The 143,640-nt window shown below is 40.3% G+C and overlaps 8 protein-coding genes across 12 annotated transcripts; 6 read left to right on the forward strand and 2 right to left on the reverse strand.

The window, feature by feature from the left end:
* Window positions 1-1,851: 1,851 nt before the first annotated feature.
* LOC109994046 (cytochrome P450 2K1-like) lies at window positions 1,852-6,876 on the forward strand. Its single transcript, XM_065965076.1, has 9 exons — window positions 1,852-2,236; window positions 2,346-2,508; window positions 2,768-2,917; window positions 3,106-3,266; window positions 3,600-3,779; window positions 3,856-3,997; window positions 4,464-4,648; window positions 4,760-4,901; window positions 4,999-6,876. Exons 1-9 carry the CDS (start codon window positions 2,042-2,044, stop codon window positions 5,190-5,192), a joined length of 1,512 nt encoding a protein of 503 aa, XP_065821148.1. The 5' UTR covers window positions 1,852-2,041; the 3' UTR covers window positions 5,193-6,876.
* A 2,205-nt stretch (window positions 6,877-9,081) lies between these two features.
* Window positions 9,082-13,559, forward strand: LOC109994638 (cytochrome P450 2K4-like). Its single transcript, XM_065965077.1, has 6 exons — window positions 9,082-9,250; window positions 9,901-10,080; window positions 11,163-11,304; window positions 11,816-11,997; window positions 12,786-12,927; window positions 13,010-13,559. The coding sequence occupies exons 1-5, from the start codon at window positions 9,197-9,199 to the stop codon at window positions 12,837-12,839; spliced, it is 612 nt and encodes a 203-aa protein (XP_065821149.1). The 5' UTR covers window positions 9,082-9,196; the 3' UTR covers window positions 12,840-12,927; window positions 13,010-13,559.
* Window positions 13,560-16,524: 2,965 nt separating this feature from the next.
* On the forward strand, window positions 16,525-21,590 carry LOC109994028 (cytochrome P450 2K1-like). Its single transcript, XM_020647189.3, has 9 exons — window positions 16,525-16,809; window positions 16,960-17,119; window positions 17,696-17,833; window positions 17,995-18,155; window positions 18,443-18,622; window positions 19,171-19,312; window positions 20,073-20,254; window positions 20,439-20,580; window positions 20,668-21,590. The coding sequence occupies exons 1-9, from the start codon at window positions 16,618-16,620 to the stop codon at window positions 20,853-20,855; spliced, it is 1,485 nt and encodes a 494-aa protein (XP_020502845.1). The 5' UTR covers window positions 16,525-16,617; the 3' UTR covers window positions 20,856-21,590.
* A 1,942-nt stretch (window positions 21,591-23,532) lies between these two features.
* LOC109994583 (uncharacterized) lies at window positions 23,533-27,580 on the reverse strand. Its single transcript, XM_020647997.3, has 4 exons — window positions 27,381-27,580; window positions 25,464-26,144; window positions 25,215-25,319; window positions 23,533-24,841 (listed from the first exon to the last, which is right to left on the reverse strand). Exons 2-4 carry the CDS (start codon window positions 26,097-26,099, stop codon window positions 23,885-23,887), a joined length of 1,698 nt encoding a protein of 565 aa, XP_020503653.1. The 5' UTR covers window positions 26,100-26,144; window positions 27,381-27,580; the 3' UTR covers window positions 23,533-23,884.
* Window positions 27,581-27,591: 11 nt separating this feature from the next.
* On the forward strand, window positions 27,592-30,126 carry LOC109994545 (RNA-binding protein with serine-rich domain 1). The gene is made up of 7 exons (XM_020647930.3): window positions 27,592-27,689; window positions 28,214-28,360; window positions 28,463-28,648; window positions 28,762-28,867; window positions 29,095-29,248; window positions 29,339-29,480; window positions 29,667-30,126. Coding segments are annotated over exons 1-7 (843 nt in total). The 5' UTR covers window positions 27,592-27,687; the 3' UTR covers window positions 29,773-30,126.
* A 519-nt stretch (window positions 30,127-30,645) lies between these two features.
* tekt1 (tektin 1) lies at window positions 30,646-34,507 on the forward strand. 2 transcript variants are annotated; one of them, XM_065964344.1, is made up of 9 exons: window positions 30,666-30,748; window positions 31,019-31,072; window positions 31,307-31,482; window positions 31,600-31,765; window positions 31,950-32,078; window positions 32,215-32,361; window positions 32,795-33,020; window positions 33,469-33,665; window positions 33,878-34,507. In XM_065964344.1, the coding sequence occupies exons 3-9, from the start codon at window positions 31,317-31,319 to the stop codon at window positions 34,035-34,037; spliced, it is 1,191 nt and encodes a 396-aa protein (XP_065820416.1). In that variant the 5' UTR covers window positions 30,666-30,748; window positions 31,019-31,072; window positions 31,307-31,316; the 3' UTR covers window positions 34,038-34,507. The 2 variants fall into 2 exon arrangements, with proteins under 2 accessions (XP_020504254.1, XP_065820416.1); XM_020648598.3 differs by lacking the exon at window positions 31,019-31,072 and having other exon boundaries at window positions 30,646-30,748.
* A 357-nt stretch (window positions 34,508-34,864) lies between these two features.
* On the forward strand, window positions 34,865-73,015 carry LOC109993980 (arf-GAP with dual PH domain-containing protein 1). Of its 4 annotated transcripts, none has more exons than XR_010668826.1 (12): window positions 34,868-35,299; window positions 37,835-37,965; window positions 38,887-38,978; window positions 39,738-39,820; window positions 43,174-43,286; window positions 43,612-43,758; window positions 43,980-44,063; window positions 44,161-44,223; window positions 44,376-44,447; window positions 44,684-44,912; window positions 45,002-45,087; window positions 72,843-73,015. XR_010668826.1 is itself a non-coding variant. In XM_020647167.3 (11 exons), the coding sequence occupies exons 1-11, from the start codon at window positions 35,209-35,211 to the stop codon at window positions 45,028-45,030; spliced, it is 1,134 nt and encodes a 377-aa protein (XP_020502823.1). In that variant the 5' UTR covers window positions 34,870-35,208; the 3' UTR covers window positions 45,031-45,773. The 4 variants fall into 4 exon arrangements, 2 of the variants coding, with proteins under 2 accessions (XP_065820417.1, XP_020502823.1); XR_002278398.3 differs by lacking the exon at window positions 72,843-73,015 and adding an exon at window positions 48,764-49,846; XM_020647167.3 differs by lacking the exon at window positions 72,843-73,015 and having other exon boundaries at window positions 34,870-35,299; window positions 45,002-45,773.
* LOC109994003 (ras-related protein Rab-26) lies at window positions 45,771-106,153 on the reverse strand. The gene is made up of 9 exons (XM_020647169.3): window positions 105,424-106,153; window positions 103,291-103,401; window positions 82,589-82,630; window positions 80,206-80,272; window positions 72,138-72,190; window positions 50,954-51,019; window positions 49,079-49,135; window positions 47,709-47,785; window positions 45,771-47,160 (listed from the first exon to the last, which is right to left on the reverse strand). The coding sequence occupies exons 1-9, from the start codon at window positions 105,607-105,609 to the stop codon at window positions 47,061-47,063; spliced, it is 759 nt and encodes a 252-aa protein (XP_020502825.1). The 5' UTR covers window positions 105,610-106,153; the 3' UTR covers window positions 45,771-47,060.
* Between the last annotated feature and the right edge of the window lie 37,487 nt (window positions 106,154-143,640).

Genomic DNA, 143,640 nt, shown 5'->3' on the forward strand with positions numbered 1-143,640 from the left:
CAACGTTTTTTTTTTATTACAGACAAGAACACTGTATGGCCTTTACATGTTCAGACATACATATCTGTATGCCTGTATGGTCATGTGTTGTGATAGAAATCAGAGAAAAGCTTTAGGAGACCTGGATGCCTTACAAAGAAGCTTTGAATGAAGCTTGGCCAAAGAAAAAACAGTTAACCAGAACAAGTGTACATGCAAGGGTTCTTACTGGGCCACCTTTTGGCAGATGAAAATGTTTTCATTCCCCCCCCACCCCCACTCACCATACACATCAACACATTAACATATGATATACACTTATCACACTGTCAGTCACGCCCTTTGCTAACAAATTTCTGTATTTTTAGACTTTATCTCCAACATTGTCTGCCAATGGAGAATGTTCACTTCAGTGTGTGACAACAAACTGTGCATCCCAAAGCTGTGTCATGTTTCAACCGTGCATCAAATAAGGAAAAGTCCTTCACAAGTATTATCTGTCAGAGACTTTAACTGTTGGATTTGAGGTAATTATATAAACAAGGAGGTATTACACTTGTGGGAGTGAATCACCCACGGCAACAAGAAAGTGCTTGTAAGTGACAAGGGCTACATATGTGCCTGTCTATATTAGCCACAGATGAAGTATATAATTATATATATATATATATACTGTAGTATATGTAGTGTGTATGGTGAGGGGTGGGAGGCCGGCAGAGAAAAGTTTAGGAACCACTGCGTTACATGAAAATAAAAGTTGCACTTTTAACTGAATTACTGCAATCAAAATCTGACCCCAGCAATGAAATGTAACCGTGTTGTTGCTAGAAAAAAGCAAAGTTGTGTTTCTCCTGTGGTGAAAGACGTTATTACGCATGGGTTCGTGGAGAAGTTCATCTGGTTGGTGTGAACATTTCTATTGGAAGCGAGTGAAATTCAAACTTTTTTAAAAGTTTGCAAATTGCATCGGAGAAAGTATCGTATCTTTTTGTTGCTATGTAATAATGAAACAATGGTTAAATAAATTTAACTTTTTCAGACCTTCCATACAACTTCTTAGCTTCCAACTTACACTATTGATTGCACTGTGACTGTTCAGTCAGTAAAGCTAAAGGTAATGTTCCCTTATACTGTCACATAGAGGTTGGGAAAAAAGTGATTTATGTAAAAATCGAGATTCTTATCTTGTGAGATTTCAAATTGATTCATAGCTTCCAGAAATCGATTTTTTTTTAGGCTAATCAGTCACTCCCTGCTAAGTGCTAAGGCTACTGTAGCTCTTTAACTTAGTAGAATGCCGAGTAGAGTAGCAAGAAATTTAGCCAGTCTCACAGATGGAGTAGATCCTGCAGTATGTACTAATTCAAAAATAGACTTTGAATGACAGGCAAGTCCAGAGTCTGGTCCAAAGTCCTACACTTTGAGTTTCGAGTCATTAGCACTCTTCACCAAATGAAATGCCATTTTAATAGAGTAGTAATCTTAAAAGTAGTAATTTTAAAAAGACTAGTGTGACTGACTGGGTTTGAATTGTTTTTGGATTCCGTGTTTTCCTTTTCCATGATTCTGAATACTTTGTTATCTGATTTGTTCCATTGGATCAGATCATATATTTAAGTGATGGATTCTGTGTTTTCAGCTTCACTGAGATCTTAGGGCAATATGTTAAAACACTTTTTAAATCTAATGTATTTTCAAGTCATAAGGCTCAAGTCACAAGTCATTGGTGATTAAGGCCAAGTCGAGTTGTGTTTTTTACGCTCTTATCATGTCCAGTCCAAAGTCATCAAATCTGGGACTCAAGTCTGGCCTGAGTTCAAGTCATGTGACTGGTTAACAACTACAATTGATTTTCTTAGATCTGTGATGGCTTAGCTCTATTACACCCAGTGAAGAGGATTCATTGGTGCATTAGGTTTGACTGTGAGACCCTGGTCTACCAACCCTACCCCCACTTTACAATATATGTTATAAGACCTAAGAGCACTCAGAACTGACTTTGGGGAAAACTGTGCAGTTCAAAGTTTTTAACTTTTAAGAGTCAGGTCCAGAGGATTATATCATGTTGGAGGGTCTTTTCCAGCCCTCCACTTCTGTCCTGTTGGGGACCATAGTGGGCTTGCTGGTCTTTTACTTTCTTCCCTCCAGCTTCAGCTTGCAAGAAAAAAGGAGTGAGCCTCCAGGGCCAAGTGCTTTGCCCCTGTTTGGCAACATACTGCAGTTTGATTTGAAGAGACCTGACAAAAATCTCTGTGAGGTGAGTGTACCGCTCTCAATTTTGCAATTTTTTTGAATGGGGAGCCATTTATGAATACAAATGTTCTTACATTATTTCTTACATGTTTAATTATTTTTCTATTGTCCAGTTTGCAAAGAAATATGGACCTGTATTCAAAGTTTACTTTGGAACCACCAAAGTGGTCGTCTTGGCAGGGTTCAAGACAATCAAAGAGGCTCTGGTCAACTACTCAGAGGAGTTTGGAGACCGAGACATCTCCCCTTTATCATATGACTTAAACCATGGCCATGGTATGTTCTAACTGCAAATGTTTTATATGCAGCATGTTTTCATTATAGCACCAAACCAAATGCTTGCAAAGACAGCTGTGAAAAAAAGTAAACACCACTAAAAGGCAAGAAAAAAGCACACATTTATTAACCAAAATAACAAATAACATTGAATTTAATGGGAAGTGACACAGTTTGATGATCAGTTCCTGTGTTCATTTGTAATTTGTAGTTTGTTTTTTGTAGATTAATTTCTCATATGTCTTTTCATGTTAAATAGGAATTCTTTTTGCAAATGGAGAATCATGGAAAGAGTTGAGGCGTTTTTCCCTGACCACCCTGAGAGACTTCGGGATGGGCAAAAGATTAGCTGAGGAAAAAATATTGGAGGAATGCCAGCATCTGATCCAACTGTTTGATGAATATAAAGGTATGGACTTCATCATAATAACATCAGTTTAATAATAATGATATTAAACCTATTATTATTATGAAGGAAAACTATTTTTCAGTCATGTCTGAGTAAAACAGTAATTGCTTTAACAGTAATTGTTTTACATTTTTCATTGTATGACTGCACTGTACATGACTTAATTTTTTCGCATTGCAATTATACAGGAAAACCCTTTGATACTTCACGTCCGATGAATTATGCTACATCCAATATCATCTCCTCTATTGTGTATGGAAGCAGATTTGAATATGATGACCAGCGATTCCAAAACTTGGTGAAAAGAGCAAACGAGAACATATCTCTAACTGGTTCTCCAACAGTTCAGGTGATTTTTGTATTTACTATTTTGTATCATTGTAACTGAAGTAAGCAAATGTAGCTGAGAAATTTGATCCATGTAAGCTTGATTTATAAGAAAAAATCAGGGAGTTTGGGTTGTGTTCTTTTTATTTTGTTTGTCTAATAATTATTACCATGTAAGTGTTTGAAGGTGTTTAATGTGATTTTGTTGGGTCAATGTTTTGGTTATTGTTTAGCCCACAGGCCCACCTCAGATTGGGCTGTTACAGCTTGCATGTAATCCTATCTATAACACTTGTTATTTCAAATCGAGAAACATGTTTGTTGATGGTTCTTTTTTGTTGTTGTTGCATTACAGCTTTACAACATGTTTCCAAGGCTGCTCAGCTGGGTCAAAAACAGGCAGCAGATATTAAGAAACCTTGAGGATACTGTCCAAGACATTAAAGAGTTGATCAAGAGCATTAAAGAAACACTCAACCCTCAAATATGCAGGGGGCTTCTGGACTGTTTTCTAATTCGAAAGCAGAAAGAAGAGGTAAGTCAACCTCTGTTCCATCTTACTAAAAGAGCAGCAGAGCTTTTTTAATGATATTTCTCCTTTTTTCTCTTAGGACTCGTTTGTAAAGGACTCTCACTACAACGAGACAAACTTGATATTTACTGTCAGCAACCTGTTTGCAGCTGGAACTGATACCACAGCAACTACACTGAGATGGGGTTTGCTGCTCATGGTCAAATATCCACACATACAAGGTGGTTTTGAATGTTTGATTTGACCTTTAAATGCTTTGGAATACTTGACAGTCATGAACAAATATAATGTATGTACTTTGATACACATAATATATAGTTCTAACGGCCTGATTACATAACAATAATCAGCTAACATTAGTCAGATCACAAGGAGTCAGATACCTGTCAGATTTCACTAAGTGAGCACATCCAGCTTGGCTACAGTTCCATCTATGATGACACAACCTGGAGTTGTTTTTTAATATTGAGAGCTCTGTTGCATCCTTGTGTCGTACTGCAAGCACCCAAGTAAACTATGCAAGGCCAGTTGAGGCAGTTTTATTTATATGGTACATGTCAGCATTGTAATCTTTGAATTGTCATTTTTAACATATTTACCTGTTTACTCCTATTTAGTTGAACACAACTCTGCAAAAGTTGATCTTCACAGAGCCAATAGCTTTTTTATTTGTGTGTGTGTGTTCAGAGAAGGTCCATGAGGAGCTGGACAGGGTGTTGGGAAGCCGGGAGGTGCGGGTAGATGACCGGAAACAAATGCCATACATCGACGCTGTCATCCACGAGACACAAAGACTGGCCAGCATTGTCCCCATGAGTTTACCTCACAAAACCAGCCGAGACGTCACCTTCCAGGGATACTTTATCAAAGGGGTTAGGTGCACACATCTGAGCATTGGAGATGTTTGTCATCTCTTGAAACATCTCTTGAAAATAGGATTTGATTTTTGAGATTTTATATGGTGGATCTGCTTTTGCCTACAGGGGACTATTGTGTTTCCTCTGCTTACATCTGTTCTATATGATGAGAGTGAATGGGAGAGCCCCTATACTTTCAACCCTTCCCACTTTCTGGATGAGGAGGGTAAATTCTTCAAGCCTGATGCCTTCATGCCATTTTCTGCAGGTAGCATTCTCTGCAAAGTTTCTGTAGTTTGGGTTTACAACAATATTTAACACAGCATGATCCAGTTTGAATCCTTGCAAATCTCTTCTGTCTTTAGGTCGCAGGATGTGTCTTGGAGAAGGTTTGGCTAAAATGGAGCTCTTCCTTTTCTTTACTTCCCTCCTCCAGCGATTCCGCCTTACTCCTCCACCTGGAGTTACAGAGGACGAACTGGATCTGAGTCCAGGTGTTGGCTTCATTGTCAACCCTATACCTCATCAGCTTTGTGCTGTCAGCAGAGAGGGATTCTAAAAATGTGTTATCTTATCATTTATCGTAATGCTGATTGGCTATATCTTGAATGCCAATCAGCAGTTAGATTCCTAGACTACCTGAAACACATTAAATATTATCCATCCAACCCCCTTTTAAAAAACAAGCATTTTCAAACGTTTCTTCTCATCTCAAATAATTCTCTTTCAGCTTGATTCAAATTCTATTCCTTACCAACAAGGCTTAAGGAAAAATCATTCCGCCTATATGGCTTTGTTTCATCTCATTGACGAAACTACTGTACATTTGCACTTGACGATCATAAATTTACTTTCAGTATCTATTTACACTTTTCAAAAGCTTTTGGATACAGTTGATTTACATGTGTTATTGAAAACCATTTTTAACGTGGTTTTCATGATGTTACTCACAAATGGGTAAAAAATGATCTTCTCAACAGAAGCCAGTTTGTTTCTGTTAAGGATTGCATTATTTCTTATCTATATTAATAATTTGTTTAATAAGTCGCATGTTCTTTCTCTAATAATGTTTGCGGATGACACGACCCTTGTTCTCATTCAAACTTTGATTCGATGGATCATATTTAATAAATTATCTTTGAATATAAAAATATCATACTTTATAATTTTCACTGGCAAAAAATTATATTCTAAGAATTTGTCCAATATTGCAATTGATTCTGTTTAGATACTCCAAGTATTAACTACTAGATTTGATTGACTGGGTTAGCAGAAAAATGAACACAACTGATATTATATGAAGGGTCAGTCATCTTGTCACCACCAGTTGTCACCTTACTCTTTATTATAGTCTAAATTATCCATATTCTTCGTATTGTAATATTATTATATTATTATTATATTACTTTTAACACGCGCGACCACACACACAATTAGCTTTTGGATTGTTGGTCATAGTTAATGTATGCAGTTGATTCAATTCAATTTCAGTGGGTAGAAACTGAAACATTGAATTATAATTTTTTACAGTCTCAGTCAGTTCACTACAATTTGGAGATAAAATAAACAAGGTTGACATCTTTGTTTTTTAAAGTGATGCTGGCTGTGACTGAGGTTTCTCATGAGGATGAGGCAACGTGAGGCTTCAGTCAAAGCTGAGAAGTAAAGCCTCTGTGTGATCAATAACGGAGGTGAGTATACTCGTCTGAGAACAATCCCATATTTCAAACAGTACCTTTTCGACTTTTACATTTCAATGGTTTTTGCGACCAATAGCAAAGCCTGTTTAAAAGGTTAATATATCCCAAACTGGCTGCAGAGGATCTGAGGGCATCTAATGGATGAACGTAGAAGGGTTATGGCGGGGCCTTTGGAAGTAAAAAAGGTGCTTAAAGTAGACTTACACAGGCATCAATACAATCACAGTATAGAATCATAACTTGGCTGTGTTTTGATTATCATATTTTTCCTTTATTTTTATGTTTTTTGGAAAGCTACACATATTGAGACGGATCGGCATGTGACATAAATCTGTATTGTTTAACTTTCCCTCACGGACTGAACATTTCATCATTTATTAACTTGCTTGGCAGGCTATTACTTTGTTTGATCATGTGTTTCTTTATCCCCCCATGTAAACAGCTATGGAATGGAAATCTTTTCTTTGTTGTGTTAAAAAAATGTCTTTCACATGAACCAAAACCTTTACACACAGAAATAAAGACAACTGTAACAAAGGGCAATCAGTGTTTTTTTCACTCGTTCACCTGACTTAATCCTTAAACGACTTACAACACATGCACTAAGAAGAATGACATAATTATTGTATTGACTTTGTTATCGTTATTTTGACAATTGAAAATGTAGCTATAATAAGGAAACACACTTCTCAGCCGCACCCCCCAGTACCACCAAGGGACTGTTGGGATCCTACTTGTATTTCTCTAACATTTGTTATCAAAGATAGGAGTGTCTGGGATCAAGGCCATGTTTTACGATTTGCTGCAGGCTGATCAGAAGAAAAAGTAGTGAGAGTCATGTCATTTGATAACTTCATGTCTTGCCACATGCACAAGGGACGGACAAATGGGAATACAAAAAATGTCATATTGTGTCATTCTTTAAATAATGCAAGATGGATGAGATTGCAGCTCTTAAAGTATCGATAGGTCTTCACACATTTTGGGCTCACATAAGTAGTGGTATGGCTGGACAAGATTGTAGAATTATGGTTAATTAAGATGAAGCTTTTGATTGTATTCATTTAGCCAGTTAGTTATTGGATTGGCATTTATTTGAGTCGCAGAGGTTAAATTAGCCAATTCTGTAGAAATGATTAAGCTCATCAAGAATGAGTAGCAGAGGAGAGACACCCTGTCCTGAACGTCAGGGTCATTTTAGAGTACTAACAAAATGCTTACGTTATTCAAGTCAGGAGTGCTATAGTCCTCATGTTGAGGACATGAGCTCACAAAATCATTAACAAGCTACAGAGCATAGGCTGTTAGTGCCATAAGGCTTATATGACATACAGCTGAATATCATCAGCATATCAGTGATATGAGAAAGCCTTTGAATTTGGAAAGTTGTGGAAGACAGCATTAAGAGGTGTAGCAATGGTTGCATCAATTCAAAATGATAGTGATGGACTACAAAACTCAAACCATGATTACTTTGAGATTAGATTTGACAACTACAGATTTAAAATACACTTGGTCAATTGGTCACTTGGCATGGTCAATCTGTGGGTAATTAAACTCTAACAATTGGTAAAATATTAACAGGGCCCTTTCTAGTTGAATACTTGCTCACTAAATCATTGGTAACAAGGAGAAACAGAATGAATGCATGGATGAAAAAAGGAAACTCTTCTTTTGGTTTCCTGTTGGACCAAAAGAAAATATATACCAGAAGTACTTCTTCTTGGACCTGGAATAAGGATTAGATGAGCCTGGGTGTAAAGTGGAGGCAGCATTCTTTTAGGGATTGAAAACAACTGGGTATTTTATACTGATGTCAATCATTGCTGAGTAAGGCTATATACTTTTTTTTGCAGTTCATTATGAAAAGCAGTTGTAAAAGTACATTACTTGACTTATATCTATTGCAGGTTGCAGGGTGCATCTCAGAGACACAGTTAAATAGGAACCCTTCTCCCTCCTTCAGTTCTGTTGTTTCACACCTTCAAACTGGACGGAAATAGATTAGCTGAATGTGATAGCTCATGCTAATACTCACGCTGCACATTGGAATTGGAAACACCAGTACTGCCTGACTTTTTTAGACTCATTTGATTTTAACACTGAAGTGTAGCTGTAATGGAAAGCCTTTTTCTGCAGTCCCCAGATACAATCACTGTGTTGTGCACTGTTGGAGTCCTGCTTGTCTTTTACGTGTTATTTTCCAGTTTTGCCAATCGTCAAATTAAGGAGCCTCTGGGGCCCTGGCCACTGCCTGTAATAGGCAATTGGTTGCTACTGGATCATAAATCCCAACACTGAATGAGGTGATAATTTGTTATTGATTCAGCATATTTTACGTAAAAGTTGGTCTGACTTTTTATACATTTTTCTTTTTTTTTGTTATGGCTTTTATATCAGCTTTCAAAGAAGTATGGACCAGTATTTACATTCCACTTGTGGTGGTGTTTGCGGGGCACAAGACGATCAAGCAGGCTCTTGTCCACCATGATGCATTTTCAGAGACAGAGGTTCCTCAAATTATACAAGATCTTAAATTAACACATGGTGAGGGGTAAAAATAAATAAAAAATGTATGTGTCTGTTCATGTTTTAATATTCTTGTTGGTTGCTACTAAAAAAGAAGTCCCGTTATAGTTTTTTTTGCTTAAATCATTATATATGTAAATGAATGTGTACTTATTCGAGAAAAATCACATTTATCTTAACAGTGATACATCAGTTGAGATGAGTGCAATGATTGATTTATTTCTCAGGTAAAGGCTTTGACCCAGCCCAGCCAGTAAACAATTCTGTCTCCAACATCATCTGCTCTATTGTGTATGGAAACAGATTTGAATATGATGACCCGATTTTCACATCCATGGTGGAGAGAGCTACTCAAAACTCAAAACTATTGGGTTGTCCTTCAATGCAGGTACAGTACACAGTGTACATGAGAGCAGGAGTCATAAACAGACTAAAGATTATAGAATGGGGCAGAATAGAGCCGGGCAATTTTATGGGCAGCTTTAATTGTCCTGCTAGCAGGTAAGATACAGTATGTGAGCAATTTAACCTGATAGCAGGACAATTTACTACAGTTCAACCTCATTTGGGTCAGGTTAATTGGTGTAAATAAAAATGAATGCTATTGTCTGCCATAAGGGGAAGTGCAGGGAGAAGGAGTAAACAGAGAAAAGGGTATGAGATTTTGATAGAATGAAATAAAGCTGCAGATATTTCATCCTTAGAGTTTGCTGGAGGGCGTTCCAAGAGTTTGGGGCATCAAAAGAAAATGCTGATTTACCGAGTTCAGTAAAAGCTCGAGGGACTTTAAAAACGAGCCAATCAGACGAACGGGTCATGTAGGTGCCTGTATTCCATTCCAACAGGTCTGTAATGTAAGGTGGAAGTTTACCAATAAGAGCCTTAAAAATATTTAAAATCCAGTGTTTTTTTTGCGCCTCTCTTCAAGAGAAGGCCAACCAACCCTCTCATACAGGTCACAGTGATAAGTGCCAAATCAATCACCAGTTATAAACCTGATATACATTTGATGGTTAAATGTGGTTATTTTTCCAACAGTTATACAACTTCTTTCCAAGGCTGTTCAGCTGGCTGGGAGTGCGGAAGCAACTTGTGCAGAGTGCGTTTGTCAATCTGAGCAATATGAAAACATTAATCAAGGATTTACAGGACACCCTTAATCCAGGGATGTGCAGGGGTGTAGTGGATTCCTTTCTGGCCCGCAAGATCCAGCTTGAGGTACACAAGAAAAGATTGACCTTCTTAAATTGTATTGATAAAATTGGTTACTACTAATGCTGGTTTTACTGAAGGTTCCTATGTTACAAAGCTAAACCCATCTCCCAATCATTATCTGTTTTCTGGGACTAACTTGAAATGGCAAATTGTAAGACAGAAAAAGTATTTTGTTAAAGTGAACAGGGGTTATAGAAAAAATCAAGGTGGTTACCATTTTTGATGGTTCTCAAACTTCATAATCTGCACAAATCAGGCAGTGCATGGATACTGTGCATTAAATACTAAAGACTAACATTTCAAAGTGACTTTGTACCCAGTGCTGATGAGCCAAACAATCGCATGCATTTTTAAGTCCCATTCGATTATGCAACGTTTTTTTTATTACAGACAAGAACACTGTATGGCCTTTACATGTTCAGACATACATATCTGTATGCCTGTATGGTCATGTGTTGTGATAGAAATCAGAGAAAAGCTTTAGGAGACCTGGATGCCTTACAAAGAAGCTTTGAATGAAGCTTGGCCAAAGAAAAAACAGTTAACCAGAACAAGTGTACATGCAAGGGTTCTTACTGGGCCACCTTTTGGCAGATGAAAATGTTTTCATTCCCCCCCCACCCCCACTCACCATACACATCAACACATTAACATATGATATACACTTATCACACTGTCAGTCACGCCCTTTGCTAACAAATTTCTGTATTTTTAGACTTTATCTCCAACATTGTCTGCCAATGGAGAATGTTCACTTCAGTGTGTGACAACAAACTGTGCATCCCAAAGCTGTGTCATGTTTCAACCGTGCATCAAATAAGGAAAAGTCCTTCACAAGTATTATCTGTCAGAGACTTTAACTGTTGGATTTGAGGTAATTATATAAACAAGGATGTATTACACTTGTGGGAGTGAATCACCCACGGCAACAAGGAAGTGCTTGTAAGTGACAAGGGCTACATATGTGCCTGTCTATATTAGCCACAGATGAAGTTAAAACCCATGCGTCTTATAAGCTGACTAGCCATTTCAAAAGTGATTGTTTTTATGATAAGCATATTATTTTTATCTTTATTGCTTGTAAGGAATCTGGGAATATGAATTCTCACTACCATGATGACAACCTGCTGGTGACTGTTAGTAACCTGTTTTCCACTGGAACAGACACTACATCATCCAGTATTAGATATGGCTTACTGCTCATGGCCAAGAATCCAACAAGACAAGGTAAGGAACACAATAACTTGGATGTATGAAACAATATCTCAATTAATAAGTGAATAGAATTTGACTCAACAGAAAAAAGCTTAAGTTCAGGCACCAGAAAGTCATGTTTTCATGCAGTTGCCATCTCCTCCGCCATAATTGTCAGAGTGGGATGCTAACATTTAATGTAAAGATTCTAACGGGGCGTTCTCGAGAATTTCAAGCCTTGAGTGGATATTTCAGGAACTGCAGTTTTGAGCACTTTAGCTTTAGCTTTGCTTGATTTGGGCCTGTGGATCAAGTGAATGCCATGGGATCCCTCCTGGAAACTATTTTTTCTGAAGCGCTGCCCAAAACACTCATCAATGACTCATAAAGAAAATCAGTGTTATCAATGTTCCTTTAATACTGATAAAACTTGCCCTTAAAGCACTCTGTATGGCTGTGTTTGGACTTAACTGTTTTAAACCAGCCCTTTCTCCGTTACTGTATAACAAAGCCAATGAGATTGTGCTCGTGTTTCATCTCCAAGAACGAGTTCAGGAAGAGATGAACAGGGTGGTAGGAAGCCGTCAGGTCTGGGTAGAGGACAGGAAGAACCTTCCATACACTGACGCTGTTATCCATGAAATACAGAGGATGTCCATCACTATCCCGATGATTCTACATCGCACCACACGAGATGTTACCTTCCAGGACTACTTCATCAAGAAAGTAAGAAAACTGTTCAGAATAATAAGAATTCTTATAACATTATAACTGCCGGTCAGTAAAAAGTCCACGATTCAGACTGATGTCCACAACAAGCTTTAATCTTCACAGAAGATACATCATGGAGACACTGTGAAAACTAGAACAGTCAAGACAGTTTTTAGCCTTCAGCTAAAATCACTTCATGTGTCAAAAGGTAAATTAAACATTACAATGTAAAACAATATTTACCGTGTTCGCCTGCTGACCAACGGTTAGAAAAGAAGAAGGAAGGGAAAATAAAGTTCTCGGCAGAACCCGCGATTTCTCTCTCTCTCTCTCGCTGCTGCACGTAGCCTAGCATTCCGGTCATGTGTTGCTATGGCAACCTATTAAACTTAAACAGCGCCAGCTACAAACATCAAAGTGAAGATTAAGACCACCCAAGTTCTCGTTACACTTTTGACTGAGTTTTGGTTACGTGGCTTTGTTTGGGTTGTCACAGGGTTAACTTTCATTGAAACATTTAAAGATAGAAAGTACCTATCTTTAAGAAAATAATGTAGTCTTCATACTATATTGTGTGATGAGAATAACTACCCGTGTTTTTTCTCCAGGTATTGTTTTAGATTACTATCTTGTGAAACTGTGATGCTAAAAAATGTGCAGCAGTTGATGCATTGGCCTTCATGAATCATATTTTTTGTCAATACAGTACTAATTAAAATCTGTGCATGCACTCCAAAGTCATTCTGGTTGTATGAAAACCTTGTACAATATTAAATGTGGAATGATCTCCCAACATGATTTAGGGAACTACAGCACTGCTGCTGCTGTCATCTGCTCTTCGGGATGAAGACGAATGAGAAACACCTTACACTTTCAACCCAGCCCACTTCTTAGATGAGGACGGACATTTTAAAAAGAGAGACGCTTTTATACCGTTTTCCGCAGGTAATTTTGTTGAATATATTACCGAGACATTTGAGGGGCTCAAATTTCCTTAACGATGCAACGTTTCTTGTTTGATTTCAAGAGCAAGGGCTTGTGCGGGAGAAAGCTTGGCTAGGATGGAGCTCTTCCTCTTCTTCACCTCCCTCCTCCAACACTTTAGCTTCACTCCTCCACCTGGAGTTAAAGAGGATGAACTGAATCTGACACAGAATGTGGGCATAACCCTGAGTCCATCACCTCATAAACGATGTGCTATCAGCAGGGTCTGACAGACTTCTAAAGTCTGTTATCACGTGATGAGATAACCGCAATCATTACAGCAAAGACGTTATAAACACAGCATTGTGCCCACAAGACACAACTTCTTTGCAAATTAACTTGTCACACATATCCTGACAAATTGAAATAAAATTGTACAGCTAAAAAAACACTATATTAATCATGTATGAATGTATGAAAAACTAACATGTGTTGATGCCTGTCCTAACAATACAAAAACATTAGATTCTAATATACAAGGAGCACATTGTTGATGAAATGAAATTTAAAAATGTGTATAGTACCTCAAAATAAACTTTGGATTTCAAAATAAAGGACTAAAATAAACTACTGTGACTGTTCATTACCAAACATTGTGTCTCTCTTATTTTCTGTTTTGTTATGGGGAAATATACATTTGTAGGTAAAAGGTATGCAGTAACTAAGCAAGAGCCCAAAGGTCACCTAAAGATGACACAGTCCAGTGACATTAACTCAGTTACTTTTTGACCTTTCTGTTGCAGTGATAAAGCCCACCTTAACTAGCTGTCTGGCTCTCTGTTGAATCAGTAATGTGAGCAGGTATCCCCTTTGTCACTTTCCTGAAGAAATATGCTTCATAAGTGATTTATTCTGTGATGCACCAACAGGGAATAGAACTTTGAGCAAGGGGTGGGAGGTCTGACCTGTTTCTCATGCAGACTCGACATGTGATCTTAGGCACATCTTGTTCTGTGTTAAGAGACCGCAGAAGGAAAGAACGAAAATGGAAAAAAAACAGGCTTACATGTATTTTATGAAATATGGAGAGATTCAATGATACAATACCAAAAGGAAGTTAAAGACGCAAGAGCAGCATTTTATTCTAATCTGATTTTAGTCAATCATTCTAACCCCAGAATTTTATTTAAGGTTTTAGAATCAATCACCACCCCCTCCCCTTCCTATTTTACTGATCCTTCTCAGGATCTATGTGAGAAGTTTTTAACTTATTTTACTAATAAAGTCAAGGACATTAGGCAACAAATCATCCCCCCAGACCGTATTTTAGACACCAGCAGGGAACTTAACAGTTATTTTAGCAGTTTTGAGCCGGTGTCCTTGACCTTTTTATCTGAAATTTTAACCCATATGAAATCAGCTACGTGCAGCCTTGATTTTATTCCCACAACATTTCTCAAAGAGGTTTTTAACACAGTTGGACCCAGTATTTTATCCATTATTAATAGTTCCTTGGCGGAAGGTGTAGTCCCCTCTGCTTTTAAACATGCTGTGGTCCAACCACTTTTAAAGAAACCCAACCTTGATCCCACTGATTTTAACAATTTTAGACCAATCTCAAAACTTCCATTTTTATCAAAAGTTTTAGAAAAGGTGGTTTCAACACAACTTTTATCTTTTATGACTGAAAATAACCTCTTTGAGAAATTCCAATCCGGTTTTAGAGCTTGTCACAGCACAGAGACTGCCCTCCTCAAGGTAACCAATGACCTTCTTTTAGCAACAGATAGAGGGGAGGGCACAATTTTAATTCTTTTAGATCTTAGCGCAGCTTTTGATACTGTTGATCACACAATTTTAACTGATCGTCTCAGACATTGGGTTGGTTTAAAGGATACTGCACTTAGCTGGTTTTACTCTTATCTTTTAGAAAGAACCTTCGCGGTCACCATCGGTAACTACTCCTCCTCTACCTCTAACATTACCTGTGGTGTACCGCAAGGTTCGGTTTTAGGTCCCATTTTATTCTCCATTTATATGCTGCCTCTTGGCCAAATAATTGAACGCCACAATGTCTCCTTTCACTGCTACGCAGACGACACACAGATATACCTTCCTTTGAGACCTGAGGACCCTAGGAGCCTAGCTGCTGTCAGAAACTGCCTAAACGATATCAACTGCTGGATGTCGCAAAACTTTCTCCAACTGAACAATTCTAAATCTGAAATCATAGTATTCAACCCGCTAAACACCACTCATATCTCAAAGAGCAGCCTCGGTCCCTTATTCACCAATGTCCAACCCACCGCCAGAAATCTAGGAGTAACATTCGATTGCAATCTCACCTTTGAATCCCATATCAAAACAGTTGTCCGATCAAGCTTCTTCCATCTACGCACCATCTCCAAAATTAAAACAATCCTAACCCAACGAGACCTTGAAAAGATCATCCACGCCCTCATCTTCTCCCGACTTGACTACTGTAACTCCCTCTTTTCCGGAATCACAAATAAGTCACTGTCTCGCCTCCAGCCAGTAAAGATTTTACTCATTACTTTTAAAGCACGGACGGGGCTGGCTCCAAGCTATATAACAGAGTTACTGACACCATATGAGCCAGCCCGCAGTCTTAGATCCTCGGGTGGGAGCCTCCTGGTCGTTCCAAAGTCGAGACTTAAAACTAAAGGTGACCGGGCCTTTTCAGTCAGGGCCCCTCGACTTTGGAACGACCTCCCTGAGGAGATAAGACTTGCAGATTCCCTCAATTCTTTTAAATCCCTTCTTAAAACATACTTTTACAGACTTGCTTTTATGTGATGTTGTCTTCTTAATGTCTTCTCTTACTGGTTTTACTATTTTTATCTTCTTCTACTTCTTACTGTCTTTTATTTATGGTCTTATCTCGTATTTATGCTCATATCTTAATCTCCTCTTGTGTTTTAACTTGGTAATTTCTTATCTTACTTACTTTGTCTATTTATGTTTCGTATTTATAGTTAATTTTTATTTTTATTAATATTATAGTTTTGGGTTTTTTGATCCTTTAACCACTTGTTTTTATTTCTTTTACTGCGCTTACCTTCTCATTGCTTTTTATTTGCTTTTATCTCTTAGTTTCTGACATCTTTTTAAATCTTTGGTCCTCTTGCTCTAAGCTCATGTTGTTGGGTTCTTGTGTTCCTGGGTTCTTATGATGGTTCTTATGATGGTTCTTATGATGGTTGGGTTATATATGTCTGGTTGTGTATCGTGCACTTTGGGTTCTTTTCTGTTGAATTGTTTTTAATTATTTTTGGTATTTTGCATCTGTTATATTCTTACTGTTGTTAATGTTTTTCTGTGTTTGGTTTAGTTTGCTTTGTTCTTGCTGTTTGTCAAAGCACTTTGTAAACCTGTGTTTTTAAAAGGTGCTATATAAATAAAGTTATTATTATTATTATTATATCCTCACTATAGGTTAGGCAGAAATACAATGGTTCATTTGTTGTTCATTTTGACAGGGAACATCTGTGTATCTGATGATCGTCACTTATTTACTGCGAATGAAAAGAAGGGACACAATGTTCTTGAAACTGATAAAACATTAACCAAATAACTATTGCACTAGTGCACTAAAGCGTCAGAGGAATACACAGAGTCTTTCAAAAACAAACTTTTATTTATTATCTTCTTTTTCTTCTTTTCAGTCTAAATTGTGACAGTCCTGCTGAAATGGAAACCATTTTTCTTCAGTTCCCCAGTACAACAACATTACTGGGCACTTTTGGGATCCTACTGGTTTTGTATCTGGTATTCTCCAGCTTTGACTTTCAAAGAAAGGCGCCTCCGGGCCCCTGGCCACTGCCTCTGTTTGGCAATTTGCTGCTGCTGGATTCTAAATCACCCCACACAACGCTGTATCAGGTAACTAAAAGATGAAGAGTTCAATAATTTCCACTAAATGTGTATGAGGCAGTATGACTGATGTGAAATCAAATATCAGGAGAAATGGAGTTTTGATATTTAAGTCTGTGTAAATGATAACGTATTATTCTTTTTTATGAACTTTTTCAGCTGTACAAGAAATATGGACCGGTATTCACTTTCCATTTTGGGCCTCAAAAAATGGTAGTGTATGCAGGACACAAGACAATCAAGCAGGCTCTGGTGAACAACAATGCATTTTCAGAGCGAGAAGTTTCCCCTATTGTCATTGACATGAAATTAACACGAAGTAAGGATCAAAAAGTTTTAGTGTTGTTTATGTTTTTCAATCCATTTTTAATCCTTTTTAAGAGTGTACATCTTTGATCTTATGTTTCAAATAATGAATGAATGAATGTTTTTATTTTGGTCATACATTAAAGAATAACTAGAGTCAAAAATATTTGTGCAAATAGTCCACTTACAGAAATAGAAACAAAAAACCTTTACATGTTTACACTTGTCCATTTCACACAATAACATTCAAACAATCAATGACCAAAAAAGGAATAGGCTGAAGCACAAGGCTTATTTCTGCCTATCCTGTAAAATCCTTCATATAGGTCAGAACATAAGGAATCCAACAAAATAAAACAAAAACAAAAAGCAGATAAACTCTAAAGTATTTTTGAAGTATTGATCATTTCATGTTGTAATCGTTAATTAATTTGCATTTTAAGGTTTTTTTGAAACTACACAGAGAACTACACAAATATGTCATATGTAAATACATACAAGGGCATGTCTATATCTTTATCTAAATGTATATACACCTCTGTTTTGGTTTTATATTTAAAGGAAAAACCTTAACCTTTGTCATCTACAGGTATTGGATTTGCAAACGGAGATTACTGGAAAGAAATGAGGAACTTTGCGATGGCTAACATGAAAGATAAAAAAGCATTGGAAGAGAAAATCATTGAAGAGTGCAAAAGTCTGATTGAGACATTCATGGAAAAAAATGGTAATCAAAAATGACCTCTTGTCCATCCAGCTGTTACACCACTTATTTTTATTGACACAATGTCATGAATACAAAATCCACAGTGAACATGCTGTGATAACTATCATTACTCATTGCAACACAGCCCAAAAAGATAACAAAGTTGTTTTTTCTTTTTTTAGGTAAAGCTTTTGATACAGCGCAGCCAATACACAACGCTGTCTCCAACATCATCTCTTCTATTGTCTATGGAAACAGATTTGAATACGATGACCCACTGTTTATATCTATGGTGGAGCGAGCTCTTAAGAACACTCAACTCATGGGATCTGCTTCAATTCAGGTATACTGTTCATAGTGCGACTGAGGATAGGCTTTCTCATTACGCCACAGGAAACAGAGCATGTGATGGAAAGTGCCTCCTGGTGAGAACTTCACTTCACAGCTGGAGGGTTCATTGGTGTTGACTTAAAGGACATTTTAGCCAACATATATCAAAAAGGGAAAACCATGGCCTAAGAATGAACAAGAAAGTAGTTGAGAGATTGTGATTACAGAAATGATATGGCCCATATCATTTCTGCATAATGCATCATTTTTGATTTCACACACTTTTTTTTTTTCCGACAGTTATATAACTTCTTTCCAAGGCTTTTTGGTTGGCTTGGAGTGCGAAAGCAACTGCTGGAGAGTTCGTCAACTAATAGAAGATGCATAAAAGAGTTGATCCAGGGTTTACAGGAAAGCCTTAATCCGCACATGTGCAGAGGTTTAGTGGATTCCTTTCTGGCCCGCAAAATTCAGCATGAGGTAAGAAATATACGTGTTTTAAGATTGTGTAGACGTAGTTATTGTAAAGAAACACCTTCAGCTGGCTCTTATCACCATGTATTGTGTTTGATCTTTTCTAACTTTTTGAGACAGATCGCAGAACTCTGGGTATTGAAAGGAAAGCGATTTCAATGAGATGGAAATGAAAAACTGAAAGTGAGAAAGAGAAGCATCAAAATATATAATAAATTCACCAAAATGGCACCTAACTATTACGTTAGAATATAAATTAGGTGATGGATATTGATGATGAATTAATTTGTGTCAAAGAAGAGACTTGGTAGGGATCCAGGGCGAGTCCAGCACAGTCAGGCAACTGTTTATTGTAAATCGTCAGCCTAAGAAGTCAGACAGAGCCAATCCATTTCTCTGAAAGAGAAATGCAGTATGGTTATAACTACCAGATGACTAAAACACCCTTATATGGAGCAACCTATTATCCTTATTTGGCCATTAACCCCTAAGTAAACACAAAGCTTCTTATTGTAATCCCGAATAACATAAGTCATTATTTGAATTCTTGAAAGGCCTCTGGGAATATTAATTCTCACTACCATGAAGACAACCTTCTGGAGACTGTTCTCAACCTGTTTGCTGCTGGCACAGACACTACTTCAGCCACTGTTAGATACGGCTTACTGCTCATGGCCAAGTATCCTAAAATACAAGGTACGTTAAAACAAAAGAAACACTGAATGTTTGAGAACTATTAGTGAAACTTTTTCTGGATGAAAATGTCATGTCTTAGAGCAAATAATGTATCAACCACATCTGTTATGTGTTGAGGTTTGGAGCTGTTACATAAGTGGATGTAACGAGTTACCCTTGCTTGCTGCATTCAGAAAACAAGCTTTGTTAAACACAATGCTGCAAGTAGCCAATTTACCAGATTTTCAACACGTACTTGTTTGTTCTTGCAACAGTAACATCCCCACCCCTCGAAAGAAACCCTCTCAAATGGTAAAATATATAGACCTTTATTGAGACCTTAACCTATACACCCGCCAATTTAAAAGTAACCTAGAGGAAAGGCAACAACTACCCAAGCTGCTAAATCTCATCTACCAGGATGGTGTTGAGCCTTGAATGCCCCCTCCTTATTTTGACTTTGCATAGCTGAGGGAACTAGCTGCCACTTTTGCCAAGGGGAGTACCGTTACATTGCTGAATGCATTACTTATCTGTTGCCCCTATGTCATGGGTAGCTGGGGACGTTTGATCTGTCTAATTTCCCACTCCCTCTCATTCGAAAAGTAACCAGGGCAGCCAAGGGTTATTGTGTTCCTGCATTGTTACTTATGTTCAGCAACATTCAACTGTTTCCAGACTTCCATAATTCAAATGGATGTTACATAGAAATTAATCTTATGTGACCAATGTGGGTCATTTCTGAAAGCTGACCTTCTTTGTCTTAACCTTCATCTCCCAGATCAGGTCCAGGAGGAGATGAACAGGGTGGTAGGAAGCCGTCAGATCCGGGTAGAGGACAGGAAGAACCTTCCATACACTGATGCTGTTATCCATGAAATACAGAGAATAACAAACGTTCTCCCAACAACTGTACATCGCACCACACGAGATGTCACCTTCCAGGGCTACTTCATCAAGAAGGTAATTAGATTGAGTACTTCACAGACCGTGAAGCCTAGTGGCTGTGGGGACAAAGGATCTCCTGAACCTCTCACCCCTGCAGTGCAGTGACATGTGTGTTCTAGACTCCAAAGTCATTTTGGTACCATTTTGAAAAAAAGTTCATCCTTTAAAATGTCTCCATTATATCATCAACATATTTTAGGGAACTCCAGCACTGTTTCTGCTTTCTTCTGCTCTTTTGGATGAAGACGAATGGGAAACACCTTACACTTTCAACCCAGCCCACTTCCTCGATGAGGATGGAAACTTAAAAAAGAGAGACGCTTTTCTACCATTTTCTGCAGGTAAAATTGAATATTGTTGAATTTAAACAAGACACCTGAGAGAACAAAAATTCACTTGTAAATGGAGCATTTCTTCATTCATTTCAGGTGTAAGGGTTTGTGCGGGAGAGAGTTTGGCTAAGATGGAGCTGTTCCTTTTCTTCACCTCCCTCTTTCAACACTTTTGTTTCACTCCTCCACCTGGAGTCAAAGAGGATGAACTGGATCTGACACAGATTGTGGGCTTCACCCTCACCCCTTCGTCTCACGAGTTGTGTGCTATCAGCAGGGTCTGAAAAAGATTGAACAAATTTACACATTGAGTGCTTTGATATGTCTTTTTTATCTCAATATTTAGTGCATTTAAATTATGTTTTTTTTAATTTAAAAAGCATGCCACTCAATGCACTCCTGGTCAGATGAGAAGTCAGGGATAAGTAGGGATTTGTGAGCTTTATTTGAGTCTACTACAAAGCCAATAAGATGTCAGAGTGAATCTAAAAAGTGCTTTTTCCATCTTTATGCTGAACTATATTGCTTTCTTTTGTCTAACTTTTGACAACTGGGAGTTTCTCTCTGGTGCTTTCTGCTGGCCTATGACTCTCTTTATGTTTTCAGGAAAAAGGCATCACAGTTTTCTAAAGATTGATTTAAAAGATGCATTGTGAGACATTTCCCTTGCTGATTTAAAAATCCACTATGTCCTTGATTTGTGCTTCACGTCCTGCTGATTCATAAATAAATAAGCAAGAAAAAAAAGCCTTGACATAACCTTTACCTAACTTTGAATTGATTGCATATTGTAAAATTAAATCAAAACGATTTCCAAATCATTGTTGTCACTTTTTTACATTATTAAAATGTAATTTGGATGTCAAAAATAAACTGAAAATGCTTCAGCACATGTTCCTTGTAAAAATATGTTTCTTCATAATGGACTGTCTCCCCTTTTTGGTTAACACTATAAAGTTAGACATAAAATTAGACAAACTGTCATTAACTCATCATCAGGATCAGGATATGTGCTGTGTCCATTTAAAACCAACTTAAGCACCATGACACAATTTAATCAAATCAACCTCAAAAACCTGGAGGACATTATACAATTAAATTCCTTCTCCTGCTGTCTTGGTATTCTGCAAACAGGTTTTTTCAAAAAAGTTTTCCAAGTCATGGCTCCAGATCTGTTACAAATTGTAAACATGTCTTTTCTCTCAGGTGTCTTCCTACAGGCCCTGAAAACAGCAGTCATCAAGCCACTATTAAAAAAGAACAATATAGACAAGTCAATAATGAACAATTACAGGCCTATATCAAATCTTCCTTTCTTAAGCAAAATAATCGAAAAAGCTGTTTTTCAACAGTTAAATAACTTCATGACATTGAGTGACTGTTTCAATGTCTTCCAGTCAGGTTTTAGACAAACCACAGCACTGAGACAGCTCTGGTTAAAGAGTTTAATGACATCCGTTTAAACACAGACAGTGGCAGAACCTCAGTCTTAGTTTTACTTGATCTCAGTGCTGCGTTCGACACAGTTGACCACAATATATTACTCGACCGACTGGAAAACTTGGTGGGAGTTTCTGGCACAGTACTAAACTGGTTTGAATCCTACTTAAAAGACAGGGACTTCTTCGTGTCTATAGGTAACTTCACATCTTAGCAAACAAAAATTACTTGTGGAGTTCCCCAAGGTTCCATCCTGGGGCCTCTTCTGTTTAACCTCTACATGCTGCCACTAGCTCAGATTATAAAAAACAATAAAATACATTATCATAACTACGCAGGTAAATGCATACAGCAAATCAGTGAGTGGATGTGCAAAAAATGTCTCAAGCTAAACAAAGACAAAACTGAGGTTGTTGTTTTTGGAGCAAAGGAGGATCGACTAAGAGTCAGCAATCAGCTTCAGTCAATAAGACTTAAAACCACAGACCAGGCAAGAAATCTGGGCGTAGTGATGGACTCAGACCTCAATTTTAAAAGCCATATTAAGACAATTACAAAATCAGCCTACTATTACCTGAAGAACATATCAAGAATTAGAGGACTTATGTCCCAGCAGGACCTGGAAAAACTTGTCCATGCTTTTATCTTCAGTCGTCTTGATTACTGCAACAGTGTCCTTACAGGTCTACCTAAAAAATCAGTCAGACAACTGCAGTTGATCCAGAACGCTGCTTCGTCCTCACCAAAACCAAGAAAATGGATCACATCAGTCCAGTTCTGAGGTCTTTACACTGGCTCCCAGTCGGTCAGAGAATTGACTTCAAAATCTTGCTGCTGGTTTATAAAGCACTTAAAGGTTCCCAGAGTCAGAACTAAACAGCGTTCAGTTTCTATGCTCCTTATATTTGGAACAAACTCCCAGAAAACTGCAGATCTGCTGAAACTCTCAGCTCTTTTAAATCGAGGTTGAAGACACACCTGTTTACAGCTGCCTTTCATTAAACATTTTTATTAAGATTTTAAACTTTGGAGCTGTTCCTTTGCTTCACCTCCCTCCTCCAACACTTCCGTTTTACTCCACCACCAAGATTCAAAGAACATGAAGTGGATTTGTCACAGGTTGCGGGCTTCACGCTCACCCCTACACCCCATGAACTCTGTGCTATAAGCAGGGTCTGACAAACATTACCAGTGACGAGACCTACTTTCACCCAATGAGAACTGTACCAATGTTTAGTCATTAAATCACAAAGCTTGCGAAACTAAACACTCGATATAACTGCTTTGATTTGATTATCGCACTGCTGGTTGTTGATTAAACTACAGCGCTCACACTGAATTACTCTGCAAGCTAGTGCAAGCCTTGAGATACAAACATATCTGTACGCTGCCAATATGTTGATTTCATGGTTTTAATTGTACAAACATAAAAGCATTAAAACTCTGTAAGTATAATGTGACATGTTTTTGTGGGAAACCTTGTCACACACCACCTTGGATTAAAATGCAAAAAAAAAAGACTTACGATTACTTTTGTTTAATCAGTTAGCACAGAGGTATGAAACAATTAGTTGATGATACAAAAATAAGAGATAAAAAAAAACATAGTTAGTGTTAACACAGTGACAACCTGCCGACACAAAACGTCTTTCAAATGTTGTAATTGTTGCCTTTAGTAAAGACAAACTTCAGACACTATCTATGAACTGTATTGCTGTTTGTATTATATTAAAATGTATTTTAAAATAAGTTAATTTGAAGAAATGCTACAGTGTACTTTTATTTTTTATAAAAACATGGTTGATTCAATTAGTATTCTGAATAGACTCTTCTAAAAAAAAAAAGCCCTCACTGTTCAAACACTTTCTCAAATCTACGGTCCTTCCACTTTGATTATATTGATCTGTTGATCCTGTGAACACTGCTCAGAGTTCATCATCGGCTGGGTGGACACACTGCAGTCCTGGAGAGTCCTGGCTGAACAGCTGCTTGGGAAGTCAGATGCTTTATTCTCTGAACCTCTAAAAGTCTGAGAATGTGGCTGGCTGTATGTAGAGACATAGGACTGTGTGTATGTTGGAATGAGTGCTTGACTGTTTGACTGCTGTGGGTAAGCAGCTGCATATGTTTGTGTTATAGGAGGAGTGTGTGTTAGTGGGAGGTTCTCAGCGTTGCTACATGTTGGAAACCCATTCATACTTGACGGGCTCAGACCAGGCAGTTTAAAGGCCTCTGCATGATCTAAACTCTCTAAAGAGTTGAAGCTTGGCTGGGTTTGGCTGCACTGACTGTACGTGCCTTGACTGAAGTTAAAGGTGTCTTGGCTGAAGGAGGCAGATGCAGAAACCGGCAAGTCACAGAGTGATGGGGTTTTGTTTTGTGGCTGTTGAACAGTGCTACAATGTCCTATTTTGGAGGTAAAGCTCTGTAGAGTGATGAGGATCTGTTTCTGAATGTGTGTCTGCTGCGCCTGCTCCCTCTCCAGGCGGCACTGCTGCTCCACCAGCATCTTCACTGCAAGACCCAAACTATGCACCTCAGTACCGAGAGTTTTGATCTGATCCTGCAGACCTCCTCTCACTCCTGCGTCTTGGACCGCCTGATGGGGACTCGGGTTGCCCTCACTACGAGTGGCGCCCTGACCTCCAGGGGTCTGCAGACGAATGACTGCAACCCCAGGAGCAGAAGGTGTTAAAGGTGAAGGGGATTGATTCGGAAGACGAATGCCAACTCGAGGAAGAGGGTGAAGGGTACGGGCAGATGGACCTGGTCTTTGTGTGAGAAAGCGCCTGGGGGCAGTGGCTCCTCCAGGTTGATCTTCCATAACAGTCTGGACAGCACACAAATATATTAGAAAAGTAAAAAACAATGAAAGATAAAATGCAATCTAATTTACATAAAAACAAGTTAATTAAATTGTTCAAGCTCCCAGAATGAGCTAGGAACAAATGCTGGAATACTGCCCACTACCAGCTACTGATGTAAGGTTTATTACAGGAACAGCTGCCAGGTTGTAAGAAGCAGCAGCCAGTCATTGATAGTTTTCATTGATAAAACTGAAAAAATTGATAAAGACTTTACTACTTATTTACTTTTGCCAGGTAACAAGAACTGGTAGTCCTCTAAAAAGAGTTGGCACAAACTTAAGTTTAGGTGTGTAAATAACTGATATGATTAATGGGCATTAACAGCACTTTTCTCACCTTGTCATTGGTTAGATCATATGTTTCAGATGGTTGTGACACAGTACTCGGACCTTGGACACTCAAGTGATCTCTCCTCAACAATGATGCCATCTGGTGGAACGACTGTTGAAAAGCAATGTGAGCAGATCTAGCCTGAATCATTCTTAACATGGTAAAGAAATTATTTCACAGCTTTTGTTTAATTCAGTTTACAAATCCAGCAATAGGTTTTAAAAGACAAGAGAGGGATTACGTATAAAAATGTACCTTCATCTTCTGTGACAGTGCTTTATCTAAAAGCCTCTTTCGAGCTGCCAGCATTGGATTGGTGGCTGGAGAAGGAGTGACTCTTCTCCTCATGACTGCTCCAGAAGCTGTGAGTGTGGAAGACACAGGGCCTGTATTTGCTCTTGTTACAGTGGACTGGGGACTTCTTTGTTGGCTGTTCTGTGCAAGGGAAGTGACACTAACAATCTGGATGTCATTTTCCTCCTTATCTCCCCTTGGTTGTTGCTCTGACCTGCAGCCTGTCACCCCAGACCCTGATGGCTTTGCCCCAGTGGCTGCATTTGTTGGAGTCTGTTTGGCAAAGTTTGCAGCTGCTGCAAAGCCAGCATGCTGAGATGCCTCACGCAGAAGGTTTTGGAGATGAATATTATTCCAGCTTTCTTGTGCTGCACCTGCTCGAGGATGCACATGTGCTTGTGATGTGCTGCTTCCAGCCTCCAGCGGTCTGACCCTCCCTGGTGGCCTCCCTTGAAACTCCCTCAGGTACAGATAGATGGCCTGCGCGGACACCTTGATGTTCTCCAGCTCCAACACAGCTTTTATCTTACGGAAACTGAGACCGGCCTTCCGTAGCTCCACCACTTTTTGTTTGGCTGCTTCATCCAGCCGGCCCATGGTCTGTCACTCCAGAGGAACTGTGTGAACTTCTCTATCAATCCTCTGGAAGATTCAGAAACAAACAGACAAACAAACAACAAAAAATGAACACGTTTTGGCGAATGTTGCATACTTTCAAAGTAAAATGTACATGAATTTTGGAGCTCTCGCTGCTTTCTTCTTATAGTATTTCAAAATACGAGTAATGCAGCACTGTATTGATTTTATTTATTTATTTGTTAGGGACAGTATTAACATAGGAACATATTAATTTACAGCTGTAACAATTACAGCTGTAAAAAATGCCAGATTATAGCAGACGTGCTAGTTTCCATCTGTTGTCCCTAGGCAGGTAACAGAGAAAGACAAATTACAAATAAAATACAAATACAAACACGAATACAAATACAAAGGCACAAGTGACACAAGACAATAATAGAGGTTAAAGGTGGTCACAGACTTGGTTTTCTTTTATCCACTGTTTGAGGTGTGTTTTGAAGGTTGCATATGTTTGTGAGTCTCTTATTGTGAGTAATATTTAGTTCCTTTGACCGACAGAACAGTTTGAATGTAGTGCGTGTGTGTGGGACCTCACAGTCTCCTCGGGCTGTGGCCCTGGTGCCGATCCCACTGGCAGACTTCAGCTTTATAAAGTCCTTCAAAGGAGGAGGAGCAAGTCCGTGCAAAATTTTATATATAAAATATGCATTTTTAAAATGAACAAAATTATGAAAATTTAGTAAATTATGTTTGATGCAACCATTAGCTACAATTCGAACTTTTACCACCTTACATCAATATTTACCTTGTTATAACAAACATAACTTCATACAAATATATATACAGTAGGTTATATCAATACGTCAATGTTTGTATGCAGAGGCACCAATGTCGATCAAACATTAAATGTATTAAATAAATACTTAGTATCAACAGAATAACGTTATACTAACGTTTGTCTAATGTCTTAGTTCTTTATTTTGGTTGTATTAATGTATTTTCTATTTTAATTCGTCAATCTGGATTAATGTCATAGGTCTTCTAATGTTCCTGATGTTGTTAATGTTATGTTTTCAACCCTGTAAAGCTCTTTAAACTGCTCTGTGCATTAATGGTGATTTATAAATAAACCTCGCATTGATTGTGGCCACAGTTTATCATAAAATGCAGTAATAAAGATGTGCTGACAGTGTTGTATCATTGTGGAGGCAGGCACAGGTCCACGTCCACCTTACAGATGTAGCATACTACAACAACAGCAGCTAACTAGCATATGACCGTAATAAAGCTCACATTTACCTCACAGGGGGAAATCAGTCTGAGTGTCCTATTGGCTCAAATCATTTCACGTGACATCATGAAATATGTCGTCCTTTCAAATCTACAATAAAGCCATATACAAATTCGCATTTAAATCCGCACCAACATAAACAAGAAATGAGTTTTGTGTGCGTGTGTGTGTGTGTGTGTGTTTTTGTGTGTGTGTGTGTGTGTGTGTGTGTGTGTGGCGCTCAGCTGAAAACGCAACTTCCGCTGTGTCGTCATCACGGCGCGACGTTTTCTCAGGCCGCGAGTTGTGGAAGCTCAATCGCCGCGCTCGAAGGATATGTAAGTGTATTTTATCATATTGCAATCGAGCTAGTTGCATTTCGAGATTAAATTTCATCATAAGCAATAAATGTTTCGTGTTTTGTAACAGCGTGTGCGTGTAGAACAGATTAGTTCTTGTCCAGCAGTCATGATACCTTCTCCTTGTTTTGAGTGAATTGAATGAACATCAATGGCGGCGAGAGAGAAACGATCATGTTGTCAAGTCTGCTCATTTGATACATGTTTTCTAACTTAAATAAAATCCAGCTATAAATACAAAACAAAATAATTAAACATGTTGCTCTAACTGAACTCTACTTATTTCATCATCTGATAAATTAAACGCTGTGCTTTCTCTCAGATTAAGTTTTACTTTGTCTGTATTTTATATATTATATTGTAAGCCCGTTATAAAAATGCTCAGTACAGTTCAGTAGAATTTGTCAAAAGCCAACATTTTACATGTTGTGCAAATTGGTAATCCCAAAACTTGACAGATTAAACTAGTGTAGTTTACAGTGTTATCTGTCCCCTGACCTTAGGGCACCATCACCAACAAAGCGTAAGGAGGAGGAGAAAACAAAGGAAAGAGGCAAAGAGAAGACTAGTACCAAGGAAGGAGACAAGGAGAGAGGACGAGATAAAGCAAAGAAACGGCGCAGTGCTTCTACTGGAAGCAGCAGCAGCAGGTTTGCTTTCTAAGTTACCTTTTCAAGTCATCGCTTGTGTTTAGAAGTGGCAAAATCAGTGGCTAATGTGCATTTTCTTACCTTGACTTTTCATACCGTTAGGTCCAGATCTAGCTCTACTTCAAGCAGCAGCTCTGGTTCCAGCTCTGGATCCTCAAGTGGATCGAGCTCATCTGGTTCCAGCCGCTCTGGTTCTTCAAGCTCCCGCTCATCATCCTCCTCCAGCTCCTCAGGCTCTCCCAGCCCCAGCCGTAGACGCCATGACAACCGCCGCCGCTCCCGCTCAGCGTAAGTGACTTCATCTAATGCAGCTACGCAATCATTATACCCTGGGGTGTCATGTTTCTTCACTAGTTTGAGTCATGAAATGGATCATAATTGTTTTGTTTGTGATTCTACAGGTCCAAAACACAGAAGAGGGGAGACGATAAGGAGCGAAGAAAAAGAACGCCAAGTCCAAAGCCAACGAAGGTTCACTTGGGGCGTCTGACAAGGAATGTCACCAAGGTTAGCTGAGAAATAGTTTAGTTTTTTTACAGCATGGCAATGTAACTTGTATGAACAGTATTTGTGCCTTTTAACCATTGAATATATTTTTGTACGTCTGTGGTGTGCACATTTTTGGCTTTTTCATCCTTTGCCAAATTACATCCCGGAATCTTCCTCTAAAGATTTCTTTCAATTTGACTTTGCTAAGAATATTGTTTATCTTTTTTTTTTTTTTTTTTGCACAGGAACACATCCAGGAGATCTTTTCCACTTATGGAAAAATCAAAATGGTTGACATGCCAATGGACAGGTTCCATAATCACCTGTCCAGGGGCTTCGCATATGTGGATTTTGAAACCGCTGAGGAGGCAGAGAAAGCTCTGAAACACATGGATGGAGGTACATAAGCATTTTTCTGCTCTGCCTGGGCCAAGATTACTCTGTGCACCCTTGTTGATAAGCTTTCTGTGCTGTCTTTGTTAATGACAGGTCAGATTGATGGACAGGAGATCACTGCATCTGCTGTGCTGCCTCAACGAGTCCGCCCTCCACCCCGTAGACCCTCTCCCCCTCGCAGAATGCCCCCACCCCCACCAATGTGGCGTCGTACACCACCACGCATGAGGAGAAGGTACAGTGATAGATTTTTAATTTTTATAGATAGATAGATATTTATTTTAAAAAATCATGATATTTTCACACACTGGACCTTTATCATTTAAACACATGATCATGTTCTTTGGTTTAGATCAAGTCTGCGTCCTCCTTCTTACATTCAAACACAGGAGCTAATTTAAATATTTTCCTGTCCTTTTAGATCCCGCTCACCCAGGAGACGCTCCCCAGTACGCCGCCGCTCTCGCTCCAGGTCTCCTGGGCGCAGACGTCACCGCTCTCGTTCCAGCTCTAACTCCTCCAGATAGACATGTTAAAAGCCTCTTGATACCATGTGATCTCTTAGATTCTCTGACTCAAGATCAGGTTGAGTTTCTGCTTTTCAAGACCTCTATGGACCCACTAGAAATAAAATCATCTGCATTGTTGCCTAAATTAACACCTGCCATGCATGTTGAAAGCAGAACTGTTTTCTCTTTTTTCTTCAAATGTGAGTTTCTTTTAATGTTTTTGTTGAGTTTCTCCTGAAAAGCTAACTCAGAGTTAATGTGTAAAGCTGGTTTTTGGTTTCTCAGAACCAGAGATATTTTCTTTTTAAGCGTGACTTCTTTTTACCATGTACTGAATTTTTAGACATTTTGAAAATAAAAATGCTGAAACGAGCAGTGTGTGAGTTCAGTTTGTCAAGTTAAGTGTATTTATATAGCACATTTTAGCAACAAGGTAATTCAAGGTGCTTCACACAAGACAGTCGAGCTAAGACTGAAAGATTGTCTCTGTTAACGGTCTTAGCTCAGTGCCTTCCAGCTCTTTTACTACCTTTGAAATCTTTTCAGAAAATGTAAATGTTTCATGCACTGTATCTGCCATACCTTCAAATAACCACATGATAAACCGCAGTGGGCCTACAACAATAATTGCATTTGTTCTAATGTGCATGCTCTAGAGAAGTAGACTAATGCTGATTTCAGCTGTAACAGTACATTCTGATTATCTTTGTGTACTGGTTAGAGATGTGAGGTCTGGGAAATCGGTAACATGTTAAAAGAAAAGGTGATACAGTGCAACAGATGTAAACATGACAGGGTTGTTATGTCTTGTCTCAGTGGTCCAGACGGATTCTAGAATGAACAGAGACCTTTGATTGGCTAAAGATAAACTGACCGTTTCCGCGTTTGAATCGTGTCATCCGTTGCCATGGTGACTCTTTGTTTTGATGCACCCCGCGGCATCGAGGTAGACGACGACAAAACCAATATAGGCCTGATTCACCAACGATTAAAGGTATTGTCAATGGCAGTGTTTTGTTTTTATCTCTTCAATGTTTTTGTTAAGAACGCGGTATAACACGAGGAAAACACGTCTGCAAAGCAAAATAGAGCTAACATATGTCAAGTTTAATTTGTAGTTACTCACTAGCTAGTTTATTTTTGTAGCTAACTGCAGATGCTAATGTAGGATTATATTGTCTTTTCACAGGAATATAAACGTCTGTAAGACAGTGGGCTGCGTTTGTTATCTCATTTCCCCCCCTTTTCTTTTTTTTTTACAAAGACACACATTGGAAATAATTTCGTCTAACCATCATTGTTGCTCTTTTAAGTCTAAGTAAGTAGGTATCAATACAAAACTAAGCACAATACTTCTTTGTAACTTTGCCTACTGTCTTTTTGCAATGACTTTACAGCTACACCACTAAATAAACCCACATGGTTAATGCTGATGTGTTGTCTGCTTTCTTATCTAGTTGCAGAATATATTAGTACATTAATTGCTCGTTGACAATATTTGATGTAAATCATGTCCCGAAGTATGTTTTTTTCTGTTTTTGTAATGTTTTAGGAAGGAAACAATGTCAGTCCAGCAAAGCATTTCCCAGCAGGGTTCTGGATTAAATCTGAAAAATATGGAGACTGTGCGGGGCCATTGTGAACTCTTTAGAGCAGAATGCTCTAGGCTGATCCTAGAAACAGACAAAGCATGTAAACGCATGCAGAGTGATGACACTGAGCGACTTGGTAAGAGAGGGAACTACTCAAAACTAACAGCTCTGTGTTAACAGTGTATTAATAAAGGGACATTTTGCAACGACAGATATGTACTGTTATGATATTTTCTTTTCTTCTGCTGTTTAGATCAGCGGGTCAGAGACATCCAGTTTCTAAAAAAGGAGTTGGAGCTGAAACTGGAGGACATTATAGTGGGGATTGATGATCTCATGGTGTTGCAGAGCAGAGGAATAAAAGCCCTGGAAGTGAGCAAAGAGCTTACAAGAGTCACTGTTCTCTGCCTGGAGGAGAGGTGAGGCTGAATGTTAAACAGCTAGGATCTCAAACCAACATGAAAACAAACAAACAAACAAAGGTTTAAGGTTCTTAATAGATGCACAATTCACGAGGAGCCAATTTATTGGTATTATTTTATACCATAAAGGTTCAATTTAAAGTAGATGAGAATTATTTTTTTCTTCTTCTATGGCCTTCAGAATGAAACGTCTACCTGCTGAGAGGCGACATGATGATGTGGACAAAGAACTCATGAAGGAGAGGGAGGTTTTTGAAGGAGTGGAGGCTGTTCTTACGCGTGTTTTAGAGCAGATCAATGAGCAGATAAGGTAAGGGGAAAAGACAAGGTAGGATTATCAAGACTCCTTATTGGAAACAATAAAAGTATGGAGACTTACAAAACACGTATTGTCTTAAAACCCGAAGGAAGAATCACATGAAAAAACATGTTGCTCTGTGTTCCAGATTGAACCGGTCTGCCAAGTACCAGCTGGAGCACAATCTGAAGGAAAAATTTGAAGCTCAGAGCATTGACAACTCATGTGCCTTACTGACTGCTCATTCCATCAACCAGCTGCAAAGTTTCAAAAACCCTCAAACTGTGATGATGAGGTGAATTACCACTTACTTGTTTGCCCTATAAAAATTAGAAAATCACTTACAGGTGTGCCAGATATCCTAGCCATTGTGTTGCACACTCCTTGTACAGAGTCCTTGTTGCAGTGGCCGTGGGTTCAAATCTGACCTCTGCCCTTTACTGCATGTCATCCGCATCTTCTCCTCCCAACATTTTCTGTCTCTCTTCTGCTGTCCAATAAATGAAAAGAATGGCCCAAACATATAACCTTAAAAAAAGAGAAGAAAAATGGCATACTGTCTATGTAAAAATGTTTGATTTCTAAACTTTTTCAATGATTTGAAGTCACTGTGAATATAAAATGTGTCTGACGTATTCTCTTTAAGATTTCTACCCAGATATGGGAAATCTAAACATGTATCAAAATAAGTTTTTAAGTCCTTTTTGTACATATATTCACTTCCTCAGCCTGGCAGTGACTCCAGAGCAGTGGGAGAACATCACAGACATCCACATGGCCCAGGCGGAGCAGCAGAAGACCAACTCTCTGAGCTTACATGTGCTGGTGGCGTCGCTCCTGGAGCAAATGGCCGCTGACATGCAAATGCAGTACCAGGCCACCACGACAGCTTTTCAGTGTAACATCCAGGCTCTCAGATCAGCCAAAAGCCAGATGGAGGATCAACTGGCCAAGGTAGAGAACATCAATGTATTAGGCAGGCATCAGTTGGGAAGTGTTATAATAAAATGATGTATCCTCACTAAGCCAATGCACACTCTTATGTTATGTTTTCTTGCAGGATCCAAAAGAATAACTGGCAAATGTAATGTTGATTTTTCAGCACAAAGAATCTTAAGCAGGGAAACCCCTCAATCATTTTTTATAAAAAACAACTTAGGTCCAAAAGTTTATAAGGGATACGAGTAAAAGCATGTGATTATCAGTGCCTTTTCCTCTCTGAGTCCTTTCCAAGCGCATGCAACAGTTATGTGATTAACATTATCATGTGTTTCTCTGTGCTTAGATAACATTTATTTTACATGATTTATGGATCTGTTTAGTGCTGATGTAGTTTTGCTGCTAATTTTCTTTTAAAGGCTAAAACTGACTGACCCTTGTATGACACCTCTGCTCTCTCCAGATTCTTTCTGAGGTTGCTTGTCAGAAGAGTATCAGAGAGGATCTTCGAGTGGCCATCAATGACAGTGAACGTGGTCTGAGTTTGGCCAATGCCCGGCTGGATTTGCGCAGTCTGAGGCCAGGCAAAGAGCAATGCTATGATCCAGCACAGGCCCAGCTTCTCGGTGAGGTCCAGCTGCTGCCTTCTAACATCAACAGGTAAGTCCAAGACACACCGGCTTCTAATTTGTTTTTGAGAAGCATTACAGCTAGAGTTTTATGTTTATACAATAGATGAAGAGAATTGAAACATCAAAATAATGTTAACATTTTCTTCCGTCTTTCTTCCAAGATAGGAGGGTGTATTTTGCAGAGCTGTTACCGTGCAGGATAAGTCATAATGTGTTGTCTCTTTTTCTCTGCACTCTTAGACTTCGTGAGGCAGTGGTCCGGTCAGAGGAGCAGCAGAGGTCTTTGATCCGTTGCCAGCTAGATCTGCAGGAAAACATCGAATTTAAAGCAAACTCTCTCTACATCGATGAGGTCATCTGCACTGGGCACAGGAAGTCCATTACCATACATAACTTTTAAGTAAATGCAACAACAAAATAATAAATACAATGTAATCCACTTCAAAATCTTCAATTTATTTGAATCTATTTACCCTTTACAGTGGACTTAACAGGATCTCAATTTGTATTTTCCAGAGTTTATGTAAGGCCATCAGGGTAAGGATTGTATGATATAAGGTTTATTTGGGCTTTCTGACAAATTCTCTGGTTACACTGGTCAGTGGTTACATGAGTTAACATTCCTGTTGTTTCATTTACAGATAAGTAAAATAACATATTTCACTTTATGATTTGTACAGCAGAAACTGCAACAAGTTACTTGTGACAAGAAGATAACGCATGCTTGAACCTGAACTTATCTAACTCTTTTTGTCTTGTAATGCAAGTTTAGTGTTGTAAATGGTTAGTTTATGAAAAGATAGGCTATACCTCTTTACTCAATGCTCAAAAATCACTCATTAATAAATTCAGGGCCAAAAATAATGCTTCAATGCATTTTTCAAATTCTGGTTTTCCAAGGATCAACCTATCCCTTAATATTTACAGTCTATGGGATCAACCCATAATAGTGTTGTTATTTTTTTTCACCAATAAGACGTCTGATGACCCACAAAAAAATGGAAGCCCCGCCCACCAGCAACCTGAGATGAAACCTAATTATTCTCAAGTGGAAACACCTGGGCGAGATTTTCTGCCTGTGCTGTTGTTGTAGTTCGTTAAAAAATGAAAATAGCAGAATTGTGTTTTTAGTGACTGATGGTGGGCTAGTGTCAGTTCTGTGGTAGTTTAAAAAAAAAAAAGGTAGCGCTGCAGGGGCAACAAGGTATCTACAGTAAAAGCAGTGAGATAATGACAGGTATTTAGTCTTGATACTTCCGGGCAATGAAGAAGCGGAGAAAGCAGTCAACTGGTTATTGTGGGTGTACTATTATGTGTCGTGAGTGTGTTTCTTACCACTGGGGGTCTCACTCTGGAGAGACACAGAGAATACTTACAGCTGTGTATCTGTTTGGCAGCTCGTAAAGAGTGACAATGCTGCACCGTTCAGCCGCCTAAACTTCCAGCCGCCCCATCACTTGTGTTGACGCTTTTTACGCGCTCAGTCCTGCGCGTCCCGGGGCGGCGACAGACCTCAGTTTCGATGCGTGAGTGTTTGAGCCACCGTGCAGTCATCGTGTGTGCTTTGGACTATGGCTTCGGATCAAGAGCAGAACGGAAAGCGTTTGATACAGCTTCTGGAGAAACCCGGGAATGGAAACTGTGCCGACTGTGGAGCTGCAGGTAGGCAAGAGAGGACTCACTGACAGGTGCTGGAAAGCTTTACGGACCTTTTCCCTCTTTTAACCTGTTTCTTTATACCCTCTATGAACCGCCCCCACTTTATGTCAATCCCTCTGGTTTATAGGCAAAACAGTCAAATGAATGAACATACCACTATTCACTGTTTTTATTCTTAAGAGTGTAGGATACCAGGTCGTTTATTTAGTCTCTGCCAGCGGTTACGACCTGATCTAGATATAGTTCAGATGCTAAGTCATGTCACTTAAAAGCTTTCAGAACGAGCTGTATTTATTCAGTAGGCTTTGAACAGTTTGAATACACCTTTTTGGCATAAGTAACACATACACTGTAAAACCTTTTAGTTACTGTTAAAAGTTGTCATGCAAGCAGTATCTACTCCTTTTCACATGTCGCCTATTCTAATTTGTTTGAAGGGTCAAATATGATTTCACCTTGTCTTTTGCATGCTTAGGTGGTAACACACCCTGTTTACAACACGCAGGTTTCCATTTAACATATCTTCAGTGTGTATAGCCTACAAACCAGGACAGAGAAAAAGACACAGGTGTGGTTCCTAAAATATGCTTTAACCTCACTGACTGTTAAAAGGATATTTATATTTAGTTGGTTGAAGTAATTTAACCTGTTTGTTTCCTTTCTAACAAGGCGTTTCTTATTACTAACACGTGTCAAAGTAATGACACTTTAGTATAAAATGCAGTGCACCCATGTAGCCTTTATATTTACTCTTCTTTCTTCAAGTCAGTTTATCCATGTGGCCTAGAGTATTTTTTAATTTATTCTTATTTTCTAGGCTGTGATATACAAGTATTTTTGTTAGGAAGGAAAATCCTTCCAAGAGATCGAGGTGACATCTTGTATGTCTGTGTTTTAATGAATATTGTGACCATGAGACAAATTAAAATCCTTTCTCTTAAGAAGTCAGAATCAGAAAATGTTAAAAACGAGAAGACAGAAGTTTGTTTAAGTTTGCTTGTAAAAGGCTGAAATGGCAAAATACTTTTCACATATTATCTGCACTGTCATTTTGTGCACCCTGCTCTATTTCTCTTCCACCCTCCGGCTGCCAATTGTCCGTGAGACTTTGTGTGCATTGTCTCTTCTCAGAGGAACTTCTCTGTTAGATTGGTAGAGCGCCTCGACCTCAACAAGCTACAGACCTATTACTTCAGAGAAAATGGGAGTGGCTGACTTCACACCAGCCTGCTGTCTCTTGTGTACAGATGCACAGGCTGAGATGTGTGCGGCTTTGTGATAAAGCACAAGGAAGTAACAGACTATTTATATTCTTGCGCTTCTTTAGCAGCTGTGTCCCCGAGTCCTTATAAGCATAATGGTTTAATGGCGGTATCAAGCTCATAAAAAAATGTTTGACTCAGCTCATTGATCAGAGTGATGATTGTGAAAGTGGCATTTGAAAGAGGAGGAGCTGTGATTGTGTATTTGTGGCCTTTTACACATTTGCAGCAGCGTTTTCCTGTTCTGTTCACAAACCTGAATAGGAAAGGATTATGATAAGCATACTGTATACTGTAAAAAATGATCTTGATTCTAAAAGATAGATTATACAAGCTGTGAATTAATTTTGAATCGATGCTCGCCACGTTGCAAACTCATCTGTCTTCAAAGAAAAGTTTGATCTGGTAACCTTTCACTGACCTCTTTGAGAAAGCAGCAACATGTCACCAAGTGCTGACACCTGATTGGGTGACATAACACAAAACAGACCATTTCTCAAGTTTAGGTTTTGCTTTATGTAGGATGTGTTGGAGGAAGTAGTGACTCAATTATTGAATAAAGAAAAAGAGTGAATGTAATGTGTGATTGACACACTGTGTTGCACACCCTGGTAACTGTATAATATAGACAGTGAAGGTCCATTTCAAATATTCATAAAAATGTCAAAATAACACTACAGATAAACCACAAATTCTATTCCATATATGTTTTAGTGTTTGCCCCTATCTGTAGTTTTATAAAAGTGTAAGTATATAATTTTTTTATACGTTTAATGGCCCAACGTGGGACAATAGTTTTAAAATTGACAACATCTATACATTCTGTATTCAATATTTACTATTGTTCCTATCAAATAAATCATATTACCCCAACAAACATTTTTTAAGACCGTACAAATGTTAGTTGTAAACATTTTGGCTGTGGCTGTAAAAAAAAAAAAAAAAAAAGTCAAATAAGGGAGACATTTTGAAGTGTTAGTGTGTCAATGCCACTCCACTGCACTAAAACCTGATAAGGAAACGCCAACTCTAAACTCACACAAACCACTTGATGATTAGAAACTTAATCCACGACAGTAATCATGTCGAAAAAGCTATTTAAAAAAAAGATTTTCCCTGTGTAAAGGTGTTGTCTGCCTCTTGTGTAAAACACTGGTTGGCTCATGGTCAACTATTTCAAGTACAGCTGAGCCATCAGTACCAGTTAAAAGGAAGTTGTTTGGTTATTCTTAACTTCAGTGTGCATCAACACATGTTTCTTTGTGGTGTGTTGCAGATCCAGAGTGGGTGTCCTACACCCTGGGTGTGTTTGTGTGTCACAGCTGCTCAGGTCTCCATAGAAACATTGCTCAGATCAGCAAGGTGAAATCTATCCTGCTGGATCCCTGGAGCTCCTCTCAGGTGGAGGTGAGTAATTCTGAGTGTTAATGTTTTCTGTGGAAACTACAAAAAGTGTTTTTAAGGATTGTAAGTATTCAATCCTGGACAGAGTAGAAAGCCTTGTGTATTTTAATAGAAGATCTTGGAGTTATGTCTGCAGCCTGTGCCTCGCCCTCTCTGCTGTATGCATCACTGTTGTCTGCTACACAACCGCTGAATCCCTATTAGGAAGAATAAGACGAGTCATCCTTCTCCATTCAGCACTGGCTAAAATGCATGAGCCAGCAGCTGGCAGATTGCGTGTGCGCGCGTGCGCGTGCGTGTGTGTGTGTGTGTGTGTGTGTGTGTGTACTGAATTCTGATTCTTAGACTATAAAACTCATTTTCTCTGCTGTCAGTGTTTGGAACATTAGCTTTGTGTTGTTTTGCCATTAACTCTTTCTGCAACTGTCTTAGTCTTTCCTGATTCGAGTGTGTATATGTGCACATCTGATCAGTGATCTGGATATTGTTTACAAGCACTGCCCAATTATTAGCAAATGTTAAGTTACAGTGATATGAGCATTTAAACACATCCCAGATGTCTGAATTGCTTAGTGTTAATGAGACATTATTTATGTAAACAAGCTTTGCATACTCACTCACCATGCATTTGTTTACCCATTGGATGAAGGCTGATATATAGCTATCCTAAACTAGCTATCATCTACCTTTTGATTAGTGCAAATTTAGTGGTGGAAAAAAATGCTTTTTGGATTCAGGAGAAACTTGTATTGTGTAAAACAAAGAAACAACATAACGGAGGAAAAAGCAGCTATGACAGCAGCAGTCTCTCTAATGGGCAGCCTGAGTCAAAGGCGTGCGTGAGACCTGCCCTCATTAAACAAAACACACTAATACTCACAAATATCACTGACGGACTTAATTTCGTTCTCTCCTCCTCTACAGTTTGTGGACTCTGTTGGTAACGATGCTGCCAATGCCAAATACGAACAGATAGTTCCTGCCTTCTTCTACCGACCCACATACAAAGACTGCCTGTAAGTATGAATATATCCTCATGTACAGTATGTCTGATTCCATACGTCACCTCTAAATGTCAGAGTGATGAGGACCTTTTTCCATTTATCAGTTTTGTTCCACACCTTTGCTTATTAACTTAATTGTTTTTGTTCTAACAGATGTTAAAATGTTACTGATGGCACCGTTAAGACAGCTTTTATTATTCTGTGGACGGAGATATTTATTAATATAGGGCTGCTTGTGGTTTGTGGTAGCCAGGCAGACATGCAGACGCTTTTCAGTGATAAGAATACCAAGTTCCTGAAGTCAAACAGGAAGCAGCAGTTTAGCAAGTTTTTCCTCTTAACTGTTCAGGGATACATTTAATACCAATGTGTAACCATAACACACAGAGCAGTGAGGCTATATCACGTTCATGAGGGGTGGTTGTTTTAGGCAGCACAAAGGAAAGCCCGATTGGATAAAGAAGAGAGAAAAAGACAAGTGTGCACTTTGGGAAGAACCCTGCAAAAGCAATTCCATTTAATCCCTAAATACTGATCTGGCTCTTAAACACGTTGAACTGATGTCAGCCAGACGAAAGAAAAGCACAAGCCAAATCATTAATATCACAAGACATCATTTTCAAAACGAGTCATATTTGATAGCTGTTCTTCTCAGTCAGCATGAAATGTAGCCCGATGGGTCCACGTCCACGTGAGTTAATGAGGTGTTCAAATCAAATGAAGCATGAAGTAAACACCAGAGCTGTGTGTCTAACACCAACTGTTGTTCAGACTCCTGAGGGAACAATGGATCCGAGCCAAGTACGAGAGGAAGGAGTTTATGTACGTGGAGAGGCAGGAGCCGTACTCAGCGGGTAAGTTTAAATACCTCTAACAAACACATTACACTTCTCACTTGTTCAGAAAATCAAGTTATTGTCAGAATCCTGCACAAAACCACCTCCTCAGCATTGAATATCCAGCAGGGGGAAACAGCTGATTAAAACAGAGATAAAGGGAGGGAGAGTTGGCATGACGTAACACACCACTTTACTGCCCAGCTTTAAGGAAAAGGTTGATATATTTGGAAATCTGGGCTGTTGTGTAGGCCTATAGCGAGTACTGATCTTATACCCGTGTTAAATCAATAACCTGTATTCCTCAATGGGAGGATGGGACATGGAATCAGGCAAGGCAACCTCAAGCTTTTGTAACTTTATAAAACATAAATATGAAGTTTAAGAGGGTTGAGAAGCAATCCACTTTCCTGTTCTAAATCTGTAATCGACAAATAAAAAAGAGGCTGATAGCAGCTTCACTATTCAACGGGCTTGTGTTTAACTTTGCATTGAAAGATTCTGTGGACATGTTTCAAATCTTTTTCTCCCACATGATGCACTCTTGCCCTTTTTAAATTTCTCTACATCCATGTAGGACAAAGTCTTCTCACTCCCTGTGTTTCACCATGTGCGTCTCACTGTGTCGTATGTGTTAACTCGACTGCTAATGGCATTACACTTTTAAAAAGGTTCATTAATGTGTAATTCATGCCAGTACTCTGCTGATTTACATAGCACAGCTTAATCAACCTGCCAGACAGATTTTTTTTGTCTGCTTTTTTTGTTGTACCGATGGAAGATGACTTAAATTTCAGAGACAATAAGGTGCTGGTCATTAAGAGATTAAATCATCAATCTTTATATAGTGCAAATACTAAATGTTATGTTGTTACACTTTCCAGAAAGAGCAGGTCTAGAGGCCATTCTATCTGTTATATTATATTATTTATATAAATTCTGTACTTAGTTGTCTTCCACCAGCTCCTCACATGTCTCCCTGACTCTGATTTCAATATGTCCCATGCTTTCTTCTTGATGGCTGTGTGAGCTTAGTCATTAGCATAAACTCAGGTTCTTGCATGATAATCCTTATGTGTCTTTATGCAGAATCACAAGTTATACATAAATACTAATCTTATCTCTTGAAGCAGCAAATGCCAGCAGGTCAATGATTCCCTGAGCACTTTGTGATTAGTGATGTTTGTTACTCATTGTTCACTTATTGACATGGCTATCTAGAATATCCTAATGTAACTTTAACATATAGAGAGGATACATCCATTGATTCGATCTGCTCACTATTAAAATGTCTTTAATACATTTTGACAAAACCCATTGTTCTGCTGCAGCTTAGAGGAAAGAGGGAAGTTGTCTGCATAGTCAGAAGTATCTATATGTTGTATATGTTCAGCTGATAAAAAATGACTGTAATCAATATGCTTTCTATCAACCTTTTCCCTTTGGGACCTCTAGACCGGAAACAGGAAGCTGTTTAACCTGATAAAGACATCATTTTTTGGCAGCTTTTCCAGAACATTTAAAGGCTAAAAACTGTGTACCTCCTCCTCGTTGGTCAAAGTACAAAGTTGTAGCAATATGATGTCATTACTCTAGCCACAAGTTCGCCCTGATGGGGAAACAGAGTGCCATGTCTTAAATCAACACAGTTCCCTTTAACCAAAACAAGGCAAAGTTCTCACAGGGTCAAAATTGAGCAATCTCTCATTGCTACAACACGGCTTATTACTATTTAAAAAAAGGGAAAAATCTCCCTTCACTAGATAAAGAGCTGTTATCTGATTCTCATGACTGGGGAACTCTTGCTCTCTGTCTCTGTTCCTCTCTCTCAATGGCCTCTTGTGTTGTGTTGTGCTGTGCAGAGGTTAAGGAGCATGTGGCTGTGCGTCTGTGTCACTGAGGAAGAATGGCCTCTTTTGTGTAAAAATATTCTATGTTGCATTGCTGCTAGATTTTTGCAAGTAGAAACCAGCTGCGTTTTGTGGAGAAGTTTGAAGACAAATACTGGGCTCCAAACAGCTTTGTTCTGAGGTGTTTTCAAGTCTTGGTCACTCTGAATGAGCTGCCTTCTCCTCCTCTGATGTGTCATTTTCTTGTGTAAATCTACCCTCTGCTCTCAGCTGTGGAACAAAACTTTCTGATTCATGAATAATTGATGAAGCCATGCGGAGCCAGAAGTTTACTGCCGTCTGTGGCCCAACCCATGACGACTTTATTTCTGCACAAAGATGCAAGAAACCTCAGCAAGGGGGTGAGGTGGGGGGCATAGTAAATTATGGACGAAAGGAGAGGGATGTGGAGCTGCAGACGAATACGCTGCATCTTTATTTCAGATCCAGTTTCCTAAAAAGTGGCAAAGTACATGTCATTTTGTGTAAATTTCCTTTTAAAATTCTCATTAAATGTTTGCTCTTTATCACAGAAATTTTGCTCATACAGACTTTTACTGTAGGAATGCAAAGATTCAACTTTTTGAGTCCTGATTCCGATAGCCAGTACAGATCTGATACTAAACAATAACCTGTATTCCTCACTGTGAGGATCAGATTGGGAATCATGCAAGGGAACATCAGGCTTTTGTAACTTAGTCATTTATTTATTCTTTAGTTTATTAAGATGATTAATGTGTACCAGCAGTTTGAGAAAAGGAAACAAATCTTATAAATAAACAGTATTTACAATTTATCTGTAATTTACAGTAGCTCCTTGTTGAGTACGAGCTGCACTGTTCGTGCAAAGCAGCCTCAGCCATGCACTCTCATGATGCCCATGGCTTCTTTCATGTCACATGCATCATCTCTCAAAATAACATGCAACTTTGATCACAACGTAACCATCCATTGAGCGTTTCCTGGACGGCAGTTGAAGTGTAGCCTCTGGTTTGTGATCTGCTGAAGTTTTCAGCTTGTAGGCTGTAGGCTGAATTATTTGTGTAGTAAAAGCAGAGGCGCACCTCTGCTGAGCTGCTTAGAAAAGTGACCACAAAAGCTGAAAGTGTGCACAAACCAATATGTGAGGTCCTTATAACAGATGTGCTTTCAGAATCATTGAGGAGAACAATACATGGTTTAAAATCCACCTAACTGTTAATGATCACTGTTGCACTGAATTTGAAAAATTATGTTTAATCTCATATCCTGGATGAGTCTGCTCGAGGAAACGTTGCTGTGTAAATGGGCAACTTGCTAACAGGTCTGCTGCCCCCAACTGGCCAAAAACAAACAAACAACTACTGCGGCTTAAAGTTTATCCATATGATAGAATACATTTTTGTCAAAGCTTGATGTTCCTGTGTAGAGCATCATTTGTGATCTTTTACTCTGTGCTCCCTGTCAATGGATCTGGACCCACTGTTGCTCTCCTCCTTGCAGGTTACAGAGAGGGGTTTCTATGGAAGAGAGGCAGAGACAACGGGCAATTCCTCAGCCGGAAATTTATTCTCACTGAACGGGAAGGTGTTCTGAAGTACTTCAACAAGCATGATGTGAGTTTCAATTCACTCTTTTTAAATGTCTTTATCTGGATTTGATTTACTGATTTGATCTAGTTGGTGTTGAAACTGTTTAAAAATATCAACTATTACAAACTTCCTGATTTGTTTCTTAAACCTGAAGATCAAGAACATTGTGAAATTCTATTTACAAAATCAGTGAGGCTAAATACAGCTTGATAAACCCTTCTGTCACATGGAGTATTGTTAACTCATTCATCCTTGGATTCTGTTTTCTTCTTCAGGATTTTAAGAAGCATGAAAGTAAACAGCTTTCTACCATATTCATGTTCTTCTTACAATGTCTTCCCTTCTGCAGGCTAGAGAGCCCAAAGCAATAATGAAGATCAGTACTTTGAACGCCTCTTTTCAGCCAGAAAAATTGTGCAACCCACACGGCATGCAGATCACCTATTTAAAGGACAACAGCACTAGGAATATCTTCATTTATCACGAGGATGGAAAGGTGAGAGCAGTTCTTCGCAGTGTAAGGTGTGCATTAGGTTGCAGTGTCGGTAAAAGCAATAGATGTACACACCACTTCCTGCAGTGAGTGTGAAGGAGAGGCCCAGTTTGAATGTTGCCACTGACTCTACTTTTAACATGAATATGTATTTTTTCCTATGGTCTCTTTTCCCCCCTCCTCCCAAAAAAAGTTTCTGAAAGTCCTGCTTTTATGTCTTGAAGGAAATGGTGGACTGGTTCAATGCAATCAGAGCAGCCAGGTTTCACTATCTGCAGGTGGCCTTTCCTGGAGCTTCTCACTCTGAAGTGAGTTCTCACACACGGTCTTACCTCCAAACTGCTAGGGAATTAAACCCTACAACATATTTTTTAATCAGTTACTAAATCTACATTGTTTGTGTAGCTGCTGCCAAAGCTTACCAGGAGCTACATAAAGGAGGGTTTCATGGAGAAGACTGGTCCAAAGGTAATGACCTTTCTATTTTTTGATTAAACTTGATTTATACATGATTGAAAAGTCACAGAATGTGTATAGTCTATGGCAGCATCTTGCAGGGCATGGTAGCCAAATGATAAGTGTATTTTTACTCCTCGTTTGTCTCCTGTTTCATCCTGCAGCACACAGAGGGCTTTAAGAAGAGGTGGTTCACAATGGATGACAGGAGGCTCATGTACTTCAAAGATCCACTGGTAATACAATGTAGCACAACACTATGACCAGCAGATGGTGCTATGCCTTTTTTCTTTATGCATCTGTCTTATTTGGAGGGTCAGTGCATTGAAACAATTGAATGTTGTCATTTTTTCCCCCCTTAAAGATAACATCAGAGTTGTTATTGGTTTATTTGATTCTTTTGAAGCAGTACAATGTAGAGGCGATGTTTTTCATTTTGGCCTTCACTAAATGTTTGCTCTTCTGCTTTCAGGATGCTTATGCACGAGGCGAGGTGTTCATTGGCAGTAAGGAAAACAGCTACACTGTGCTCCCCGGCCTCCCAGGAAACACTCAAGGCTACCGTTGGCAGTTTGGGATAACCATAGTGACCCCCGACAGAAAGTTTCTATTTGCATGTGAAACTGAGAAGGATCAGAAAGACTGGATCTCTGCATTTCAGACTGTTATCGACAGACCAATGCTACCGCAGGAGTATGCAGGTAAATTAAACACCAAGTCCTCATTTAACAGTTTGATTTCAATAGCTGAGTCTGATTTAAGTCTTCCTTTTGTTGCCCTCTCTCTGCAGTGGAGGCCTATTTTAAGCACAAACCATAACAGGCTTAGTGTTTGAAGGACTTTTGCTGAGGAACCACAAAGCAAAGGAGTTAAAAGGTGACATGACACTTTGGACAATAATCATTCCTACACAGACTCCTTCACTACTCAACCTCACATCATGTGCCACTCCCTTTTAAAGGGAAACCAATTCACTTCAGTGCTCAAATATTAGCCCATGTTACATAACCTTTATACTTGAAAGAGGTCAGTCCTCCTCACCTGTATGTGCAGATTTTAAAGAAGTATGCCAAGTTTGTAGGAATCAGATCTGTTGTCAAAGGTTGTCGTGCATGTTTGTGTGCAGAGGAGTACATTCAAAAACACATCGTGTTATTTATTTTTTAACTGCCTGATTTGCTAAATGCAGCTTGTAATGTTTTGACACTGATCACCGCTGCTAAAAGAAGCTATGTGTATATCCGGCCCCTGAATGTAAGCTGCTTGGTGCATTTTATTGTGAAACTGGGTAAAAATTGAGTTTAGTTTAAGAATTTACTGTGATGTAGTACCATTATTTGTCCAGCAGAGGGAGACAGAGGAAACAGTTTAAACTTACTTTAAACCAGAGAGACTTGAGGTGTGCACATTGAAGGTGAATGTAAGTGCTGTAAAGAAAAGTATGAAGATGAACAGTATTATGATGGGGCAGCTCCACTGTGTTTGCTCTTCAGTCGCGGTGGAGAGGAAAATGTTGACCTGAAAATTAAACATGGTCGTCAATATTAAAAGGGCTAAAGTCACATTAACTTCTGTTTTATTGGGTTTAACTTTCAGTTACAAGAAAGAAGTTGCACATTGAAAAATAGGTAAAGCCAAAATCATTACATTACTTTAAACATTAAGTTTGGAAAATACTGTGAATACTGTACAGAGATTCTGTTTCTGTGACTACCATGAATTCTATCAAAGCAACAGTTGTATCAAAAAGAGGCAAATGCTTCTAAAATGGAGAACATACGGTTTTAAGAAACATACCAGTCAATGCATTTAAGAAAACATGGCACTATATACCCCATTTATATATTTAAGATTGGTTCTAAAAGCAAGCAGCAGACTAATGTTTCACTGTTAACTTCAAATGAAGAGTGTTACTAGAGGAAACACTTTCAGTATAATATAAACATCTATTCCTCCCAACCTGCGCTAATGAACCATTACAGTGTTGTTCTCCAACATCTCGTCTTTACAAGCAGAAACAAAAGTATTTACATCAAATAGAGAAGTTGCATTCGAGCACTCCCAAGATTCAACATTGATCCTCTTACTTTGGAAAAATGACCAAAAGATTTCATGTGACCCATTAAAAGTTGCCTTTAAACTACTGTATACTTCCTTTTTCCATCTAGCATGAATTCAAATCTATTCAAATAATCATACATTTGAGCTTTTCTGAAATAGAAAACTCATTAAAAAAAAATAGCCACTTCCATTTACTTGAATGTTAAATGAGTGAAACTTCTTCCCAAATATCCACAACTGAATCATGGCAATGCTTAGATCGAGTTTATGCTGGTGAGCTAATTTGGCTCCAAATAGCCTGTAGAATCACTGACATGAACACTGAGGCATAGACAGAACTTCACTATACATCTATTATAGAAACATTCATCCAAAATGACATTAACTAAAAAAAAAAAAGACAAATCTGAAGTAATGAAATCCCTTTACAATAACATAACACCAAGTTGTGCAAATCTATTTGGTTGGTGTCTGCATGAAGGAGAAGAGTTATTATCATGCAGCTACAGTTATGGAAAAAATAATGTCCATTTATGATAATGAGCGAGGTGAGCAGCACTTAACTTTGTCTGTCGCAAACCATAACTCGAGGCTACATTCACAGCTGCAGGAGGACGGAAAGAAAGAGATGAGCTCAGGACTACAGTTTGGAGTTTGTGAAGACAGACAGAAGGACAAAAAAGTTTTTTACCTCGCTGGAGCTGACTCCTCATCTCAGATATGAACATGAGTGATTCACACACACATAAATACACACACACAGATCCAGGGAGTGACTGTGGAAGGCTTTAAGTTCTGCAGCAGCCTGCACCCTTCATCTCCTTGTTCACATACTCCTGCAGCTTAAACTTCTCGCTGGGATCCTTCGTAGATCGGTGCTTCAGCTCCCTGAGACAGAGGACGAGATCAGGATTAACAAAGAAGAGTCACACATTAATAAACAATAGAAATGGGAATCATTATTGATTTTGAGTAAACAGAAAACAGATTAAATCTATCTGCAAGCAGGAGACATATTGTATCCAGTAATTAAAATGATGATTTTTCCTAAATATTCATTCAGGCATTTTAAGAGAAAATAAAAAAATGTTCCTGGCTTAGTATTTCATTATCTTTGTGTTAAAAACGTTGCAAGTTGAGTATTATGTTGAGCCAAATTATGTGCAGAGAAAAAAATAAATCAGTGACAGACACAGAACTGTGAAAAAGATATTTAATGAGATATGACTGCAGTAATATCTCATACTTGATGTGTTTAACTGATTTGCTAAATGCAGCTTGTAATGGTTTGATGCCAATCACTGCTGCTAAAATACATTTTAAAAATATTTTTCGGCCCCTGATTGTAAACTGCTCGTGAGTTTTCAGGAGTGCATGCGTGAAAAGGGTCTTTAGTTAAACCAACCCTCAGCACTTTAAGAGAGAATGATACCCACTTTGCCACGGCAGTAAAAGCCAGCTCCACATTGAGACCTGACCTGGCGCTGGTCTCCATGAAAGGAACTCCAAACTCCTGCAGAATCAAAGCAAAAACCAGTAATGGGAAACTTTTAGCTTTGAAGATTTCTCTGTGAAATTGGCCTCTGGATTTTAAAAGTCCCCAAAATAGATACCGGCAAATTCTAAGCACTAGAATTTAGCAACCTTTACCCTATGCCCACTGTAGCTGAAAAATAATGTTATGAAAAAAAACAGGGCTGATTCTTTGATTTGTGTTTTAACTACATTTTTTGCATTTAATGTTTATTTTCCCTCAGGAAAATGTTGAAACTTGAATTCCTCCAGAGGCGCATTTTCTGATGGAATAGCCATGAATAGGGAGAGAAGCTTGTTGCAGCCATGTTTTTTTTTTTTTTTAAACAAAGTTCTAACCCACCAAGAATTTGTTGCCATTTAGCAATTAAGATAATCAGGAATCATCTTTTTGCATCTTTCTAAAGTTTGACTAGCTGTCAGATCTCAGACATGGTCAAAGTTTATCTTTGAGAAACTTGCCACAGAAGACTAAGAAGAGAAATTAAGATTTAGCACGTCACAACATGATACTCTCTCTGATTGGCCACAAAATGTAAAAATCATAGACTTTACAGCACAATGGTGAATGCACACATTTGTCTCCCAGCTTTTCCTCTGCAGGGGGATTGGTCTCAGTCCACAGTGAAGGTAACTGATGTGTTTCTTCCCTGGGCTAGACCTCAAGTTACTTAATGGCACTTTATTGCTTCCACTTCTGGAGATAACCGCTTAGCTGTTTGCTCTTTGTTTTGTGAGCCACCCTGCAAAGCAAAATAAATGTTTGCTTCTGGTTTCAGTGCTCAGTGGCTTCAGTCGTCTGTGTGCCGAGGTTTATCACAGACGGATAAACATTTTACAGATGACACAGAAGGCAGGAAGCTATGCTATAAATATTCATCATGTAATGTTTCATCTACAAGAGCAACAAAATGTCTGAGGCTTTTTTCTCTGTTCCATTTATCTTTTTGGGTTGCAGGTGGTGCATTTCCCCCCCATATAACAGACGGTCTAAATCTGAGAGAGAGCCCCAATGAAAAGAAGAACTGATACCTAAACAATATCACCTTTCTGGTAGATCGGTAATCTTCACATCTTCCATAGAAATTCAATAATGCATACAAATACCTTTTAAAATGACACAAAGGAGAATCACTACCTCCATATTTCACTAACAGGGCCTTAACTTCGAGAGAATCAAAGTTGCATTAAATCATTGTAGTTATTCTGACAGCTGAATTAATGTGGGGAGAAAATACTGTGCTCAGTTTTTCATCAGTTTCTACTAATTTACCTTTGCAAGCCTCTCTCCATCTTCTCTCTTCACCACCCTCTCATGAGTTGAATCAGCCTGGTGCGACAGGAAAAACAGGGTCACACATGAGAGCATCATGCAACACCAACATCAGTGCTAAAAAACCACAACATCCACCTACCCACTGGGCAGATCGTCACTATTTATCCACAGCTTACGTTCAAGTGTTCCTGGTGTTCAGGTCTGATAGCAGCTAATGAGTCAAGATTGGCTCTCACAGTGCTAATTAGGGACTGATATGGAGTGCTGGGGACTGAAACTAGACCGAGCTCCAAGGCAGAGACATCTGTCTCTGTTCAGAGGGGAGATGTGAATGGCAGTTATACAAAAAAATGTGTAACAGCGATATTTTCACATTAACAGGTTGACGTATTATCAGACGTGTATGTGAGTGTGCTGTAGATAAACATGAATTTAGGGGAAAAAACAGTCACCTATGATTCACTGACTTAGCTTTCAACTGGTTTAGGTTTTTATTTTGTTTTTTCTCAAACGCAATCAGTGCTTCAGGCTGTGTGTGTATGTATTAGAAATGTGTATTGGGAGAAGCAGATGGCCTAGTGGGCGGCCCGGGTTTGAGGTCCGACCTGTGGCTCCTCTCCTGCATGTCATTACCCACTCTCTCTCTGATATCCTACGCCATCCACTGTCCTATCAAATAAAGGCTTTAAAGCCCAACACAGATCTTTGAAAAAAGAAATGTGGATGGCTACTTATGCTAATAAAACAATATATTTTTCTATCCCACTTAAGGAGCATGAAAATGTTTTTTAATAGAATCCTAACAGTGTTTGTTTGTAATGTACTTAAAGTTCCCGTGAGGAACTTCCAGCTTGGGTTGCTTTTGGTGCCCCCCTGTGGACAAAGCAGTCCCTCTTACCCTTTAGCTGATCTTGTCCTGTACATTTGTTAATAGATTTTTTTCAGATAAAATGTAATCCTGCTTTCTTTAAACAGTCGAATGTATCACTCATCTGGAGTCTTTGTATTGACAATACAAAGGTTGTTCCAGCAGCATGCTGTAAATCACTTTATACGACATCTACCCTGGCATAGCTCTTTTATGCATTATTAATAACAATATAAAAATAATTGATCTTGTGTGCTTTAGCAGGTCATAAAGAGACATCAATAATAGTTTCAGTCTGTTTCATAAGCAGCTAAAAACTCCTCACAGGAGCTTTAAACTCCAGCTATTGAAGATCTGAATCTTTAAATATAAAACAGATGAGGACTTTTATTTTTAGAAAACAAAGCTAAAAAAGGGAAGGGCACTGTAGTGTTTGGAAAACATGACTAAAAAAAAAAAGAGTCATTATTGAAGTTTTGGGACTAATTATAGCCATATATAAATACACATTTGGTTCTCCACTGAGTCACTTACTCTGAGTAAACTTCAGTGCCCACAGTCGATGTCATCAAAGAAGCTGTCAGGCGGTGTAGCAGTGTGACTCAGTGATTGGTTCTCAATAGTTTTTGGACACAAATTGGATGAGCACAGAGGAAAACGATAGATCGTGATGGACTGCAGAGAAGAGAGGCTATTTTCTACTAAGGTGATTTAAAAAAAAAAAAAAATTGCATAAACTGCAAGACTTTTACCATAAATTCATGTTTTATCTACTTTATAGTTGCTATAAAAAAGCTCTGCCTTGATAAAATAAATTGTGTAACATTTTTTTGTTAAAGGTTAACTCAAGAACTAATTGGACATAACATCAAAAACTGACCTTTTTAGTATGCTGTGCTTCAAGTTTAAGAACCAAAATTAGTGTTATTGTTTGACGCAAAGCCCGAGTGAATGTCCCTCTGTGTCTTTACCTACAGTCATAAGAATTTCCCACAATGCCTTGCCTTGTTTCCAAGCAGCATGAGGACCACATCCTGTTGGGCGTACTCATGGATCTCAGTCAGCCATGCCTGGCAACAACACAGGACAAAGAGAGAGAGAGAGAGCCGTTAGAGGAGCCATCAGACATTATGGGTGTGAAAACCTATAAAAAAGGAACAACCTGACATTAGTGAGAGGGAAGTAGAAATGTGTCGTTCACATTAAAAAAAAGAGCTTTAGGAAAAGAAAAACCTTGCTTGGGACTCAGCAAGGATGAGTCTGAGCATTAAATCTAATAACACGAATAAAGAGAAGGAAGAAGAAAGCAGCATTTAGAAGATGGATTTGTGAGAGAGGATGAAATAAATCCACAGATTAGATGGAAAGACTGAGGCAAGGACGAAGAAATAAAAGGGATGAGAGCAAGGCATGGTTTTTGTGAGGAATACTTAAAAGCTAGAGCAAGAGTTACAGAAACACTCGTCATGGGTTTAATCTACACTGTGTGCTAAACCCTGCCTTCATTACACTTAACAATTTACACGGGGTTCACAGGGAGCAAAGAACACTGAGCAGTACCTGAAACATCCCATCATTGTTAGTGAGCATTTTATCAACCCAGACACACACCTGCTGAAATAATATCCCTCATCTCAGCACAAAGCCTAATTGTACCCACAGTGAATTACTCCACATTGGATTTCTGAGCGGCCGCAGATCATTCAGCCTTTTCTTCAGCACTCCCTCTCCAGAGCCCTTTCCCCTCTGACGGTTCTCCTAATTAATTCTGGTGATGACTCCGTGTTTGTACGGGGCTTTCAGCCGGGTCACCTCCAGCCAAAGGTCATGTTAAACAACAGGAGATGAGATACGCAACATGTTGACATGGTGCCTGTGAAAACCAGTTTGTGCCTTTTCTGAAGGGAGATCTTACCTATGAGGGGTTGGTATTTGTTGATTTAAACATTTCTCAGTTTAATAACGGGTGTAAAATAGTATGGTTTACAATATTTTATCATTAAACTAATAAGTATTGAAATATGGACATTTTAAGCAGCATTGAGAGATGGTGACATTTGAAGGGTTATCCCATAACTTAGGTCTGTACCAAAATATTTCAACTATAAAATGATTTGGCAAGTCTTCTATGTTCCCAATTCAACCTATCCTTACCAGTTCATCTTGAACTTTTCCAGTGAGATATCTCAACATGTACTGGATTAATTGGATTTTGGACAAACGTTGATTATCTTTAGATGTTGTGTACTATGGACTTTTCCAGAGTTTATTTCTCTGTAGCACCTCAAGATATTGTTGTTTATTAAGTGAAGCTACAGAACTAATGCCAGTATCATCTGCTGCTCTTTTTGTTGTACCAAGCAGATTTAGATGCAAAAAATCTTATTTAACATGGATAACCTTGGGATGTACAAATGTTTAAACATGGACGTAGTCTCAGTGACATCACTGGTTTCATTGGTTTGTGAAGTGGAATTTTGAAGCCTATCAGTAGTGGTTGCCATATTGGAAATTCTGTCTCATAGTAACTTTTGGTCACCCTAGCATCAGGCTAAAAGCAGGCGCTAACTATTATCCTTGATAAAATAAAATAAAATAAATTATTTCCAGGACTTTTTCAGCCTGAAGTGGACACTCAAGAAACTGCAGTTCGCCTGGTTTGAACTGCAACTACAGCATGTTTTCATCACTGCTCCATGCTCTACACTTTCCAGAGAATATTAAATATTTTACCCTCGAACTTTAGTCAAACAATCCTGTAATGTTGATGACAGCTTTAAGTGAAGCAACAACGCCATCTATTGGGCGTCACATATATATAGAGCAGTCATGGTTAGTTAGTCACTGTTTGTGAATGTAACCGGCAGCCTCTGGATTAAAAAGCATATGCATTGCTACGTCGTTGTCCGCCTGTTTCATCTCGGGGTTTTACAAACATTACATTGGCGACGAGGAGTAAAGGAAAAGACGCAAAGAGGCATTTTTCAGTGAAAGAAAAGTAAACTGGACAGACGGAGACCAAGTTGATAGCGACCACGAAGCTAAAGCAGAACAACGTGACTGTACAACTTGGATAAAAACTAGCAAGCATGGCTGCCGCAGCACACGCAACTCTACCACCTTTCGACACAGAAACAGATCCTGGATCTATTGGACCACGGTGGAACAAATGGGTGCAAAGGTTTGAGAATTATGTGACTGCTATGAACATTACTGGAGATGCGAGAATTAAAGCATTGCTGTTGCATATCGCAGGAGAACGTGTGCACGACATATATGACACGTTAGCAGCACAGGATGATAAATATGCAGACGTGCAGGAGAAGCTAACTGGCTATTTCTCTCCCAAGAAGAACGCACAGTACCAAGTCTATATTTTTAGAAAAGCCATGCAAGAACCAGGAGAATGTCTGGACAATTATCACACTAGACTGAAGATGCTGGCTAAGAATTGTGAGTTTGCAGATACTACGGTGGAGATAAAAACTCAAATAATACAGTGCTGTACGTCATCTAGGCTGCGGAGGAAAGCACTGAGGGAACCAAATATGACTTTGGATCAGCTCCTTGATCACGCAAGGACACTTGAACTGTCGGAAATGCAAGCGAGTGGCATGGAAAAACACGCAGCAGCTACGCCTTCAGTGAATGCAGTTAACAGGAAACCCGTGGATAAGCACTATCCAAACAATAGAAAGTGGCCTGAAAAACAGCGTCTCACTCACAACAACCGCTGCAGGAACTGTGGAGGCAAATATCCTCATGATGGTGAGTGTCCTGCTAAAAACAAAGAATGTAGAGCCTGTGGAAAATTAAACCATTTCGCTAAACAATGTCGCTCAACATCCAAAGACAGTATTAAAAGACAGCCCCGATACACTGTTAAACAACACTACAGAAAAGTCCACCACATAACAAAAGCTGCACCAGATAATGAAACACAACATGACTCCTCAAGCAGTGATGATAAATATGTGTTCACAGTTAGTGATGACAATACATCGGACTTGCCACAGACGCAAATCAAGCTGAATGACCGTGCAAGTGCTAATCGATTCAGGAGCCTCAGCTAATTGTATTAGTGAAGTGAGTTTTGAGACACTAATGCCACGCCCACAGCTCAATCACAGTGCGACCAAGATTTACCCCTTCCGCTCCAATGTTCCTTTGCCTGTCAGTGGTGCATTCAAGTGCAGCGTGGAAAAGGGACAGAAAAAAACAAGGTACACATTCTATGTCATTAAAGGTGACTGTTTTAATGTACTTAGCTATAAAACATCGAAAACACTTGGTCTGATTAAAATAGTCACTGCAGTATCATCCACACCACAGCATAGCACAGCTGCTGATGAGCTGGTGGCAAACAATCCAGAACTGTTCCATGGTATTGGAAAGTTACAAGATTTTCAGGTGAAACTACATATAAATCCTGACATCAAACCCACATGTCAACCTCATCGACGAGTGCCATTCCATATCCGACAGAAGGTTGAGGATGAGCTTCGGAAGCTGGAGGCAGATGGTATCATTGAAGAGGTCACTGGCCCGACGCCATGGGTCTCGCCCATTGTTGCAGCTCCTAAGCCTAAAGCTCCAAACAAAGTAAGGATCTGTGTTGACATGCGGCAAGCTAATACGGCCATAGAAAGAGAACGTCACATCACTCCCACCATGGACGCCGTGATACATGAGTTAAATGGAGCTACGGTGTTCTCTAAACTGGACCTGAGAGCTGGATATCACCAACTAGAGCTGCATCCAGACAGTAGGTACATAACTACATTCACGACTCACCTTGGATTGAGGCGCTACAAAAGGCTTAGTTTTGGCATATCTTCCGCTGCTGAGGTGTTTCAAAACACCATATGTCAAACACTACAAGGTCTCTCTGGCGTCAAGAACCTCAGTGATGACATCATAGTCTACGGCGCTTCTCAGAAGGAACATGACAACAACCTACGAGCGCTGTTCCAAAGACTCAAAGAAAGCGGTCTCACACTGAACCGTGAAAAATGTGAGTTCAACAAATCCAGGCTTCAATTCTTCGGTTTTGTTTTCTCAGCACAAGGTGTTTCAGCTGACCCCAAGAAGGTCGCTGCAGTTCAACACGCTGCAGAACCACAGACTGTCAGTGAAGTCAAGAGCCTGCTGGGCATGGCCAACTATTGCTCCAGGTTTATAAAAGACTTTGCCTCTATCTCTGAGTCCCTTCGCAAGATAACCAGAAAGGACCTGCCCTGGGAATGGGGTCCAGAACAGCAAGCTGCATTTCAAGCATTAAAGAACGGTCTAACAAGTGACACAGTTATGTCATACTTTGACCCAAGCAAAGAGACTGAGTTAGTTGTGGATGCTAGCCCTGTCGGACTGGGTGCTATTCTCAGTCAAAAGGATGAAAAAGGAGAAAAGCATATAATAGCGTATGCTAGTCGATTTCTCAGTGATGTGGAGAGGAGATATTCACAGACAGAGAAAGAAGCTCTGGCCATTGTGTGGAGTTGTGAACACTTCCATCTGTACATTTATGGTCATCCTGTAACTCTAGTAACTGACCACAAAGCTCTGGAGATTATATGGAACAACCCAAGATCAAAACCTCCTGCCAGAATTGAGAGATGGGGACTAAGACTTCAGCCCTACAACTTCAAGATGGAGTAAAGAAAAGGAGCTGACAACCCTGCTGACTACATGTCCCGTCACCCCATCCGTTTTGACACAGCTGACAACGCACGTGCAACGAAAGTGGCAGAGGAGTATGTTAACTTCATCGTGAGTAATGCGATACCAAAAGCTATGACACTCGCTGAGATCAAAGCTGAGACTCTTAAAGACACAATCCTTCAAGAGGTCAGTGAGTGCATCAGACACAACACATGGAACAAATTGGACAAGTCACGTAATACAGACATACTAAAGCAGTTCAAACAAGTCAGCAGTGAACTATCAATATCACATGACTCAGACATCGTACTGCGGGGGACTAGAATAGTTATTCCCACTTCCCTACAAGAGAGAGTGCTACGGTTAGCCCATGAAGGACATCAGGGAATTGTTAAAACTAAAACACTACTCAGAACCAAGGTATGGTTTCCAGACATAGATCGAAAAGTGTTGCTGTTTGTGAATGTAACCGGCAGCCTCTGGATTAAAAAGCATATGCATTGCTACGTCGTTGTCCGCCTGTTTCATCTCGGGGTTTTACAAACATTACAAATCCGACCTCTGAACTCACCCGGTCAGCTCATCATCCAACAGAATGATGCATGGCTCTTTGCAGGTTCACATGATTAGCATTACATGACCACGCTCTAACATGTAGGTGGCTATAAATAAAAGATCTGAGTTCCACCAGCGAGCACTTCATCATACCTTTAACTCATGCAGCCAGTCACTTTTTCTTAAAGGATCTTCAGATCCTCATATGCAAGGACGAAGAATTAATTATATTTTACAATTGAACTTTTGTCTTCTTAAGTAACACTTTTAATAGATACATAAATCATCCCTACATGAATTTAAGTTTATATAAAAGGTATTAATGGGAAAACACAGTAACAATTTAGAAAAAAGGAAGATAGAAAATAATGCTCAATAATATGAAAGGGATAAAGTCAACTGAGCAGCATGTAAATTCAACAGTGTGAGCAGGGCCATGATGAATTCACCAGTCTCTGTAAACTCCACTACATCTACTATCATGTTCTGTTGCATGTTTACTTCATGTACCATCTTCAATTTGCTAGATTTCTCTGACGGAGTACATTTTCTGCATCGTTTAACCCCTCGGTTATTGTCTCAATTCTTTCAGTAAGAAGACAAAGGGCAAGTTCAAGGGACTCCTTTGAAGCTAGACATGACTACAGTTATGTAAAGATGTACACTGTACAATTGTATACAATGCACGACTAGAGCTCATGATTTATGTGCTCAGAATGTACGATTGATTGTCAGGCACGACCTGAGAGCTCGCTGCGTACAAGTTATATCGAGAGCGTTCACAATTTTTTAATATAGAATTCCCAAAGATGGAGGTTGAAGTCAGATCTGTGTGTTTCTCACAATCTGCATCACAAATACAAGCCTACTAGCAGCTTAATCATAACATGTATGCCCTGTGAATGTCTGCATATATTTCCTGCCGATGTTTCTTTGATGATAGGAGGGGAGAAACAGCTTAAACCCGGTTGCCATGGTGATTTGGATGCTGTGCCACTTTTTGTGCAGACACAATCAAGAAAAAAGTCTCAAAGTCAGGCAATTGGCTTGTGGCTCTGCTCTCACTGTGAGAGTGTGTGCAGTCGTATGACCGAAGTATCAAACATGCCAGAAAAAAAGCCAGAGCGGTCGGGAGCAGCTGATCAAGCCGTGATAAGACGTCGTACCTCAATGTACGCTACACGACTGAAAACGTGCGATTGGGCTGAAATTAAACCAAACTTTAAAATTAGTTGTACAATCAAAAATCGGGTCTACATCGGGCTGAAATCGTACAGTGGTACGCACAGCTTGTGATCAGAGCCACGTCCTTAGCAACAATCTGTTACTTATAACAGCCTGTTCTTCAAAGCAGCAGGTTGCTAATTAAAAATAGCTTCTGCCAAACAGAATCAAGAATTTAACACAGCTGTGTAACAATCAGTGTTTCTCTACAGCGCCTTAGTTCTGGCCATTATTTAAGGTGTTGTAAACTGAACTTTCATGTTTTTCATACCGACAAAGAACGCTCTACAGCATTTCTTTAATTAAATCAGAATTATTCTTTCATTAAGATACACGGTAACAATTTCTTCTCCACTACTCTGTAAACACTGATTGTTCTCTATTAATCATGTCTTTTCAATCATACTGCGTAACCTTGAAATCACTGCTGAATCGTATTTGCAATTCAATGTTTGAATGTAATGAAGTCGGGTGATTAGAAGAACCACACAGTGTTTGTTTGGGATGATCTCTAGTGAGGTGGTGGGCTTCACCAGTGCTTCGTGGAGGAAAAAGTTTAAGGACTAGTTCTTTTGTTCAGAGAGGAACATCTATTCTGGGAAAACAAAAACAAAACTGCTGGCTTGGGTCGTTAGAATTTGCATCGGGAGTCTTTTTCAACAAAGACCTGAAGGGCTGAGATGTTACTGAGGAATATTTTGCATATTTTGCATAATCACCTGCTTCATCCATAATTCAACTTTCAAGGTTTTCCATCATTCACACAAACAGAGGAAGGTCAAGTGCTTGTCATTGCTGCTCCTGGATGTTTGGATTCTGTCCGTCCGCCTGCCTGCCTGCCTGTCTGTGGTGACTTCTATCAGTCCAATTAACACATTTGCAAGTACATCTGACCTTTGTGATAAAAAGGTTATTGCTCATCTGTCTACCAACTTTGCAAACTTGCCTCCTCCCACAACAGGTCCACACAAACCTGTGCGGGATAAAATGGTGACAGCTTTCCTCTGAGTGATTCCCTCCATATGCTGCAATTACTGTTGATGAACCGTAGCTTGTAATTAGATCATTCAGCTGTTTATAGCACTTCCCCCCCACATGGGTCATTTCACAGATACAATCATTGACTCCAGATGATGCCACTTGCCACCTCTATCCCAGGGATTTAAACTACCCCATTATCTTTTTACTCCAGGAGAGGAATGGTGTGGGCAGACAGGAAAAAAATGGCTCAATGCATTAAGTGTGATCAAAACATTATCATTTCTATTTAGAGAGTGTGCATTTCTAACTTGGACCCAAGGCCGCCCATAGAAGGTGGAAAAACGGGAAAGCTTTCTGGGGCCCACTTGCACAGGGGGATCCATAGAGGTTAGCAAAAACATTGTCCATCACACAAAGATTTAAACAATTACAACCATTGATTTGATGCAGAGTTATAAATCATGCTCAAGGCCAGTGATGTCAGACTGATACAGCTATACCAGCACCAGCTCTAAAAGCGGCTTGGCGCCAGGCAGAGGAGGCTAGCATTAACTCACATGTATTGATAAATCAAATCACATCTGTACGGACCCTTTTACAGAGGCCCAAATATGGCTTTGGGCCGGCCTGCTTGGAAAGATAAGGATCATTGATTCAAACATAATGTTGATTACACTGTTTTTATGAGTTACTTGTATAAAGGAGTGCAAAGAGGATTATAACAAACCTGAACCATGATCGCAATGTCATCACCAGCATATCGCTCAACTTAATCAACACAATTTGACATCCAAACCATCACAAACATCTCTGTTTATGAGAAAAAGACAGGGATAGAAAACACTGTGTTCTGCAGTAAACACATCCATCAGTGTGAAAGAAATGTGTCTGGAGTTTGTAGAAAGTGATAACTGATGAGTAAACAGGTTTACAAAAATAAAGCTACAATGCTCCACAGCCGAGTATTGAGAGGCTTTATATGTGAGTGAAAAGCTGAACAAACAGTGACAGCTGCTTCACAATATCTCCTCCACATGCTGTAAACACACAGCAGGAAACATGGGGCTGTGCTGTGCTGGATGTTACTCTTATAAATCAATATAGAATCAAAGAATTAATTCACATTTGCTTGTGTTGTCTTTTAGGTTAGATTCACGCTAAGAAAGTAGATCAAAACTTGTACGGCTTTAAAAAGACTTGTGAAAGTGTCTGATGTAAATGAGTAATCTGAATGCAGGTAGAAGTTAGTCTGTAAGGAACAAAAAAAAGTGAATCTTGATGTGTCTAAATCAGTCTCTGTTCTTACTGGTCTAGAGCTCTGAGGACTTAAAAAGTTTGTTCAAAATGTCAAAGTCATCCTTTGAGTCTATATTCAGAAAAGACAAAGTAATTAGGTTGTCTTTGTTCTTATATATTAAACTTTGTGATGTCAAGATGACACTGCTGCCTTCCAAACAGTCCAAGTAAGAGGTGATAACAAAGACAGAAAGACTGATGAGAGAGAGCGAGAGGTATGAGTCGCAGACAGAGCGTGTGCCAAAAGGTAGCAAGATGGAGAGACAGGCGGTGACAGTGAAAGACAAAGACACAAAGGATGTGTATCAGAGAGGAGGGGAGATAAAAGGCGGGCGCACACAGCAGCTGGCGGCTGCATCGTGACTTTGGCGAGACAACTTGTCACTGGCAGAGGCATGTGAGGGTACTTCTGATGTAGCCTTGTACGTCTCTTTCTTTTGTTGTCAATGAGATAAAGAAGCGGGGCTCGGTCCTACTCAAGGATATATGAGACTAACTAGGCCACCTGATGGTGTGGGAATAAAATGAAATGTTATCTGACTGGTGAATAAATCGAGGCAAATCAGCCGAAACCGATAGTCTCTGGATATGCTAATATCGGCTGATACTATAGAGAACAAACTATATGACTTATTTTTGTAGGCCAACCCGGAAGTAGCATCACCATGGTCTAACGAGAATTGGCCTATGGGATTTTTGCATTGGGTTTTGGATCATTGCAGAAAATAAGCTCTGTGTCAAACACACATTTCTGAAGCGTAGGCGTTTTGTTCAGCAGGATAATCTTCACAAATGAACACCATTTTTATGATGTTTGAAGAGTTAATGCGGCCGACAGAAGTAAAAAGCTAACGTTATGCTACAAGCTAACTACACCACGGTCGGATGATTGTGACGTCACTACCTTTATGCTTCAGACGATCTCCGATAAACTGATCCACGTAGTTTAATAAATTGTTTATTAACCTAAAATTCACCTTAACCTAAAGATTAAACCTACAGGAGACATCTCCGACTAGTGAGAGAGTTCCCGACCTCTGTGTGCGATGTGATGACGTTTTATGTCCCCGACAACCACTGTAGTCTCATTTAGCCACTTGTTAGCAACCGCCTTTTTAAGGACGCATAAAAACTTCAAAATTCACAAGTGGTGGTATTACCTAACGTAGTTTATGTGGTCTAAACAAACGGCAACATCTCTTAAACTTTTGTTAACCACAGACATTCATAATTGACTTTTAGACGATAGACCCCATGGCGCTCAAATGCTAACTTACTTCCGGGTTTTAGGACTCATTCCTGTGGCGCTCTATTAACTGGCCGATAAATTGCTGGGGTTCTTATTTTTACTAGAATCATATAGAAGATTACTAATCTGGGATCACAACGAGAGCATTGTGTCAGTATGTACAATTCCTTGCTTTTAAGGTGAAATGAGTGCTCAGAGATAAAATTGCCTTTGTTGCTAGGTTTCTCTAAAGGAAAAAAAAACAACAACCTTGAACTATAACATTACATGAATAACTGAATTATTTATTCTGTTCACTCTGCATCCTATAAACACCGTGGTCATGCTTTGCCGAGTACAAATTGTCTAAAATTCCTCCAGGAGCCTCTCAGTCTCTTTCCAAATGACCCAAATTTCCTTCTGCTGCACTTTTGTCTAAGCAGATTTGCAGTGTGTGACAATGCTGTTTTCTGCCAAGCTTTGATCAGGGTATTACAGCAGCAGGCAGAGCGGAGCAGTCTGCCTCCAACAACAGAGCCGAGTCAGACTGAGGCAACCCAGAGCAGCGCAGGGAGAAAGTAGGGCTTCTCCCCGGAGACGAGGTTTAATCTGCAAGAGGCGGCTCGGCTAAGCGGAGTGACACCGTGTCCCTGTCTGACACACGGGGAAGACACCGAGAAACCCTGTCACACTCCGGGCTGTGTGTTTTCACACCTCCATGCAGGTGCACATCCAGGCATGCAGAAATAAATCAATATTTGATGTGTTCAAAAATAAGCTTTATTATGTTGGCATAAGCTTTTTTCTTGCTTGTTGACATTTTGAAGAAGCACTTGCTTGAAAATTGTCGGAAAGATTTATAGTCACGAAACAATATGTCTCATAAAAAACATCATGAACCAAGTCCCTTCTGTGCTGTAAACTTTAGAACATAAAAGACAACAAGAAAACAACAACAGCAGCAGCCTTGTAAGAAGATTTCTGTGATCTGACAGGGAATAGAAAGGCTTTAATGTAGACAAAGGAGCAGCTGACGCATCTACATGCCGGCAAACGAGTGTGAGACAAGTCAGATGACTGATGGGCTTTGAAAATGTGCAGTCACAGGCAGTATGAACAAGAGTGAGACGTGTTTACACAATGGTTTTTTAGACAATCTCCACAAATCTGTGTTACTATACTAAAGTAGAACAAAAGCACTGACCCAGTACCCTTCTCTCTCACCTTCAGTTTAAAGTTTGCAGAGGAGCATACACGATGACGCCTTACCTGTGGATTTGTTCTGAAGTTTTTCATTTTATGTCATGATTTTCATTATTTTGATTTAAGAACATTTCGACCAGAAAGAAGCTTCTTCTCTTTTCTTTGGAGGAAAGTTCTGAGTGTTCTTCCTCTATTTCAGTTCCTTTCTTTACAAATATTAATACAGCATGTTCCAGCTTGGCCCTCTTACCAAAAAACACAACACATTGCCAGAGGAAGACAAATTACAGCTAAGCTGGAGGATGAAACAAGGTCAACACTCATTTGTAGATGAAGGTCTCTTTGCTTTGCAGAGAAACCAAGCCAAAAGAAAACTTTCAAACTACCATAGTTTGAAAGTGGATGTCTGAAACTACAAGTAAGCGTGTTAAAGCTCCTGTAACGAATGTTTAACTGGTTATGAAACAAACGGAAATTAATATTGATGCCTCCTTATGACCGATTAAAAAAAAGGGGTTATTATGTCTTCATATTTATTTTTCATGGCTGGCTCAAAATAAAGTCCACGACTAACAACCACCACCAGAGGTCGCTGCCTACCGATAATCAGAAATATTTATTATATTAACCTGCTTGCTCAAGCATTTTGTTACGGGCAGTCTGATAAGTACAGTGCATATTAAAGTTTTTATAGTTCATCGGTTAATTTTTTTTCCTTTCCTTTTCATGGCATGATTTCAGATTCAATTTAGCATTTCTTAGTTTTACAGATTTAAACATTGGTTCATTCTACATAAACATATTTTTATGCAAATGCACAAACTCTTGATAATGGGTCTCTAATTTAAGTTCCTGCATTTGAGTTTTTCTTTTTGCCATGAATCCTTATTTAAACGTTGTGTAACTAATGAATATGTGATTTATCTTCTTTTATTGTGAATTCTAGAATGAAATTTCAACCGTCTACTGTAACATACTTGCTGTAATAGTATGAATAAATTATAGCAGAGTTGAGAGATTAATTTTAGGTTTCATTGGTGGCATGGTGGTCAGGTCAAGACTTAAATGCAGTCAGCTGAATTATGAATATAAAAGAGCAAATCAATAATTTAAGGTTTCACTACGTTATGGAGGGAAAAAAGGAATGAAGTGGGCAAAATGTCAAGTACCAGGAAAAATTGAGATTCAGTATAAGCAGACTAAAAGGTCTCACAGCTGCAGACGCACTGAGCTGAAGTCATTAACCTGCAAATGTGTCACATCGCTACTTTTTCATTTGAATAAATTGATCGCAGCATCGAAACCTAATGGCAGGAATAAAGATGCATTTTTCCCCGATGTGGTTTGCAAGTTTTTGTGTTTGTGTGCAGGCACGCAGGCCTCATTATGATGATTTCCTCTGTGACATCTGTGCCTCTCTCTTCATGTGACATGTACTGTGTGTCAGAGGGAGGTTAGCTGGAGCTCAGTGTCGTCCTGTCAATCAAAATGATTCCTCATCTGTTCTCTTGTCAGGTCTTGTAAACCAAATCCCTCTCTAAAATGTTCTGTTACTTTGGTCTATGGGAGCATATATTCCTGCTCGTCGTCTCCATTAAAATGCTTTAGCTAGGTGCAGATTTGAGTTGATAGGCGATGACACAACAACGATGAAGTAAAACAAACGTGTAGAAGCAGAAAAAAGCCCACCTAAAGCCATACACAGAGTTTACTGACTTTGATGCAGTCACCCCGTGTGGGAGGAGGACGACCTCTGCTGAGATACTTTGATCCACTGTTTCTTCTTCTGCTGTTACAAACGCACTAACATCTAACACCCAGAGCTAATGTCCTGACATGCTGCAGGCTTATTAACACTTCAGTAGCCAGATCAATTCTTGCACAACACGTTATGTAAACACATTTTTGGCAGTAAGCACTAATTTTTTTTTTTTTTACACCATTATTTTTTTGTGTTGCAAAGTTGGATTTTATTATTCTAGTTCTGCCAAAAACAAATATGTGTTCACGAGTGGATGCAGCCTTTACTTCCATTCCAATCAACAAAGAACCGTAAAATATCATCAGAGTCTAAAGGGACTAAACTAAAAGCTGAGGACATGCAGATTGAGGTTCATCACCGTGATCTTTCATTTCATTTATTGTTTTTGACAACAGTAAGTATTGGTGCAACGGATCACTAATCTTTATTTCTTTGGATTATCTAAAACTTACTTATGTACTAACAAGCAGTGAGTTAAACCTCAACTTCTTTGTGTGTCCTCCAGTACTCTCTTTGGATTCTGCCTGTGTGAAGGAGTCCTTTGCACTATTTTTGATGAAAAAATATTATCAGGTTAAACCATATTTAATGTATATACATTTTTTTGCTCTGAAAACATATCAGCTACTGAGACTGATCTGTTTTTGATTTCTGTGTTGCTTGATAGAGAACATTTGAAATAACTCAGAAGCAACATGTTTCACCAAATCGTGTCTTAAAAACGCTTGATAATCAACAGATCATGCTGTGTTACTAGTGTTAGCGGATATGAGTCGCTGTAACACACAAAAACGTTTCTGTCATTAGAGAAAGTTAGCATTAGTTAGTGTCCATGTTTACTTCATAGCGCCGTCAGGTAAAAGCCACCTACACTTCTTTTCAGGCCACTTACTATTCTGCTCATACATATAATGGAAACCCATTTTCACCCTCTTTCTGGTTCAAACAAAGAGCTATACGGTCCTTCTGGATGATAAAAGGATCGCAGGACTGTGATAAAAGCAGCAGAAAAATGTTTAATGACGCCTCCGCGTTTATTCATGCCAGTTAGACAGAAAACACTCCAAAACAAAAGAGACAAAAGAGATAGAGTGACTGGAGAACTGAGATTTCTTTTAGGCATGTGCTGATCTTTGTGGGGAGTATTTCTCTCGTAGATTAATTAATTATTTTTTAAACTTGAAAACCAAACAAATAAACTTCAGTGTGCAAAAGAGCAACGGGGAAAAGAAAGGCGCTGTCGTCCGCAGAGAGAAACAAAGAAGTTTCCAGAAAGGCTTCAGAGGACTCACATATTGTGTCAGACTGTAGTGTCAGTAGTTCCTGTGACTAACATACAGTAACAGACAAACAGTGTAGGCGATGATTGGATGAATCATCTTGTGCAAACCTTGAGGACATGCAGTCCAGGACCCGGGGCTTCAGGATCATCTGAAAAATCTGGAACACGTTTGAAAGCTTTTGGGGAAAATGGCAACAAAATGTGACTCAGTGTAAGAGAGTCTAAACCCCTGAGGTCATGGGGAACTTTTCAAAGCAGCGTTCCTCAACTTTAGCTTGTTTGAATGTTTCAGAACAGCCTTTTATGCAGCATCTCTCTTTTTTATGTTTAAAAGATTCAAACACTGCACTCAAGGTTGGTTCACATTTTTCCTCAAATTGGCTTCATAAAAAGGATTCCAAATTGTCTAGCCTCGAGTATTTCTTGTTTTCAAACACTGCCAACTGCATCAATTCATTAAAGTATTTTAGGATAATGAGAGTGCAAACAATAGAAGAATAAATTCCCGTCCTTGGATACTGTTTATAATCAAACTGTAGATTTTCAGACGATAAGCCGAGTGGGTGTTTTAGCACTTTAGTTCATGGCAGAGCCATCTCTGATTTAACAAAATACTTCATGGTGCTTTTTGTTGCTGAAGGAAGGGATGGAAAGAGGTCGTCTGCAAATCACTTTGTCTGAATCGCATTGACCTGTTTCAGCCCTGCTTGCAGGTAAAGAGCTTCTTTCTGCAGAGTTGCAACAAACTCAGAGGAACATAAAAGGCACTTTTCTGGTGAGCGGGCAGAAGTGAGGTGTTATGTAATGAGAAGCAGCGATATGACTGTTTTTTTTTCAAAACTCTGCACAACAAAGAGAAGCTTTTTGTGAGTCGTAAAAGTGAAACAAAACAATAACATGCAATAAGGACAAAGAAGGACATTCAACCTATTTTCAATCTATTGTTATTTCCATAGCGGTAGTGAAACACTTCTTAAATGAAGCCATCCAGTAAGATTAATTTCTGTCATTTTTTACACCTTCTTGGAAATTGAAGTGATCCAACAACAGCATAAACACAGAGCTGATAGGGCATCTTCATTCATCTTGAGGTGCTTGTTGTTGCTGTTGCGTGCACATAACCTGCATGACATATGTTTTGTCACTTTGCAGCTGCCATAAAAAGTAATTGGAAATGTGCACATAAAGCAGCAGAGCACTGTCGGATCATTTAGCCTCTGCAGAGCTACGCTCCATCGGCTGGACCATGTGTGAGCACGAGGACAGGCAATCATTTAGCGGAGCAATGAAGGCTAAAATACTAATAATGTTCCAAGCAGGAGACCAAATGACAGGTGATTTGTGAGTGACAGGGTCATGAATGAAGATTAACATTTGTCATGTCCTCACTAACGTCATTCATGGTGCAGAGTAACACGTGAGGTTTCTCCATACCACACTCGCCTGAAATGATTCACTCTCAAAATGCCAGAGTCTCCAGTGAAAGGAACGCTATTTAAATTCATATCACTGCATTATTTACCGACAGCTCTTCTCATCACCAGCTGGTGCGGTGGTGCCATGACATTTAACTAACTGCTATGTGGTAGGCAGGCAGCCAGTTCATTGGAAGCCATGATCAGGCCCCGAGGACAGACAGAGCGCGACAGAGAGAGAGATGAATGAAGGCTCGAAGAGGAAGGTTTCATCTCTTTCTCGTTGCTTTTAGAGCGCTCCAATTACATTAACACGAAAAGCATGATTAAGCACCCGGACTTTAGAACATGCAAACACACACAGATGTTAGAGCAAGATCAGCCGCGCAGTAAAACATGTCAGTAACCAAGCCAATATGTCAACCAAGGAACATCTTGATAAAAGAACATTCTAATCTGGGATTTAGCTATTGATCTGTAGAGTCGATATTTAACACAGTATGATACTGAGACTGATCCACTAGCATCCCAGCCTGCTTAATGATCCATTCTTATGTTATGAGAAAGCTGCTGGAACATTTAACATTTCTTATTCAAGTTAAAGTTCAGATCAAAAGCCTGACGAGGGTCCTTCTCAATGACATGACAAGTCTCTTGAACTTGAATTGAGATTATGTTGTTTGTCTTGTCTCAAGGAACAAAACCATACAAAGGTTTTTTGACATGCTACACATGAACGAACAACATAATCTCATTTAAATGCTTCACCTGACGGCTTTCTGCGCTGCCAGATTTGCAGTGTAAGCAGCTCTATCCAATATTCTCACATAAACAATGAAAGAAAAGTGTTATTTAATGACGTAGCTGCCCTAGACCTTCTTTGGTCAGCTCGCTTTCTAATTGGCTGAGCAGATTGGATCACTCTTTACGTTCCTCACACCAAAGGAAAATCTGGCAACATAATCTTTAGAAACATAAAAAATCAGGACTTTTCTTATTGATTGTCATATGGGGGGAATCTTTGGCCTGATTATCCAGATTAAAAGACATTTTGGCAATAAAGCATCAAATTACCTTTACTTCTCACAACATCAGTTAACCACACAGATGTTGTCCGATAAAATGAACCTCAGAGCTTTTATCCCTCTTTTGAACAAATCCCCACAGCTGACATGTTTTCTGTTGAGGTCAGTCTCTTCCCAACATTTTTAGCTTATGGGTAAACCAGAGCAGCCTGGCTCCTCTGTAACTGGTGCGTTTCAGGAAGTGCATCTTAATTGACAGAGAGAGAGGGAGAGAGCGAGAGAGAGAGTGCTCTGAATCGTTCTGGTTTGACAATCTTTCGGATGTCCATCAGAGGCAAATGTTCCTAGCTTTAAATGATTTGCAGCAGAGGCCTAAATGGACTCTTATAGTCTCCCTGAAGAACTACATCTGACAAGAAGACATTCATCACATGGCTAAATGGCTTGTGTATTTCTGCTGCAATGGCTTAACCAACAAATACTTGTGACTGTGTATGCCACCATCAAAAGCAGATTCATGGCTCTGACCGTAAGAGACGACGTAAAAGCTACATTTCTCTGCAAGCTGGAGATCAAAATGCACAAACTGGAACGAAAACACTCATTGAAGAAGGAAAAGTCACCTTTTTCTTTAAACACTTCTATACTCTATTAATAAAGGAGCTGATATTTTTAGAACATGTCCCAGCACAAGAGGAAATGTTTTGACTCAGTGTCTTTTTCTCTCACTTGATGGACAGCTGCGGCGTTAATGCTTTGCTTACCTAGATGTCTCCATTCGAGGAGACGATGACACGTGGCAGAGGGGAGCGGTCTGCGGGCGGGCAGAGAATAATTTGCTCCTCTCATTTCTCCCTCTCTTTCAGTGGCATTCATCACCATTAGCGTTCATTAACATGAGTTAGTGCTCGTTAGGCAGCGGTGTGCCAGCGGGCATCTGTAGCTCCCCAACAGCGTATATATCTATCCACTGTAATAGACAGTGAGTGATTGTGAGAGTGGTGCATGGATGTGGAGGCAAGAAAGGGAAGATGTACAGGGCGATGTGGGGATATGTCAAACTCTTCTCTCTTCAGTTTGCCCCAAATTCATCTCTTGAAAACTAAACACTGTAAGTTAGAGTAAACTGTGAAGACTTTGAGTAACAACCAAGACGAGTGACTTTAGAAGTCATTAGGTTTATGAAGACATAACATTAGTTTGAGTCTTGTTTTGTCATTAAAGAATACATGATTGTCTGATTAAGCCATGATGGTGAGACACTATGAATTCGGTCCAGTAAGGTTGTCAAATAGTTCAATATTTATACTTAGCCCTGGGCGCTAAAATCACAACGATTATTACAACATTATAATTTTTCTCAACATAAATATACCAGATGTCCAATAAAAGTTTGATTTAAACCTGTAATCACACCACCCAAACACTGGGGGGGGGGGCAGCTAAAAGCATCCTTGAAATTTTTACAGTCACACACAAAAAAAAGAGCAGCCTGCTCTGTAAACTGTGCCAAAGACAAAACGGGCAAAACCACAAATCCTTTCTACCATTTGAAATAATATCACCCGTTAGAACACACCAGAAGAAAGAAATCACCAAATGTCCCAAACAAGTGTTATTGGACCCTCAAGCAAGCAACGGGCCACTATACTCCCCAGCAGCATATGTCTGTTACATAGGTAGACACTTTAATTAAATTGTATGCAAGATATAAAGAAACTGTTGAGAAAACGCAATTCAAAATTTAAACTAGTTGGCAAGTCTTAAATCAAAAACGCTCAGAAAAAAGTCAAAATAAGCACAATTTATTCACACAGCTCAACATTGAATCACAGTGTCAGCAGGTAAATAATATCAAATTGGTTTGCTGAGTGTGGCTAACATTGGCAGTGCTAGTGCTAGGCAGGCGACTGCTTAGACTACATATGACCAGCATTGTGGGCCTGAATTGATATTCTGGTACAGACTAGCTGTGGTGAGGAAATTTACTCTGCTTATCAGCCCATGCTGCTCCTCATCTGCCAAGGTTTCTGTAAATTGGACTGGGACTTAATCCAAATGACAAACAAACAGCGACACAATTTAACTTGGAAACTCACCATTTAATTAATTGTGTATTCATTTTTGGGTTTTGGATCTGCAGGTGGAAAAAAACATAAACTTTGTCACAAATGTGGCAAATAGTATGTATCCCTGTGTGTCACAGCGTCAAGTAAAAGACTATCCGTAAACGAAGAATAATTATAACATATTTTAGAAGTGACTCTGCATCAGAATCCTCCCAGTTGGCTGAGGCTTTAGAACAAAAAACAGAGTTTGAAGAGGTGTGTGTTGAAGCATGAACACAAAGGACCAAGGCTGACGCAGCGCACAAAAATACATAAACACACACACCCACCCTGAGCTGCTGTTCACATCTGGAGCCAGAGAAGCACTTTTTTATTCCTGCTTTAATGATCTCCTGGGGAAAATGGGCGCATCACATTTCCTTGGCAGAGACGAACACTCTCTCCTTCACTTCACAGCCCCTTTGCTGCTCTGAATGTCATTTTTTTTCCTGACGGCCAGTGTCAATTAAAGAGGTTGAAAATAGCCACGTTCCCGTTGCAGGGTATATTTACCACACAGAGGGACACAGCAGGTATGTTGACATAGTGACACCAGCTGGCACGACTTCAGTCCACCTGACAGCAGTGGCAATATGCAGGAGGGAAATAGGGGAGGAAGATGTGTCTGATGTGGGTGATGTTTGTTTTCCTCCAATTATAGGACTGCAAATGCACATTTTTTAAATTATTTAAAGTCGTGCTGAAGTATTCTTATTTAAATGAAATGTTCTCAGGACTTCTCTGGATCTTTTCACACTTCCCTTTTCCACATTTGTTGGTATCCTTTTCACTGAATGTTTGACCTTTTATGTTATTTTTAAATGATACAAATTAAATTAAAGGTAAAGCAGAAAGGTAGGGGGCCCAACCTCATGGATGGTCAATGAATACTCTCCTCAAATTAAACTCTTTGTGATTTCCTTGCCTCCAGTAAAAGAGTTCAAGTATCTCTGGGTCTTGTCCACGAGTGAGCAAGTGGATCGTGAAATAGAAGGCGTTCTAATGGCGTTTTAATGCCGTTGAAGGGCGGGACCGTCATGGTGAAGAAGGAGCTGAGTTAGGAGGCAAGGCATCCCATTAACTAGTCAATACATGTTCCAGCTCTAACCTTTGGTTATGAGCTTTGGGTAGTGACCGCAAGAATGACACTGCGTACACAATTGGCAGAAGGGAGCTTCCTCTTGTGGGTTTCTGGGCTCCACATTTCAGATAGGGTGAGGATCTCAGATATCTGGGGGAGCTCGGAGTAGAGACACAACTCCCTCAACATGCAGCTAAAAATATACTATCAACTCCCAGACAAATGTAGACCATCCTCAACACCTGATTATTTGTGATGCACAAAGCTGAAGTTGGATGTATAGCTGCTGTGACACTACTTCCAAGTTGGAATTCCGGTATTAAACCGGTATTTATTGCATCCGCATTCCGGTATTTCCTGACAATGATCTGAGCTTAACCACGCCCTGTATCTGCCAGGGTACCAGAAACTGAATAACACAGTTTTCATTTGGGATTGAAACTTATTTCTGATACTGCCATTATGGATCTTGGTTTTCAGTTACTGCTCTGTAATAAATGGAGTGAAATAAACAAGATGAATTCCCCCAAATGGCCAAAACAGCTTAGAGTAAACTACAGGTCTTCACAGAGAAGCCATTTCTTTTCACTTTAATAACCTTAGAGTCGTTCTGGGAATCAAAGGAGCAGATGAGCTAAAGTACTTCAGAAAAATAAGACATTAGCAATCAAGTCTCTTTGATAACCATCTCCATCGTTCCTCAGGGCTTAAAGTGAATACTGACAAACTCATTATGGTTCAAGCTGCTGGCTCGGACTGATTACACTTGATTCCAAGAACTACAGGAGCCAGGACAAGTCAAACTCAACAGCATGGATTTCTCCTCTGAGAGAGACTGGAGGTCTGTCAGATACATACACGGACAGTTAGAGAAGTCCCTCTGATCCACAGAAAGAACATAAAGTCAACTTAAGGCTGACCCTGCTGTCCTTCACTGTATCAGATTCAATCTTCCATACTGCTCCTGTGTGTTCTGCCAGTTTGTTCTCTTTTATTTTTGTCTCCATTTGACAGTGAGAGACGAAACATCAGAGCGCTCTCTGCTTGTTCAACTGTCTGTCACAATGACTGACTTTAAACGAGGGATAATGAAGTCGCCAAAACTGACAGTGAAGAGCCACAAAGCCATAGTCCAGGCATTTATTCATTCACTCAGCCTTTTGAACTATAGTCTCATTGGCTAAAACAAAGTCACTTAAAAGGTAAAAAAAAAAAGAATGATGTGAGGTGTTTGAAATAAAGAAATGACATCTTTTGATTTTGAGTATGAAAGAGAAGCGACAGAGTGAAATGAAGTTAAAACACATCGCTCAGAGCAGATACAACAAACACAAATATTTAATGAGGAGCTAAAAAAAGAAACCTACCTGGATGTTGTCAAAGGATGTTTTGTTGGTGACATCATACAGCAGGAGCAGAGCTAAAAGAGAAAAAAAAAAGAGAAAAGTTTTAATGTAGTCAGAATTCATGACTGCAGATCACCGTTAAATGCTTATGCAGAAAGATTTTCAGCAAATGTTTAATTTGGTCTCATTTATGGATTAAAATATTAAAGTTAATTTTCCTTCTGCTGGGAAACAGATTGATTAATTCCACTTCTCTTTCTCTCTCTGCCTGAAACAGTTATGAATCACAATCAGTGAGTCTCATACAGACCACAGATAATTCTTCAGGTTGTGAATTAACTCCTTAGTGCTCACTGCTATTCGACAGATTTAAGACGAGTTGCCAGAAACTTTAATGAATTAACATAAAATCCTGGGAATCATAAAAATCTGAGGGCTCATGTTCTGAATGCTAAGACAGATGCATCTGGTCCTCTCCTGTTCAGACAGACTTCCCTATAACCCGATTCAGGTTGGGTGAATCACACCCAGTTGTCTGTATATTGGGCGGCTTAAAGCCAATATGGGTGCCCCTGATGCGGCCCGCTAACTTGTCAGCGTTAGGCAAATAGAACAAGCGTTTTGCTAGTGTAAAGAAAGGTTGTGAAAATTAATGACACTTTGATTCCTTTCAATACAGTGTAGAAAAACACCATTTTACAATGTATTTCTGGGTTTCTGCCTTAGGAAATCAGAGAGAGAGATAAATGACATGCAGGAAAGGAGCCACAGGTCGGACGCACCCGGACGCACACTTGGAGGGCTATAGCTTCTGTACATGTGGTGAAATCTAACCGCTAGTCCATCAGCGGCCGGTAATTTTCCATTATTTAAATGATCAGTAGTATCGAAAAAGTATCTTGTGTCAAGTGTTAACTAATAAATCATGGAATGCAAAATGCCTTTTGAATTATTTGGAATTCTAGATGCCTAGAGCTCAAACCTCATGAGAGACAAATTCTGAAAACTAGTTCACTTGCAGCACACCACCTGTCACATCATCTATTTCTTTGACTAGTTGCAACGTCTCTATAAGAAGTCTGCATTCTCTGGTAATTTTATGTTTTAAAGGTGCTTAATCAATGCGGTTTCAGGCTTAATCAAACCTTCAAAATCGTTTTGCAATGCCCCACCCGTGACCATGGTTAAACTGGATCCAAATCAACCCTGAGGAAAAATTTCACTAATTCACTATGGTTTGTTTTTCCCCCTCATTAAAAGAACTGCTGTCATCAAACCTTCTTGAACAGGACTTACATTTCAACAGCAGTAGATGCATCCTGGAACCTGCGGCATGTTGACATTTTGAGGCTTCGTCTTTTATTTACACAAGTTATTTAAGCAGCGTTGAAGTGAGTTAGACACGGAGCCATTAGCAGCTGTTCTTGCTGCATCTCTGCACTATTTGGAAGAAATCTTAATTTATATGAACAGATGAATGAATACTCAAACAGAATAAAAGCCTGAATGTGAATAGACTGCAGCCTCACTGATAACAAGTTCAGAAGACGTCTCATCAGTTCAGTTTTTGTCAGGAACGCTGACTAGTGCCTACATTTCTGATACTGATAAGATCAGGGGTTTCACAACAGCCCTAAGGAAAGTTTGTTTTTCCATAAGCATCAACCCTGTTTTCCTGTTTTTAGACATCAAACTTGATCATCTTTTGTCTCATTTTAAATGCCAATGAAATGTAATTAAATTCAAATAAAAAAAACACACTATACGAGTACACAACTACATGAAGCTACACAGGAAATACTGTACTATACTAAATAAGAATAAAGTCAGATCTCTATCTTTATTTTTACCCAGTTCTCTTCCTTCATTTTCCACAACTGTTCCCACTATTTCTTAAAAATGACAAATACACTCATAATAACTCATGAATAAAAATGACTATTTCAGATCAATACATGAGAGTATAATTCTGTATGTGGTGTGGTCAAGCCTTCAGTTTTGCAGCTGATCAAACATTAGAAAATATGAGTGAAATACACTAACGACAGAGATGCTTCACTCTCTGTCCAGCTGTCTGTCTTCGGAGCGGCTGGGCAGCGCAGGTATGTGAGAGTCAGCGGAGGACTCGGCCGCTTACAGGTGAGCGTGATGCAGACTGACAGCTGTGTAATAAAGCTGTGTTGTGCTAAACTTGTCCTGGAGCGGTTTGTCACTCTTTGTGTAGTCTGTTATCTCTCCCCGGTTGAAATCAGGACACAGAAACCCACAACCTGCCAGAGGCTGTGGTTTAGAGAGTGTGTGGATGCATGCATGCACGCCTGTCTGGGAGCTTGTATTAATCACCTTTTTGGATAGGGTTTTTTGTTCCTGTAAAAGGTCAGCCTCAGTTGTTTATCAGGAAATAAAACGGTCTTGAAATGTGTTACAAAAACAGTTTGTGTGACATAAACAGAACCTTTGTTTTCTGTGAAGCAGTGAAACAACGGATGTAATCAACAATTCTCATTTAACGCAACATTTAGTGGGAAATGGATCAGTGAAATTCAGTAAAGCTTAACTGGTAAAATCAAAAGGAAAATTGACGCAAAGCTGGAAGAACAGTAATGGGAAAAAACTTTATGATATGCAGTCGTCTTCTTTAGATTCACACAAACATTTTCATTTAAATTTCCTGATTGAATCTGCTTCACTGAAAGTTCCTATTTGTTCTTATTCGTAGTTCACTTGGCTCAGCCTAGATTGAATTTCATCTTTCTTGTAATTTCATCTTCAGATTGTGCTTGAATGCTTTTAATTTAATTACACAGTGCATTAAGGAGGCAGAACTTAATAACACAGTTGGTGCATCAATGGTCATTATGGGGAAATTAAGCCTTATTTATAGTTACAGAGAAGCTCCTAGACAAATGGAGAGGAGATTGAGGGGAGAAAAGTCCTCGACTTCAGACGACATTTCTGTCAAAAAAAAAAAGTCATTGCTGCTTCTCCAGCTGTCGCTCAAGGCTAAATAACCTAGCTTAACTTGCTAATCAGTTTATATGTGTGAGTGTGATGAATAGATTTTGATTTGATGTTTGATGTTGTGGCTGACAGTGACATTACTGAAGAGTGAGTCGGTTGGTCTTTACTCCCCCTCCCAGCCCTATCCATGTTTGTACATTGATATTCAAAAGTGTGTTTTTTTTTACCAGGGTAGCTGCACTTCAGCCAAAACATGTGGGGGTTGAAATTACTTTTTAACTTTTCCAGGTCACAACAGAAATGTGTTCACTAATTTGTTTTGCACCTTGAGGTAAAGATAAAGTGTCTTTACCCAAACGTCCCCTGGTGCTCAAGCATTGAAGTGTTACTGCTTTCTGAAACGCCTTTCTAATGACTACTCTCTACAGATGTGAAAAACAAACAAATCAAAGAGCATGTGAAGAGGTAAAAGAATTGCATGGTGGGAGTCTGACTTGAATATAAAATGGATTTGAGCTGAGAGAAATCTATTTGTATGTAGATCACACACAGTATGGTTTAGCAAAGGAGGAAGCATAGAGGAAATATAATCAATCTACTGTCATGTAGTTTCTCAGGAAACTGGAAGACCTTCAGTGAAATTTTTTGCGGACTTTTGTTTGTATCCTCTCAGAGAAAGCCTGTAATTTAATTCAATTCTGTTATGTCCATTTCTTATTTTATTTTTCCTTCCTGTTTTGTTTTATCGCTGTACACACAAATAGACTGAACCAGGATAAGCATGGGGAAGAAAAGGTACTAAGATAAAGTCACTGAATTTTCACACTGAAATGAACTGAAGAATATCTGATGGCAGTCTGCACCTTTTCTCGCACACAGCGGATACACTGCATTTCAACGACATCTAAAATAATCATACCTTCATTTCTTTCTCTCTCTGTCCTCTGTCGGAGCCTCCCCTAACTCACAAAGTCCCTCCACCCTCCCACACTCATTCTCTCTCTGAATTTTCTCCGCCTGCAGCTCTGCTTCAGCCTCCAACATTTACAGCAGTACCAATTAGCTTCATTCATCATATTTCTCCTTGCCTTCATGGAGGAGAGTGTCTGCATGTCAAACAGTGTTGGTGTTAATTACCTTTGAGGTCATAAAAGTGCTGCTGGCAGGCTTCTCCAAACTGCACACTCTCTCTGTGCAATTGGTGGAAACATTGAATTTGTTGCAAGTCATAAGAAAAACACACAACAGACAGCTGACCCCAAACTTTTTTGGGACCCTAGGCAGAATTTGAATTGTGGTCACTGAGGTTAAACAAATTGCATATTCCTTGACTCACGTTATGCTTAAAAACTTAGCCACATCCCGGAGAACAATCCAAAATTTTGATCTCTTTGCTAAACATGTTTTGCACAAGTTTGCATTGTTTTCTCTTGCAGTGATTCTCAACTGAAAATTCTCCCTCATGAAAAACTGCAACCCACATTTCTGATATTTTAAAACCAATGAAATTTATTTAATTAAAAAATGTGCAAGAAAGTGAAGAGAAAAAAAAAATTCCAGGTACACATTTCCGAGCCACTGAAAACATTTGCATAACCCACTTTTGGGTCCCGACCCGCCAGTTGAGAAACCAATGCTCTAGAGGAAATTCTCCTCTCTAATTTAAACTGGCTAAGGTAATAACGATGCTTGGAAAATGTAAACAAAAAGGTTTTTATGCAGTTACCCTGTCGCAGCGCATTTAAAATAATATGAAACTAAGAAAGAGTCAATCTTCAGGCTAATAGTCTGCACACACCATCAGGGATGTGACCTCATCACCTTCTCGCCTGTCTGTTAATCACGATAAGTAAGTTAGGCTAATGTCAGTTAAAAACCCCTCAGAGTGCATGTATTGTGGTTCTTGACAGGAAGTAAGCTTACCAATACCAGTTAGGTCATGTAACCGTTTCAGGCCATTTCCCCATGGGATGTAGATGTTGTTAAACCCATGAGTAATTGTGTTTAATCATCTCAATATGAAGATAACCGTGATTATGATTTTTACCATAATCTAGCAGCTGTACTTTGAAGTGATTGGCCTAATAAATGATTTCATCACATCTCTGCTATTACATTATAGTCTTTTAGAATCAAGTAAATCAATAAAGTATTATTTATCTCATCTTCCTGCTCACTGCTTGGAGGGATGCAGTTCTAATTCTACTTGGTAATTGGCTCATTTATCTTAAATGAAACCTGTGCCAGACAGCAGGTTAGATTTATACAGAATGCAAGGAGAAGCTTTTCCCAATGCTGGCATTACACGGATACTTTGATGTAGAGAGATGAAAAGTGAAGCTTAAATCTTTCAGAGGTCATCAGAGCCTACACTTAAAATCCACTACAACTTGTGTTACATGATCAGTTCACTGTGGGGATATGAGGAAGGACACTTTGTGTGCTTAACTCTGAAAACAAACTCCAGTTTCTCTACAGAGACTGACAGAGTTTACACACAGTATGAAGGTAAGATCAATATGGAGGTGTGTTTTTTTTTTTAACAAGATCCCGACAGCCGGGGAAACATCAGTGACAGAAAGTTTTGTACAGCGCTTCAGCGACTTCAAAAGCCTCGCTGACAGTCTGTCGCCGGAACAGGAGTTTGTTCGGCTTGGGAAAAAGTTGCAGTGAATCACAGCAGGAACCATTTATAGGATTGGTTTCTATGGCTGCTCAAGTGTTAAAGAGATAACTTTTTTTCCTCTGTAGTATCACCATAGGCACCAAAGATGTTAATTTAGCTGGCTGTCAGGCTGTCACAAATCCTACAGGGGTCACCAATAAAGTCTGATCTTTACATTCAGATCCAATTATTTTCTTTCTCTTCCTTTTAACAGACAGGCAGGGAGGTGATGTCGGTGATAAGGTCACATCCCTGGTGGTGTGTGCAGATCCTCTGTGGAACTTGTCTTGTTATACGCTGCATGGTAGTGATGGAAAAGTAATTTCTAATCCTGCTGCCGAGGTGTCTAAGGCTACACCCCAGAGTGTGGTTCTTCAAGAAATATATGCACACAGGCGTCGTGTCTGAAACCGGACCTGCTAGCATTCGTCTGGGGTCTGCATCCTCCATGAGACGCAGACAAATAAATCCATGTTGTGATTATGCAGGCTAGCTGCCAAACCACAACAACAGACACGGATGATTTGTACGTCATTTATGAATGTAGCGCCTCACAAACACAACACAGTCCTGCTTAATTTGTGTAAACTTGAATAGACAGACGCACAACTTTCCTTTGGTTGCACAAGGACACTGTGGGTACCAGAGATTGAAAGACCAAATAAGTCGATGCTTTCTTCATACATACGAGGGGAGGAAATGACAAACTGCAACGCTGTGTGAATATCAAGTACCAGAAAAAAGGATTACATCGTCATGTTTTTTTTTTTTATTGCTCAGGGTTCAGGTTCTGTGGATTCAAATGATTCAATTCCCTAAAAGCATCCCTGCATTGTAGCTGCAAGTCAGAGCTTAGTGAACTCCTACGGCCAATGATGACATCTTGATGAACACAAAGTAGACACACACACATGCAGACTCTTACACACACTGAATGCAGATCATCAAAAAGGCCCTTGAACCCTGAATGTGATGTCCTTCAGTTGCAGCAGGAGAGTTACTAAACCTCAGGGCTTGATAATACAGCACATTATCAGCAAATTATCTTCAACTTCACAGTAGTGCTGCTATGAATTATTATCGATATGAAATTTTTAATTCAGATTACTTGACTAGTCTAAAAGATAAGAAAACACTAAATATCTTGTGCAACCACTGACATGATGAACTGTGGGATCACAGCGTCTGAAGATATAAAATATCAGAACCAGTTTGTCAAGTGTGGCTAACGTTAGCACTAGCACCACCAGCATTACAGGTTAATATCCACATGTCGAGAGGTTATAAGCCAGTTTAATCTGACATAGCCCATTTACAACTACATCTACGTTTTGAAGATCAAAACACTGCCAAACCATGCTGCTCCTACGAGATGTCATCTGGTCCACACAGCAGGTTTAAATCGAGGCAGTAGAGCAGGGAGAGCGGGTCCATTAACCAGAGCTTCAGCTCCGGCTAGTGAAGGATGGCTGCATTACTGCTTAGACACAACATTTAACCAGTGTTGTGCTGAGATGTGCTACCTTGTCACAAGATGCTACCGTAGCACAAAACCGATAGCAGTCTATAGCCCCTCTGAAATAATGCTACCAGAACAAAATAACTTTATATTAGAATATTTATATTACTTTATGTCAGAGCATGGGGAGCAAGTTTTGGTACTCTTATTATTAAAAATGTGAAAGGAAGTATATCTCGATAGACCAATAGCCTCTTTCAAATAATGCCACCTGAGCTGCATGGGAGCACATGGGCAGTCCTATTTGATATAAGTTACGATATAGTGGGCTGACACTTATAAAAATATGAAGTTTTACACGATAGTATTGCTGACTAGTGAGGGTGACACTGTTTTTTTTTCTTTTTTTAGTTACTGAGCACATCCCTATTTCTCTTGTATCAACATTTGTACAGGAGGAGTTTGTATGTTTTTAATTTGGTCTTCAACTGCCCTTAACTGCAAGAGAGCTGCAGGATGCAAACAAGCTACAGAACTCATCCTTTGAAACTGAAACAACCTCAGAGGAACAAACTGATGTAGAGTTGATGGTTGCCCTCTCACGATGAGACCCTGCACCACCCTGCTGCCACAGGTTTAGTTCCAGGGCCCACGCGTTTTACTATCACCAAAATTCATGATGTGGAATCCTGCTTGGACTTGTTTGTTTCACTTGTATAAACATATGCACAGGAAGAGTGTGTATGTTTTTAAATTCATCTTCACCTGCCAGGAAACACTTTACAACATTTTAAAACTGCTCCATCATTAGACCATTTTATTCATACTATCACACCAGCCCTTATTTTATTTCCAGTATACATATTATATTAGCTTGTTTATTAACTCAACAAATCAAATCAACAACATCCTCAAAACTTTGCCCAATTTTGTGTGTGTGTGTGTGTGTGTGTGTGTGTGTGTGTGTGTGTGTGTGTGTGTGTGTGTGTGTGTGTGTGTCTCACCATGGGCGTCTCGGTAGTAAGCATGAGTGACGCTGCGGAAGCGCTCCTGTCCAGCTGTGTCCCAGATCTGCAGAGAATATTCAGGAAGTTCATCACAGAGTAGACAAAGAAGCTTCAATCTTTTTAACAAGTCTTCTGTTTGCTCAGGCGTCCTGCAGCAGCTCATTGTGTAACCCGCAAATTAATTCACACCGATGATACTGGATTATTCTGGAATAAGGAAATTAAATGTAGAGGACTTTTGAACAGCCCATTGTCTTATAAATTCATCACAGAGAAAGATCTTTACTCAAACCTGTTTCGTTTATTGGTTCATGAAGCCACGTGGGGGCAGCGCAGCAAGCAGTCACAACACTGATATATTAGCACTACTTTTATGGCGAAGCTCTATGATCCAATAAATAAAGATGTAATAAAGTATTGTTTAACTCCGTCTAATGAATGCACGTTCTACTTTCTATTTGATCTGTCTTGGTATCCAACAACTCTGCAGGGAAATGTCTGGCTCTCTAAGTCCTAAATGCCCTTTTCAGGAACCAGATGCTATTTTTGCGTGGAAATCATTTGAGGCTGTAAATGTAGCGCACAGTTGGTTTATCAAAGTTTTTGAAAGGTTAACAGTTAGGTCATCTAGAATAGAAAGAGTCAACAAAAACAGATTGCTGTTAAGCGCAAAGCTGCTTAAATGATCAGGTGTTAGCTATTAGCGTTCAACATTTTTAAGTTCAGACTTCATCATGATATTGTAAAGTAATCAGTCACAGTTGCTACCATTCACCTTGTTTAACCGCAGAGCATTGAGGCTAATTAAGTTCCTGTTTTTTCCCATCAGGCAGCTCTGTCACTCATCACAATTTGGCTCCAATGAAAACAGCGTTTACTTTCCTCCCTCGAGGGAATGAACCTGTGAAGGTTGACTGCACCGCTCCCTCTTTTTTTTTTTTTTCCTTTCAGACATATCGCCAAAGATTTTCTGCATTTTTTGGACCCTCTCTCTGAGACATGTCAGCTGTGACGCTGGCTCTGCCTCCTGATGGCCCAGCAGGGAACCGCCCCCCTAGGGACCAAGTGGCAGTAATAATGATTACAAGAAGAAAAAAAAAACTCTCTCTCTTTGAGGGCTACAGGCTTCTCTGCAGATGGACTCTGAGCCAATTAACCCTGAATGAATACATAACAGAGCAAAGGCCCGCTCCACCAGCCTCCGTAAGACCCCTAATTAAGATCATTAGGCACGATTCCACATAATTACTTGCTCTGTTTGACAGAAATATTAAACAAAACAATGCTGAGTAGCTCTTAGTGTGGGTGGTGGTTATCGTAAAAAAAAAAAAAAAAAAAATGAAACACAAAAGACTGATGAAAAGCATTAGTGGAAAAAAACAAAAAGCCCTCTCAATTAATTTTTCTTAAAAGGAAATGCCATTTCAGGGGCTTCAGTAGCCTAGTGGTTAGTTTGTGCTCCCCATGTATTGAGGCTATTGCCGTCTTAGCGAGAGGCTCAGGTTTGAATCCAACTTGCGGCCCCAGTCTGTCTCTCTCTCTGATTTCCAACTCTGTCCACTCTCCTGTCTCGAGGAGAATAAATCCACAAAAAGCCCAAAAGTAAATCTTAAAACAAAATTCCCATTTCTACATCTTGTGCTGCATGGAACCTATTAGCTAGCTAAAGTAAGTAGCATGCATTGGTTAAGAAAACCCATCGCTAAGGTTGCAGACTCAGTGCAGATCACTCAGACTGAGCTGATATGAGATTGATTTAAATAAGATTTCCTGTTTTAGCTCAGCAGCTGTTTCTGCTCTTTTCCTTTTTGTTACTAGCTGCTCGTGTTGCCTAGCAACATTGACAGCTGCAACTGAACAAGCCAACATAAGTAACTTAATTTAACTTACACTATTTCAAAGATAATTTTATGCATCAAAGGCACTTCATGCGTTTTTTTTTTTTTTTTTTTTACATTAGTGCATGGATCCTTCATTGGCTGGGTTAGGCTGCATTCGTCGTAGCAGTCTTCAAATGCACCCTGCAAAGGATGCAGCCTCTGAAGTGAGACACAGTTTGTATGTTGATCTTGTGTACTACATTTTTTTTTTTTTTTTTTTTTTTTTTTAAACTTACTGGGCTAACTGGGCAGAAACATTACTTGGTCATCCCTGTGTTTCATTGTATATAGTTACACATGTGGTAAGCCTAGATTAGTTGTTGATGTATCATTTTAGTGTGCCTGCCAACTGTATCTGTGCTTAAGCTAAAATTGGATTTCTCTTGCAGACATGAAGGGTTGGAAACAGGATAAAGGGTGGCTATGATGCAATGAAAACAGCTCATAGAAACTCAAATGAGAACAGTTTGATGGTTGTCTTGATTTATTAAAGTTCTTACCTGAAGCTTCACCTTGACTCCATCAATGTTCATGACTTTATTCTGAAATGAAAGCAAGAAACCATGAGTGACAGTGACTTAATTAAAACATGTTTTCCATCTATAAAAAACGTTTTTTTTCTCCTCTCAGAGTGGTCAAACACCAGTCTCTGCAAACAGGCTCTTCCTCTCATCTACTGGCCACACGCTCCTCTCCTCCATCAATATTGCATGCCTTCACCTCACTTTGCCCCCTTTTGATGAAGCCTCGCCTCTTTCCTCCAGAGGATTAGCCCCCTCTGCTCTTCTCACCTCTCTCCGTCTCTCCATCTTAGCGAGACGTTGCTCTGATCTGCTCTATCACAAGGCAGAGTGAGGCTCAGCTAAATGGACAGGCAGCTTCTCAGGTCAGAGGTTTGCTCTGTCTTAATGGCTTGATGCACAAAAGTTAAACATCGTACTTTCACATTAAAATCAGTCTAAATGACAGCAGGCGTTGGTTCAAGTTAAAAATCACTTGATTCAATGTAAACTAGAGCTGCTCTTGATGGCACTAAATCAGCTGAAAAGACAACATTTTGCACACCTGACCTGTGACAGGTGAGTCAGACAGATAAATCAGCTTCGAGGTGTCGACCTGCCTTATGCCCTCTGCCCTTCAGCTCATTGATCATCACTGCTGTTCCAACATCTTCTGGAACACAACATCTTATTGATCCATGCACACTGTGGAACCAATGGCCCGTATCCACAGCTTCTGCTGTTTGTGGAGGAAGAAGGGGCTGCTACTGTGAAACATTTTAATCTTACCATGCCTAATGAACATGAAAAGAGGATTTATCTGGTTATGAAACAACCTAAAATTAACACGGATTCCTCCATTACCAAAAAGGAAAAACAATTTGGACAATCAGCAACAAGAATTTTACAATACAGTCATTTTTAATGCTTATAACCACAATCACTGAGAAGTGTCAGGTGAAGTGAGTTACATCTCGCTGCAGAAACTGCCTTTGATTACATTTTGCACAGATGAGATTCACTGTGAGAGATACATTTGACTGTTAAGAACAGTAGGATGTGATATTTTATCAGACAACATGACTCATATGGACAGGAGAAGAGCAACAAAGAGAAAAGTGTCACGGCTTTATAACTCCCTTCCTCTGGGTACTTAGGACCAAAATGGTTGGAAACATTCATAAATTATGAAAAGATAGTTGACCAAAACATGAATTGACTGACCATGCGAGGTCTAGAGTAAATGCTTTTGCAATGAAAGGCTGCCCTCAAGAAAATAAAATTCAATAGCAGTTTCTATTTCTCCTGAACATTCACATAAACATCGATTTCAGCACTTGAGTCGCCATTATGTTTGAGCTAGCGGCTGCGCTGTAGAGAAGGAAGAGGTCAAGATGATCATAGCTGACCCACATGTCGGCCTCCTGCGACGCCATTGTGGATTACATCACCTGGTGCCACGGCAACGCTCAAAAGCCTTCCCCCTCCATCCTCTCTCCTCATTTGTTTCTGTGAGCCGTCGCTAACCTTTCTAATTCCCCGATCCCCGAGGAGAAACTCAAGATATCAACCCACAACGAGATGCTGTTAATCTGCCAGCAGAACACTTAGAAACAGATATGCTCTTTGTTGATGGGTTCGGTTGATTTACCTCCCTGAGATTCACAAAGGAGGAGTCTCATACATATTCACTGACAGTCGGGCTGGGAACTAGATTGTAAATGTGCTCTGCTAGAAATCACAGTTCTCAAAAGACTTTCTCCCTCTTGTTGTTGTTGTTGTTGTCACTGAAAAAAAAATGCCCCAATGTGCTTGGAGGCTTCATAAATATTTAGTGACCTAGAAAATGAAACTCATGCTGGCACTGTGGTGTTTGGGGGGATTTTGGGTGGTTAGTCAGGCTTTATTGCACTTATAATTATATTGGATTTGTTAAGACTTTAAATCAAACAACAGGATGTAGAAAACACAGATTTAATGAAACCTGAGAGTGAGTACAGAGCAGGATAAGAAGTATCAGAGCAGCTTATATGTCTAAGTCTACTGTGGAGAATTTAAGTATAACAAATTACAGACTGTCAATCACAGCTCCGGCAGCCCAGTCTCCACTTTGCCTTTAAAAACTTTCTCAAGCTTCAATAAGCTTCTGTGTTCATTTAAAATGTACAGAGGGACTGCTTCGGAAGCTTGCATCCATTTTGGGTCAGTTTCAATCCCTGAGCTGCCTCCAAACAGAACAGATCTTCAAATACAAACTCCTCTCCTTTACCACACAGAGCCTGCATGTGTGTCATTTAATGCCTCTCCTCTTTCCCCAAAGGAACACGATGAGTGAGAAGGTAAAGTAAGTCTGAAGAGTACTTCACGGTGATCATAAATTACAAATGCACGAGGAGCCTTCAGAAGGGCTCGTGAAGTGTGAGCCAATAAAACTTTAATGGCAGCGATGTGAGGCAAAGAGCAGCAGCTTAGAGGACACGCAAAGAGCATGTGTGTGAGACAAATTCACATTTCCCCGATGAAAGTAATGGGAAAGAGGGGATATGGCGCCGTATCTGGATGTCTTGTTCCGAGGGTTTGCTGATGCATACGGCGGCCTGGCCTCAACACACACGTCAGAAATCAAATCAATGGGGGAAACAAGCTGAAGAAGTGAGTGCAGGGAGATGCTGAGAGGCAGCGCTCCACTCTGCAGTCAGCCCAACTCCCAGCTGTCAAGCTATCCAAGCCATGCTGACACAGACGTAGAGTACACACACACACACTTACACATGCCATACACACACACACACACGCACACACACACGCACACACGCACACACGCACACACTCGACCCCTTCACCTCCATGCATACAGAAAGGAACTCATTTTATCAACTTGTTCTGAAAGAAGTTTGGTGATGATTATTGCCACAAGATTTCCCTCATTCTTCTTCAATGTATTGGTTGTTATCTAAGAGAAATATTATAGTTTGTTTGAGATATTGCCTTATCTCTGTATTTTATGAGATATTGTATTAGACACAAGGGTAAATGGACTTGAGCTTGTAGCGCTTTTCTAGTCTTCTGACAACTCAAAGCGATTTTACACCGTAGGTCACATTTACCCATTACACCACAGACACTGATAGCAGAGGTTGCTATGTAGAGAGACCATCAGAAGTAACTAATCACATTCACACACACTCCAACACCGCTGACAAAGCAGTGGAAGCAATTCGGGGTGAGATGTCTTGCCCACGGACACATCGTACAAGGTGGCTGTAGGAGCTGGGGATCGAACATCCCATCCTTCCAGGAGAGAGATGACCGACCCAAATTGTAATGTCTTAAAATTACTGTAAAAATCATGAAATCAAATAAATCTTATGTCCTAAAAAAATAATTCTACCTCTGTTAACCATCTGCAGTGGACAGATTTATGATGTCATTTAGCCTAAGCATTTATTAAACTAAGAAAATGCATTTCTGATCGTCTTCAACCTTCCTGATTCCATTCCTTCCCATCTTCCTTTGTTGAATTCAGTTTCTTTTTCTCACAGTCTCTTTTCATGAATTCATTCCTTCAGACATATCTGTCGAAATCACTGTTTGGTGCTATTTTTATTGCACAGACAAAGCCACAGTCTCTGCTGTTGTAATCTTCTGCAAGAACAATGTTGGCTCTATTAGCCTTTTTCTTAAAATATAAACTAAAATATGGTAAGCAGATCAGAAAGAGACAGATAATTTACTCACTTTATGGAATAAATGAGCAGTGGGGTTATGTTTGGGGTCAGCAGAAATATTGCATGCAATGCAAACAATGCCTTTATGAGATAAACAACAAACCAGGCGTCAGGCACAAACATCTTTTTATTGCCCGTCTCTATTGAAGTAATTCAACCTTCTGTTGAGAGGTGTTATGAGAGGACGATAGAGCTGAGGGGAATAAAGGACCAGCAGAATCTTGCAGAGTTTCTGAAGGTGAGATGACAGAGGGGTTGGTAAGAGTTGGAATGGTAATCATGTGGAGAGTTCATTAAAGTACAATATTCGTAGTGACTATGCCTAAACATGAACCTACTGAGGGGTTATGTTAAAACATTTTTGAATTCCTACAAGATCTCAATTAAAACATTTTTTTTAAATCAAATTTAAGTTGTTTTGAATCCAGATCATATCATGGCAGACTCTTTGTTATCAGTAAAAATTAGTTGTCCAAAGATTAGATATAACACTATCTGATGAAAATTCTGATATAGAGCCCTAATTGATGTAACTATAGTGAGACGGGATGAAGATTCTTCAAAACCCCTCCTCTAACACCCCTGTTATTTAGGAAGATGATCAGTTATCCTTTTTCATTCTGAATTCTGTCCTCTCTCCTCCTCTCGCGTTGTCAGCATTTTCAAACCACTGGAAGGTCTTCTACAAATACTTTCAATTAAGAAGCTTTGGTATTCTCTTGGAGACTTTTATAGCACCATAAATCTTATTCCACCAGCAGACTCACACATGCCGCACACTAAAAGACACTATGAGACTCTTTCACTGACGAATTAAACTTGCTGACTTAGCTCATGTGGAAACAATGGCTTCAACCAGTGATGTTTATCTTGATGCTGGTTGGAAAGCCCCAAAAACACAACAAAAACATACAAATTTAACAACTCAACTTTTTTTTAAAACTATAATTGTAGTGGTTTTTGTTTTATTTTGGAAGGTCACACTATACTATATCATACCATAAAAACTGAATGTTCATTGTTTCAGGGAGGAAAAGGAAGTCTCCTCGCTCATCAGTTCGGCTCTGACAGAAAAAGCAAAGTGCACTTCTCCACAACACTTCTGACTGTTCTGTCGGTGCAACAGCCAAAACATTCCTGTTATTGACTTTTTCACTTGGGTGACCTGGTGAAGCTGAAAACAGAGACTAATTGAAAGCGCAGTGGGCCTTAGGGCTGTTTAACAATGGAGGCTGCACTGCTAAAGAAATGCAGGCTTCCTCGTTCTTTGACACCTAGACTCCCGTGAAGCGACGCGCTGCTGCAGAATGTTCAAAAAATACAAAACACTTTACCCTGAAAAATGAAATGGTTTCACAAAGATGGGATGAGTTTAGAGCTAACCTGCCAAGTTTTACCCTAATCGCTTTTCATCAGTTCATGTTTTGGATTACAGCTGCAGAAAAACACGTGGTTTTGTTTCTATTTGATCTTTTATCTGAAGCAACACCCTCATACCGACACTAGCTGTGATACAAACCTGCCCTTAGGCGGTAAATACACACAAAGGCACTCACACAGCATTTTGTGATGCTGTATCAAAGATCTATTATTCAGCTGAAGGCTGCGAGGGGGAGCCTTGACCTCTGTGGGGCTTATTTCACACACTGGCATGACACTTATCCCATGGCAACTCCACAGAATACAGTTCAATGTGGTCGCTGCGAGCATGTGTGAGGGCTGAATCACAGGACAGAACAGACTGTGGGGCAAGCTGTTGGCTGGAAATCCAAACATTTTTCGTCTGGCCGTCTAATTTGCTTCTTCCCTGGCGACATGCATACAGTATATGAACACATGTGCGGTATACAGCACATTTCACCCTGTAAAGTAAACACACAGAGTGCATGTAAACACGGCAACGATGAGCATGGCCGAAGGGAAAGTGTCTCTCCCTCTTCTCTCCTCTCTCTTCTCTGCTTTTCATTTGCTCAGAGAAGCACTTTTATTTTTATTTTGTGCAGCATGATCACAGACTTCTCCAAAAAAATATCTGCCAACGCATATGTTGCCATTTCTAACAGTTTTTTCTCAAATGCTGAGACACATTTCCTGAAATCCATGCACTGCTTACACAAAATTAAAACACGCTGAGTAAGAAACCTCACGTTGGATAAACGCTAACATTCTGCCCAAAAGCATTTTTTCCTTCCATCTGAACCAAACGTTTCTCTTAACGAGACTTCTCCCCAAATGTCTTCAAATGCACCAACCTTTGACCTGTGGCATTGATTCCTAAAAGGAAGAAGCCTAATTAACCTGGATTAATTGTGCGCTATGGAGGAAACAAACCAATTTCTCATCCCGCTTTGTCTACTTCACAGCTGACATTAGTGCTGGCACAGCATCAGGGGATCATTCTCTGGATCGACTTCACTCTGATGTTCCTGCACACACACACACATTAGCAGTCAAGAACTGTTGAGTTCAGGATGTGATGACCTGTACTGACTGGTAATGTATCCTGGTGAGTTTGTGCCTACTGGTTTAGCTAGAAGATGTTTTGTTGTCTTGAGGACATGCATGAGTGTAACACTGAGTGGCAGCCTTTTACAAACACATCGTGCACAGTGTGTAATGAATTAAGGGATTTGGGTTTTATGCACACACAAAAACTCATGGTAAATAAGTTAGGTATAAAGAATCTAAAACATCTGCAGTTACAGTATAATGTTGGTACAAATAGGCATTCTTCTACAACTCGGGGAGCAGGGGAACTTAGCTCTCTCAGTTAAAACCACACGAACCGAAGAATTGATGATACAGATGATAACATTAAAAATAGAGCTGATTGGATATCTACACAAACGGGAGTCAAAAAATTCCCTTCAACCCAAAATAATAACATTAAAAGCAGCATAACTGCCCCATAGTATGCATGTCAAAAATGGGTCAACTCAGTGTCCTGCTTTGTTGAACTTTGCCTTTTTAAAGGTGGCTGAAAAATGCAAACACAATGCAAAGGCCCAAAAGGTTTTCCAGTGGCGGCTGGTGCATTATTCCCCATTGGAGACACAATCTCTCAAGGACCAGGATGTACATCTTTAATGATGAAATTAGCTCAAATGAGCAGCAAATCAAGGCGGGGGACGTGCCATTAAACCTGTTAATTATTTACAAGTAAATGGAAGAGGATGCTACAGTGCCTGGACTGTAAAAAAACAAACCCATTTAGAGATAGGGTGTTTATCTTGTAAAAATTGGCTTCAGTGTAGGTTCCACCAGGTGCCTTAAAACCACCGACCTTCTCTGGTCAAAACAAATACATACCATTTCACACCACAATCAAACCTTAGAAGGGGGACATACTGGCTGCTGCTCTGTTGTGAGAGAATCGAGCACTTCAACGTAGCATGTTTTCTTAATGTCTGATCATATAGTAAGGTCATTTTATAATTTAATTCAGTAGATATTTTACATATTGCTCCTTTAATCATTTAGCATAAATCTTGTGTTTACGATAGTTCATTAACTTTTACCACTTGCTGCTGTTAGTGTGTTTTTCACCAACCACCATGAGCTCAGTTTTAAGTCCCTCCACCTGTTTGTCTGGTACAGGTATCACTGATTAACAACACCCATCTCTCCTCCCTATATGTTTCTTTACCCTTCCTATCATGACATCATCCTGTCCAGTGATGTTTTCACACTCCAAAGATTAACTTGCCACCTCTTTCATGTCCTGGTTAATAATTCATGCTGCTCCTCTCGGCTCGTCTCTGCAGATCCCTGTGACATTAGGGCAGCAGGTGGCAAAGCGACTTGTCATTAATTACAAACACCTCCCCGAGCAGAAGTGAACCCCCATCCATTACACACACACACAGACAGACAGATTTACACATGTGCACACACTCGCTTTGACAGCCATTCAAGTGAAAATTAAATGCTTGACAAATTTTAACATAATACCAGCTGCAGCTTGTATGACAACACAACAGAACAGCTTATCCCTAATTAAACAACAAGACATAAAAATAACATGCATCCAAATGGCTTTTAGTTAGGCCTGTATACATACTGATACACATGTAAAAGATTTAATGTTTTGTGGCGTGAGTGAGTTTTCACTGTAGCTCAAAATTCATCCCAATTTAATTTATTTTGCAAGCAGCAGAAACATTTCAGCCTGTTGATGGCTTCATCAAGCTTGGCACTTTAATTGCACCCACTCAGTGAAGGCAAGCAGGCAGGCAGAAGGGTGGATGCTGTCAGCCATCCCTCTGCTCACTATTTAAAAATAACAACATTGAGATGTATGGAAGCTTGAAACGAGTGAAAGACAAGAAACCTAAAGATTGGAGATTGTCAGTGATTTGCACGCTGACGGAGAAGGCATGAAAGAGGAGCGGAAGCTTCCACAGAACAAGATGCAATCACAGAGTCACAGCTTGATATCTATGCTGGGTCCGTTATCGTTCGCTCACATGCCAGAGCTGCCTCTCTCCCTGCTGTCTGATTTTTTCCTCATCTTTTAATTACTTGTCCTTTTACATGTGCAGACACTTACATTCACTCATTTATACAGGTATAAACTTCTTAAATCCTTTTTAGAGACCCATTTAAAGACTAAAATAAAGTCGATTTTTTGTTGTCCCTCAGGGAGAACTGTGCTGTAAAGAGAAGGTTTAAACTTGGTTACATATAAGCAGGACGACTTAGGGGAGATAAATTTCAATATAATCCACACAATGAACGCATTTTAAAGTTGACTTGCCCCGTTGGGATTCAGTCACACTTTATCTGTGTCTTCAGCATCAGAAAGACTTTTCTCTGAATAGTTCAAGAGACTCAAACGAAAAATTCTATCAGCATCCTTGTCAAAGCAAAAGCGCTCTCTGTGCTTCTGTAATCAGGCTGATTTTGCTTCCTGCTGGGAGGCAATTTCAACAGAAAAAAACAAAAAACTGCACAATCATCGCCATTTTGCCAAAAAGGGAAAACAACTGCTGGGCGTAAATTAACAAAGAAACATTCAAAACTAAATTATGCAAAAGCACTCATGCCAAAGTGCATCTAGTTTTAGCCTCCAAATGAGCCGCAGTAATGACGCGATGACTAACATCCACTTGTTGCATGAGTCACTATCACAATAAACATGCTGTCTGAAGATGATGACCTCATGGCTCTCAAACCAAAGAGGTTTTCAGCCTCTAAACAAATACTTCAAAACGCAGCGTGTCAAATAATGACCTGAGCTCTAAAACATCAAACGTCAGCGATGACGCTAGTGTGAAAGAGAATGAAGGTAAAAGCAACCCACCGTTTATAAAATGAGCCAATAAACACGACACACACAGGCAGACACATGAGACAATAGAGAGAGAAGATCCTCATTTTATGTAATTTAGGGGGTCATTACTAAGGATGGACTGGCTAATGAGTCCATGGTTCAAAGGACTGAAAACACTGTTGTCCATTATAAGTTCATCTCTATTATTTTTCCATCAGGTTTGTGTAGTGTAATTTTCTTCCAGTATAGAAAACATAATTAGGGAGTACTCCTTCATAAAAGGTAATGCGAGTACTCGAGTATTTAGATGAATGTAAATGCATTTCACAATTACAAACTGTATGTTTCTCCCAGACGTCTTTATTACATATTACAGCTAGGTAATCAGATCCTAATTTGATATCAGCAACCCATGTTTTCAGTAACTAAATTTACACTACATGTCTTGAATTATATCCACCTTTAAATACCTGTGAACTTCATGTAAACTTGCTTTTCCGACATCTGATCAATTAGTTGACAAGTTGTTGCAGCTCTATTCCACGTCACACACACAGCAGATAACAGTATGCACTTAGTTATCAGCATGTGTCTCCTCGCAGCTTATTTTCTAATCCTTTTTCTCACTGGGGCAGTGATTACTGAGCCTTACAGCTAGACTGTCTGCATCCGAACACCTCTCCTGCATCCAAACACACAGTGACCTTGCCAGTTTTTATTTGCCCGCCGGTGATGTAAGAGAAGCCACTAACAATGAGAGCTTCCTGCCTGGATGTTGCCTGATTCATTAACAGTTACCACATCTGTTCAGCATTGTTATCGGTGTGAGTGTGTACATTGTGTGTGAACGTGTGTGTGTGTGTCATTGACAGCCTCTCAATGTGCTGCTGAATGGAATTGAACAGAAAGCAGACCAGTATCTCATTTCATGAGACCGAGTCTTAATAGATTATTGATGGATAGATTCACATTTCATGAGCGGCTGTAACTTTTAATGTGATGTCAAACAAATAGTTTGTGGAGCCTCTTCAGCCGCGTATAAAAATCACAACAAAATGAATAAGTTTGGGGTTTGCTTCTATATTTCTAATGTTTTAATTTCCAAACCTGCTTATACTACGTTCATCTTGAAGTATTTATATTTTCTTTTTAAGGTAAGCCTCTTCATGTGTTTGTGTGTTGCAAACTTAGTAAAATCTTTGCTTGTTGCTTCTGCATATTGAAAATAATTTAAACACCTTTTCACTTTGAATCTTAGGAATTGAAGGTTTGCAATGTCTTGTTAATTTTTGGGTATTTGGTCATTATGGTACCAAAACAGACATCAATATTTATTTTTAAGTTTTTAAATAAATACACAAGTAGATTAACATTACAATTAGTAATGTATTTGACCTGCCCTTTTGTAGAGAGTCTTGAGATAACATTCGTTATGAATTGGAGCAATACTAATGAAGATTGATTGACTGGAACTTAATATCAAACCTGTTAGTGCCTTCATGTTGGTTTTGGTGATTTTCAGCAATTTCGTCTTTCTTTTGCTGGTTTGAATGTTTGAGATTTCCTAACACGTCTTGCTTTAAGGAGGTCTAGTCTTTGAGAGACCTACCGATGGGAAACGCAAGATACAAACCCTGTGGTTCATATTATTGTACTTTTGGGAATGATTTATAAAAGCTGCAGGCCTGTGTTTCCAATTATAAGATGTAAAATGTTCTTTAAATAGGTTCAACTACGTGTTGTGGTGTCTCATTTTTTAGAAGTATTTACATCTTGACCCGTTCTTGTACCTATTATTTTGCCCTTCATGTGGATTGTCTGGTGAGGGGCTCTGTACATGTCACTGTTGATGATCGAGAGACGTGCACACTTATATTCAATGTCACACACCTGTGCACACACAGCGAGTGGCACATTGTCTACTTTAGATACACTGTTGTGGAAATTGTTTGAGAGCATGCTCGACAATGTTCCAGAGGATCTGAAATGGTTTGTGATTTTCTCAAATGGTAAAAAAAATATAAAAACAAACAAACAAAAATGTATCCACAAAACATTGACTTACTGACCCTGAATCATTTCAGTCTAGCTCTTGTTTTTGGCCATGGGATACACTGTGATAAATGTAACTCGATAAATAATCATTTAAGCTTTCATTACTCAACTCTTTGTTATAATTCTTGCCCTGCCAACGTTCTGATCAGATAAAACTTAATACATCAACTACACAACAATTCAAATTCACTCCGATTTGTCATTAGATGGGAGGTCTTGCATGGTTTCCTCCTACAGTATTTCCTCTGTGCTGGGAAAGTCAGAAATGAAATAATTCTCTCGTAAACGAGACGGATGGATGCAAGCAAACGAGATGCAAGGACTGAGATGAATGGAAAAGCCTGCTGTCTGTACATTATACACTCTTTAAGGGGACTGGGTTCATTAGTAAAGCACGGAGCGTGTAGGAGCCTGAACACCTCTCTGTCCTCATTATTTTAAAAAAAAGGAGTCATGCAGCATATATGGCGAGCGTATGAGAGGTGACAGATGTTCCTGTGCTATCTTCAAGGTCTCAGACTCTGGTTATTAGACTTTTAAAGCAGATTCGCCCCTTTGAGACTCAATGAACCCGCCTCATCTCCCTCCTCTTTACTCCCACAGGTGGAACAAACCAAACCTCACTGAAATGCTCACACACTGGCTGAATATGACTACTCTTTTTTTTTTTTGCAGACTTTAATGGTCCTCTTCACAAACTCATTTTTTATGGCTTTGGATCAGTAGTTGCTCATGGCCGATGCGACAGACTGCAGCGGACAGATGACCCGGGTCCCACTGGACGGTTTTCTGGCTTCCGCTTTAGCTTCAGCGCACAATTAAATTAAAATTCATGTTTCATTACTAACAAAAAGAGAAAACTCACTCTGAATAAGGTTAGCAGATCATTTTAAAGAGGAAAATATCTTGTTTTTGGCTGTACTTGTGATAAATAATGAACATCAGAGTAGCAGAGGGTCAAGGTCAAAGATCGAACCAGCTATTTGTAAAGCTTCTTCTGGCTTATAAAAGTGATGTTTTTAAATGCAGGAGCACAGTGCCAGAAATCGTCACTTCAAGCAATCTTATCTGATCATTTTGCAGTTGCCTGATTCATATCCCCCTCCCCCGCATACATACCAAGTACACCCAAAAATAACATCAGAGGGACGAGAAATCTGAATCAAAGGGGCCGTCTGTTACGAGTAAAACTCTCTTGCTGTGCTTAAAAATGGAAACTTGAATACATATGCTTTGACTTCATCAGTGAGGTGTGAAACTTCTAGTTTTAGGAGGACGCCAAGAGTGTAAATGTGAACATGTGGGGCGACTTCTCAGGGAAAGGAGAGGGATACTTAAAGGGGGATTACAGAGCAAAGGTCATGTGCTTATATTGATGGATGAATAAGGTAAGACTAGTAAGAAGGAAATAAAGATTTTCTATAGACAATGTATGCATTCTTATTTAAGCACTTTGTAACAACTTTTTTAAAGGAGCAATATGTAACTCTGACAAGAAGCGTTTAAAATTAGGACTGCAGTCCAAATTCAAAACATTGGAGAGTGCTGTCTCCCCCCGCCCCCTCCTCGCTAGAGTCGAATCTACGCAAATTGCCATGTCAGGGACATTGGAGCTTCAGTGTTTAGCCAGCTCTGCATGAGTCTTGAAACCTGTCTGTGTTCTACCCTCTATCAATGTTTTCAAAACCATCTCCAATTTTTCTTAGTTTTCTCACATTTCCGGTCTTGTAGCTTATCAGAAAAATGCCATAGACTCAATTGTCGGACTTTGTTTCCCTGCTTCCATCGCTGCAACAGCTGTTTGCCGTGATAGCTGGTCTCATATTTGGCAAACCGAGGAGACCATTCAGGACCAAAATCTAACCGTAGAAGGAGGACATGTTGGCTTTAGCTTACAAAACGCATGTACCTGAAGTAGGGCGGCAAAGGTAATCTTTGAGATAAAGGTCTTGAGTAAAATAGACTACAAACAAGGCAAGATAAATCAGAATGCCAGGTTCGATCCATGCGTCTTTAACCTGTCAGGAACATTTATCGATCACTCCTGGAAACAGTACTATAAGTAAATCATTGCAGAAGGGAGGATCTGTTTTGTCGATCTGTTGTAGGCTGCAGAGTGTGGTCTGTTGTGACCGACTTTATTTGCCCACTATATGTAACTCTCTCTCCATCCTCAGGTGACAAATTATCCGTTTGTGGGAAAACTTCAATATTGGGTTGGACATGGCATGCCAATATGAGTTGAGCAATTGCAGATCATTCAGACCGGTCATGCATCTCAGTCAGAGGATGATACAAGAATAATAAAAACCGTTGGAGCATTGGATTTTCAGAATGGCACACAGGAAGAAGAGATGCTGTTTTTCCACTTGAACTGACCACAATAAGCAGGAAGAGACAGTCACAATAAGAAAACCTTGGGCAGTTGCCAAGGAGACTAAAGGGAGGCTAACAGGGGTGCCTTTAGTTTAGCTGGCATTTGTTTTGAAAAGTCAAGGTATTGGAAGAATAGAAATACTGATGGGGCATGGTGAAAAGATATTACAATACATCCTGTTCGAGTTTGTGGAGATATTTCAAAAGAACCAGCTTAATGTTGAGCACAAACTTCATTGTCAACCTACCCATGGCACAAGAGGAAAAATCTTAATGAAGCATTATCTGTGAACAATGAACATCTGCACAAAATTTTATGAAAATCCATGTTGTAATGTTGAGTTATTTCACAGAATAATTACAAACAGGTGTCTTTTACTTAAGAGGTGAAGAGATCAGAGTCATTAGGGTACATTTTCTTGGAACCAACAATGCCCGCGAGCGATAAAAGTCTGTGCAACCGTTGGATGGATTGAAAGGAAATTCTGCACCTCAAATATCAACTTCATGGAAGTGCAAGTAGAAACAGTCATTAAGATGAATTATCTGGGAACAATGAATGTCTGCATAATGACAATCCATCAGAGAAATTTCACAGAATCAGTGATAACAGTAACCTGCTGCTGGTTTAAGAGGGTGGGTTAAAGGATCAGAGTTATAAGGGCTAATCTTCTGGGAAACACGAGTGAAGAAGTTATTCAGGGCTCAGAGAGGTGAAATCTATGGTTGCGTAAGAGGTGTGTCGGTCGGGGCACAGTCGACATAACTGACAGCTGAGTGCAGCTCCCTGGTGCTGCTCTTCTCCACCGACACTGGATTTACATCAGCTGAGGGATAGAAGGATTACTTGCCTTCGGTGTCATGAGGTTGAGGCAGATCTTTGTGGGAAAAAGAGGAGGAAAGATTGGTTTCTCTCATCGGAAATGAGAGGAAGGCTTTGGGTATACTATGATGTGCATTTATTGAAAATTGGCTTCCCATACAGTATTAGCATATTCGTTTTGCTTTGATAAGATTTCCTCTCCTATTTCTCTCTTCCACTTAATAGCCATTCTTTCGACTCGTAAATATTTTTTACCTCAGCCTTTATTTGAATGAAGACATTTCGACCCCCACAAGCACATAAAGAATCCTCAGAGAAGCAGAGAATATTGGTTTTCCTTTTAGTGAACAACTTTGGGGACTCATTATGTTTGCAACAGAGATCAATCCTCCAAATTCTGTGCTGCTATTTGTGACTGTGGGAATAAGTTGCAAGTGAGAACCTTCAGGCTTCAACATTTAGAAGACCAAACAACACTCCACAAATAATTTGACAAGAATATGTTCAAAATGCCAAATAGCAAGCTCTGACGGAAAGTGACAGAAAAGTTAAACAATCTGACACTATGATGGATTTAGACAATCACAGCATGGGAAATTGATATCGGTCCTACAGTGTGTGAAAATCAGATTGCAGCAGATTAAGATAGACTGGCTGACATGTCATATTTCTAGATTCATAGATTGTAAGGCACCAGGAACAAGGGGGAGATCAGCACCACGGACAGCTCCCTCCATGGACTACAATTCTTTGACCGCATGTGCCCATCTCTACCTACTTAAAAAAAAAAAAAAAAAAAAGTATGAACTAATCTGCAGTTCTAAAAAGTCCCCCACAAGAACACTTTTTTATCCTGCTTTAATTAAATTATATGGTTTTCACACTTGTAGAAAACTCCTGAAAAACTAGGAGGAGCTATATGCTTGAACGCAATCAGCCAAATTTTTCACTCTGACTTAACCCGGAGTTTCTACTGCCAGCCCCCTATTTCTCTCATTTGTTAATTAATTGATTTTTGGACTAAATTGAAGAACTAAGAGTCGGAGAAAAACCATAAATGTGCAGCTCATCACCGTGCTTTCTGTGTTTTTATTCCTGTTAGAGAGATGAATCTGTTCATCTGTGCCCTGCAGAGCCCAGGCCTGATGAAAAGGCAAGCGCGGAGGAGTCTTCTAAAAGGTAATTGCCTTCAGTGAGTCCAGCAGAGCTAATCCTAATTCATTTTAGAACAGAGACTATAGAAGTCTCCCACAGACAGGCCATGAACCTGTCTGTCTGTGGGGCTGCAAGAAATGCAAGTAGGTAAGGTGATGTTATGTAATGCAGAGAGAAATAGAGACAATACCCATAAAAAAAAACATCCCCAGGAAACGCTAACGTCACATTTGTATGCTCATGTGTGCCCATGCATGTTACAGATCCATACTTCAGCTAAACATTAAACAGCAGGCTGGAGCATGAAGAACACATCAGAGGTCCTTTTCACTCAGAAAGCACAATTCCATCTGAGCCGCAGGAGTTATTAACACCCACCTGATGCCTTTCACAAACTCCCCAGACTGAAGCAAGAAATGAAGAAAATCAAGAGCACTCAGACTCCCAGCAGCCAAGAACTTCATGGGCTTTAAAAAAAAAAAAAAACGGCTCAAAGACAAGCACTGCCCTCTGGTCAATCTCAGTCACCTGCCTGTTGGTTAGCACCTGCACTGCCATGGCAACTGAAGACCTGGACATGCTGCATGCCTGAATTCTTTGATTCTCTCTGCCAGAAATCTGGTTTTAGCCAAGATCTCAGAGTGATGCATGTTGCTACTTTTACCCAAGTCTGCCTGGCATGTCGTATCAGGCAGTTTCTAATAAAAAGAAGTTGTCCTACTTTGGAAATGGTCCTGACTGCTTCTACATGTAGTTGCTCAAATGCATCTTATTTTTCCTGTTAGTGTAAAGCAGTTTTTATTGAACAGAAAGAGACTCTCCGTCTCTGTTTATCTACATGGAATTCATATAATTAGGTGAGTCTTGTTTTCTCAATCTTTGTCTTAAACCCTTCATAGAGAGATTTAATAGCGAAACGCAATTGCTGTGGGGTAATAATTCTCCTTTCTGACTCACTGTATTTTAAGCCCAACAAGGCACGAGTGCAGCTCTGTAATCCTGAGAACATGCTGAGGCTTAAATGAGATGAGTCCACAATAAACAAGAAGGGGGTAAGAAACCATAGCATCTCGCCCCAGCTTTGAAGTGGGAAGCGGATCAAATCCCTGTACGAAAGCAAATTGCCTCTCTTTCCCACCAACTAGAAAGGAATGAAAACTGTCTTTCCTAAAAATAACGATCACTCTCCGTCTCTGTTTATCCTCCATGGGAAGACAAACACAGTGAACCTTCCTGTTTTCCGACTCAAAGTTCTGCTCTCAGAACTTCTCAGACACACTCTTTAAAGACACACGCAGTCAGATGAAGAGTAACTTTAAATGTATGTCTGCTTCTTGTGGTGTGCTCATTCTGTTTCTTATGAACGTGCCAAAAAAAAAGATGTCAGGAAGGATCCTTCTGAGTCAGGTCGGTTTATTTCAATTGCACGAAGAGTAGAACTATTAAACGAGAAGCTATGCAGATGATAATGAAATGATTCATGTGACACAGCACGGTGCAAAGCTGTAATTAAATAATAAGTCAATATGACAAAAGCACAGACTAAGCATTACACTTTATGAGTTTTATACGTTTCCCCACTATCAGGAAGAAACGCATCGAGCTAATGAAGCTCTCTGGTTTGCTCAGATAGGCCTAATGTACATCAGGTCTGCAGACAGTGTTAGAAGAGGTGTTACATAAGTAAATAAATCAACTGCTCATCCACCCACAAACTCATCCAACCCACACACAGGGTACACGCACGCACACTGTGGCGGCCCATGTGAGACTGCCTCCCGAGAGTATAAAGGCTCCAACATTGCACTCACACTTTATGTAATGGCGTTAACTTCAGAATTTTAAACTGCTTTTTGAAAGAGGTTAATTTACAGAGCAAGGTGGAGCAGACAGGTGCAGGAGAAAGTCAAGATAAACTTACATAAAGCTTTTCCAATGAGCTTAGAAGGGTTTGTTGAGCAACTGACATGCACTTACTGAAAGCAATGAAAGAGGGTGAGCAGGAACATGCAGCCTTTTAAGAGCGAGCAGATCGGCGGTATCAAAATTCAAAAGTTAGATTTGAGTTAAAGAACAATAACGTATGCCCTCCATAGAAAACTGCAGAGGTTATTTAAAGGTAGCAGCATCATATTTGCACATCAATCTATGTTTACAGGTAATGAGGGGTTCTACTGCATTTAAAGAGGAGTCATTTTGAATCTCAAGATGGAGCTGAGCAATGTCGAGTCTTCAGGTTTCTATCTGAATGTAGAGACGGTGTAAACATGCTTTGAGACAGCTATTAATTCATCCTCTGAACAGCTATGCGCTAGCTAAGCTAAAGCTACCATCTCGGTTTTTAAATCAACTTCATAGCCTGAGTTTAAACAGAGGTTGTGTCCCATATCACACGCTCATTCCTTAATGCCTGCGTAGGGAGTTCTGTAGTGGACTACATAGACTCCTACACTCATTCGGTACAGTAAAAAAAAAACTTTGGACACTCGCTCACTACCGACAATGATGAGGTTAGTGTAGCACAGCTAAAACATGCAGCTTATTGTAGTAACATCATGCCTTTCAGTGTACTAATATTATACTGAGCAAAATTTCACAACAATTAAACATAATAAATAAATCTGAAATATGGAGTTTTTAATCATTTATATAACAGTGTCGCACCAAAACTCTTTTGTGTGTTCTTACAGACGATGGTCCCATGACCTCACCATGAGGAAAAACTTACATTACTCTGTTGAGAATCGTTTACTCTTTACCAAAACAGCTTCAAGATTTAAGTAAAAATATCCTCAAATATGAACGTTTTCTGTGTTTCTGTGTTGTGAGTTGATGCTGGTCGCAATCAAAAGCCACTTCCTATTCATGAAAAGCCTTGAACTGCAATGCATGATGGAATATATTGCATGGATAGTGACCATGAGCTGTACACTACTTTGCACAATGCATTGTGGGATACAATGAGCGTGAGGTATGATAATGTCTACTCTGTAAGGACACCACATTAAGATTTAAAATTAACTTTATTGTCCCAGTGGGAAATTTGTCTTGGACTTCACAGAGCTCTGATGCAGTAGCAAAAAAATAACAAAATACATTCATTCGTCGGTAAAACATGTCAGTTAAATAATCATTAAATTCCATACAAGTGAATTACTAAAACCATAAATATGTAATAGTTATGAAAAGTGATAACAGTGCAGGTACATCTACACATCTTCACACACACACTCACCACCTCATACATGCACACGTATACACACACTGTTGAGGGCTTTGATGGACAAGGGAACAAAGATATTTCTGAAACGGTTGTTCCTCCCTCGGGGTACCCTGTACCGTCGGCCTGAGGGGAGGAGCTGGTACTCAGGGTGAAGAACATGAGATGGGTCTGAGATTATTTTTTGTGCCTGTCTGATTATGGCTTGTTGAAAGATGTCTTGGAGGCTGGGGTGTTGATGAACTCCCATGATTTTCATGGCTGTCTTTGTGAGTCTGTTGATTTGGGCCTTTGACTGAACAGTCAAACTTCCAAACCATGCAGAGATACCATATCGTAGGAGGCTCTCTACTACTGCATGGTAGAAGAGAAGCTGCACTTCCCGGGACACACCAAAGGTCCTGAGTCTTCTCAAAAAGTGAATCCTCTGCTGCACTCTGGAAAAGACAGCTTCCACCTGGGACTTCCACACTAGTTTATTGTCCATGTGGATGCCGAGATATTTGTAGGACTCTACTTGTGTTGTGGTGTGATCATGGATGACCACTGGTGAGTGGTCGCCAAGAGACCGAGGGTCGAACACCATCTCATTTGTTTTTTTTTGTGTTGAGGAGGAGATGGTGTTCGTCACACCACTGCACAAAGTTGCTGATTGTTGATGTATATGTGTGAATGTCCGAGTCTGTTTGCATAAGGCCCAGGATGGCCGTGTCATCGGAAAATTTAACAACATGTACGTTTCCACTGTTGCTGGTACTGATTTGTGTAGAGAGTGAACAGCACTGGTGAGCTAACACACCCCTGGGGCGCTCCGGTGCTGATGGTTGTGAGCTCTGACACAGTTCTGTTCACTCTGACTTGCTGGGTGCGGTTCGTGAGAAATGAATGATACCGTTTAATGATGAATGGATTGACCCTAAGCTGATTTAGTGTGTTAAGTAGAATGTGAGGCTGCAAGGTGTTAAACGCTGAACTAAAATCAACAAACAGTAATCTAGCGTAGGCCTTGGGATTCTCCAGATGTTTGGTGACCATGTGCACTAAGCTATTGATAGCGTCATCAGTACCTCTATGCTGTGTGTATGCAAATTGGTATGGGTCTAGCTGTGGGCCTACCTCCGACCTCAGCCTGCTCACCATAAGTTTTTCCATACATTTCATTACAATAGTGTATTCCTTATATAGTGCACTATATAGTGAGTCGTGTTTGATTTCTGACATAACCATAGAATGCATCTTAATTCAGAATCATTGCTGCAGGTTTAAAAGTGTTTCATCATGTAAAGGATAAGATTGTGTTTAAGTTGTGTTGGTGCACCAGGCAGTGGGAGGTTACTGTTTTTAGTTTGGTTTATAAAAGACGCTAACACAGCATCGCAACAGAAACAAAGAAGAAAAGTCACATAGGTCTGACCATGACCGAGTTTAACTAGAAATCATTAAAAGATCGACACAACATCAGAGAAAAGAAAAAACACACCGAATAGTCCGGGGGATGAAATGCATTGTGGTTTTGAACAGGAAAACACTATCCCTTGATCTTCTGCAACCAATTTAAGACTTTATGTCTATGAAAAGAAAATTGGCAGAGTGATTAAATGTGTAGTTAGTCTGGGCTTTAACTGTAGCCCTCATGACTCTGCTACCTTAGGGCAGTAATAGCGTCTCTTGGCTTGAGTGTTGCAGTTTGTGTTGCTGTGACTGATTGCCTGTCTTTGGCTCTTGGGCCCACAGACACACCTGACTGGGATCATTAGTAAAAGAAGATGGACGCGCTCTGTCCCTGCTGCCCAGCAGGGAGCACAAAACTGGCACACGAGAGACACAATTATCAGTCAGGGAGACTCCAAAACTAAAGCATGTCAAACTAATTTAAGAAATCAATATCCTATGTGGTGACACTTCTCACACTGGGAATCTACATAGCCTGTAGGCATACAAAGACACTGGCCAGCTCCCATTAGTGTAACCTGTTTTAAAGAATAGTTCCAAACCTGACGAAGTCTGAATGTGCTGTGTATGAGAGGGATTGGTTATATTTGTGTGTGTATGTTTCTTCAACATTAAACTCACCCTGAAGTCGATGCCCACAGTGGAGATGAAGCTGCCGGCAAGGAAGGCTCCGTCTTTAAAACGGACCAGAAGACATGTTTTCCCCACCCCAGAGTCTCCGACCAGCATCACCTGCACAGGAAACCAAGAGGGGGAACTCAGCCATGAAGGATTACAAGGCGAAACTAAGAAGCAGAAAAATGAGACGCAGAGGTACAGAACTCTGGCCCGTTTGATTAATCAATGGAAGGTAAATGTCAGACAGAACTGATACAACCACCGAGGGAAGTAGAAACAGAACACTGCGAGACAGATCTTTTGCTCATGTGTGTAAATTTAGCTCAGTCTGTCATTATTAGTCCTCAGAAATAAAACAGAACATTTGAATCATTCAGTTAAATCCATCCTGGTATTTTGGTGCTCAGCCAGTAAGAGTTGGCAAACGAGTGTGTCATCATATCCATCACTGGTGTCCATTCTCTGAGAGCGTGAACAAATCCAACCGTCTCAATGCACAGCGATGCATGGCTTTCATTCCTGCTGCTCAACACAGTCTTACATTATCTCTCTGAAGATGAACGTAAAGGTTTGATGTGATTAATATCACCAGGTTGGCTGAGGGGATTGTGAGTGCAAATATAATAGAAATCCAAGGGGGTCTCTTGGGTGCACAGCGGAAGCAGAGATGAGATGACAGAGAGGAAGAGCTATATGAAGAGGTGGAATATGGTCACTGTATGGTGTTAATAATGTACGTCTGAATATCTCATCACCTCTTTTCTTCTGCTTTAAATTGTTTTTTTTTTGTCTGTGTTTCTTCTCCCTGCAGCAGATACATATTTGCAGGAGTGTGCAGGAGGAGGCACCAGGTCTCTTCCCGCCCTTGGTTTTCTTTTTTTAAAGAAATAATATGAAATCAATTTTCTCACTGACTCGATGCAGAAGGATGATCAGAAGGAGCAGTAAATAAAAAAAAAAACATGGTGCATGCTATGCTGCATTTTTGTGTGTGTGAAAAGGGGATACAGTAAAGGTTAATCTCTGCAGAGCTCCATTGGTAATGAGGTATCCTTCCCTTGCAAAAGTCTTGCAACATCAAAGTAGGTATAACAGCTATATTTAGACACGGTTAAAGAGGAATTTGGAGGAAATATATGTGCCTGACATATACAGAAGATGCAAAATGTATAGAACTAAACGAGGGTACAGTGTAACAGATAAAGAATGGCAAAATACTTTGATTATTGATTTATCTTTTTGTGATTTTTAAAAGGAACATGGCCAACATTTTCTGGTTCTAGTACCTTTTTATCATTTTACACAGCACATACTTATTATAAGCATGGATGGATTCATAAAAGAAGCAGCCTGAAGAGATCATGTTTGGCTCAGGAAAATGTGCTATTCATTACCCTTAAACTTTCTAATAAAAGGCTAAATGATTATTGCAAACATAACCAGTAGATGAGGATAACAATAATTTGTTGGAGCTCTATCTGCAGCCTACATATTTAAGAGCTTTTGGATGGTACAATCAATTTTTCTGCAAAAAAGAGCAGCACAAAGCCATCATGCACTCACATCAAACAGCTGCTTCAAAACCATGGAGGAGGAGGTGGCACAAAGTCCCTTGGCTCTGTGATGGTAGTGCACACTGAGAATCTGTGGGTGTGAAAACTGTTTGCGTTGTTGGTGAAGTGACACTTCTCTACTCACACAAGTGCTCACATTTTGGTTTCAGCGAAGCTCGCCAAAAGATCCCTTTCAACCCAGTAACCCGCTGCTGGGAGAAACACGCTCTAAACCAGTTGCTGTGACTGATTTGTTTGTTGTCTGTGGCAGGGCTGTGCACATTTCCTTGTTATCGATCGAATATTGACACAGCTGGTGTCAGGAGCTCGCTGCTGTTTAATGAATAAAAGGTGGTTGTAAAACGAAACACAATGCAATGTCTTCAATACTCATTTTACTACGTGTTTATTTCTACATGTTCTACATGTTCTACATTTAAATTATATCTGTATATAGTTCAGTAACATTTCTGCCATCATTTGTACCCAGTCTGTAATCATTTAATGCAAGATTACAGAATTACGCGCACTTTCATGTCAGTTTCTCCATGTTTTTGTGCCTAAACAACATTAGGCGACTTACCTTAAAAGCCATGTCGTAAAACTCGCTGCTGTTGCTGATGGAGGGTCTGCTGGGGTGGACCACCCCGTTCATCTGGACGATGGCCGGGCTGCTCCTCGCGGATTTCCCGGTTCCTTTCCCGGTAGGGCTGCCTGCAGACGGGCTGCTGCTAGCGGCTTTGCCTTTGGCTGCCTTCTTACGAGACATTTCACAAGATTTCTAAACTATCTTTACGATCGTAAGCTATAAGAACAAGAACAAATTTCTCAGCTCAAGGTGTAGGACTGAAAAGTTGCAGCGGCGTTAATGAGCAGATTGTTTTCACCTGCGCGTTGAACGCATGTTCTTCCACACCTGTCAATCCAAAGTAAGCGCAAAATGGTCCCGTATTGCAATTGTCCCGAATCGTTGTTGTGGAAGCGCTTTCCTGCTCCTTACAGCGTGCTCTTTTCAGGACCACAGATTCAGCTCTGCGCGCCGGAGCTGCATGACATGTGATGTGGCACAAAACGCCACCGTGAGCGCAAAACAATCCGGACGCACAGACGCTGCACTTTGCACTGCGTAGAGCTTGAAGGCAGAAAAAGGCTGAGCTTTCCTATCCTCATTATACAAACTACAAACCCCAACAAAGATGTATACTACGGATAAATATAGATACTTTTGGCAACAGAGAGACGCCAGTAATGGTGCTGAAAATAGCTGCCCATTAAAGAACAAATCCTTTAAGTTTGGGTACTTAGAGGTGCAGAACATTAAACGATTATACGATACTATTGTGAGTCGAAAGTAAAGGTTTCATTCTCAGAAAATCAATAAACTCGGTTCTGGAATTTGGCAGAAACCTGACCATCTAAACCTTCAAAGTAAGAGGCATACAACGCAAAGCGAAAACGAGTTATTTAGAGCAATGAGGAAAACAGACTTTGTTTTCGGAATAGCCTGCCATTCACATGCAACATCTGAACAAAATTATTATGATCGCGATAAAATCCTGAATGCTCGTATTGCTTGGATAAGATTATGCATGCATGAGACGTGGAATGAGGCCATGGCTACTTAAAAGAAAGTCAACAAAACACGTTTCGTTAATTCGTTTCAGTTGTTTTCAACAATAAAAGATGGTTAATACAAGTCATCAAGGTTATCTTATTCACATAGAATGAGGCTTTTTATATTTTATTGGGAGGAAAATGTCAAACACCTGTGGAACGTCATGGAGGTGTGATTACAACAATGCACCACAAGAGGGCGACATAAGTTCATCAAATAGAAAGTCACAGTTAAATAGGTACAACAGCAGAGTTTAGTTATTGTGGGTCTGAATGACCCAAAAATCTCCAAACACCTGAAGAGATGAGGGAATGTAAAACCAGTAAAAATACATTTTATTTAGCAATAATAAAAAAAGTTGTGATTTTCACTGGTTGTCCTTTTAATTAATAGGCTACAGTTGTTTTTAACTTCCTTCTCTACACACAGGCTAAATTGTGTTTGGAGTAGTACAGTGGAAAAACATGGCCACTGGCCTCTGTGTGACTCTTACACACAAAAGCAGATGTAATTCACAACATCACTGAAAAAGTCTCATGGAGGATGTCACCATATCACAGGGTCCACATATTGTCTTCATTTGCAAAAAAAAAGGAGAACAGCAGCGTATTGTGATTAGATCCTGATCCTCTGTGGCCTGTAATGAGATGCTGTTGTTGGTTATGCAATATGAAATTAATGTATAATACAACTGCCTGTGTGATCAAGAGCCAGGCTGTCCAGGCTGATCAGAATACGCTCAGAGATCAGAGTCCAGAGACCTTGTTTGCTCTCTGCAACAGGAGACTGAAGTGAGATTGAATTACCTCTGACCTTTACAAAGTGAAGCATGGATCAGAACAGAGAAACACCAGAGCAAAAAACAAACAAAACAGGTAGTGAGTCATGTTTAAGGGAGTTTCTGTGCAGTAGAGGACATATGACAGCAGGCTTTTTTTTTTAACCTCTTGTTGGATTTGGTAATGAGCAAGTCACAACTTTTCAATTGATCTGTAGGCAGTAAATATTAATTATGGTACAATTCTAAAGAAAAAATACATTTAAGCTTCAAAGAGTGCAAAAAATAATGTTTGTAAGATTTATTTTTGGGCTTGTTATTCCTTTATCAGAGAGACAGAACAGTGGATAGAGTTAGAAAGAGTGGGGAATGACATGTGGCAAAGGAGCCGCAGGATAGATTTGAACCCTGACTGCTCGCTTTGTGGATTGTAGTCTCTGTACATGGTACGCCTAAACTAACCACTAGGCCACTGGCGCCATAAATCTCAACTTTTTGAACTGATCTGTATGTTGTAATGATTACTCATGGCCATCATTTATGTAAAACTAACCTTTTAGCAAAAAAAGGGGCAATACAAATATTTCATGCTTTAAGTCTCATTGTTTCTACTGATGTTTGTACATGTAAAATAATGTAAAATAAGGTGTAAATATAACATTTAAGCTTAAAAAAGTAACAACAGTATGCCAACACACTTCTCTGTCCAAACAGCTAACACTGCAGTTTGCAATACAAGCTACTGAAGGTTTTTTTTGCTAAGACGTTTAGGCGGACGTCACTGATCTGACCCCAGAATTCCCCTTTTCAGAAGTACAGAGCACTTTGGTTGTAAACACACAGACAGCTGTAGCCTCTGGTTTCTGTCCTTAAATCTGCACCCTGTCAGCGATTTTTCCACACTCCACCCAACTCAGTGCCTAGCAAGGAGTGGAGTTGTCATTGGTTTTAAGGGGAAAACAACCCCCCAAAATCCACCAACCCCCGCCCATAGCTCCCCTCGACAGCTGAGATTCGTTCTACTCCTGAAGCAGCTGTCTACTGCAGAGACAGCTGGGCATTTTGGAGGGAAGAGGGGACGTGGAGAGAGAGGGTTGTTGAGGTCCATGCCTGGTTACAGAAAAAATTAACAGCCTTGTCAAGTTGACTTAAATATGCCCAACGAGTGTACAGTAGACCACGAGGCTGTAAAACCTGTGTACCATATGCTTGTGTGAGTGCCCATGCCAACATATACACAGCGCCTATAAAGATCTAACAATGCAAACAGTGGAGCCAGTGGAGAGAAATCTAATCAAGCAAATGTACTTTTTCTTCGCTAAAACTAACAAGGCACTGATCAAATTACTGTAAAGCAACTGTGTGATTCAGCTGTCAAGGGCTAATCAAATCACATCATTTCAACATGTTAATTAAGAGCAAATTACAGCATTCTTTTCTGGGCGCAAGAAGCCTCAGAGCTCCATTTCCATGACGATAAATCAAACGGCCTGAAAAGCGTGGGCAAATGTAAGCACAAAAGACTTGATCAGGAGCTTGAAAAACATTGTGATTGGCAACACAAGGCAGGCAGAGGGTAAGCTACAGTATAAGTGCTCTCAAGTGTGTGTGTGTGTGTGTGTGTGTCCAGTGCAGTAAGGTCATAACGGCCTGCAGGTCACATCACTCTGCAGGCGCACCCAAAGGCCAGGCATTTGTCAGTTTACCCAGGGTCAGGTGCCCCGAATGTGGGGCTGGGTGGCGTGCGGCAGCCCAGGCAGTCGTTCACCCAACGTCACAGCAACTGTTGATCCGTTGGCCGCTCTCTCTCTCAGCTGCCCATGGCCCCCCCGGTGCTGTGAAGAGGGAGGGGGGTGGGGGGGTAAGGGGAGGTTGGAGCACCCTGCCAGCCGGCATCCCTGTGTGTCAGGCCTTGGCGAGAGCAAGCACCAGTGGACTGGCACAGCGTGGCACTTATTCGCTCCCAGAGGCGTCTTAAATGAGAAAAACAGAGTGTGTGTGTGTGTGTGTGTGTGTGTGTGTGTGTGTGTGTGTGTGTGTGTGTGTGTGTGTGTGTGTGTGTGTGTGTGTGTGTGTGTGTGTGTGTGTGTGTGTGTGTGTGTGAGTGTTAGAGAGAGGGAACAGAAAATGGGTGGCCTTGATGCTTCTTTTTTTAATTTGAGCTTGCTTGTTTTCTATGTAATAAAAATATTATATAGGGCTTCTTAGTAAGAAATCCTGACATTAGAAGATACCAACCATTGTGTTTATCTTATAATAAATCATTTCAGCTTGATAGAAGTCAGATATTCAGCTGGAGGTACACTTCAGTTTGACTTACATTTCTCTATTTTCACAAAGAAATGAAAATATTATGTGTCAGGTCTGTTAATAGTTAATGAGGGAGCCACAAATATCAGAATAAACTTCATGAGACTTTAATACCTTTAATGAGATAGGGTTTAAAACAGGGGAGCCACCTGGTGCACACACAGGATTATTAGCAGCTAGAGGCAGATATTTCTCTTGTGATATGGAGTAGACCAAAACCAGCTAAAAAAAGACATTAGAGTGATTATGATATGAAATAATAAGACATTGCCATACACAAGAGCACATACAGAAGGAATATTTAAGTTGCTCCATATGTGCTGAATATGTAAAAAAAAAACAAAAAAAAAAAAAACACTTTCATACAGGTTTAAATAAACTTGATGAAAAATTGATGTTTCAATTTTACATGTAAACTGTTTCCCTTTTCCCCAAGTGGCCAACAAATCAGTTTCTTCAGGTTTTAAATAAATAATGTTCTGCACATACAAACCCCTGACAGAACAACATGAACTCTCTCTGCACGAGGTGTAAGGGGAAAAACAATTTTATATGATTATGCAAAGTTGAGAAAGTAATAGGACAAGTGCCCTTACATAAATATATGTATTTGCATATGAGAGGCTGAAAATAAAAGGTGGCACTAGTGGAGATTATGCACTGCAATCACCCATAACTAGCAGAATGAACCTTTTGACAATAACATAGGTCAATACACTTCCTTTTATACTCTTGTTATAAACCATATGAACCCTTCAGTATCGGTCACAACACGTCGCATGTGCCATAGAGGTGAGCAGATTAAACATCACAAGGCAAAGCCTGTTTCATACATGACAAAACAAACATATTAGAGAGTAAAAAAAAAAGGTGTGTGGATAAATCACACATCATCAGTCGGGGACAATATGTATGATATTTTTATCATTATCATCATTCATGTAGGTTGAATGTTTTTCTCTGATTCCAACTTTCATCATGAGACAAAAGTAATGCATCGATTATCAACATGTCCTCACTGTTTTGTGCAAAGCAAGAGCTGCACTCACCTAAATACTGTGGACAAATACAAGAGAAAATGTAGAGCAATGGTCCTCTGCAAAAAAAGAACATGTTCTTGTGGCTTGAAACTACCTTGGCATGACCATTTCACTCGATCATGCCATACTTTAATGTGCTAAACCAATGAAGCCAAGCCCTGACTTCAAATCTGTCATCATACAAAGTATCTAATTCTCTTTCCTATACGTCGTAAAAAAAGGTGACACTCTGTAATTATTACCTTTCCAACAGACGTCATCACAGCATCTCAGTGTCACGCTCGCAGTTTCCACCTCTGTTTTAACACTGTGTTCACAGTCACGGCTGTTTTGTTTTTTTTGTTTTCAGTTTTTTAATTTCGCTGTAACCCCGGCAGGGGGTCTGTATTAGTAAGGCCTCGGAGAGCTGTAGCAAGGTTTAATCTGAAGTGTTGAAAATAATACATGCCCAACCCTCCCTGGACCCTTTAAAAGATCCAGACATGAGAGTCTGAGCCAGGGTACCAGGATGGAAAAACTCCACAAGGGTAATAATCACTACCAGGGGCCCAATTTTCCTCAATATCTGCTCCTTATTTCAGTCCTCTTATTTATTTGGATGCAGGCCCTTTAACTTAAATTTAATTTGAATCTGCACTGATTTTCTCTGGATTGTTTTAAGGTGCAAAACACTTTTGTTTCCAGTTGCAAAGATGCCAATCTGTCATGTTAAGAAAAGGGGTACTGGGTGCATTCAGAAGTGATGGGTGTGCTATGTGAAGCCCAGCCATAAATCCTCACTAACCCAGGGTGCTTCCTGCAAGCGTCACTGTCACTGGATTCTGTTTCTGTGGTGATCAGATTTATTACCTGACACATGGCGTCGCTGTCAAACAGGAAGCATTTGGCGTGCTCGCTCATAGACACCACAGCACGAGGAGTTAGCGCAGGAGGGATTTCTCACTCCGATTATGAGCTTCGATGGCCCATGAAGTCGGACAGTTGGAGCACAGAGTAAAGGGGTGTAAAGCGGAGAAAAAGCAGAGATTCACTAAAAGGCGTGCCTAAATTGCTCACTGCCACTTCAATCCGCTCTCTGCTCTCAGACGCAGAACAGATTGAGTTTTGGGTGGCTGTAATTTTTCACAGCTTAGAGGAGGCCACAATAAAACATGACTCACTGTCCACGTTCTCTCTTATATGCAGCAGGACCAGAGGTGGGCACTATGCATGTCTGAGCTCCGCTGGAACCGCAGCAATAAAAGACGATGACACACACTTTCATTAACACACGCACACACACACACTTTACATACAAGCTGCGGAAGAGAGTGGGCACACGAGCACCAACTGGAGAGAGCCATGGTGAGCGGGAAAAGGTGTGAGCAGGAAAAGTGGTGTGTGTGGGTGAGTGTGAATATGTGAGAGTGTGCGTGTGTATTTGTAGAGTTTTTGCAGTTGTGACAGCTGGGATGAAGGAGTGGAGGCGGCGTGTGTGATTGGAGGAGGTGCCAACGGAGCAAGTGTCTCTTTATTTTCATCACACACAAGTGTGTCTGTGTGCCGATATATGTCCATGAACACTATGTACATCTGTGTTTGTGTCTCTTTATATCCATCTTCATGGTAATTTAGTCTGTATGGGCAGGACGGGCTCATCTTGTTTGATATGGGTGCAATATGGGGCTCTCATACAATGTATACAAAATGTAAATAAGCCTCATGTTTACATGAAGCCTTCATGTTTAGCTGTAATTAGTTAAAGGGTCAATACACCCAGTTCAGAAAGAAAACAACAGTTCTCACTAATGGCTGGGTAATGTATTTTTTGTTGCAAAATCTTCACTCACAAAAGTTTCAGACAACTGTCTTGGAGACACTAATGTTCATATTTTCAAAACTTCTCATAATCATCTTCTACTGTTCACTTTGGTTCATTTAGGGCACCCTGCTTTCTGTGTTGTTTCTGAGAATCGGCTCATGTTAGGAGCAGAAATGTCTTCTTTTTTTATGGACACAATTCCAGGGAGCACTGCAATGGTTTTGAGATTTCCAACTCAACAATTACCCTTTTGTCCCAAATACAATGAAAGTGACTGCAATTTTGTTGATTAAAGAATGAAAAAATAGCTTTTGTGGCCCCTGAAAACAATGGCAGATTAATCCTGACAATCCACAGACCTCACCGTGGACCGTTTCCAGGTAGGTGGGAACAACTTTTTTTTTTCTTTCTCGGAGGTAGTTCCAGACCTAAATGCCCGTGTGGAGGTTTGTGAATGTTCCTGGGTGAGCTTGATTTTCGTTCTGTGATAAACTTCATGATTCAAATTTAAAGAATCATTTTTAATGTTTTAGGTGTAAAATAAAATAAAATGTAGGTTCATTTTAAAGGCGTGGAAGCAAAAATCTGAGTAGATACAACTGCTCCCATACCTTGTACGTTGTTTATCTTCATAAAATAGTCTGCTTAGATATCTGAATTCATAGGTTGCATAAAGAAAATTAATAATCGGTTGGGGCAGGGCTACAGTTTAAAGGATTTGGTGAAAATCAAGACTAAAGTAAAAAAAGATGATAGACTTTCAGTCTCAACCACTTAATTCTGTTTTTCCCCTGCAGGAAGGTTTGTCTCTTGGAAGGATCTCACAGACACAGAAGAGTATAAGCATAAAAAGACGGATGTGGGGGATCGCCTAGCGGTTAGCTCTCACCCCATGTACGAAGGCTATGTGACCCTCCATGTGGGCGCTCAAAACAATCCTTAAAAAGAGAATGAAAGTGAATGGTTGAATTCTGTTTCTGAGAGGAACATCAGAAATCAGGATACTGAACTCAAAGTACAGAAGTCACAAGAAGACATTCATCCATACTGCAGATGTTTTCTTGAGATCTTGACTTAGCATGGCATGGTCTGGCCTATTAAATTGACCAGCCTGTTCTGTTTTCCAGATCACCAGAGAGTGATCCCATTATCACTGGAAAACAAACGTTTTTTACCAGAGGATTATGAAAGAATGATCAGAGATGTCTAGAAAACAACATGAATTTACTCGATATCAAAAGAAAATTAAATGAATAAAATCTATGGATGCATATCCTCTAAAGGCTTCTGTAGAAATCTTCATAACCACACATCCTATGACAGATAGGACCGCAGGTTTACTTAGATACCACATAAATGCTGCTATAGATAGAGTGGGCAGTAACGTCTGTTTTAGAGGATAATTTTCAACAAAGTCAAAGGGCAGCAAGAGGCCTTTTATGTCAGACTCAGTCGTGATAATTTCAGATCTCTCAAGTCAAGAGAAGGGTTTCTGTATGCTAATGATGAGTCAGTAAACAGCAAGCTAATGTCTTAAAAAGACAGCCTAGACAGCGGCTCCGAGCATCTTACATATCAACACATCATGGGAAGTTTAGAATGAAATTGTTCTGTCTGTGTCGCATGAATCATAGGCTCGGGTTAGCCCGAGGGTTGGTGTCTACTTTAATTTCCTGCACTCTTTTTTTGTGATATGATGCAACGTATCATATCACAAAAGTGGAAAAAAACTAAGACAAACTTAACTCTTTAGACAAGTCACAATATCTCTATGATACCAGCCCCATATACCACTAATGCAGGCAAATGTGTCTTCTTGCAACTTGGATTATGCATATTTTATACTTTTGCATATTTTGAGTAAAACAGTCTATCTGCGTGCTTTGCATGTGATGGTGTGCTGTGTAGGTGAGGTCACTCTGTGGCTCGTTGCAGTACCGAGCCACGGCAGGCAGCAGCTGCAGGGAGGCAGGCAGGCAATGGTGAGGTCATTCAGCAGGCGGGATTAAGGCCATGACAACTGGTGCTACGGCCAGTGCCAGTGCTGACCGGCGCAGTTGTGCAGTGGGCACGCTGCAGCGGCCCCATCTCCACAGCGGCATTACCCCACTGTTGTTTTTTCATTAGCCTGGTTCTGGCCCCGGGCACCGTGCGGCTTGCCAGGCCCATAGTGTGAACCCACAGTTGTTGCAGGGCTTTAGGGCCTTCTCCCTCTCGCTCATCATGTCACATACTACGACCGAGCTCCTCACAGGGAATAAAAGATCAGGTTACTTACCAACACACTCGTTAACTCAATTATGCAAGCCTTTCACACTTTGATGTGTAGCGATAAGGCCAGGATTACTGAAGGGACAGATGCCATCTGACCACAGCAGAGCTTTGTTGCCACATGCCTCAGCCACAGCCGATGAAAGATGGACAAAATGGACTGCTGAGGGTCAGGAGGAGGGCCGCTTATAACCTGAAAGAGATGAAAGACAGTGACAGCCATGGAAGGTCTGAAAGTGGACGCAAGCACGTTGCTGAATCTCAAATGTTAGCTTGACATTTTGGGGTGTGAAACCTGAAGTAGCTTGTAATGGATGAAACAGTTCCAAATTCACTTTACCATAACATCTGTTTAATACATGCAGGATGTGCAACGTGTGCCTTTAAATGAGGTGATTTCAGTCTCCATTTGAAATATTCTGAACTCGCTCTCTTGCAAAATGATGAAAAAGCATAAAATAAAGTGGCTAGCCGTTCACTGGTTCCCACTTATTTGAGGGCTTGGACATAAACCTAAAACCATTAGCTGCACCACTGAGACCAATTAGCAAAACGTAGCCAAACAAACCTTCCCCTGCCTTTACAGCATGGTCTCTTTTCACCCTCCCTCTTTACAGTCTTTCAGTTCTCTCTTTGGACTGGGACACAGTTTGTTAAGCATCTTCTGCCTCTTCTGCGCTGATGATAGGTCTTCTATCTATTCAGAGCTTTCAGAATTCTTTTCAACTGTAGGGATGCTCTCTTAAGGCTTGAAGGCCTGACTTCTTGATGTCTATCTCCCACATAAGCTCCAGATGTGAACTCGCTGGCTGGATGTTTGGTTGGAGGAGCTCAGCTGGAAAACTTTACAGACACAGACAAACAGTCTGACCTGAAAAAGAAAACTCACAAACAGATGACGGTGACAAATAGCCTACATTTGTTCTGTCTCGGTTCTTATTTATCTTTACTCCACCTCAGATACCCTTCCCAAGTTTTAAAGAACATACTGCGCCTGGTCCACCAAACATACATTGGTTTCAGACCACTGCAGTGAGGACCAGTTAACCTTCTCTCCCACTAGGTGGCACTGCAGCTGCAGATCCACATGATAGAGGGGGGAGATAAACACCTGTGGGATCACAACATCTCACTTCACACTCTCTCCCTGCTGTCCTCTCATGTGTCCCAAGTCTTTTAGAACGTGTTATATTTTCATTTAGAAAACAAAGAACTGGATTCACTTTAATGAGCAGAAACCATTTAATGTTTCTGTTCAGCCTCAGGAAATGAAGAGGGAGTGGATCTTATACTTGAGTGACATTTTATAAAACAGTGAAAAGACTGTTTTGCACATCACTTATCCTTTGTCATTAAGATGAACTTTTCTTTAAATTCATCTTATATTCTGAGCATTTTAAGTGGCTCAACAATAACACTCTGACAAACGTTGTTTACTTCAGGAAACATCATCATCACGAGGAGGCTCTAAAGTTTAAATTTAACTTTAGTCTATATCCAAAAAATGAAGCCCTTGCTCTGGGGTGATTTTTTAAAAAAATGTCTTATATCCACATACAGCTATTGTGAGCCACTTTAGATAATATTGTCAGCTAAATAAATGTCAACTTAATTTCAGCTAACCTGGAAATTCAAACTGCAAGTTAAAGGATATTTGCAAAAACAACGCACACATAAGCCCACAACAGAGAATTAAAAAAACACTGACAGGTACTATTTTTAAAGTAGGTCACAAAATCCTCATTTTCCAAAAAGTAATATGCAATATTTGATTTTTTTTAAATGCTTCAAACACAAATTTGCAAGATTTATATTTTGCACATGAGCAAGTTTAAAACATGTTTAAAAGTATGAGGAATAAAACTTTTCTTATGACTCTTATGTGTTTAGATTTTTACTATATGACTTAAAATATAATTTTATAAGATGCATGATACAGCTTGGCCTGTTGACTATAATACTAATAAACGGTGTTGCAAAATATGATACATTTTAATGAAATCCAATGAAATGCAGAGTGTGCCTGATTAAACAAAATTCATTCATCTTAATAGGAGAGACACCTTAGGTCAGGAGTTTCTTTCTGCTGTCACAGCTATATGCCACAACCAATGACCGAAGATTCGTCATGACCTACTCACCTTTTTTTTTGGTTTTGTTTGAGTCCTCGCTCTTAAACTGCAGCCAGAAGAACAAAAAAACCCCCAAAAAAACAGGCGTTTGATGTTGTCAGTGAGGTCTCGTTCTCTGTCTGTTGGGAAGTCCCCTTCTCCTTCTAACTACCACCAAATGCTGTCCTCTAATTCCCAAAGTGCATGTGCATCATTTGAGAGCAGACTTAACCCAGAAGCCTGGCGTTGGGATTTCTCTACCACATGAAATGACTGCCACATTTAATGCAAACAAATGGCCAATAAAATAACAATAACACAAATAAACAAGTCAGTGTGAGAAATAAATTAAACGAGGACTTTAAATCATGGCTCGTCAGCCCCTGGAGTGTAATCGATTGGGACTTGGGGAGGCGTTGTGGTTCGCCAGTGTCCACAGTGTTTATTTACATCTCACATGGGCACAGTAAAGACGACAAACGACCAAAGGAATAATGTCAAAAGAGTATAAAGTGGGTGCCGAGGCAAGGGGGAGGAATATGGGAAATTAAAGAGACCAAAAGAAGGATGAAAAGTGAGACGAGCCTGGAATCAATAATCTGTTTTTCTTTTTAGGAGAGGAGAACGGGTGAGCGGCGCCTGAGGACAACAGACCGCATCCTTCCTTCCTGCGAGGCAACACGGGGACAGGAAGGGCCACCAGGGGAGGTCATTTGGACAGCAATTCACTTCCTGTGAGGGTCAGCAGGGATCAGGGGGATAAGTACATCCAGGTCACAGGGAGAGCCACCTGCCTGTGATTGTTACCTCCCCTGCATTTTTTTCTTTTGTACCTCAATGGCAGCCAGGCGGGGAATAAACACGAGGAGATTGGGGTGGGTGCAGTGGCAGCAGGAAGGCACATTCTCAGGGATGAGATCCTTCTCTTCATTAGACATACCCGCGTTTACTGTATTAAAAAAGCTTCATGAAATCTTTAGGTTTACAAAGGGTTTGTTTCCTCTAAAAGTTAAGTTTAAGTTTGCAGAGCACTTTTTGGCATCAACTCCTTAAAGGTGCTTTTTCTCAACAAGTCGAGGCCTGCTTAGTAAAGAAAAAAGAAAAAAAAAAAGTGATTCATGCCCGAGGACGCATAAAGGGGGTTTCCAGTGTGGTAATACATTGTTGACAAGGAGACAAAGGGGATATGCATTACAATAACGTTTACTGGATGAGAACCTACAGCCAATGATTGTGTCAATTTTAAGAATAGAAAAGTGGACATGCTGTGCCACTGTGACAGTGAGAAGAAGGACGACTTAAGCAACCTGAAGAGTGTGTGTGTGTGTGTGTGTGTGTGTGTGTGTGTGTTCGCTTATGTGTGTGACAGTGCGTTTGAGAGAGTGCCAAGCCGGCCCTGAGAGCGCTGGCAATTTCCTTGAGATGCAGAGCTTCACCGCACTCCCCAGGGGGAGTCCAAATAAACCTCAGATGTGCAGAAGGATCCTTTCCTGTGGCTCCCCCTCTTTACCCCCCCAATCCATCCACCTCCAAAGACTACACATCAGTATGAAGAGGAAGAAGAAAAAGAAGAGAGGGAGAAAAGGACAAAAAGAGGTGAAGGAGATGGAGGGGAAAGCAGAGATTTCTGCCGAATCATTTTTTTAAACTTTCCTCGCTGTAAGTTGTCATCGTAGTCAGCTCTGGGGAGGTTCGCAGATGTTTATTGTGCACAAGAGGGGAGAAAAAAGGAATCATAAATTGTTCCATGATGCATCCAAGGTCACAAGTTCAGACCTATAAAGTACACCAATAATCCTGCAGAGTGTGACTATGGACGTAAACCTCATGAGTGTTGTAGGCCGTGAAATGTAACCTCATGAAAACTTGTCTAAACCATTTTGAGACAGAGGCAGGAGATGTCTGTGTGATGTTTTGCATTCATATCATATAACTGAATGACTCTAACTTCAAATCTGCATGTACTGTTAAAGTTACTAACCATATATCTTCCTTGGAGTTCCTGAGCTCCCTTGTCTTGTTCCTCTGAATCGTTTCTGCAGACGGCCTGCTGCTGAGGATCTGCCTGACTCCAACTGTAACAACAATCAAGCTGTCTTACTTCTTTTATCATCATTTTGAAATGCTAATATGATTCTTAGAGCTGCTATAATAACATGATCAGTACTCCCCATTTATGCAAAGGGAAACTGTGCAGAAATCCACCCTAACTCACCTGTAGTTATCAGTGAAATCTTTTTCCAGCATGTTTAGGGTCATGTTCCTTGAATTAATAAGGTGCCTCTGTCACACCCAGGTTTGACCCACAATGTGTGCTTTATAAGGAGCAAGGAAACACACCACACACAGTGACACATACACACATAGCTCTTACAACCCACCCTGCCCTCGGAGTCCCCTGGCTGTATAAATGTGTCACCACACACTCCGCAGGTAAACAAACACACATGCCACCAGGGTGTTTACCCTTTGGCCTATTACCCTACCCTAGCAAATGCACTGCTGTTTTCATGCTATTTCCTCAACCTAGATGAGTATAAATATTTTTGGAATAAATAGAAAATGAAACATAAGCCATAACATATTTACTTAGTTAAACTTATTTAAAACATTTACCAGACTAAAAATGCCAAATCGGTGTGTGTATACTAAAAAGGGCGTGGGTTGCAGGCTAAAGCTATAAATATTGTCCCCAAGATGGAGGAAATCTTTCCAAAACAGACAGAAAACAGAATGTACAGAAAAATGGCTGAGTGGAAAACACATATGGATCATCATCTGTTCACAGTGTTGTTATATTCTTGGAACGTGCTGGAAATCTGTGATATGTGCTGTCACATGTCCAGAGAATGCACAGAGAAATGAAGAACTGTTTCATTCTGTATGTGGTCCACATAGAAGGAGTGGTAATGATGAATAATGAGACTGAGACTGCTAATGCAGATATTGTCAGTTAAGGTGACGTTACCAGTCAACTTATTTGTGTTTGATGCAATGATTTGAGTTTCTTGAAATGACATCATATCTTTTCTGAAATGTTTGTGTCCTATTGTTTTTTAGTGTTTTGTGAAGTGTTGTGTTTTTATTAAGTACTGTTTAAAAAAAAGAAAAGTTATCGTAAAAAATGCTGATGTGTTTCATGGAGAATCCTGTTTTACTCAAATGTAGGGATGTAATAATACTGAACTCATTATACGATATGATACGATACGATACATTACGATACTAGTTTGCGGTATGTTTTTCATAATTCTTTATTTACATGCTATATCATGTTTGTTGTGCTATTTGTGTAGCTGTTTAGTCTCTTGAAATATTTGCAAAACATTTTTTATTATGTCGATTCTACACCCTCGATTTGAAGCAGGAAGTCACTTTTGCCACTTCAAAATCTTCACCTTCTTCCACCAACAACATTGCTGCCTAGCGTCTTCAGCTACTGATGTCGAAGAAGACAAACTAAATGCAGAAAGCGCCCTCTGCTGGTTTAAAAAAGAAAGTGTCACAGTATATTTTGTTTCACCGATTTAAAGTGTCCATCTTTGTATCAATTTCTAAATGTATCACAAGATCGTCTTACACCCCTACTGAAACGTCAAAGTAATGTTTTGTATAATGTTATTGTGTTTTGACCTTCAAGGCCACCGTACATTATGGCACCAGGCATAAGAGAGCACTAAAAACCAAATGCTCTGCAGGACAAAGTTCTAAAAGTAGATGCGATGTGACAGATACTATAGCAACCAGTTTTAACTTCCTGTCATGCTATTGGACTTTCAGGAACAAGTCCTCAAAGTCCATTTGTTTTGGCCAGTTTGTTGTGAAGGGTGTGCTGTCACCTCAGTTGTTTCCAAGCTTACCCCTGAAGTACTGCAGCCCTTTCTCTGCAAGCCAATCATTTAAATGCCATTAAATGCCCTCAGCCAACATGATTGCAAAAAAAACTGACCTCCCTCATCAAGTTGCATGCATCTATTAAGTTAAGTTTGCTATTGAGGTGATTATTAATCATCACTTCTGTAAACACGTATGCTAAATCATCATGCATAAGCAGGGGTTACAGGAGACTAAACAGGCTTCCCACAGATCCCAAAACCAACTTACAAAACCACAGCGGCACCTCACCCTCACTGGCACTACCTTTATTTTCCTTTTTCTGTTTTTGCAATCATCATTTAACAAGTCTGTAAGCTGCAGCAACAGCCAGGCTTGTGGCAAGATACGAGCTTGTGATGGACGTGGAGTTACTCTTGCCATACCCAGACTCCTGGGCTCACAGTGGGGAAGTATCCGTTTACCCCCGGGGTCTCCTGCGCTCATTCTCACTCTGGAAGTCGCCTGTAAAGCCGAAGGGAGGGAGAGGGGGCGGGGTAAGTGTTTCCATTACGACTATTGAGCCCCTGAAACACTAGAAGTCTCATTTTGGGGATCCAATTTTATTAAATCAACTGTGTGACAACGTTGGGTTGTTTCCACAACACGGGCAGGTACGGTGGGTGTGAGGTACGCAGACAAAGTGCTCTTTGAGTGCTGCGGTCAGGCGCTGTGCCAGACACCTTTCCACACCTAGCACTTGGGAGCCTAATTGAGAATATGGGCTGAGCCTGTCGTTGCCTTTACCATTATTGCACTCAACACATGGCCAAGAGGCTGTGATAGCTGTAGCACTGTTGCTACCAAGGGCTCATTTTAAGTGTGTGTGTGTGTGTGTGTGTGTGTGTGTGTGTGTGTGTGTGTGTGTGTGTGTGTGTGATGTGTGTGTGTGTGTGTGTGTGTGTGTGTGTGTGTGTGTGTGTGTGTGTGTGTGTGTGTGTGTGTTTATAGGTCGGCTGGTTGAATGTTTTCGCTTCTGTCGCTGTTGGTGTGCAGGATTGGTGGAACCTGCTGCTGCATAAATACTCAGACAATGATTTTACATTACACTGTTATAGCCCTGCTGCAACTACTTAATGATGAAATATCCAGACTGAAAAATGTAAAAGGGAAAACCAGGTGACAGGTGTGTGTCTGAATATCAGCCCTGCACGTGTCTAAGGGAAGGCAATGCGTGAAAAGAGTCAGGAAAGTCCTTTATATCCCTATAGAATAACTGAGAGGCTGCAAATCTTATTCAGATCCTAAGTAAATGAATAAGCGGGAGATTATTTATTTGATTTCGGGGAAGCCGGAGCTATAACTCATGTCTCGTTGGAGTTGGCGTTGTTGATGCTGTGGCTTCCAACATGCTGGGAGCCTCCTCCCTACCAAGCTCTGCTCTGAAGACTCAAGACTTACAACATATACAACCACTAAAAGCCTGTCAAGTGTAGCAAGGAGAGAACAGACATACAGAGAGAGATAGGTCTGGGTAACTCTGTTAATGTAACCAAGTGAAGGTTATGGTCGAAGCATTTAGTGACAAACAAATCACCTATTTTGAGATAACACAATGAAACTGTAAACCCAATTTAATATGTACGGATGGATTTGTTCCAATAGAAATTTACATAAATGGTTTTTTTTACGAGGAAGTACAATACATGTAAGGATAATGACAAGAGAGAATAATGATGGTTAGCTAAGCCTCTTCACACCCCTCTCCTCACGCTCTTACATGCTGTCTCTGCAACAGGAGGTCTGGGAGAGAAATCACTCTTACTTTTTGCTTGGATTCCAATCATGTCCCTCCTTCTCTGGCTGTTGGTCTGCCAGCTGAACAGCGTACAGGGCGGCTGCCATTTTGGCAGGGTGAGTCTTTTCCCTCACAAAGTTATTAAAGGCTGATTTTCCCCCTTGGCCGGGGTTTCTCCTGAAACAAGGTGTGCTCGCCTTTAACAATCTGGGCCTAAATCAAAGTGGGGGAGTCAGGGAGGAATGGGTTTGCTGAGATGTATGAAAGAGAGCTAGCATAACATCGACGTCATGTCACAGCCAGATATGATTATAGTAATCTGTATTAATTTGACCGCAAGTACATAAATACAGATTAGGAGGAGACAAATGCAAACCACCCACAAACCCACACATGAGGGCCTATGCTGCAGCGAAAAAAGCAACATATGGAAATACCTTTGGGGGCAGAGACGTTATGATGTGTGCAATAGAAGACAAGAAGTTTAAAGATCAGCTTGTGACAACCTCCACATGCTCGTGTGTTGGTGTCAGGCTGCATCATATCACATGCTTGATGGAAATGAACAACCGAAAAAAAGCAGTTGCCGTGGTGATATGTCTGCGCAGACACACACTTACAGATATGCATTTGCAGAAAAACACACACACATGCAGAGATATAGACATTTCATACACATACACAAGGACGACCAAGACAACACACTTGGCTGCAAGCATAGTCCAAATGGTGACACTTCCATGGGTGAGACAGCACCCTCTGGCCTGCAGGGCTAACAATAGGCTCTATTCTGCACTGTTGACAATCCTTCCTCCCCTCCCTCCAAGCTTATGACTAATGACCTCGGGGCAGGGGTTAGTTAGGGGTGAAGATGGGGGGAGGGGGGAGGAATGATGCTGTCATTGAAGACAACAAGACAACAACATCATCACAGGATTCAAACTCGGCCTCTTATCTAACTTACAGCAACAGCATTTAAAAAAAAAAAAAAAAAAAAAAAAAAAACTGAAACTAGAATCCAGGGTATTTAGAGTTCAAGCAACGGCAAATGTTGTGTCAGTCACTGTCCATAAGTGATGCTTTCAACAGCCAGCATCAATGATGTCCCTGAGCCGATGTCCGCCTGTGAAGTTACAGAGAAAAGTCACGTTTCAGACGGATGAGCGATAGTTTTCGGGTTTGCATTTGCTGCTCCAGCGAGCATGCCAGAAAGGCTTTGAACATATGTTACCGTGAAAAGACATTCCACATTAGGCCCATTAGAAGTGCCATTATGGTAAGTGTGCCACATCTCCCTCTCAATCAAAAAAGACATTTCAAATAAAACCCACCGTATCACATTCCCATGTGGAATACTTCAAATTGGCTACAGGACTGTATAGCTGTCTGAGGTTAGCACATGTTTCACTCAGCTGTAGGACTAGGGGAGGGTGGCACGGGGCCAAGCCCAGTTGAGGCAAACGTGTGTGGGGTGTGGGGGGGCAAAAGGCTTGGGCTGGAGCACACAGATGTGGAGGCACTGACGGATGTTTCTGGGACAGATGCTAGCTTTGCTGAAGCATGTGCAGCTGTGTGGATGTGCACACTTGTTGCTTTTGTGTACTGTACGTGTGTGTGTAGTTTTATTTTTTTTCCTACAGTGTGTCTGTTAGCATGTTCATAGGTTTTCTTCTGTGTGTGTCCCAATGTATGTGTCATTGTGCAAACGATTCTCAGCTTTAGTCATTGAGGCTTTTGGCTGCTCTATTATGTTAACAAGCAGATTGAGTCAGGATAATGTCAGTAGATAATGTTTCTTGATTATTATTATTGTTTAATTAACACAATGACAAACAGATCCTTAAAGGAAAGGGTCAGGAATCAAAAAAGGGAACCAAGCCAAGAGAATTAAAGGTGTCACTTGTTGACAGCTCCCTGTCTTTTCTTGCCGCCAGTTATGAGTTTCACACGGCACAGAAGGATGACAAAGCTACAGAGTGAATCAGAGTGAGAGCTGTATCTGAGCCCTGCTGAGCACGTATGGGCATGTGTCCTAATGTTGTAACTGTAATCACAGTATGTGTTGGCTATTGCCCCCTCGTTTAACTGTATGTGAGCAACTTCATTTGGCTATGTGTGTTCACATGCGTACATGTCTGAGGAGCGCTTGCATCCATGTGTTGTTGGAGATGACGCAACCCAAGCTGGTGCAGCGCTTAGCTGGGCCCTAATTGAACCGCCTGATTACAAACAGACCCAGGTGAGTGTGTGACAGCAACCTTCCTCCTCCCTCTCTTCCTCCCTCAATCACTCCCTGCTGCAGCTAACTCACTCTAATGAGTTTGGAGACCCATGTCATGCTCACTACGTTGCTAATGATTACAATTTGTCCAGCCGTTTGATTAAGGAAGTGGCTATAAGAGCACTGTGCAACACTTAAATTCCTCCCCCACTGGCTCGGCTCGGAGAGTTTTATGGGCGCAGGCGATGGAGTGTCACTGAGGAATAGCTCTGCACCAAAAGAGCTTTAATGATCCTTAATAGCATATGCATGTATTTTACAACTGCACCTCTCACAGAAAAATAAATCCACAATTATATGTAATATCATTCAAAAGGTGCAGTAAAATATATATTTTGGAAGGAGGAGCTTAGACTGTGGTGTTCGGCACCCAGACAGGAAACACAACAGATTTTTTACAGGGCAAGGGCAACCCAAAAGTAATTACATATATACTATAGGTTGAGGCCTGTAATAAACAATTACTTGGATTACACCAGCATAGTGCCTCGTTAACACTGTGGTTCTAAACTACACCTGAGTTCTCAGCCTGTCTGCAGTCTGTGCCAACGCACTACCTCATAAGAGAGCCATGTCTGACAGCTTGGCAGGCCTCCAACCCAGGAAGTACAAAGTTTTCTCAAATGCATGTTATACTTAATTAAGATTTTCAAATTAGACAAACAAAAAGGCCAAGAATGAGCTAAGAACTGGTAACAGAAACCATAAGCGCAGACTGATCATGTGTGTAAGGAGAAGCGACAGGTTGGGGCATAAAATAAATGCACCAGCAAACTGGTGTGACAGTTCGAGACAAAGATCTGTGACTCATGATCCTCATTCAAAGAGCCGAGTATCATCCGCAAATAAAACACAGACTATGTGGTTCCGTGTATCCAGAACAAATGTTCTGAAGCTCTTTCCCCTTAAGGACGATAAGATAAACAGCATGTCCTCAACAACACACTAACCTCCTCTGAGGAGAACAGACAGAGTGACTTTGCATCGCTACTTTTCTCTCCTTTTCCTGCATATTCCTGGGCTCCTCTCTGATGGGTGCTCAATCTTTCTTTTTGATTCAATAATCAACTGCATCTGTAGATAAATGACAGTGGAGCAAATGAAAAAAGGAAGAAAAATCATTGTAAAAAGAGTTTTCTCTTTGATTAGAAATCAACACCATTTTAGTCACAAATGCACTTCTCCTCCCTCTCTCCTTCTCTGGCCTGCTTCCCGGCCTCTGCCTGTAGGCGTAATGTTGGAACGCTCTGCTCCCTTCTGCGTCGTCTCCGCTTGCCTGTTAGCCCTGAGCCCTGCCCAGCAGCAAAAAAACAGGCCAGCAACCCAAAGACAGAGCCAGGCAGGGTGAGATTAACCTGAGCCCGGCGTCATTATACTGTTCATGAGCCGTGTCCAAAGCCACAACTTTTATAGCACCTGTAACACACCAGCTAATCTGTCTGACACCCCTGACCAAATAAACACAGCCAACGCCACTGCAAACACACACACACACACACACTCACACCAGACTAATGCTGGCTATGCACATAAGGAGCTCTGATTAAGGCGTAAAAAGCAAGAAGCCTTTCGTGTTTGTTTTAATAGAGTTGCTAAAGGGGAAGGCAGGCTGTATGATTGATAACATCTTTATTGACCTTTAACTTTTAGGCCAAACAGGAGCAACATGATTGCATGCATTCTCATAATACCAGACCTCTCTCTGTCTCCACCAACACACCACCACCTCTGTCTTACCCATCAGTCAATGCCAAGGCTAATCAGGCAAAATAAATCCAATAAACAAAAATGCAGACCCCTACATTTAATTACACGAATTGAGATCTTGGAGGAGAGTGCACTGCCAACACACATACTGGCCCCTCTATCAGCCTCTGTGATTATATAATTGAACTGTATTTAACCATATTAGTAGAATAGTGTGCACCACCGGGAGTGGACATAATCCTCGGGGAGAGGAGATGTATATAATTGAATAATTTTTGATACACTGGCTGATAAGGATGCAGTTAAGGAAGCTAACCTCTCCACGTACCACAGACTTCTCATTAGGCTTCGTCAAAGAAAGCCTTGTGGTAGTTTTTGCCCCGGGCCGGTGACTATACGACCCTGTGAGTGAGAGGACAGGAATGATGCCGTTCCCATGGAAGCTGGGGGGTTAAAGGGTCACCAGTGATGGAGGTATGGAGGATGGTGTTTGGAAAGGCTTCATAGGGTTGGGAAGTGTTCATCTCAAATGAAAAATGAATTACAAGACATACATCTATGTGTGTATATTTTGGCTTTTGTGCTTCAATATTCAACCATTTTGTCAACAAAAAAATTAAAAGAGGTTACATGTACAGTAGCTTTTACTCAAATTTGAAAACCGCAGCTGAATTTCAGCTGAATTTCACAGTTACTCCAGTCACTGGGAACGGAAACTAGTGATAGTCAGATTGCAGAGGGATTAGAAAACAGTTAAGCTCAATATTCAGCCACGTCTAGCATTATTGTAAAATCATTGCATTATGTGATGGTAAAGCATACTCCCAGCCAGCGATTAAATGCTACTGCTAGTGGATGTTTACAGGAGGCTACAGGTTTAAAATAATATGTAGTGTACTCTAAAATATGGACCAGTTTCTGTCTGATTCCAGCTATCATCTGTCTTCTAGGTTTCTGATCAATAACGCTTTGAAATGATAAAAATAAGTCAAACCTCTCTTTCATTTATACAAACTACAATCTGAAACACTGAGCTGGAATTCCGCTTTGAAAAAAGAAGAATCAGATTTCTCCTCCTGGGCATGATGTCAGGGGAAAGTGGACGATGTGTGAAACAGTGAATGACCCTCAACATATTAAAAGGACTGATTAATTTACTCACTGCACAACAAATAAGAAATTAAAATGGGTAAGAAAAAATAGCCATGTCTCAAAGCCCTGACAAACTGTGATGTGTCAGTTAACTGTTGCCATGGTAACCACGGACACAGAGGCCCTAATGCTTTAGGGCCTTTACGACTATTATGTCAAATGATGATTGAATGATTTTTGATAAAAAAAACATTTTTACATTTCCTTACACACACTGTTAAATATTGTTGTTTGGATTTAAAACAGCAATATAAATTTTAATTGACTGAATGTTAGATGATATGTTGAGACCAATTTATATTCAATGAAAAAACTTTAACTTGCACTTCCTTTAGTTCACTTATTTTACAATTTAGTTGTTTTGCCAACTCAGTATTTTTTTTCATTCATGACCAAACCGAGATGCAAACCCCCGACCTGTGAGGCGACAGCAGTAACCACTGCTCTATGCAACCACTTTGCAAAACGTCATCTTAATTCAATATTTATATTTAGGGTAATCTTTATTACAAGGTTAGTTATTTTCATTCGTATATCTGGTTCATATTTAATAACGTCTACAGTTTGAAACCTTTGCATAAGTCGAGATGACAAACAAATAAAATAATTTACACTGACAATGAATTATAAGTTAGAATTTAAAAGGCCAAATTTCAGTTTCACGTTTTTTTTCAATTGAGCGAAGATATCTCTGTTTTGCCTTTCATAAGTGATAGTATTACTGTCTCACCCACAGTAGGTTGGTGCATATGTAACCAAGGTGTTGGTTCACACTCACAAATAGAATCTTCTTCTGAGAAAAGAAGTCTTTTTTAGCTCAGAAACAATCTGCACAAACATTTTGGCTAGCCACTTCTGTTGTGTGCTCCTGAACTTGGAATGAGAACTTCAGAGAAAGCCAGATAAAAATCTGTGAATCAATGCAAACAGCAAACATATTTATGATGATGCAGATGAGGATAAAAACATGACAGCACTGATAAGCCGGGAGATTTCTCGGACCCCGAGAGAGGAGCAAAGAGGCCCCGCAGGCGGAAGTGTGGGTGATCAGCCGACAGACCAGGACATGTGGTCAGGGTCATAGGTCACCTCACCCCCATCTCTGCTCTGCTCCCCCGCACGGCTGCACACAGGAAGTCCCAATCTGCACACACACACAGCAGCAAGCGTGCATGTAAAGACACACACAACATGGAAAAAAAAATCCTGTTTGCTGCTTGAGGGATGACCTAGCAACAGTCCCACTGCAGCAGCCGTGTTCTCAGTGCAGAGATGACCTGCTCCTGGAGCTCGTAAACACAGGCCACCCAGAGAGAGAGAGGGAGAGAAAGGGAGATAGGTGGGCGGGGGAGGAGGGGACTTGCACTAGCCTGGAGGCTTCTCTCCACTAGCCAACTGTCATGTCCTGTGACCTGACCTGCTGGAACCTAAAGTTGAAAAAACACACATCGCACACTCTGGGAGAAAATCCAGCTCAGTCAGGAAGCTTGATTCTGTAACTGATGCTTCATAGCAAAAGTTTATCAAAGGTGTTTGTCTTGGGGTAAACCACAGAAACCTGATACGCAGAGTTTCTTCAGGAATGGTTCTGATAAAAACACAGGAAGGGATCCGTTTCACAGGTGAATGAGGAAGAGATGTAAACTCAAACGTTCCGCTGACTGACTCTTATGACAGGTGTCTGATGATGGTGGTTCCTCCTTAGAAGCTCATGCAAATACCCAGCCAGGTGAAGGAGGAAGTACACCTGTGAACTGGCTAACCCCGGGCTCACTTTTGCATGAAGTGTCATTGCTTACCAGAAGAGCAAACCAAGCCTGATGATCTCACTGTTGGTTTGTCACCAACTAACTGCCTGACTTGCATGATTTATTTGCATAGCTTAGCGTAAAGCTGGACTTTGTTTTCCTCCTCCTTGCGCTCAGTGAACGTCTTATGTTGCAATTTGCAGCTTAAATGGGCTAAACAGAAAGACACAAACTGTCACAACTGCAACTGCATGGATGCACTGTTTCAGAAGTGACCAAATGAATAACAAACGTTCTTTTAGCCTACAAAAACACCAATAAATGGCACCTTTCAAACAAACTTTTTTGCTTGTCCAGAGTTAGCAAACAGAGGTTGCAGTGGGACAGAGCATTGATTATGTGCAGGATGTGTTTGGTACTGAAAGATGTTGGGGGGTGTTGGATGAAAAAACAGTGTGATGACTGTTCAGAATCCCCTCCCAAACACAGACTTTCATTAATGACTGGAGGTCTGGTCATGAACTTGTGGCCTGGTCAAATAATGAAAGCATTTGTGGCCCTGCAGAGGAAAAAAAAAAACTTCTCTCACTTCTTAAAGTAGCAACTGAAGGCAGTTTGGTCCTGCTGATTCTGTTAGTGTATTCCTTTGAGGCCTTAATCTTAATTTTACTTATCAGTGCCTCAGCAGATGTAAGATGTGTGAAAGAGGTGTGTGTGTGTGTGTGTGTGTGTGTGTGTGTGTGTGTGTGTGTGTGTGTTTGGTTGTGTGAAGGGCCAGATGTGATGGGCACCTGTAGCGTGCTGTCAACACTGAAGAGAGGACCAAGCAGCAAGCAGGACAGAGGAGCTTGTCCGGGCAGACACAGATGCACAGGGTCACACAGGGCAGCCATTGTACAGACACCCAAAGACACACACAGACACACACACATACACACCTGGGATGGGAGGCAGCAGTGAAGTGTCACTGTGTTGAGCTGAATTAGAGAGCCAGCTGCCGTCTTGCTGTTACTGGGATCCAGAAGTATACCAGTCTGCACTGGCTGTAAGAAAGCAGAAGTCAGGCAGAGGCTGACCAAAGACTGACCAGCTAACCCCATGTTCCCCCACACTAGGTTCTGAATATTGTGCGCCGTGTTCACACAGCATGTACAAGTATCCACTGATATGTCTCAGCTACAACTCATCGTATCCAAAAAGTAAAGGAACAAAAGAGGGGAAACGATGTCTTTGTAAATGGGGGAGCAGGCAGGATAGAACAGTGCTATCTGCTTACACGTGCTCCTCTTTTGATCCCTCAATGCCAGCACACTGGGTCAAAAATATCTCAAGAGGCTTTGGTCCTCATCACACTGGCCACTGGATTGAATTCCGATCAGCAACCATTTGGGGCATGTCATCCCCTACTCTCTCTCCCCCGTGTTTCCTGTCTCTCCTCAGTTGTCCTATAAAGGCAAAAGGCTAAAATAATCTAAAAATACCCCAACATCGTGCAAACTTAAGGACTTCATTTTGGACTTGCATGGACTTCATTTGAAACCAACTTGTGACTTACAAAGTAAAAATGTTATTACAGGAGGGACCCAGTTATCCACTTTGGCACCAGCCCTGTTTCCTTAATATTATGTTTCTATGTTTTTCCAGATAAAGTTGTTACTTACAGTAAGAGTGCCACATGACACCAGTATGAGCACCAGTAGTCACACTCAGGTGGGAAGGTTGGACATTCATACCAAAGAAAGGAATTTGCATCCTGAGTCATTATGTTAACGCAACAAGTGCACTTTATTTCAGGTTGGGAAATACTACACTCACTGTGGCTTGATTCTGTTTTACTCCATGGCCTAAAGTAATGCAGGCTGTGTATTTTTCAATGAGAGAAGGGACATTTTAGTTGAAAACAAGTGGAATAACTTGTCAGTGAACATTTAACTAACACTTGTCATTTATGAGAAACAGAATGTCCTCATCATGTTAATAGAAGAAAAAAAACAACCACAAAACTTCTGATCATTTGATAGGAAAGTCCCATTTATTGATATTCACTTAAGGCAGTCAATTGCCGGTGATTATATCTGCAAGATTTTCAGAGAATGAATACGTGTCTTGTCTATCTATTTGTGGTCGGAGCACTAATAAGTAAACAAGATTCACTGTAAGCCCCATCTTAACCAGGTTAAGAAACATCAATGACAAGTGTTGCTTGAGGGAAGAGATCAAAAGTAAATCTCTGAATCAAATCAACAGAAATAGAGACTTATCTATCCAAAATACCTGGCTCAACCATCCAGGTGGACACACAATACTGACCAATATGAACTTTGCTCAAACAGATTCAATTCAGCTATTTAAGAAATCTTATGTCATTAACAAAGATCCCTAAGGTTTAACTTGATGTCTGCAATCACAGTCTTTAGTATGTTTGCAGAGGCAGACACGAGGTGTAGATTTGATCAGAGGTCAGACTGCACCATAATTCATTGCAAAATTCCTCACCCTTGCAGCATTGAGGGTGGACGATAACAACATTCCTCCAGAGCTAAATGCCCAGTTACAAATGCAGATGTCAGATAGTCTCCTGCTCCCTCCATCCACTCCTCTCCTCCACTCTTGATCTCTCCTCTTTGATTTATTCATTTTGTATGTTGGCGAGCCAAACCGGACAATGGTGTCTTTCATAACTGAGGCTGTGTTCCCTCTAACAGCACCCTGCGGTCCCCAGAGTCCCCCCATACACTGGGTCGGTCTGGTGTGACCTGGTCATGGAGGAAGGAAGGAAGGACCAGGAAGGAAACAGAGAGAGAAAGAATTCTATTGGATCCTCAAAGCAGTAGTTACTGAGTATATTTCACAAAAGTAAAGTAATGTCAATCTAAAACATTGTCGGGCAGACAAAACAACCACGGAGTAATCAACATTACTCTCAACATGGAGGAAATTCTAAAAGAGGATTTCTCTTTAGTTCGCCTGAGGCACTAGTCTCAATAACTTTCTTTAAACCATTTTAAAGTGCACTGAACATACACATTGTCTGGGTAGGATGCATGGGTGAACATTAATGTTTGAATCAGTCACCTAGACTTTTAGCTGACTTTTTCCTTCAAGCCCCATCGTAAAAAGCTTCCCTAAAGTTAGGGGTCAATCAATCAATAAACCTATATTTGTACAGGGCCAATTCATAATAAAATAGCAGATCCAGATCTTACTATTTGCTTTATTATTTTTACAAAGACCCCAACATTATTCCACATTATTCCACATTTAGCAAAGTTACAGTGGCAAAGAAAAAAAGGCCATTAAGGGCGCACTCAAACAAGGCAAAGTTGTCCCGTACTGTACTTAAGCACCATTAGCCCCCCATTCCCCCGCCGGCCTGCACTCACACTGCTCCAGGAATAACCGGGCCTGAGCGGTTACCTCTTGTACATGAGGTCGTAATACAACACATGCATGGCTTTACGTAATTATAAAGCGTGCTTAATTTACAAGACAGACAGACTCGAAAAAAGACGTCCGTACATCGGACAACAACACGGAGAACAAGACAGCTACTTCACTGACTTTGTGGCTTAGTTTGAGTAATTTTAGTCAGACACAGCTGGAACACTCCAGGATTTCTACATATGTTGTGTACCTGTTGTGGCCAAGGAAGTGTACCGTACTTGGGGTACAGATTGCCTAACGTGAGTGCGCCCCAAGAGGCAGTAACCTCGAGCAGAACCAGAGCATAGTTGATCAGCCACCTTGTCAGGAGGTGTGTTTGAAATGGGGCTTTTGTTATACATAATATGTAATCCAAGCATACAAACTGAAGGAGTTTGAAAATCCTAACTCCAGGCAGTTTTTGTTTGGATTGTTGGGTTGAAGAGGAGGATGTTTTATCTACAAGCAAACTCTTGAGTTGCTGCAGTTGATAAAGTATGGTACTGTTTCAGCACAATTTTAAAGGGATAATAGAGGTCCCTGTTTCCGATTCTACGGACACTGGAAGCACTTCATAGTTTTCTGTGTGTTTCAGTTTGTATCAAATGAAGAAACCGGTGTGGGAGGATAATATGGAAAGAGTAAAGAGGGACAAGAGCTGGAGGGAACGAAGGAGGAGAGAGAGGAGTGCAGACAAAAGAGGAGGGGTGGGTGAGGGGGTGAGCAGGGGTCATGTTGCCTCCCCCTGTACTTGCTCTCTGAGGTGCAGGGAGGCTGACTGGATGGTGGAGGCTCCGACTTAGAAAGACAGGCTTTCTTTTCTCTCCAGGCCCTCGCTAATGCAATTGAGAGAAATTAGGATAATTATGCTCCATATTGCAGATTGAGGAGGCAATGTGGCCCGTGGGACGTGGATGGGGAGGGTGAGCCAGCGTGGGTATTTGCTGACGGGGATAACTAATTCATCAGCTACTTGGGCCGTTTATCCGAGTACATTCTTGCATTTATGACATTACTGCTAATTGAATAAAGAGCTCCTGGAATGTTGCTTCTCTCTCGAAATGTGATTCTGCTAATACGAAAACGACTCCTCCTCCTCCGTCTGGGCTCCAGGGCCCTCCTATCAACCACGCTCCAGCCGCTTTGCCCACTTGGTCATGGCTGTATTCATCAGAAAGAAATCTATCCGACACAATTCGACATATTCACAAGGTGGCCATTTTTCTCTGACGTCATCTTCCGGATTACAGCTCAAGTTGGACTTGAGCTAGCTGTTTTCAGGGAGGCTTAAGGCCCGTCTCAGATCCAGCTCTTTGTCTGTTGCTAGTGTGATCGAGAGTTACCTTCAGGCTGCATTTTTTAAGACAATCACCAACATTGGGCTTCAAAACCACGCTTCAGAAACCAACGGGGGATGTCAAGATACTACGTCCATATTCATACAGTCTCTGGAATAGGGTCAACTGAGTCATCACTCCGGCACCATCCACTCCTGATGTCAGTGCCATTCTAGTGTCACGGTATCAAATAACAGCTGCGAATACACTGAAACACATGTGAGAGCACTGCAAAGGATGGATCCATCAGATTTGTCCCCTCAGAGACAGATGTCCTAGATTCTGACACAATTATGGCTGAATCTTGTTCAAAAGAGATGGTTCAAAACAAATCCATGTCAATAATAGAGTTCCACACTTGACGTCGGCTCTGAACTTCTGAGAGAAGAAGCAAGAGATGTTCTTTCATACCCAAACCAGAAGTATGAATCTTTTTTTTTTTTTTACCGCAGTTTGTCTGAACATGGTTTCAGGGCCTTGATCTGCCATTATGTACGCAACTGTGACAGTAATTAAAGAGTTCTGCATCTAGGGGTCAAAATAAGGTGCATGCAGATGAAAAGATTGATTTTAACATACTGTAAGGAGGACAAATAGATGGTTTCCACTCATTTATTAGGTCTTTATAAACTGGAGATATTAATGAAGTCCAGATGATTCAAAGGAAGTGATGAGGATGCAGCCCATGTGAAATAGTGACCTTGAAACACACTTGAGGCAGACCTCCTCTTCCTCAGACCATCCGCCCGGACCCGGCCCAGCAGAGTTTTAGGGAGCAGCAGGGGGTGGAAGAACATCATTTGATCCTGGCTCGAGAGAGCACGAGGCCTACACATCATTTATATCCTGTTTGGGAACGCTGCCTTTTGAAACCCATCTGCTCATGGCTCCCAACGGCATCATCAAAGACACGTATGAGACAAGAGCATGCAACAAAGAAGAATCCGGAAACCAGCGGCCGCTTTTCATGCAAAAGATTCAGCATTTGTAATTAAGATCCTCAAGAACAAAGTTTCAGAAAGGATGAAAGGCTGCGTTTTAAAATAAATATCTGCATCAAAAAAAAGGAAAGTCAATAAATTTGGGGAAGTTCTCAGGGCTGATGTCCACCCACTCACACATCCACTGACCATATATTAAGTATTCTCCTTTGGGGGGTTAAGAGGTCAAAAACCAGATGATGTTGGTTTCAGTCCATTAATATATGCTTACATCATGTGCATACAAGCACAAGTATAACAAGAGTCAACCCACACATGAATACACACAGAGAAATGGAAGACAACACAACATCTGCTGAATCTAATAGGTTTGAACAAGTGGTTTTAAACTCAGAAATAATGAGATTCAGAGATGCCAGATAAAAGCTCTGAGAGACAAATAAGTGACAAATCTGATCATGACCAAAAACAATTTCTATTGAATCTGAACATCCCAGCTTGGTTTGATAAACAACAATCATACAAGACGCACTAATATTTATGGGCAACATGAAAGTCCCCACAACGAAGCCATTACATAAGAGAACATCGATGTGATCTAATTTTTATTGTGATTTACAAAAAGAGAGCTGAAGACGTTGACATTTCCCCCACACACATTTTCTGATGTGATGCAGTGAAACATTGTCATCACTTGAAAACGGATTTATGTGTAAAGATGATACACTATTAGTAACAAGAGTGACCACAAACAAGCTGACAAATAATCCAGTGTGGAAAAAGTATCAAGTACATGTTACCAATATTACTAATGACTGAGACATTAGCAAACCAAACCAATAAGTGAGCATTAAAAACATTCCTTTTCGACAAATTATTAAACGATATTAATAAAAATCTCAGGTTCAGAATACTTTTACAGCTTCACAATGAATGACTGGTTGGGAGGAGATTTACACTCGAGGTTTGTGGCAGTAGAGTGTAATAAAAAAGTTTTGTGACCAAAAAGGAAAAAAAGAAAAGAAAAGATTGTCAAAGTTGTCGAGACACATAATGTGGGCTGTTAATCAGTCATGGACTGAAGGGAGGCGGCTCCCTCAGGAAGCAATTAGCTTTGTTGGACCAGTTGCTAATAAAACACTTGGGTTACAAGCTACCCACAGCCCAGCCAGGCCAGGGGACCCATGTTACTCTTTCTGTGTCTGTGTGTTAATGTGTGTGTGTTGAGGCATAATAGGTAGACAGCGAGAGCTACAGTAGCAGCAACTGGTATAGCAGAAGCCTTTCAGAGTGATGTGTCATCAATCTTTTGAGAATCAACGCTCGCCTCTTGTCGACGAAAGAGATGTCTTCGACGTTTGTCATATAAGGTCATCTTCAAGTTATTTTCTGATGATGAAAAGAACAAAACATATTCAGAGATGTCTTAGCACCTCCTTTAAAATTGAAACATTTTCCTGCTCTCCATCAGGAAGGTTAGTATGCTCCAAACAGCCATCACTTCATAAAAGTATAAATGTTCTTGATTAAGGCAGTAGAGCATTGGTTTACAACCAAAGGTTTTTCTTCAAGCTCTGCTTTAAGAGGAATTGAGATTCTATTGAGAAACTATTATTATCTGACTTTAACTTTCAAGCAGTGCAAAACCCCCAGTCATTTTTACATGAAAAAAAAAAATCACATTAAAATAGTTATAAAAATGAGCCCATCACTAAAAGTATGAACCTTGTTTATGCAAGACAATTTCTGTTTGTTTTTCTTTATTCTGTACTCTGAGTATAAATTCAGAGTTGACTGTATTTGAGGAACAGTGAGACTAAAGGGGGTAGTGGAAGGCAGTGAACTATGGCCCTTGATGGGAAGACACTGCCTTTATAGGGAGCCCATGAAATCCAGAATAAAGCAGCCAAAAGCCACTAAGAGGATCCCAAGAAACCGCCTCTTGTGGTGTGGCGAGCTCAGAGTTATATTAGGTTTCAGCTCGGCATCCAGGCCCTGCTGCAGCAGACACTAGACACAACAAAACTACCCATTTAGGAAACAAAGCCCAAAAAATGCCACTTCAAACTCCTCCTCAGGGGAAGGAGAGGGTGAGAAGAGATAGAGGGGAGAGAAAGGAGGAGGAGGAGGAGGAGGAGGTGGATATAAGTGGAAGCACATTGACAAGCTGTAGACAGCATGTGTTACTCTGCATGTTTATGGTCCAAGTCCAATACCAATGTTTAGGACAGACCTGTTGAAGGGATTGGTAAACGACTTATACACTTTGAAAAATAGCATCAAGTCTGATTTTTTTCAGATTATCATATCAAGCTAAATCACATTTAGCTTTATAGGAAATATGTAATATAGATGAGACTCTGCATGTTTGAAACAGACACACTGTTCATCTTAAACAACATCATAATGTTATGGTTTAGAACATTTAATTTTGTCATGTTGTACTTGCACCTTTATACTGTAATATAACTCAGACCTGTTTTTTGATGATCTAACAATAAAATAAAGGACTTCTTTAATTTGCAGTTTAGCACAGATGCAAATTGTATTGGGAGTGTAGAGGGATAAGTGAAATGAAATCAAGGGTCTGACCCCTGGAGAAAAGTAATGCTGGTCATTTGGAATAACTACTGAAAATAAATAAGTGTTTGGATGTGTCTGCCAATGCAGCTAGACCAGACACATGAAAACACAAAGGCAGTGCACCTAATCAAATCAGAGCTGGAGTAAGTCAAAATCTAGAGTCCCTCAGAAATGGACAATAAATTAAAAAAAGATGAACAACTGAAATGACTTGGTTTTCATGAGGGTAAGGTAGACTTCACCACATCTGACGTTCATTTAAAACGTTCCTTTGATTTGGCAGACTGAGCTAACATGCTAATAGCTGAACTCCAGACAAACCTTCTGTTTCCTTCATGTTGTTTAGACTGCTCCACTGCTGACCATATTCAAATTCTGATCCTGATAATTACCCTGCAGCGTTACCCATACTCACAGCTAAGCCCGAGTTATTCCTACAACAGAGTGAAGATGATTGTGCATCTCTAGTGTGAGTCATTTGTGTTGGGAAAACAAGCATGTATTGTGTATTGCACATGAAAACCGAGGTGTGTCTGCCGGCCAGATTTTCACACGCTGTGTGGTCCTGCCTCGAGAGGTGAGGAGAAGAAGAACCTCACCCTTCGTCAACAGAACTGGAGAGTGTGTATTCTAGGAAATCTCGCCGGAGCGCTGATTTGTTTTTTCCAGGAAAATGACTCAACATAGAGAGAAAGTCCGGGAGAAATAGATAGAAAGAGACGGAGAGAAAAAGCAGGGAAATATTCTCTGAACGTTATCAGACACGAGGGAACCAATGACAGGCCAGATATTCCCAGTAAGGCGGGTTTCACAGAAGAGATGAGTCAGCAAATATGAGCAAAGGATGGAATCACTATGTCAACTGCAGGATGATTTCACAGCAATAACAGAAACAAGGAGAGTGTGAGGGGAAGGGGAAGACAGAAGGAGCGGTGAGAAGGTGGGGGAATGATTAGGGGAATTCTCCATCCACATCCTCCTTTTTTTTTATTAAAGTAATTTAGGTCAGGCCTGCCCTCCCTCTTCCCCTCCCCTGCTGGCCTGAGGGTCTCCCCAGCACATATGTTAACTCAGCGTCCAGCTTACACTGATTAGCCAGGCCTTCCTCTCTGACAGGTGCACCGTCACGCTCTTGCAGGCCTGAAGTAGCCCCCCCTCCCAACCTCTGCTACTCTACAAATACAGGATACATTTGGTGCATCTCTCGGCCAAAATCATCTCTCAGTGAGGACAAAGCAGCAGCTTGGAATTCATTCCGACATGCTGATAGAGACACAGTCAATCACATGGAGCCAGTAATGTAAATGGAAGGATTATTAGCCACATGCAGATGTAAGAGACAGGATATTATAGTCAACTTCATTCCAGACCATGCTTTTTAACATTAGTGTTGATATGAAAGCCCGATATATCTTCCACAATTTATAGTCGTTTGGGCTAACCGCAGCCAGTGGCATTTCCTGCAGAGGAATCACACACAGCCAACATAAATGGCCGACTTCAACATTAAAACATTCAAATAAAACAAAAATTAGACGGACCAAATGATGTGTCTTGACTCCTGAGCTCGGACTTTTTCTCCATTTTTAAGCAGCCTGTAATTACTTTCAGTCTCAGGGAATCAACTTTGGTTTTTACAGTTGTAAGCACTTAAAGGAAAATTATATTCTTGGCACCTGAATTCCACCATGGCACTGCTCTGCTTCCCAGGTCCACACCAGTCTGATTGAAAAAACACAGGCGGCAGCCCTGTGGCAGCCTCACTGTTTGGCAGGCAATACAATGCAACAAATGCAGAGAAGCCATAGGAATTGTTTTAGAAAAAAAATAAATCCAGACATGCCGAGTGTCTTGCTTCCCCATTTGCATTTTAGATGCACAGTATAGTGTGACACAGCTTATTGTGGAGGTGGGTGTAAAATAAGAAGGAAGAAAGTACAGTAAAGATGAAAAAGCGAGGATAAAGAATAATAGAGATCTTAAACAGAAGGGATGATTTGTCCTGAGCGCCAGATGACCAAAACAGAAAGTTGAAATACCGTCCAACATTAGTAAGCATCCAACACACTTTCAGATGAAGAGCATTATCTGTAGAAAGCTGATTTAGTTGGACACGCAAGGACGGTAAAATACATTATACAGGTTCCACACAGTTTGCAAAATATCATGCAAGTACACTATCTGGTCTCGTAATGTGTATGTTCTACTTTAATGGAAGTTGGTAAAATACCTCTTAAATGTAAAATTAATCCAGTGTTTTTTATCAAATCTGCTCAGCTTGCTTTTGATTTGAGTTATTTTGCTAACATTACTTTCAGCGTGATGCAACATTTATTTCTCTGCTGCACGTGTTGAAACTGTCCTGTAGATGCAAATGCTCCCTTTTGCATCTTATTTCGCATTCAAAGCTGCTGTGGCAGCTTGAAAAAACATGAGGTATGATGTAGGCCCAGAAAAGAAGAAGAGTGGTGACTTTGAATAACCAAATAAACTTGATTCTGCTCTGTACATTTTTCCTTTGGCCAAGGCCTTTTTTTCAATGCAAAGTGGCCCATTTGGAGAGATGCCTATCGCTACACATGTTACTGCGGCTGCTGAGAAATAGGGAAATGAACTGTGCAGATATGACAGTTAGCTGGCCTCCACACTTCCCTGTTCTGCTTCAGTTCAGTTTGGTTGTTTGCATTTTTTTCCCCTCACCTGAGACTTAAAAGTAAAATGACACAAAATGAGATGATCAAGAATCAGGTAACTATTTCCTGTAAATATGATAGGGAAAAACATTATGTGCGAGGTTTAACACTCTGTCTGTGTCTTTAGTGATTCCACCCACATACACTAAAAATAATATGCTGCCTTGTTTTTGCTGTTGTCTAAACTCTGAATCCTTGTGGACCCCCACACCAATTCTAACCCCCAAACCTCCCAGCTGTGTCCCAGGGAGCTGAAACCCAAACCAGAGCTGAGAGAGCTCTCTCAACTCCTCAACCTCTCAACACATTCTCAGCGCTACCCTTTGAAAATAAACCACGCCGGCAAGCCCTTGTCTCAAACTCTCGCCTCGTATGTGAGCACACATGCCCCGCACTCCGCTGGGAGCTCTTTGGAGACTTCCCCGCCGCTGTTCCAGGAAGCAGATGTGAGAATGGCAGCAATCATGCATGATGCTTCACTATAGGCAATGTGGAGACCATTACTCTGACAGTGAAGACATGGTGGAGAGGTGAGATGTGGCTCGTCTTCTGCTGCTGCAGTCCAGGGCGGGTTAAGATGACACAGCGCTAAGCCCAATACATATGAACAGTGCCACATCATCAACATATGGCTTCATTTTGTCAAACTCTATAGCGTGGGCTGGACGCACATTGCTTAGCATAGACAAATTTAATATGACAAATGAATTGATGTAAATGAATGCAAATGACAGTGATGGGAGAGTAATTGGCCACAATGGAAAAAGGAAACCCACTCAAACAATAACTGTTAACAAAAACGCCCACCACTAAGTACAGAGTTGATGAAATATTTAGCGATTTGATATAGACCAGTGACACGTTTTTACAGCTTCCCACACTCTAAAACATGTGGAGGGATGGAGATCCAGATGGCTGGAAGTCTGCATTTTTTGAAATCCACCTTCTGATGATGATCTCTCTCACACTTCCACACAAACTGTAATCTGAGCAAGTGAGTAACCCAGAATGTGGCGTGTCTGCTATATCAGGTGAAGCAGACAGGTGCCTTGAAAATGAAGAAGAACCTGGAGCATTAGGTCAGTAAGCCTGAGAGAGAAACCTGCAAGTGACAGTGATCAATATCATCACTGCACTCAATTTTCTTAAACAAAAACTACAGGCCTGAGTGAAAGAAGACTACTGACCTTAAAACAACAAATTAAGTTATTCAGCAAATGATGGAAGAAATGACAACTTGATGATTCTGCTTAGGAAGAGACTTTAGATCGAAACGTTGCACTGTTTAAAATAAAGTAGCTCACTAGATAAACAGACCTTTCTCTTTGTCCTGCAGTTAAAACTATTTCTTGTCCTGCACCTGTATGCATTATGCGTCAATGTGCGCACACTAGTTTTTTTTCTCTATATTTGAGATGACCAGTTGTTCTGAGTTTTGCAATGCTAAATGATTTGCAGTTTGCCTGCAAATTGAAACCAAATACAATTCAGAAAAGTTTATAGCAACTTAAATGACAATAATTTAAATATGGATTCAAACTGTTATTTTAAAAAAATCTAAAATGACTGCGTCAAGAAGGTCCTATATTACAAAGTAAGGATTCTTTTATGTATTTACTTTTGTGCATTAACTAGGTAATAGACATCCACGGATTGGGAAAATCAGGGTCAATAGCCAAATTTAGCCAAACGCTGATTCTGATATGTTGGTTTCATCACTTCTTTTGGTTTAAGACTCCCACAATACCACAATTTTTTCTGAGTCTGAGTTTGTTCAACAGGTGACTTTCTCTGCCTAATAATAAATCTCTTTTCTGAATTAGTAGTTACAGTATATGTACTATATTCCATCATTAAAATGATGTGGCACAACAAATAAACATCGACTACTCACATCGGTTCATACCACATCATTTGCCGATGTGTGGATGTCTGTCAACAGGACCAATATCGGTCGATAGCGTTGTTCAATCGATGCATCGCTGCATCCCTACTAGTTATATAAATGTCTGCAAGTACTTCAAGGCAAGAATACTAAGAACCGGGATGTAAGACAGTTGATTCATTCAGCGTATAACCCTGTGGGGCATAGTGCATGAAATGACATTCAAGCATTTTCTGAGTAGGACAGAAGGAGTTATTATCAGTGAGGCTGAGTTATGGCTCTCATGAATGGGGATGGGTACGCACTGAGGTGTGGGGGAGGGGAGACGTGCGTCAAAAGCTTCATTAGTGATACAGCGAAACTTTAGGAGGCAGAAAAGCTGAAGAAAAGTTCACCAAGCACACAGTTTTCTCTACTGCCCAACTCCTTCACAACGTTTTAGCATATTGCTTTTATGATTATCAAAAAGCTTGTTTATTGAACATGACGGCAAAGAGAAAGCATATGCAAAGTTAAAACAAGGAATCCAGCTATAGTTTGGCCGGTGTTTCCCCAGGGAATTTTTGTGCAAAAAATAAAAGCAGCTTGTCTGGAGCTGGAGCAGATTAAGGGTGAAGATGGAGACAATGAAGGAAATTGGGAGAATTGTCTTTCTTTATTCTTTAACTTCAATACTACTTCGTTGTGTGTCTGAAGATCTACAGCATCCCAGACTTTTTCATGTTTAAAAAAAAAAAAACATAACTAATAATGACAGTTCTGTATTAATGCATTTCATGTCATAATGAATGCTGCCCCTGCAGAGAGAGAGGGAATGGTGTGACATCTTATCCGCCTAAAGAAGATCAAGAACTATCAGCCTGCAGGACTTCCTCTCCTCTCTTTCATTCCTTTCCTCCCTCCATCTCCCACCACCTCCACCAAAGCCGGATCAGGGTCATCTTACCAAAGTCCCCTTTGCAATGTAAAAAGCCAACATTTTGGCAGCACCCCGACCTGTTAACAGCCTGACTCCACAAAGCTGACAGGATCTTCCTCTGCCTTCTGCAACACTTTGACACTCTGTCTGCCACACTTTAACCTCGTTATAACTCATAATGAAATCATAAAAAACACCCAAAAGCCACAACTAAGTGTCAGCAGAACTTAGTGAGGCAGCATTTAGAGATTTGTTTGTGTGTTGTTGTAATTATTTTGTGTTGCTTTTCTAACTTTCTGCCAACATTCTCCCACCGCATGAATGAATCCAGTGATGCACACTTGTTTGAGTGGGCAGTATTTCCACTGCGGTAGTCCTCTGACATGTGCATATTGCTGTTTTGTGGGTGTTACTGTGTTTGTATTTTGACATGGTATAATGTTTGTTTGTGTGTGCTGGGATGGGGTAGAGGTGCACTGAGGATGTGTGTGTGTGTGTGTGTGTGTGTGTGTGTGTGTGTGTGTGGGGGAGGGGGACACAGCTCTGCAGCCTGATATTCTGGGAACGGCAGGGTGGCGTTGTTGACCCACCTGC

Source organism: Labrus bergylta, chromosome 16, assembly GCF_963930695.1.
Source record: "Labrus bergylta chromosome 16, fLabBer1.1, whole genome shotgun sequence".
NCBI classification, from domain to species: Eukaryota; Metazoa; Chordata; class Actinopteri; order Labriformes; family Labridae; genus Labrus; species Labrus bergylta.

Bases quoted from the DNA above. Each gene is read 5' to 3' on its own strand.
- LOC109994545 (XM_020647930.3), top strand. The intron at 28,649-28,761 runs GTAAGTGACTTC...GTGATTCTACAG, and splicing joins CGCCGCCGCTCCCGCTCAGC to GTCCAAAACACAGAAGAGGG. The intron at 29,481-29,666 runs GTACAGTGATAG...CTGTCCTTTTAG, and splicing joins CCACCACGCATGAGGAGAAG to ATCCCGCTCACCCAGGAGAC.
- LOC109994638 (XM_065965077.1), top strand. From the start codon at position 9,197: ATGGTGGAGAGAGCTACTCAAAACTCAAAACTATTGGGTTGTCCTTCA. The intron at 9,251-9,900 runs GTACAGTACACA...TTTTTCCAACAG, and splicing joins TGGGTTGTCCTTCAATGCAG to TTATACAACTTCTTTCCAAG. The intron at 10,081-11,162 runs GTACACAAGAAA...ATTGCTTGTAAG, and splicing joins CCCGCAAGATCCAGCTTGAG to GAATCTGGGAATATGAATTC.
- LOC109994028 (XM_020647189.3), top strand. From the start codon at position 16,618: ATGGAAACCATTTTTCTTCAGTTCCCCAGTACAACAACATTACTGGGC. The intron at 17,120-17,695 runs GTAAGGATCAAA...TGTCATCTACAG, and splicing joins TGACATGAAATTAACACGAA to GTATTGGATTTGCAAACGGA. The intron at 20,581-20,667 runs GTAAAATTGAAT...CATTCATTTCAG, and splicing joins TTTTCTACCATTTTCTGCAG to GTGTAAGGGTTTGTGCGGGA.
- LOC109994046 (XM_065965076.1), top strand. From the start codon at position 2,042: ATGTTGGAGGGTCTTTTCCAGCCCTCCACTTCTGTCCTGTTGGGGACC. The intron at 3,267-3,599 runs GTGATTTTTGTA...GTTGCATTACAG, and splicing joins CTGGTTCTCCAACAGTTCAG to CTTTACAACATGTTTCCAAG. The intron at 4,902-4,998 runs GTAGCATTCTCT...TTCTGTCTTTAG, and splicing joins CTTCATGCCATTTTCTGCAG to GTCGCAGGATGTGTCTTGGA.
- LOC109994003 (XM_020647169.3), bottom strand. From the start codon at position 105,609: ATGTCTCGTAAGAAGGCAGCCAAAGGCAAAGCCGCTAGCAGCAGCCCG. The intron at 72,191-80,205 runs GTGAGACACACA...TTTCTCTTTTAG, and splicing joins TTACTACCGAGACGCCCATG to CTCTGCTCCTGCTGTATGAT. The intron at 47,786-49,078 runs GTAAATTAGTAG...TTGATTCTGCAG, and splicing joins ATGGAGAGAGGCTTGCAAAG to GAGTTTGGAGTTCCTTTCAT.
- LOC109993980 (XM_020647167.3), top strand. From the start codon at position 35,209: ATGGCTTCGGATCAAGAGCAGAACGGAAAGCGTTTGATACAGCTTCTG. The intron at 37,966-38,886 runs GTGAGTAATTCT...CCTCCTCTACAG, and splicing joins GGAGCTCCTCTCAGGTGGAG to TTTGTGGACTCTGTTGGTAA. The intron at 39,821-43,173 runs GTAAGTTTAAAT...TCCTCCTTGCAG, and splicing joins GCAGGAGCCGTACTCAGCGG to GTTACAGAGAGGGGTTTCTA.
- tekt1 (XM_020648598.3), top strand. From the start codon at position 31,317: ATGTCAGTCCAGCAAAGCATTTCCCAGCAGGGTTCTGGATTAAATCTG. The intron at 32,079-32,214 runs GTAAGGGGAAAA...TCTGTGTTCCAG, and splicing joins CAGATCAATGAGCAGATAAG to ATTGAACCGGTCTGCCAAGT. The intron at 33,666-33,877 runs GTAAGTCCAAGA...CTGCACTCTTAG, and splicing joins CTGCCTTCTAACATCAACAG to ACTTCGTGAGGCAGTGGTCC.
- LOC109994583 (XM_020647997.3), bottom strand. From the start codon at position 26,099: ATGGGCCGGCTGGATGAAGCAGCCAAACAAAAAGTGGTGGAGCTACGG. The intron at 25,320-25,463 runs GTACATTTTTAT...GCTTTTCAACAG, and splicing joins CACTGTCACAGAAGATGAAG to TCGTTCCACCAGATGGCATC. The intron at 24,842-25,214 runs GTGAGAAAAGTG...TGTGCTGTCCAG, and splicing joins ATGATCTAACCAATGACAAG to ACTGTTATGGAAGATCAACC.